This window comes from Leptodactylus fuscus, chromosome 4, assembly GCF_031893055.1.
Source record: "Leptodactylus fuscus isolate aLepFus1 chromosome 4, aLepFus1.hap2, whole genome shotgun sequence".
Classification (NCBI taxonomy): Eukaryota; Metazoa; Chordata; class Amphibia; order Anura; family Leptodactylidae; genus Leptodactylus; species Leptodactylus fuscus.
Window position 1 is genome coordinate 14,854,470 of NC_134268.1, and position 144,179 is coordinate 14,998,648.

At 40.9% G+C, this 144,179-nt stretch overlaps 1 protein-coding gene across 1 annotated transcript; it reads left to right on the top strand.

Annotated features, from left to right (window-relative positions):
• Nucleotides 1-4,122: 4,122 nt before the first annotated feature.
• Nucleotides 4,123-119,443, top strand: ST3GAL1 (ST3 beta-galactoside alpha-2,3-sialyltransferase 1). The gene is made up of 9 exons (XM_075270085.1): nucleotides 4,123-4,401; nucleotides 33,049-33,105; nucleotides 73,726-73,814; nucleotides 96,008-96,584; nucleotides 101,801-101,994; nucleotides 104,581-104,760; nucleotides 110,273-110,318; nucleotides 113,565-113,684; nucleotides 115,202-119,443. Exons 4-9 carry the CDS (start codon nucleotides 96,276-96,278, stop codon nucleotides 115,373-115,375), a joined length of 1,023 nt encoding a protein of 340 aa, XP_075126186.1. The 5' UTR covers nucleotides 4,123-4,401; nucleotides 33,049-33,105; nucleotides 73,726-73,814; nucleotides 96,008-96,275; the 3' UTR covers nucleotides 115,376-119,443.
• Nucleotides 119,444-144,179: the final 24,736 nt, after the last annotated feature.

Genomic DNA, 144,179 nt, shown 5'->3' on the forward strand with positions numbered 1-144,179 from the left:
GTGACTCAGCCCTCCCCACCCACAGATATAGGTGTAACAGTTTTAGTATATAGTTGTAGCTGGAGTTAGTATGTGTTAGCCGGCCTGTGCACAGCTCTGCAGAGAGCCAGGACTTAGTTACAGGACCAAGGAACCAAAGCTATCATTGGATTGTGACTTCTGTGGACTTATTGTTATTACGGTTGATGTGACCGCCGCCGGCTACTAACTTTGTGGATTACAATAAATTGCTGTTGTCTCCCGACCTCTTGCGTCCGTGTTGATTCAAAAGACCATCCGGAGGAAGACGTATACCTTTGCTCCGTTACAACTGGTTGGCAGCGGTGGGATCAACAGCGGACAGCGAGATGGACTACAGCAGCCCAGCGATTAATGGAGCCACAACCTCAGAATACAGGAACTGGACTATGGCAAGTCTACAAGTAAGGGCCCGGGAACTAAACCTGAGTTACCAGGGAAGAACGAAAGATCAACTGATCGAGGCACTGGAGGAGATGACCCTGCAAAGCGACCATGAGGAGGGCTGCCCCCAGGAGACTGGAGAGATACAGGAGTGGCAGGTACAGACCCAAAAGAGCAGATGGGTTGTTTTGTATGAGGAGGAATTGGCAGTGCTGGGGCTAGGAGCAACTGCAGAGCAAAGGAGTAGAGCATTACAGAGGGCTCAGGAAACGGAGAAGGAGGAACAGAGAATGGCGCATGAAAAGGAAAGAATGGCGCATGAAATGCGAATGGCTGAGATAACTACGAGGAATTATAATCAAACGTCGACCCCCAGCCCAACAGTGAGAGAACCACCATATGTCTCCCATAAACACTTCAAGACCTTTGATGAAGCGGCTGGGGATGTTGATGGATATTTTCAGGACTTCGAACACCAGTGCCACCTGATGGAAGTCCCAGAGAAGGATTGGGTCCGGTATCTGGTGGGGCACCTACGAGATGGGGCTGCGGAAGCTCTCAGAGCCATGGACCCTAGTGATCAGCGGGACTATGAGGCCATTAAAAGAGCGGTGCAGAAGTATTATGCAGTCACTCCAGAGACCTACCGAGTTCAGTTCCGCTCTTTGTCTTACAATGGGGGAAGCTCCTTCCACATGTTCGCCCACAAGTTGAAGCAAGCATGCAAGCGCTGGCTAGAAGGAGAGGAGGCTGTCACAGTCGATAAGATCCTCCAAGTCATACTTAAGGAACAGTTCTTTTCCCAGTGCCCCGCTGAGATCCGTGAGTGGGTGCTGGAACGGAACCCAGCCACAGTTGAGCAAGCTGCTTCCCTTGCAGATGAGGGCCTGACCATCAAGCCGCAGTGGAAGAGGTTGTTTGCAGAGGAGCGGAAAACTACCACAGTCCGCCAGACACCCTTCATCCAGCCACCCACCTTTCGTGCCCGGCCTCAGGATTACAATTCCCCCTCTACCCCTGCCCCAGCCCATCGGCCTCCAGCTATGAACAACCCTGTCCCTAGACAACGACCTACTGGAAGAATGCTAGAGCGCAGATGTTTTGGGTGCGGGCGGCCTGGACATTTGCAAGCTAGTTGCCCTGTTAACATGGGGGCACGGGCCACCGTGGCATCCCGGCCTATTCACTACCTGGGAACCACCCCTAGGACAGAAAGTTTGGCCCCATTTCCAGATGACCCCATGAATGACCCATCTGTTCCACCTCCAGGGGTCTATGGGATTCAGCCTTCCGCCACACATCCCGCAAACCTTCAGAGGAAGCACTTGCAGGAGGTCCTACTGGATGGCCGAACAGTTGTTGGATTCCGGGACTCGGGAGCTTTCCTAACGGTAGCGGACCCCCGAGTTGTGCGACCCGAGGCCCTAGAGGAGGGCCCTGGCATTTCTATCAAGTTGGCAGGGGGTACTCGGAGACGTATTCCTAAAGCTACCGTGGAACTTGACTATGGTTATGGACCAAAACGATGCACAATTGGTGTGATGAGCGGGCTGCCGACTGATGTTCTGTTAGGCAACGATGTTGGAAATCTACAGTGCCACTTTGTGGGAGCAGTGACCCGAAGCCAAGCTCAGGGAGAAGCCAACATGGATCCACCGGATTTTCTGCCAGATGCCAGCCCTTCAACCCTACAACTTTACCATTCAGTACCGCCGAGGGAACCAACACCAGAACGCGGATGGGTTATCCCGGCAGGAGGACATATGAGCTATAGAGACTGATGTGCATTCCCCAATTTACCTGTGTAGGCCAATTGTGTCATGCACATGTTTTGAGAGGGGGAGGGGTTGTCACGGGATGGTTAGAGTCTATACTATAGGCCATGTGTAATATATATTTCATGTGGAATGTATTCTCTAACCTGTTGTAAACATCAGTGTGTAGTTGGCTGATTAGGGTCTAGTGTGTTAGCACATTGTATACAAATACCTCTAACTAGTGAGGACCAGTGAGGACAATGGGTGGAGATAATCTGATCGGTGTCTCCAAGAAGATGTTGGATGGTGCATTGTCCATAGTAGACAGGGAGTCTGCTCTCCTTGGTATAGGTGAGGGGGGAAGGATCTGTGACTCAGCCCTCCCCACCCACAGATATAGGTGTAACAGTTTTAGTATATAGTTGTAGCTGGAGTTAGTATGTGTTAGCCGGCCTGTGCACAGCTCTGCAGAGAGCCAGGACTTAGTTACAGGACCAAGGAACCAAAGCTATCATTGGATTGTGACTTCTGTGGACTTATTGTTATTACGGTTGATGTGACCGCCGCCGGCTACTAACTTTGTGGATTACAATAAATTGCTGTTGTCTCCCGACCTCTTGCGTCCGTGTTGATTCAAAAGACCATCCGGAGGAAGACGTATACCTTTGCTCCGTTACATACATACATTACATTACTTATCCTGTATTATACTCCAGAGCTGCGCTCACTATTCTGCTGGTACAGTCACTGTGTACATACATTACATTACTTATCCTGTATTATACTCCAGAGCTGCGCTCACTATTCTGCTGGTACAGTCACTGTGTACATACATTACATTACTTATCCTGTATTATACTCCAGAGCTGCGCTCACTATTCTGCTGGTACAGTCACTGTGTACATACATTACATTACTTATCCGGTATTATACTCCAGAGCTGCGCTCACTATTCTGCTGGTGCAGTCACTGTGTACATACATTACATTACTTATCCTGTATTATACTCCAGAGCTGCGCTCACTATTCTGCTGGTACAGTTACTGTGTACATACATTACATTACTTATCCTGTATTATACTGCAGAGCTGCGCTCACTATTCTGCTGGTGCAGTCACTGTGTACATACATTACATTACTTATCCTGTATTATACTCCAGAGCTGCGCTCACTATTCTGCTGTGGCCTCAGTATGTGATGTATATTGTGACTCTTTATGGTATAATTTCTATCTTTGAACCTTTTCTTCTCCTTCATTTTCTCTGTTATTTATATTTCTCTTGTTACTTTTTATTCTATTTGTGAATCTTTTATTTATTTTAATTTGATTCTTTGCATTTATTTTTCTTTGTATCTTTTGTCTTCCCCTTCTTCCTATTTCTTATTTTCTTGTATCTTTTGTCTTTTCTTTGTATCTTTTGTCTTCCCCTTCTTCCTATTTCTTACTTTCTTGTATCTTTTGTCTTTTCTTTGTATCTTTTGTCTTCTCCTTCTTCCTATTTCTTATTTTCTTGTATCTTTTGTCTTCCCCTTCTTCCTATTTCTTACTTTCTTGTATCTTTTGTCTTTTCTTTGTATCTTTTGTCTTCTCCTTCTTCCTATTTCTTATTTTCTTGTATCTTTTGTCTTCTCCTTCTTCCTATTTCTTACTTTCTTGTATCTTTTGTCTTTTCTTTGTATCTTTTGTCTTCTCCTTCTTCCTATTTCTTATATCTTTTGTCTTCTCCTTCCTTGGCTCTTTGTCTCTTCCTTGGATCTCCTCGCACATTTCCTAGACAGACCACCTCTCTTCCTTCCTCTGGTCACAGCAGCCAATACTACCGTCAGCTTCTCCGCATGACTATGTGTTGTAGAGGCGCTGAGTCTCCAGGGGTCCCCACCCACATGTATGATAGTTCCAGTGCAGGCACTTGTGCACCAGTCTCTCCTCCAGCTCTGCACACAGCCGGCGCTGGGCTCATCCTCCTGCGCTACTGCCGCCGCCGCCGCCGCGATCATTGCGCCCATGTTTGCGCCAGTCTGCTGCTGTAAAGCCTCTGGAGCTGCTGGAGTCGGGGCGGAGTTTATCCTCCTATGTTTAGCTTTTTTCTCCAATCCACGTGGCTCCCTGAGTTACTATATTAGAGTCACAGGAAGGCAGAAGGAAGAAGTCCATGAAGGGAGGGCAGAGGTGGAATATTGTGCTCTGTACATCTGACTCCCTGATCTGCCAGGAGGAGGGGCAGGGGGACATTGCACCGGGGTAAGTGGCTCTCTGGGATTCCTCTTCTTTTGTTTGCAGTCCCAGTGTTTGATGTGTCTGCTGAGCATTACTGCTGGGTGAGCAGACAGACAGGGGGACACTGCCTGCCAGACGTGTGTGGGCATGTGGATGGATGGGAAGGCTGCCTGCCTGGATGAGCAAGCAGCCTGGAGAATGCAGGGGACTAGTGGGTGTGCGATGGAGATTGGGGCTATACTTTGTGTAGTCTGGATAGGGAAGCATAGTGATGTCTGGAGGTTGGATACAGAAGATACAAGCCTGGGTGGGATACACAGCAGAGGGGTATGGTGGGATAGTACTTGGTGCAGCCTGTATATATAGTATTAGGTGGGATATAGAGGACAGCAGATGGGGAAGCATGAGGGGATGGAAGCTGGGTGGGGTACAGAGGGTTATAGTGGGAATAGCCCATATAGTAAGGATAGTGTAGTCTGTATATACAGTATAGGCATGTTACAGTCTGTAGGTGGGATACAGAATGTAATAGAGTGTATATAGCCTATACAGGATGGTACTTAGTGTAGTCTGTATATACAGTATAGGCATGTTACAGTCTGTAGATGGGATACAGAGGGTAATAGTGGGTATAGCCTGTACAGGGAGATTAGTACTAGGGCATCGTATATACATAGTATCAGATGGGATATAGAGAATAGGAGAAGGGAAAGCCTGGCTGGGATACAGGGGGTATAGCATAGCATGTAGAATGAGAGAGTGACTATAGTTCTTAGTACAGACTATATATACAGTATATATAGTATTAGGGGAAATAGTGGAAAGGAGATGGGGCAGCCTGAGCTTGATGGAAACCTGGGTAGGATACAAAGGGTAATAGTGGGAATAGCTTATATAGTGAGGGTAGTACTTAGTGCTGCCTGTAAATATATAGTATTAGGTGGGGTATAGAGCCTGAGGGACAGAATATTGGGTGGTATATAGAGGTTAATAGTGAGGGTAGTGTCTATAGTGAGAATACTACCTAGTACAGCCTTTATAGACAGTATAAGGTGGGATACAGAGAATAGGAGATGGGGCAGCCTGAGGGATAGAAGCATGGAGAGGGTGTAGTATATTGTGCTGCCTGGATATAGAGGATAGTAGGTAGTATGTACAGTATATACAGTATATAGAGGCTAGTAGGTAGTGTAGTATGAACAGTATATAAAGGATAGAAGGTAGGATGTACAGTATATAGAGGATAGTAGATAGTGTAGTATGTACAGTATATAGAGGCTAGTAGGTAGTGTAGTACGTACAGTATATAGAGGATAGAAGGTAGTGTATTATGTACAGTATATAGAGGATAGTCCAGATACAGAGGGAGAGCTGCCTGGACAGAGGGGGGTATTTAGTGCTGATTAGGTATAGCAGATAGGAGTTAATGTGGTAGGTATACAGAGAGTAGTCTGTAGGATAGGACTTTGTATAGTACAATATGTAAATTACATATAAAGGACAGGAGATTGGGATTGAATCCTGGATATCAGGAAAAATTTTGTGCCACTTGGATATTGAGTGTAGTGGTTGGTATAGTATGGATATTGAGGGTAGTGGTTGGTGTGGTATGGATATTGAGGGTAGTGGTTGGTGTGGTATGGATATTGAGGGTAGTGCTTGGTGTAGTATGGATATTGAGGGTAGTGGTTGGTGTAGTATGGATATTGAGGGTATTGGTTGGTGTGGTATGGATATTGAGTGTAGTGGTTGGTGTAGTATGGATATTGAGTGTAGTGGTTGGTGTAGTATGGATACTGAGTGTATTGGTTGGTGTAGTATGGATATTGAGGGTAGTGGTTGGTGTGGTATGGATATTGAGGGTAGTGGTTGGTGTAGTATGGATATTGAGGGTATTGGTTGGTGTAGTATGGATATTGAGGGTAGTGGTTGGTGTAGTATGGATATTGAGGGTATTGGTTGGTATAGTATGGATATTGAGGGTATTGGTTGGTGTGGTATGGATATTGAGTGTAGTGGTTGGTGTAGTATGGATACTGAGTGTATTGGTTGGTGTAGTATGGATATTGAGGGTAGTGGTTGGTGTGGTATGGATATTGAGTGTAGTGCTTGGTGTAGTATGGATATTGAGGGTAGTGGTTGGTGTAGTATGGATATTGAGGGTATTGGTTGGTGTAGTATGGATATTGAGGGTAGTGGTTGGTGTAGTATGGATATTGAGTGTAGTGGTTGGTGTATGGATATTGAGGGTATTGGTTGGTGTAGTATGGATACTGAGTGTAGTGGTTGGTGTAGTATGGATATTGAGTGTAGTAGTTGGTATAGTATGGATATTGAGGGTAGTGGTTGGTGTGGTATGGATATTGAGGGTAGTGCTTGGTGTAGTATGGATATTGAGGGTAGTGGTTGGTATAGTATGGATATTGAGGGTATTGGTTGGTGTGGTATGGATATTGAGTGTAGTGGTTGGTGTAGTATGGATACTGAGTGTATTGGTTGGTGTAGTATGGATATTGAGGGTAGTGGTTGGTGTAGTATGGATATTGAGGGTATTGGTTGGTGTGGTATGGATATTGAGTGTAGTGGTTGGTGTAGTATGGATACTGAGTGTATTGGTTGGTGTAGTATGGATATTGAGGGTAGTGGTTGGTGTGGTATGGATATTGAGTGTAGTGCTTGGTGTAGTATGGATATTGAGGGTAGTGGTTGGTGTAGTATGGATATTGAGGGTATTGGTTGGTGTAGTATGGATATTGAGGGTAGTGGTTGGTGTAGTATGGATATTGAGTGTAGTGGTTGGTGTATGGATATTGAGGGTATTGGTTGGTGTAGTATGGATACTGAGTGTAGTGGTTGGTGTAGTATGGATATTGAGTGTAGTAGTTGGTATAGTATGGATATTGAGGGTAGTGGTTGGTGTGGTATGGATATTGAGGGTAGTGCTTGGTGTAGTATGGATATTGAGGGTAGTGGTTGGTATAGTATGGATATTGAGGGTATTGGTTGGTGTGGTATGGATATTGAGTGTAGTGGTTGGTGTAGTATGGATATTGAGTGTAGTGGTTGGTGTAGTATGGATACTGAGTGTATTGGTTGGTGTAGTATGGATATTGAGGGTAGTGGTTGGTGTGGTATGGATATTGAGTGTAGTGCTTGGTGTAGTATGGATATTGAGGGTATTGGTTGGTGTAGTATGGATATTGAGGGTAGTGGTTGGTGTAGTATGGATATTGAGTGTAGTGCTTGGTGTAGTATGGATATTGAGGGTAGTGGTTGGTGTAGTATGGATATTGAGGGTAGTGGTTGGTGTAGTATGGATATTGAGGGTATTGGTTGGTGTAGTATGGATATTGAGTGTAGTGGTTGGTGTAGTATGGATATTGAGGGTAGTGGTTGGTGTAGTATGGATATTGAGGGTAGTGGTTGGTGTAGTATGGATATTGAGGGTAGTGGTTGGTGTAGTATGGATATTGAGTGTAGTGCTTGGTGTAGTATGGATATTGAGGGTAGTGGTTGGTGTAGTATGGATATTGAGGGTAGTGGTTGGTGTAGTATGGATATTGAGTGTAGTGGTTGGTGTAGTATGGATATTGAGGGTATTGGTTGGTGTAGTATGGATATTGAGTGTAGTGGTTGGTGTAGTATGGATATTGAGGGTAGTGGTTGGTGTAGTATGGATATTGAGGGTATTGGTTGGTGTAGTATGGATATTGAGTGTAGTGGTTGGTGTAGTATGGATATTGAGGGTAGTGGTTGGTGTAGTATGGATATTGAGGGTAGTGGTTGGTGTAGTATGGATATTGAGTGTAGTGGTTGGTGTAGTATGGATACTGAGTGTATTGGTTGGTGTAGTATGGATATTGAGGGTAGTGGTTGGTGTAGTATGGATATTGAAGGTAGTGGTTGGTGTGGTATGGATATTGAGGGTAGTGCTTGGTGTAGTATGGATACTGAGTGTATTGGTTGGTGTAGTATGGATATTGAGGGTAGTGGTTGGTGTAGTATGGATATTGAGGGTAGTGGTTGGTGTAGTATGGATATTGAGGGTATTGGTTGGTGTAGTATGGATATTGAGGGTAGTGGTTGGTGTAGTATGGATACTGAGTGTATTGGTTGGTGTAGTATGAATATTGAGTGTAGTGCTTGGTGTAGTATGGATATTGAGGGTAGTGGTTGGTGTAGTATGGATATTGAGGGTAGTGGTTGGTGTAGTATGGATATTGAGGGTATTGGCTGGTGTGGTATGGATATTGAGGGTAGTGCTTGGTGTAGTATGGATATTGAGGGTAGTGGTTGGTGTAGTATGGATATTGAGGGTATTGGTTGGTGTAGTATGGATATTGAGGGTAGTGGTTGGTGTGGTATGGATATTGAGGGTATTGGTTGGTGTAGTATGGATATTGAGGGTAGTGGTTGGTGTGGTATGGATATTGAGTGTAGTGCTTGGTGTAGTATGGATATTGAGGGTAGTGGTTGGTGTAGTATGGATATTGAGTGTAGTGCTTGGTGTAGTATGGATATTGAGGGTAGTGGTTGGTGTAGTATGGATACTGAGTGTATTGGTTGGTGTAGTATGGATATTGAGTGTAGTGGTTGGTGTAGTATGGATATTGAGGGTAGTGGTTGGTGTGGTATGGATATTGAGTATAGTGCTTGGTGTAGTATGGATATTGAGGGTAGTGGTTGGTGTAGTATGGATATTGAGGGTAGTGGTTGGTGTAGTATGGATATTGAGGGTAGTGGTTGGTGTAGTATGGATACTGAGTGTATTGGTTGGTGTAGTATGAATATTGAGTGTAGTGCTTGGTGTAGTATGGATATTGAGGGTAGTGGTTGGTGTAGTATGGATATTGAGTGTAGTGCTTGGTGTAGTATGGATATTGAGGGTAGTGGTTGGTGTAGTATGGATACTGAGTGTATTGGTTGGTGTAGTATGGATATTGAGGGTAGTGGTTGGTGTAGTATGGATATTGAGGGTAGTGGTTGGTGTAGTATGGATATTGAGGGTAGTGGTTGGTGTAGTATGGATATTGAGGGTAGTGGTTGGTGTGGTATGGATATTGAGGGTAGTGGTTGGTGTAGTATGGATATTGAGGGTAGTGGTTGGTGTAGTATGGATATTGAGGGTAGTGATTGGGGGGTTGGGGGTCATTGGGCATTTTAGTAAGAGGCCGCCTATTAGACCGGCACAGCTCTAGTATTGATCCAGTAGCCGTGTCTTGTCCTGTGCTACATTGTCTGCCGCTCGCTTCCTCATCCTGCGCTTATCTCTGACGGTTTTTGGCTCTTCTGCTAAGTTTGTTCTTCCCAAATAATGAAAGTTTACGGAACAATCACCCAGCGGGGAGGGGGCAGCTTGGCTCAAGGTCCAGGGTGTGTGGGTGGATGGTACCAGCCTGGGCAGATCTGGCGGTGGATTGTGAGGGGTTCAGGTTTGGGGAACATGTAATAAGATCTCCGGTATTGCTCATTCCAGTGAGGATTTCTTTGGCTGGATACTCAGCAGAATGAGGCAGCGCCGGCTCTGAGGTAAAGGATCGTTTTTCAGACTTATGGGAACTATTAAGCGTGAAGCGGTGTAGATGCGTGTGCGTACACGTAGGACAGCTGTAGGCAAGGAATGAGCAGAGTTACTTTGCTGTAAGTGTATTCGTGTCCTAAGTCCCTCAAGTATCTGCATATCATTACCGTGGGACCTACGAGGGATAGGGTGCCCTTATATTAGACGCCCCCAGTATCTGTGCCGCCATTGTTCTCGGACACCCCTCCATCCTACTTACTTGCATTGTATAATTTATCACTCTCGTTTTCCTGGAATCCATAAAATGTCTAGTGCTATTATTTCCGGCCCCCATTAATATATAACCAAAAGAGAAGGGTGAAACTGACTCCCACAATGGACATTGCCCATCCACAGGACACATTGCTGGAACCCCACCGATGAATATGGGTTCTGCCCCTGATGGGTTGTAATTTGGGACCCCCAATTGTCAACGTCCTCGGAAATCTTACTTATCAGTATCTTATTGTCTTGGGAATCCAGGGTTGAAGTGTTTTATTTAGGACCCCCAAAGGTCAATGTCCTGCAAACCCCATAAATCAATGTGTGTTATCGGGGGATCCCTAAGGATATGTCCAAAATTGCAGTAGCGGGAAAGTGGATGAGAATTTACTAAACCTTGCTTCACATCCTGTGCAAAAATTCACGTGGAAATCGATTTGTGATGCAGATTATAAATTCTGATTTTCACACTTTGCAATGTATAAAGGGGTAATCCACGGCAAGATTGTAACAAAATCTGTAGTAAGACAAATTCTACACTGAATCCACAATGTATAGTTTGTTCTACAATTTATATCCCATGTGGGCTCATCCTTAGCGTCGCTGGGGTTTGGATCCCCCCATATTTCACTGTACACTCAGGTGACCCCAGTGTGGCATTGTTTTAGGACCCCATGAAGTATCAGTTGTTCTTGTGTGATGTGAACCCCAAAGTGTATTGCTTTAGGACCCTACAAAGTCCTGCTTCACCGTTGCCCAGTGTCAGTTTGTTGTGGACCCCACAGTGTGACATTATTTTACAAAGTGTCATTGTGGCATTGTCCTGAGGACCGCCGAGTGTCTGTTCTGTGGACCCCAAAGTTTGTCAGTGTAACATTGCTTTAGGACCCTACATGTGTCATTAAAGGATCATCCAGGGGACCCTCTGGTGTCAGTATGATGTGGACCCCAAAGTGTTAGCGTGATATTGCATTAAGACCCTAAGGTGTCAGTTCATGATTGTCCTCAGGACCCCCAAGTGTCATTGTGACGTGGACCCCAAAGTGTGTCAATGTGGCATTGCTTGAGGACCTGCAATGTATAATTACATCATTATCCATTTGGTAGCGTCATTGTGCTATTGTCACTCAGTGTCTCTGGTTCTGGATATAACGTTTCTCCTTGTGGAGAGAGCCCTGTTTTTGGCCTACAGACATTGCTTTAGGACCTGCACATGTCTTTCTGGCTTGGAACACTATAGACTCTGACAATGTTTTGAGACCCCTCATCCTGGGACTCCTTCCATCCCCGGATATGACTCTGTTGTTGTACAAGGAGGATCAGTGAACACAAAATTTCCCAACTCGCCTGCTATTGCATGGTATACAGCATATTAGTGCGTGCCGCTAGCAGTGACCTCAGGGATAAACTCCTTGTAGTAACAAGCTTATCTCTGGCTGGCAGTCTTCATAGAATATTGCATTAGGGTGTAATCTGCCTGTTTATCTGTGTCAAGTGTCTGGGAACTCCTTCTACCCTGAATGATCCCTTTATATTTGCATTAGGTGAAGGTGTCAGAGCTGGGTTTGCATATTGTTTTATTCCAGTACATCTGTTCCCTCCATCGCCTGCAGTCCAGGGTCTCAAATTAGCCCTTTGCAATGAAGAGGTTAATTATAGTATCTTCGTAGGGCCATGATGTCATCCCTGGAGTTGTAAAAAGTCTGCCAGGAAGTGTAACTTTTCTATGGCGCTCCCCCTTATTGAGGTCCTTGGCACAGGATACGGATTGAGGCTCATACTTCCTGGGGTGGGGGTCTGGCTTGGCTGGCTGTCAGGATAACACCTCAGGGGGGCTGTCACAATGGAATTTGTGTGGGGGTTGGTCTGGTGGTCTCTGTTAACTCCGAATTTGCCAGGGAAATCTCATACATGCAGTTCACATAGAGCTAAGTTTTTGGGATTTGCTCAGCTGCTCAGTTCATATAAGCCAAGCCGTAGGGGGTCTCACAGAGCGACGTGGTCGAAATCAGCTCCGAAAAAAATGTAGGAAATTTTCCTGAACGTTTTGCATTAATAAATTTATATTTTTGTCCTAGATATACTGATTTTTTTTTTTTTTTTATTGTATTTTTTGTATTTATTTCTACATTATAGTCATGGCGGGGAAGTGAGATGCCGTTATATATAAAATCTCCTGCCGAATTGTTGGACACGTGCACCCTGTTCCGTTCCTTTTTTGGATGGAAGTCAAATCGGATTGATGTGGGGGTTATATCTGTTAAGAAGGGATCGGTGGGATGGGTCAAAAGGGAAAAAAAAGACCAATGAAATGCAAGTGTTTTTAAAATGGGGCAAAATGAAGGACACTCGGTGGTCGAAAATAGAGAAAAGGACGCCGAACGGATCCAAAATGGATGCAAAACGTCCGTTCCAAATGGATATGGTCATGTAACAAGACAAGAAGCAGATAGGGTGTGAATACAGCCTTAAAAATGAAAAAAAAATAAGGCTGAGTCCCCACATTGCGGAAATGCAGCTTTTTTTTGTTGCAGATTTTGTTGCGTTTTTTGAGCCAAAGTCAAGAATGGCTACAAGTGGAACGGGAAATATATAGGAAGTTCTTATACTTTTATCTTTGGTTCAATCTACTCCTGGCTTTGGCTCAAAAACCGCAACAAAAAAAGCTGCGTTTCTGCAACGTGGGGCCTCCGCTTAAAGTTGCAAACTGAGCTTTTTTATTGCGTTTCTTTGAGCCAAAGCCAAGAATGGCTACAAAAGGAATGGGAACTATATAGAAAGATCTTATACGTCTTCTTTCTGCTTAATCCACTCCCGGCTTTGACTAAAAAAAAACGCAACAAAATCTGCAACAAAAAAAGCTACGTTTCTGCAATGTGTGGCCTGAGCCAAAGGCTACATACAGATGACCTTGGGCATGTACCGGATCCATGGACGGGACCTGGATGATATTTGTGTAGCCCTGCCTTCAGGCAACCATTGAATTCTTTCAGTGAACCTGGGAAGTAAAACACACAGATAAAGGTCCGGTCTGGAGTTTTGTTCTAGAAATATCTTTCCTGGCTGGACCCTCTGTAATTAACCCCTTAGTGGGGCTCTGTATATGTACCACAAGGGCTTTGCAGATGTTTGCTACTTTGTATACAGTGTTACAGATCAATGTTTGGATTGGAGATAAGATCTGGGCCTTTTAACCCCTTAGAGGGCACCTAATCCAGGAAAAAGGGAGAGGACTCCATTGGCTTATCATATTGCCCTCAGGGCTGCCATCTTTCTACACCCAGAAGATTCTAGTGGAGGCTGGAATTGATGTTTTTTTGTTCATCCCATGAATCAAAAAGCACAGAAAACCCATAAAAACATAAATCCAATAACTAAATAAAAAACAAATAACTTGCTGCTGATTTTTTCCCCAAAAAATATGAATAAAACTTTATTTTAAATTCATTCTATGAAATAGTGGCATTAAAAAAATACAACCCATCCCGCAAAAAATAACAGCCCTTATAGGGTTACACTGATGGCAACGTAATGTCAGAAGGAGGGGAGACAATGAAAGAACATGGACGTGTCCTGAAGACCAGGATAGACGGCGTCCCCTGTCCTGACAAGTCTATTCTAGAAGGTCCTTGCATTCCCCAGCAGCTTTTTGGAGAGCTCTATGTTGTGTCGTTCCTCTGTTATTCCTCCTAGAAATGTATGGATAAAGTGATATTACTATGGGGACGTGTGACAATCTGCGACCAGTTAGACAATGTAGAGACATGACCCCTTGACAAGAAGACTCCACTTCATAGATTTCTAGGAGGAATAACAGAGGAACGGCACAAAACAGAGATATGAGAGAAGATGCTTCAGACATGTAATATGATGGGGAATACAGAGATGTCAGGAGAGGTGTCAGGTCACCTTTAAGTGTGTAATACGTATCAGAGAGTCCCTACGTTTGCCATTTCCCATGTATCAGAGCCGGTGCTCCGCTGTCCGCAGTCTATAGATGCCGAGGATTTGTTATTCAGGGTCATTAAGAGATTACGGTGAGAGTGATTTTCTTGAAGTCGACTGTAAAATGATGAAAAATTGACAGAGAAGAAGCAAATCTACCAGGTGTTATGTGCAAGACTATAGCCGGACATTTACTGCACAGCAGTGGTGACATCTGGTAATGAAACAGATGTGTAAGGACAACCACCGAACTGCTGGGCAGTATATACATGACTATATAACATCAGTACACATATAAGACCCAAAGTACATACTGAAGACAAGAACTTCACTGCTTGTCACTACCTGTCTAACCGATCTGAAGACACTTACTGGAGAGTCACACAGAACAAATCCAACTACTACTGATGTTATATAATCAACAATGTCGTATATATATTCCTACTATTCCACTATAAGGGAGCCTTCACACGATGTAACGCTGCGCTCATTCTGATCGTAAAAAAGCAGCTCCCTTTGACTTGAATGGGAGCCGGCATATGCGCGTAATACATTGAAAACATAGGGAAAAAAGCCTCCCATTGATTTCAATGGGGAGCGCACGTATGCCGGCTCCCATTCATGTCAAAGGGAGCTGCTTTTTTACGATCAGAATGAGCGCAGCGTTACATCGTGTGAAGGCTCCCTTATACTACTCCTATGTATAAGAATATAACTACTATAATACTGCTCCTATGTACAAGAATATAACTACTATAATACTACCTCATATGTAGAAGAATATAACTACTATAATACTACCTCCTATGTACAAGAATATAACTACTATAATACTACTCCTATGTATAAGAATATAACTACTATAATACTGCTCCTATGTACAAGAATATAACTACTATAATACTGCCCCTATGTACAAGAATATAACTACTATAATACTGCTCCTATGTACAAGAATATAACTACTATAATACTGCTCCTATGTACAAGAATATAACTACTATAATACTGCTCCTATGTACAAGAATATAACTACTATAATACTACCTCCTATGTACAAGAATATAACTACTATAATACTGCTCCTATGTACAAGAATATAACTACTATAATACTACTCCTATGTACAAGAATATAACTACTATAATACTGCTCCTATGTACAAGAATATAACTACTATAATACTACTCCTATGTACAAGAATATAACTACTATAATACTACCTCCTATGTACAAGAATATAACTACTATAATACTACTTCTATGTACAAGAATATAACTACTATAATACTGCTCCTATGTACAAGAATATAACTACTATAATACTGCTCCTATGTACAAGAGTATAACTACTATAATACTGCTCCTATATACAAGAATATAACTACTATAATACTGCTCCTATGTACAAGAGTATAACTACTATAATACTGCTCCTATGTACAAGAATATAACTACTATAATACTACTCCTATGTACAAGAATATAACTACTATAATACTGCTCCTATGTACAAGAATATAACTACTATAATACTAACTCCTATGTACAAGAATATAACTACTATAATACTGCTCCTATGTACAGGAATATAACTATTATAATACTGCCCCTATATACCCCATTGCATGCAAAAGTCACACCTCATTCCCTTAAAGTCATGTCTCCTTTTTGATCAGGTGTCTTTGCATATTTTAGGCCAAGTTCAAGTTGTAACCACAATAATAAATCTGTCTTGTAAAGTATGAGACGTTCTTTGACCTGGGGCTTCATGTGTTTGTTACATTAACGTTCCTTCAGGCATAAGGTTGTCTTTGCAGTGACGCTGGTTTCACACTAGCGTCCAGTCTCCGTTCTGAGGTTTCCGTCTTCTGTATGCAGAAGACGGAAACTTGTCAGACCGGGTCCGGCCGTGAGCACCGGTGAGTGTTTTATGCTCTCCACCATTGCAAAACCGATTTTTTTAAACTGGACACAGAGTCCTGCATGTCTGACTCTGTGTCCGTTTAAAAAAAAAAAAACGGTTTCGCCGTGGAGAGCATAAAACGCTCACCGGCGCTCACGGCCGGACACCTTTCAAACCCATTAAAATGAATGAGTATGGAAGAGTCCTGCAGGTTTCCGTCTCCTGCTCTGTTTTGTGCAGGAAACGGAAACCTGCAGAACGGAGACCGGGCGCAGATGTGAATGAGCCTTAAGTGTAATAATCTGGAGGTCCTGGAGTCTTCTAAGAATTTCCAGGAGACTTGGGAGCGTTGTTCTTATTCATTAGTGTCACCACCTAGTAATCTGAGTGGTCGTACGCACTCACACTCACACACACATACTATATGTGAGAATGAGATGTCTGCACAGAAAGTACTAATAACATCATAAACCTCACAATTCAGGTGGTCACATCAAAGGAGGACCCTCAAAATGACATCCAGGTGTTAAAGGAACAAAAGACAATAGGATGAATTGGGGCTGAGCAGTAGGCGTGGCTTCCTGTAGCCCTGGTACAGACAGCGGGGGAGGGGGCTTCTGCTGGGGTCAGTTGTCATACAGGTAAAGAGAATATAAATGGCAGAGAATTCTGCAGTTCATCTAATTTACAAAGTATATGAATGTAACAACTACTTATGTAAAAGTCACCATAAGAGCGCCCCCTACTGGTTTAGCCAGGATTCTTTAATGTAATAGCTGAGATGTCATTGGTCACCCCCAATTTACAGCAACTCCAACAGTCAGGACTTGAGGTTGGAAGGGCCAGATGACCCTGACACTACAAAGTGTTCTGTAATGGACACAAACCTTGTGCCCTGTTCTGCGCATGCGCTGTACTATCCCTGCCGTGGATGGTGACCTTGCTAAGGTAGTCCGCTGGAGGCCGTCCTATGGCCTTGGCTATCAGTGCACAGACACAAAGATCAGCTTACATATCTGCAAGGCTATTTTGGTTGCAGTTGCCCTTTAAAGATGACCTTTCACCCTCTCCACCTCTTTACATCCTTTAATAGCCGCCAATCCGCTGATCCTGGCACAGTTGGAATTTTTTCTCTAGCCCCCACCATTCCTGAGCAATCCATGGTGTTAGTTTCAGCACCCAGAATGCTAATTAGGTGGGCGGTCTTGGGCTGGAGCAGATAGTCTAGAACCGCCCACCTGACAGTAGAGACCCTAGTTAGAATATTAATTGGTTTAAGATTGCTTGGGAACAGTGAGGGCTAGAGAAAAAATTCTAACTATGTCAGAATCCGTGGAGCGGCGCCTACTGAAGGATCAAATGATTTGTAGATGATGATGATGGTGAAATGTTCCCTTTAAATAAAGGGGAAGTAAACCTTGTTGATAATGAGGATGAGTCACTGCAATGTAAGTCATATAAACCCTGGATTAGGCGGAACATTCCGTGCCTGTTGTGTAGCGGCGGATAACGGCGAGGAATATATTATGTACGGCCGCACCGCATGGAGAGAGGAGACTGTTAGAGTGTCCCTTTAATATCTGTAGACTTTGGTGCTAGGATTTCCATTGTCATCAGGTGGGAGGGAATAAGACAAACATTGTTTCCGGGCGACGAGATCCCTCCGGGCGGCCTCATGGCGTAGTCAGGAAATCCTGACAGTGGCGACCTCTAACCCAGCTCTCCTAGAACCCTGAATGTCCTATCTGTTTAGTTATAAGATCTGGGAAAGCTGGGTGTCCGCTAATGAAGGTGGCGCCACCAAAGCCCCCCTTTATCATAGTTTGTAGTAGAGCCGCGGTTGTCGGTGTAGCAGTAACGAGTTAGTTATAGGTCGTTAGTGATTTTACATAGGACTGCACATCAACTCAGTGACAACCTCGACTCTGCTACATCCATGTCCCTGCTGTTATTATACCGACATCCCGTGTCACTGTAGTATGACGGCAGAGAACATATGAAGTGTGTGTCGCTGTGGCTTGAAAGCGCGCTGGTGATGGGTTCACAGCAGGAGCAGCGCGTTTGAAGCCGCCATGCGAGCCCTTTGATGTGACGTGAAGCTTCCTTTATCTCTGCTGCTTGTGTCTTCTAAACCCGACTCCTGCGTCTTCTGGCTGCGCCTTGAGCGACGTTCTGTACATACATGGCTGCCGAATGTTGGGGGAAACATCCTCGTATAAGGAATATGTCGCCAATTTATTTATGAAAGCCAGATCGTGAAATCCGTCACTTGTTTTCCAATGTGTTTTTATTTTCTGAATGTGGATTTTTTTTAAATTCTATTTTCTGGACGTGATTATGGGGGCGGCCATCTTGTCTGAGCTTCTCCTCTACATTTGCGCTAGGTGTATACTAGTGTTGGGGTGTCCGTTCTTAGGACCCCATAGAATATAATGGGGTCCATTGGGTTTCCGCCCAAAATCATTGGAGAGAAGACTTTTTTTCTCTCCATATTTTAATCAGAATCGGGGACAGAGACCCCAAATGGTGACCCAACGCAGATGTGACCGAAGCCTTAGTGAGCAATAGTCTGGAGCCGACTAATGGAGGTCTATGGGAGAGATTTCTAGACGTTCTCTGTACAGGGAGGGGGAGGAGATAAGGATGTGACATCATCTGTTGTTAGTTATGATGTAATAATGGCTCAGTGGGGTTATCTATAGGGGTGATATCTTCTGTTATCCTGTCTGTAATGTAAATGAGATGATATAACCCAAGTGTCAGCCTGTCATTATCCTGTACCCCAAGTATCAGCCTGTCATTATCCTGTACCCCAAGTATCAGCCTGTCATTATCTTGTACCCCAAGTATCATCCTGTCATTATCCTGTACCCCAAGTGTCAGCCTGTCATTATCCTGTACCCCAAGTATCAGCCTGTCATTATCCTGTACCCCAAGTATCAGCCTGTCATTATCCTGTACCCCAAGTATCAGCCTGTCATTATCCTGTACCCCAAGTGTCAGCCTGTCATTATCCTGTACCCCAAGTGTCAGCCTGTCATTACCCTGTACCCCAAGTATCAGCCTGTCATTATCCTGTACCCCAAGTATCAGCCTGTCATTATCCTGTACCCCAAGTATCAGCCTGTCATTATCTTGTACCCCAAGTATCATCCTGTCATTATCCTGTACCCCAAGTGTCAGCCTGTCATTATCCTGTACCCCAAGTATCAGCCTGTCATTATCCTGTACCCCAAGTATCAGCCTGTCATTATCCTGTACCCCAAGTATCAGCCTGTCATTATCCTGTACCCCAAGTATCAGCCTGTCATTATCCTGTACCCCAAGTGTCAGCCTGTCATTACCCTGTACCCCGAGTATCAGCCTGTCATTATCCTTTACCCCAAGTATCAGCCTGTTATTATCCTGTACCCCAAGTATCAGCCTGTCATTATCCTGTACCCCAAGTATCAGCCTGTCATTATCCTGTACCCCAAGTATCAGCCTGTCATTATCCTGTACCCCAAGTATCAGCCTGTCATTATCCTGTACCCCGAGTATCAGCCTGTCATTATCCTGTACCCCAAGTATCAGCCTGTCATTATCCTGTACCCCAAGTGTCAGCCTGTCATTACCCTGTACCCCGAGTATCAGCCTGTCATTATCCTTTACCCCAAGTATCAGCCTGTTATTATCCTGTACCCCAAGTATCAGCCTGTCCTTATCCTGTACCCCGAGTATCAGCCTGTCATTATCCTGTACCCCGAGTATCAGCCTGTCATTATCCTGTACCCCGAGTATCAGCCAGTCATCCTGTACCCCAAGTATCAGCCTGCCATTATCCTGTACCCCAAGTATCAGCCTGTCATTATCCTGTACCCCAAGTATCAGCCTGTCATCCTGTACCCCAAGTATCAGTGTATCTTTATCCTGTACCCCAAGTGTGAGTCTGATGGATAACATTGAAGCTGCTGACACACGGTGTAACATTTCTGTTCTTTTCTGTAACTAGTTGGATATTTTTGCGTAACCTCCTGATAAGATATGACGGGCTCTGACTTTTGAGCAAAGTACAAACTATAGTCCCTGTAGCTGCCAGATATTTGCCTCATTTTGGGGAATGACCTTTCCAGTTATACAGCCTGAGATCTCCATACAGGGACTGCAGCTGGTGTGATGTCGGGGTGATGTGCGATGGGGGTAGGTTTAATAGGGGGTAGGGGGATGTTTAATGGGGGAGGTCATGTGCACGGTCAGTAGGAGAAGCCACGACTGTCCTGTTTCACTATCTGGAACGGATAGCGATATATTCGATTTTTATTCAGTTACTTGGAATCGATCAGGTTCTTTCCTGTTACTTTTTCAGATCAGGAATTGCTCGTGTTCTCTGATGTGTGCAGTATATAACCGGACATCAGGGACGCGGAAACACCCTGCATGGTGACGTAGACTTAAAGGGGCTCTCCGGGATTACTCTCTATTAAATATGGCTATAGATTCAGTCCTGTACTCTCCATATGGATTGACCTCTCCCCCGGCACTGCAGACCCTTATTACTAAGTAGGACCACCTCATTTATACAGGGACTGATACTTACCCAGATTAAAGGGGCATTGGCCATTTGTGGACCTGACGTCTCTCCCCCCACACACACACACACACATTTAGAGCAGAGATTGTCGCTGCTTGTTCAGGGTGTTGGAGGTGACACAGGAACAAGGTTGTGCTTACTGGCAGCTCGGACTACATTCACATCTGTGTTGGCGTCCGTTCGGTGCATAGTCCATCCATTCCAGCAAGACCAACTTTTTATGGTTTTACTCTTTAATCCGTTCTGCTGGTCATACGATAAATCAGAAGTGATGATTGAATGCAAGTGTGAACGCAGCCTTATCCTTAGCCCACCCCATTGCACCCCTGCTTGTGCACTGTCTGCTTATTGTTATTTTTTATTACTAACACCGGGTTTACATTACTGTGCGGTCTGTCTGTTCTCGCCCTCACCCACATGTATAAGTAGAGGTTATGGGCCATTCATCGTCAGTGGTCTGCCATGTTCTGCGCTAGCTGCTCTATCCGCAGTAATATCCAGATTTCATGAGAATTTTCTCTTTTTATAAAGCTGTAATGGTGATTTGTTACACATTTCTCTCCTCTGTAACAGTAAATGTTACATTGTATCTCTGCGGTTGCTCTTTACTGCCATCTATAGGCCGGACGCCAACCAACCCGAGAATGAGATGTAGCCAAGCAATGAAATACTGAAGCTTATAGAGGCTTCTCATGTAAAATGTATACGTGGGTATCCTAGATAAGGACAGCCTATAACTCTATCCCTCCAGTCTAGGGGGTCACATACTTTATTAGGATCGTTCTAGACGTTCTAGTTATCCTCCAGGATAACCTTCAAACAGAGGTATCAGAGACATGTCAGCCATACATGAACGCCGGAGCTTGCATACGTGTCGGAGGATGAGATCGCAGTCAGGTGTAAGTATGTAATGTGTATTGCACCCTAAATAAAGGGAGCGGTTGTGGCCGTCTTCCAGCCCTACCTAAGAAGTCATTATCTCTGTTTATTTCTCCTTATCGAACCACAAGATCTCACCCATCATTAAAAGGTTACCAGATGGGAAACTCCCAGGTCCTGGCCGCCGAACGTGTATTTATTACTAGACTTTGCGTGTTGTTGGCGTCGATGATCCGCCCATATGCAGCAAATTGCTGACGTCGATGGTTCACCTGCTCCAACCTTTCAGAAGTTCTCAAGCTGACCTGTCGCTGAACTTGTTCCTCGTGCCGTGTATGTGATTGTTCTGTCATCTCAGCAGCTGGCTGGGACGCCATATAATGAGCATAGTTTTGGCGTTGATGATTCGCCTATATTCATCACATTGCTGACGTTGAGGGTTCACCTGCTCCAGCATTTCGGCAGTTCTCAAGCTGACCTGACGCTGAACTTGTTTCTAGTGCCATGCCTGTGATTGTTCCGGTATCTCAGCCGCTTGAGTAGAACTCTGTGACTTCTGGCTTCCTTCGTAGCTCTCGTGGTTTTAGAATTTTGCAACAAATTACATTTTCTTTTTTTCCAGTATGTTTAAAATTGGCAACCTGCCGGGATCCCCGGTGGCCCAGTGTTGCTCCGTGTTTTCTGTTTATATTGTTGTTTATTTTCTTTGGTATATTCATGCCTCCTTATGTTCTTTGTTGGTTCTGATGTCTGTTATTGTCTGTTTTTGTTTGAAAAAAATTGCAATAAAAACTTTGTATTCCAAAAAAAAAAAAAATTGGCAAACTGCCAATTTGGATTAAAGGAGTTTTCCCATCCAGTGTGTCAGCACTAGAGCAGATCAGATAATAGGCAGATGCTTGTACACAATGAACTGAGGGTTAGCTGAGTGTTTACATAAAGAGATAACAGACCTGGTGTTATCAGCCTGCTGGCCAGAGCAGTGTAATATAGTATGTGAACATAAATTCATAACAGTTGTGATGCCATGTCATTTACCAGGATAAAAAGTAGCCGATGTGTTAATCGAGGTTACAAACTATCTATGTGCCAAATTTCATCCAAACCCAGGAAGGATTAACAAAATCGACCATACATATTAATAGGAATTTATTTATTACAAACAGTGTAATACCAAGCACAGCCACTATGCTATGTACGGTGCTGTGCTTGGTATTCCATGAAGGGGTCACAGCACTCAGTGGAACCCCGAGGCCTCAACAACCAGACGATCTATAGGGGGCCTGGGTGTTGGACTCCCAGCGATCACATTTTGATGATCTATTTTAAGGATAGGTCACCAGAATGTAATTCACGTAGAATCCACTTAAAGGGATATTTTAGCATAAGTCAGTAGTATGATCCCCAGCACCCCGCCGATCAGCTGGTTACAAGAGCCATAGTTCACCAGAACTAGCATAGCTCCACGCACTTTACCTGCAAACGCATTCTATTTACTTGAATGGGACTGAGCTTGTAGTACCTATCCTGGCCACAGTGTGTAGAGCTGCGCTAGTTCTGGTGTAAAGAGCCAGAAGTTGGACCCCCTATCCTAAAGATAGGCTAAAAAATATCAATGTTCAGGAATATCCCTTTAAGAGTATGGCAGAACTCCTCCCTTCATGTAGGACTTAGTCTAACCCCCTTTTATACATCTTTAAGAAACTTCTTGGTCAAGAGTCCAGTGCCCAAACGATACTCAACATCATAACTAGCATAAAATTACAACAGGGCCCCCGTGATGGGTCGTAACGACAAGCCGGTTGTATCTAGGTGACCCGTTCTTGCTTATCCCATATATTGGGGTTATGTGGACAGGCTCAGAAAAGCTATTGTCCTCTGTTATCAGCCATTTCAGGCTGGGGGATGATGACAGTATATTAAGGTGTTTGCCGTCTCTTGTTCTCTGTTATCATCCACTGGAGATTGTATTGATAGGAATCTATTGCTTTCTTGTATCAACCCTATAAGGCTGAAAATAGGATTACGGTGTCCTAAGTGGATCATTTCCTCTCTGTTATCAGCCATTTCAGGACAAAAATGTAATTTCTGTATCTTCAGCTGGTTCTCTCCATTATTAGTCATGTCTTAGGGGGGGCAGGGCTGTAACGCGGGGTGAGATAGAAACTTACTATTAGCTGCAGCACCATGTCTATCTGTGTCTATACACTTCTATGGGCCGCTGTAATTTGATACTTCAGAGAGCGGTCAGTCTGTCTTGTAAGACAGACAGACTTCAGCAGAGATTTCAGAGTGAATGTCAGTTGAGATGGGAAGAGGGAAAGAGCCGGATAAGTGGAGAAAGTGGCAATATTCTCTGATATGTTACAAAGTCTTCCATATTCTCTCATCCTATTGATTTATGGACAGTGCATTGATAAGTCGCTGACTATTTGTAGGGAGGCTGCAAAATTTATACCGTCTGTAAATGAGCTGGTAAGTGTCTAGAGCTGTATATCGATGATATCATAGGGTGTGTGTCACTGTGAGCTATTGCCATCTGTTATCAACCAATCCAAGTGGGGAGAAGCAGACTGTTACTCTCTGTTACCAGCCATTCAGATGGATTAGTCTGGGGTTATCTGGTATCAGCCACTTCCAGTTTATTGTTCTCTGGTATCAGCCACTTCCAGTTTATTGCAGTGTGTTGTTCTCTGGTATCAGCCACTTCCAGTTTATTGTTCTCTGGTATCAGCCACTTCCAGTTTATTGTTCTCTGGTATCAGCCACTTCCAGTTTATGGCAGTTTGTTGTTCTCTGTTATCAGCCACTTCCAGTTTATGGCAGTTTATTGTTCTCTGTTATCAGCCACTTCCAGTTTATTGCAGTGTGTTGTTCTCTGGTATCAGCCACTTCCAGTTTATTGTTCTCTGGTATCAGCCACTTCCAGTTTATTGCAGTCTGTTGTTCTCTGTTATCAGCCACATCCAGTTTATTGCAGTTTGTTGTTCTCTGGTATCAGCCACTTCCAGTTTATTGCAGTGTGTTGTTCTCTGTTATCAGCCACTTCCAGTTTATTGCAGTCTGTTGTTCTCTGGTATCAGCCACATCCAGTTTATTGCAGTTTGTTGTTCTCTGGTATCAGCCACTTCCAGTTCATTGCAGTCTGTTGTTCTCTGGTATCAGCCACTTCCAGTTTATTGCAGTGTGTTGTTCTCTGGTATCAGCCACTTCCAGTTTATTGCAGTGTGTTGTTCTCTGGTATCAGCCACTTCCAGTTTATTGTTCTCTGGTATCAGCCACTTCCAGTTTATTGCAGTCTGTTGTTCTCTGGTATCAGCCACTTCCAGTTTATTGCAGTCTGTTGTTCTCTGGTATCAGCCACTTCCAGTTCATTGCAGTCTGTTGTTCTCTGGTATCAGCCACTTCCAGTTTATTGCAGTCTGTTGTTCTCTGGTATCAGCCACTTCCAGTTCATTGCAGTCTGTTGTTCTCTGGTATCAGCCACTTCCAGTTTATTGTTCTCTGGTATCAGCCACTTCCAGTTTATTGCAGTGTGTTGTTCTCTGGTATCAGCCACTTCCAGTTTATTGTTCTCTGGTATCAGCCACTTCCAGTTTATTGCAGTGTGTTGTTCTCTGGTATCAGCCACTTCCAGTTTATGGCAGTTTGCTGTTCTCTGGTATCAGCCACTTCCAGTTTATTGTTCTCTGGTATCAGACACTTCCAGTTTATGGCAGTTTGTTGTTCTCTGGTATCAGCCACTTCCAGTTTATTGCAGTTTATTGTTCTCTGGTATCAGCCACTTCCAGTTTATTGCAGTCTGTTGTTCTCTGGTATCAGCCACCTCTGGCTTTGCAGGCACTGGCTATAATGAGATACGTACTGGTTACAATTCCGTTAGTTCCGATTGTCCTGATCGCTCCGGATTACGTGGAATGATATGGCGCCGGGTTATACGGCCACTAGATGAATTGTGTTCTTTTTTTATTATTCTCCCTCTCCAACTTTGTGTGGCGTTTCATATCTCTCGCCCATATTCCGTGCGAATCTGTCCTGTGGCACGTTTTATGGCGACCATCTGTCACTAAAGTGGGAGATAACTTTTTACTGCCAGAATTGTGCGTGTAGAAGATGAGAGATCACGTCGCGTAGACTCTCCAAATCTCCAAAACCAGATTAGCGCGTTTCGCTCTCCGGAGACCCCCCATAAACGTGCGAATGACGGGGGGATTGTGAGTGGCAGACAAAGCCGGGGAACGCTCCGCATCGCACAGGGAAGATCGGAGGTTCTGGCTGAGGTCCGGGGATTTCTTCTGTGGAACTACAACTCCCATCATGTACTATTCCTCTGATGCTACATGTCGTGTGCGGTTTATATGGTCTCCATAGGGATGTATTACACTTAAAGGGAAACTCTAGGCTACACTTAATAATCTGTATTGTCCATAGATGTGCCGCTCTGCCTGTGAAAACATTGAAGGGGTGGGGGGATCTCAAAATTTGGGTCCAGCTTGCACATAAAGGATGACTCCAGACTATAATCTTGAGGATCTATGCAGTATCGTTTTTGCACTTTATGACAGTGTTATCTCTATATGGTGTTATTTTTACATTTTATGGCGGTAATATTCCTAGATGATATTGTTATTTTTTGCATTTTATGACAGCATTATCTCTGGACGGTGTTATTTGTGTACTATATCACAGTATTCTCTCTGCACAATATTGTTACTTTTGCACTATATGACGGTATTATCTATGTATAGTGTTATTGTACTATATCACTGTATTATCTATGTACGGTGTAATTTTTGCACTATATGACGGTATTAACTCTGTACGATATTGTTATTTTTACACTATATTTCAGTATTATCTCTGGACGGTTTATATTTTCACACTGTATGACAGTATTATCTCTGGACGGCTTAATTTTTGTACTATATCACCGTATTCTCTCTGTACAATATTGTTATGTTCACACTATATGACAGTATTATCTATGTGTGGTGTCATTTTTGTACTTTATCACAGTTTTATCTTTGGGCGGTGCAATTTTTGCACTATATGACCGTATTATCTCTGTACAATATTGTTATTTTTAAACTATATCACAGTATTATCTCTGGACGGTTTATATTTTTGCACTGTGTGAGAGTATTATCTGTGGACGGTGTAATTTTTGTACTATATCACAGTGTCATTTTTGCAGTATATGACAGTATTATCTCTGTACAATATTATTTTGCATATTATGACAGTATTATATCCGGACAGTGTAATTTTTGCCCTATATGACAGTATTATCTCTGTACAGTATTGTTATGTTTGCACTATATGGCAGTATTATCTCTGGACAGTGTAATTTTTGCACTATATGACAGCATTATCTCTGGACTATTGTTATTTTTGCATTATATGACAGTATTATCTCTGTACAATATTATTTTGCATTTTATGACAGTATTAACTCTGGACGGTATAATTTTTGCACCATATGACAGTATTATCTCTGGACTGTGTAATTTTTGCACTATATGACAGTATTATCTCTGGACTATTGTTATTTTTGCACTATATGACAGTATTATCTCTGGACGGTGTAATTTTTGCACTATATGATGATATTATCTCTGAACGGTGTAATTTTTGCACTATATTATAGTATTATCTCTGGACGGTGTAATTTTTGCACTACATGACAGTATTATTTGTCTCTTTAGTAATATTTCTCTTGTGTATACAGTACGATATGTTGCTATTGTATGGCGGTATACTTTCCACCACACGTAGTATAGCGTTATACATTATACTGTATTTTGTTGCCTTGTTGTTGCTGTTTCTACATATTTGGGATGTGCACGGGGTGCTGAGTTTATGCTGTGCCTGAACTCCGGAGTCAGCACTTTTTGGTATATATTGCCATTTGCTGAGCGCCCGGGCTGTATATATACCTTCTATCCTATGTATGGTGACCATGTTGGTGGCAGAGCCAACCTTTGTGGGCTGGTTGCGGTGAGCAGCTTGCTGGGTGTAGTAGAGCTGGAGATGTTGGTAGCTGAGCCGTCTCCTTCTGTGCATCATGTAGCAGAGTGCAGCTTTCGGGCGGTAAGTAGTAACTTAGTCAAGCTTTTAAGGGTATTAGAGAAGAACTCAGCAGTTTGTCAGGAAGAGGAGGGCAGTAGTTTTCCAATGTAGCAGTGCTGACTTTGTTCTTTGGTACAGTACAACATATCAGCTGACTGTGTCATTTTGGAAAGGTTATAGACAATCAGCTCTGCTAACTCAGTCACTTTAGGTTTGTGGCCATGTACAAAGTTTGTCGGAGCAGCAGAGTCGAGTTTGTCAGCTTTCAGAGCCTAATTCCAGATGTAGCAGAACTTTGCCTATTGGTATGATACAGCATGTCAGGATGTACATGAGCTGTCTACCTGACACGACAAGATTCCATATATACTGCAGCCGCAGTGAGATAATCTGCAGTCCTATGTAAATCCTAGATAACACTTTGCGCCATGTAATAAATGCAGCTAGTCTGCAGTAACCGCCTCAGCTCTGCTACATCATGTGCCATCGTAACCTCTCCATTCTATAACATCCTGCAGGATACAATGTGTCTGCTGTGTATACATGGATTGTGACATGCGGGCTGTGATTAGTGGGGGAGGGTGGGGGCCCCCAAGAGCAGTCAGGGGGGGTGGCGTGCACATGACTTCCTTCTCGTCCTATTTTAAGGCTTGCTCGGTTGACATCTGACTTTTCTGTAGAAGACACTTCAACTCCAATCATCGGGCCCGGCGCGGCGCAGCTCTGGGAATGGAATTGTGCGAGGGCTAATAATCGTGTTTGTTCAGAGAAGTGTTTTCGTGTCGACATTGGTTCCGCGTCCCCTCGCTTGCCGCACGCAGCCGCCGCTATTTTTAATCCTGCGGTGGATTGTCTGCGAGTTGTTTGGTACGGGAGCCCGGGGTTCGTCATTAGGTTACATTCAGGCGAGGACATGCGCAGGGTCTCGCTACACCTCCAGCATCTGCTCGGTACGTTCTTCTTCCTCGGCAGACGGAGATTTTACTACTTCATTGGCCCAGTGGAACAAAAATATTTAAAAAATGTCATTTCCAACCTATGAGACTTATACAAGGTCAGCCCTGGGGTTATCTGCACCCCCCAAATATATGTGGGGGGCCAAAGAAGTGCCACCATGACCCCGGGGAAAAATACTTGTTAGTTACCTCTCCTGATTCCCCCAAAAACTCAGAAACTTTTCGTCTGCAAACTTCACTAGTGAGACAGAGACGCCCGGCTATCAGGCTGTGCTGATATTAGGGGTGGGGGGGTCCTCGTACCCCTATTTGCACATAGTCCGAGCTGCCCCTATATTTACTATCCTGAAACACAAATCTCATCACAATTGACAGGTTGGGTCAGGGCTTCTCTTATAGTAAATGGGGCCCCCCACTTGCCAGCTTGGGCTGTGGTAGTGCAAGGGTTAATGGTAAATTCCCTGGTGGTCTCAGGTTCTGTTTTTTTACATTCCCTGGTGGCCTAGGGTGGGGGAGACATTTAATTTTACATTCCAGGTGGTCTAAGGTGGTAAAGGGTGACCTTTTCTGTGTCCCATGTTCTAGGGTAGTTTTACTTACCCTTGTGGTCTCGGGTAGTGAAGGGTTTGAAGGGGTTTTCTGACCTAAAGTATTGATGGCTTATCCTAAGGATGAGTGGTCTAGGGTAGTGAAGAGGTTAATGTTGTGTTCCCTGGTGTCTGGGGGGTAGGGAATGTCTTCTACATAGCGAAGGGTTTCATTCTATGCTCCTTGCTGGTCTAGTGGAGTAAACGGTTTTATTTTACATTCCCTGGTGGTCTTGAGTTGTGAACAGTTCAAGTTCATGGTACCTGGTAGTCTAGGGTAGTGAAGGATTTAATCTGAAATTTCCCTGGTGGTCTAGGGTAGTGAAGCGTTTTATCCCAATGATCATTGGCGGTCTAGGCTAGTGAGGGGTTAATTTAATAATCTCTGGTAGTCTAGGGTACTGAAGGGTTAACCTCATAAACCCTGTTGGTCTAGGGTAGTGAAGGGTTTAACCTAATAATCCCTGGTGGTCTAGGGTAGTGAAGCGTTTTATCCCAATGATCATTGGTTGTCTAGGCTAGTGAGGGGTTAACCTAATAATCCCTGTTAGTCTAGGGTAGTGAAGGGTTTAATCTAATAATCCCTGGTGGTCTCGGGTAGTGAAGCGTATTATCCTAATGATCATTGCCGGTCTAGGCTAGTGAGGGGTTAATTTAATCATCTCTGGTAGTCTAGGGTACTGAAGGGTTAACCTCATAAACCCTGTTGGTCTAGGGTAGTGAAGGGTTTAACCTAATAATCCCTGGTGGTCTAGGGTAGTGAAGCGTTTTATCCCAATGATCATTGGTTGTCTAGGCTAGTGAGGAGTTAACCTAATAATCCCTGGTGGTCTTGGGTAGTGAAGCGTATTATCCTAATGAGCATTGGTTGTCTAGGCTAGTGAGGGGTTAACCTAATAATCCCTGGTGGTCTCGGGTAGTGAAGCGTATTATCCTAATGAGAATTGGTGGTCTAGGCTAGTGAGGGGTTAACCTAATAATCCCTGGTGGTCTCGGGTAGTGAAGCGTATTATCCTAATGAGCATTGGTGGTCTAGGCTAGTGAGGGGTTAATTTAATAATCTCTGGTAGTCTAGGGTACTGAAGGGTTAACCTCATAAACCCTGTTGGTCTAGGGTAGTGAAGGGTTTAACCTAATAATCCCTGTTGGTCTAGGGTAGTGAAGGGTTTAACCTAATAATCCCTGTTGGTCTAGGGTAGTGAAGGGTTTAACCTAATAATCCCTGTTGGTCTAGGGTAGTGAAGGGTTTAACCTAATAATCCCTGGTGGTCTAGGGTGGTGAATGGATAAACCTAATAATCCCTGGTGGTCTAGGGTGGTGAATGGTTAAACCTAATAATCCCTGGTGGTCTGGCGTAGAGAGCGATTTATTTGTATGTTTCCAGGTGGCTACAGAAGTGAAGGGGTTAATGGGACTGTACATTCAGGTTTCTCTTGGTTAGTTTGTCCTCAAGTTCAGGGCTGTGGATCAGAAATGGGGTCCTGGGCAGTTGCCTAGTTAGGCAACCCCAATAACCGGTTTGACCGTCATGTAATCTGTATGGCCATGCCAGTTTGTAGGTCCCTGATGGGTTACGACACGGTTTGGTTGGAGGATCTGCCAATAGGTTTCCCATGTCTATGGTCGGATATACTTGATGCTACCAGGCAGTATTGGATTTGGGTCCCCGTTCTAGGGTTGTCCTATTATTAGGGTGTGTCCCCCCAGTACTGATGTCCCCTCCCATGGAAAGCCCCTATATGTGTCATCTCTACAAACCTTTGGCCTAGGCCTGCTGCGTAATCCTAGTGAGTGCTGCATTATATCCCAGCCCTGCAGAGTTACATGGCGCACTCAGCTCTGCTACATCTTTACAGATCTGGCCACCATCTCCAATGTCTTCTGCTTCATCTGCCTTCCATATTTTTATGTTACGTCGTGTACGCGTTCCCAATTTGTTGGAAATGAATTTACGTTGCGAGAACACAATCCATCAGCGATGTTTATAGGGCAGCCGTCATAAGTCAGACAGAGCCGTAATGTGTTTGTTTGTAGCCGCCGCTTCCCTCCCAGTGTCATTATAGTCATCTGCTCTCGAAATGAAGAACAATGAGCCAATTTATGCGTCTCTGAAATCGAAGTGTCACCGCTGCGGGGTGCGGGCCGCTATGACATGGCGAACATTGGGGAGGGGGGTAACCTTCTGATGGGGACGGGGCGACAATAAAACATCCGTAAAAATCCCTAATCAGTACTGAGCCCTTTGCTATCAAAAATCTGAAAATATAGTTATATTTACCCTATCTGCACCTAGGAAAGCTGGGTGATATTCAATATAAGACTCGTTGATGGGGTATTACTCGGCTTTCCCAGAACCCTGCATGTCATGTTTGATTAGTTGATTAGTGGCGGATGTATCCAAACAGAACTAGAGAGATTTGCCATTCAGGATACTGGGAAAGATCAGTGACGACACAGGCATCTGTCCTAGTAGCCTTACTGGTCACCACCCTGGAGACTCAACCAATACGGCTGCTATTATGGAATCCGAGTCAGTCAGCTTTTCTAGGGTCCTGAATTGCAAATCCACCTAAAGATATGGAGATACATCTTCCACTGCCATGATATAGCAAATATGTGACTGGGAAAGTTGAGTGATTGACACCCACTGAGATTGTCACTGATCTTTCCTAGGGTCCTGAATGGCAAATTGGCCTAAATACACATCCACAACTGAGCACATATGACATCCTGGGAAAGCTGAGTGAAAGCCCATGAATGACCTATAATGACGGCCATGTTGGTGGTCACTCAGCTTTACAAGAATGCAATAAAAAAAAACAATGAAATGGCATTTTCTGTCTAAGGGAAAGCTGGGTGGTGATCAGAATAGGATACTTGCTCTTCTATGGGTGGTGGGGGTGAAGATGTAAGCCTGCATGACTTAGCAGATATGCCATTCAGGACCCTGGTTAAGCTGAGTGACAACCCTAAAAGAAGATGACTGTAAAATAACATCCATGCTGGTAGCCACTAGCATCTCTTTCACTCAGCTTTTCTACTGCCCTGAATGGCAAATCAGCTTGACTATGCAGGGGTACATCGCCCACTCCCATAAATAATCCAGGAAAGCTGGGTGGCAATAGATGAGTGAGCTATGATGATGAAGACTGAATACAATTGTTATCTGTTTCTGGGAAAGCTGGGTGACCAGTGACGTAGCCATTACAGCTCACCCATGGATTGCCACTCAGCTTTCCTAGGGTTGGGAATGGAAAATCTTCCTGAACATGCAGGGATACAGCTCCCATAACGAAGTCCAGGAAAGGTGGGTGACAATAGCGCGTTGCAATGGCGGCCATATTGGTGGCGACCCAACTTTCCCAGCAACAGATATAATAAAAACCCTCTTGTGATTTGTCATGTCCCCCATTTTGGTAATGAATTCCCAACCCATGTCAAAGCTGTTAGTTTGTGGGAAAGTTGGGTGACAGCCATGACAACTTTCATCCATATGCGTTATCACTGAACTTTCCTAGGGTCCTGAATGGCAAATCTACCTGACTATCCTGCAATGCCTCCTCCACTGTATTACTGGACCAGCAATGGTAGCCATCACAACCCCTCAGAGCACTCATGGCGGCCATTTTGAGGATGGCGTCACAAATGAATATTAATGGGGTAAACATGATGTAGAACGTCTATAAATTGGGCAGAATATGACATCATTTGGTCTTGGTTTGGATGACATATTTAAAGGGTTATTTATGTTTTGTATAAATACAGTTTATTGAATGAGGCCCGTAATACTCCCATAGGCCTGAAGCATCGGTGGTGTACGGCGGTGCCGCGTCCTAAGACTAATGGTCATCTTCATACGTCTTCCTCGTAGAGGTCCGTCTGAAGGGTGCGGGGCAGTGACAACCCAAATCCTGCATGGGACAGATATTGTACAGGGTGTATATACAATATACTAATATCGCTCTCTTCTTCCTAGGATACGGCGAACTCTGCGAACACAGCCGCACGGACGACACGTGACAAACCCCTCAATGTAAGTAAAACCAGTCTCTATAATCCAGAAAATCTGACACTGAGGTGCAATGCAGTATTTAATGGGGTCAATAGCGGAATTTTCTGCCGCAATTTGTAGTTACGACACAACCTTAAAAAAAAAAAAAATTATCAGTAACTCCTGTAAAAGAATATTATGCGCATGCGTAGAGGTTTGAACCCAGCGGCGGAAGAAGACGCGGAGAGAGACCGTTCCAGACGAAGATGGAGCAGCGCTTTAAACAGAAAGCTCAAAGAATTTTCCTCCGCTGACTTTTGGTTCCCATTATATCTACGGGGAAGCCGCTGGTGTTTCCGTAGATATAATTTACAAGCTACGATTTCCAAAACCTTACTGGCGAAAGCAGAAGATTTTGGGTTAAACCTTGATAAAATTTCCTCTGTGCTATTATTTTGTGGAAATGATGGTACTAAACTGTGATTTGATGGCAATGTGTGACTATACGCTAAGGGTGTGTACACATAGTGCTGTAGAAACTGCATCGATAAAAGCTGAGTGCGTTTTGGTGCTTTGTCCAGTTTCCGAATTTTACATATACAACATGTTAAAGGGAGTCTTTCGATTACTGGTTCCAAACAAGTGAACCAGGGATCAGGTGCTGGTTCCGATCATGTGACTTGGAGGCTGGGTGATGGTTCTGATCATGTGACTTGGAGGCTGGGTGATGGTTCTGATCATGTGACTTGGAGGCTGAGTGGTGGTTCCGATCATGTGACTTGGGGGCTGGGTGGTGGTTCTGATCATGTGACTTGGGGGCTGGGTGGTGGTTCTGATCATGTGACTTGGGGGCTGGGTGGTGGTTCCGATCATGTGACCTGGGAGTCAGGTGCTGGTTCCGATCATGTGACTTGGGGGCTGGGTGGTGGTTCTGATCATGTGACTTGGAGGCTGGGTGCTGGTTCCGATCATGTGACTTGGGGGCTGGGTGCTGGTTCCGATCATGTGACTTGGGGGCTGGGTGGTGGTTCTGATCATGTGACTTGGAGGCTGGGTGCTGGTTCCGATCATGTGACTTGGGGGCTGGGTGCTGGTTCCGATCATGTGACTTGGGGGCTGGGTGGTGGTTCTGATCATGTGACTTGGAGGCTGGGTGCTGGTTCCGATCATGTGACTTGGGGGCTGGGTGCTGGTTCCGATCATGTGACTTGGGGGCTGGGTGGTGGTTCCGATCATGTGACTTGGGGGCTGGGTGGTGGTTCTGATCATGTGACTTGGAGGCTGGGTGCTGGTTCCGATCATGTGACTTGGAGGCTGGGTGGTGGTTCCGATCATCTGAACTTGGTTTGGAACCAGCCGGGAGTGCCTAGGTACAACAAAAACCCCTGGAAAAAGTAAGTAAAAAAAAAAAAAAATTGTTCCCTGTAGAACCCGCTCCAAAAAACGTGTTTCACCTGTAAGATTAAGAAACTACACAAAAACATCCTCACAACGTCTTGCAATTACCACTGCACCCTAATGTACAATGTGAATACCCCCTGGGCTGCCTGTACGCATAGTAGTTATGGCAGTGTTTACATTGTGATTTTTGGCTGCATAACTTGTACAGGGGAAGCCAAGTAGAGCCAAAGAGCCAAAACCACATGGAGTTTGCTGCACGGTTCTCAGCGATATTACACAATAGCAGTGTGCAGAGTTATGGCACAGAACATGTGCAGAGTCTGTTAAGGCGCATTCACACAGTGCAGTTGGTGTCGGGTAAAACTGCACCTGCGTTTGCAATTCATTGTAAAACAACAACAGGGATCCGTCACACACATAGGATGTGCCCGTGCTTCACTGTGTAAATGCTTTTAAAAATTTCATAAACTGATAGATGAAATATCATATCTATCTATCTATCTATCTATCTATCTATCTATCTATCTATCTATTTATCTATCTATCTATTTATCTCCTATCTATCTAGCTCCTATCTATCTATCTATCTATCTATCTATCTATCTATCTATCTATCTATCTATCTATCCTGTAGCCAGCAGTTTCCATGGAAGTTTCTTCCCTTCCCTCTATCGCTCGGTGTAGATTCCTCCTCCTTTTCTCCTTATTTTGATTTTACGTTTTTTTGGTAAGATTTTCCGCATTAACGTCACATTTTTTTTCTTGGTGCAATCGATAAATTGGATAATAATTTAAATCAGTGAAAATGGGTGAGCGGAGATTAGGCCTAAAGAACATATTAGCTCCTTTCCGAGGATTAGGAAGCGACGACTCTCTCTATAATTGGCCGCTCAATCTTTTAAGCTCTGCTCCGCATTATCATAGGGAAAATGAAGGTTGTTACACGCAAGAAGCAAACCCGCTGCCTAATCCTCTCCGGTAATATTCTAGAAAGTCAAATATAGCCGCCATACGGATCCCAGAAAAGTAGCCGCCATATGCGGAACAGCCTAGAAAGAGAACTGCTGGAACGTGGGTGTAATTTCCGTTAGAAGATCCTGACGCCTATTATGCTACTGGGCTTTGTCACCCAGGATAGAAGGGTATTGTTTCCCCCTCCAAATTTTCTAGAACTCTAAGCTCCACCCCAGATATTTTTTATAGTCCCCACCCCCTTGACATAAAAAAAACCTTCTGATACGTGGGTGTAGATATTTCCGCCCGACTCATAGTAAGGAAAGCTTTGGCCCCTGTTATAGTGCAGAGTTTTGTTACCCAGGATTGGTTCTTGTTTCCCTTCCAAATTTTCCCCAATTTTAAACTCCACCCACCCCAGATATTTGTATAGTCCCCACCCCCTTTCCATTGAAAGAGCTTCTGAACTATAGATGTAGATATTTCCGTTATATATTTCTTGGTTTTGCCCCCCTGGATGGAAGGACTTGGCTTTTGTTTCTCCATCTGAATTTTCTCCAAATATTTGTGTTTTCCCCACTCCCTTTAAGGTCCATTTAAATGGACATTCCAGCCAAAAATAAGACATTTTGGATTTATGTTTTTGAAAAAATTCTGTCCATTTTCTTAATTTTGTAACAAATTTTGGAGAGACGCTGAATTGTCGGAATTTTCCCCAATTTTCTGCAATAATTTTGCCAAATTAGACTTTTTTTTCCCCACCCCCAAATGGGTGGATTTTATGCAAACTCTACCCAAAAGTGGGCCTTCCCAGCTTATAGGGGACGTCCTGGGGTCATTGTTGTCCTTTGTATTGTATCAGAGCCAAATTTCACTGTGTGAACATACCCTTAGGGGACGGAGGAATCTGTTCTGTCCGGAAAACAATGGAAGGCAGAGACGGAAACTTCTTTTCTGTCCCCAAATCTTCCGATTCCGCGGTTAATTCAGTGCATAGTGGTGGGTTTTGGTACTGCAGCTCTGCCTCATTGAAGTCTACAGGACAGTGCTGCAATACCAAAACCCACCACTGTAGTTTGTACAGCGCACCTCCTCATCCTGCACATCTGATCTGCGCCGGTCCTGGATGTGGCACCGCACGGATCTAATATTAATAACTGATACTAAGACTAGTCCAATCCTAAAAAGAGGATATATTTATGTATTCCTTCATTGTAATGTTTCTCCTTTGTCTAGTCAAACATTCTCCCAAATCTTCCATACTTCACAGCTGAGGGTTCGTTACACTCGCGTCCGTCTGATTAATAATTGCTGGCATTGTCTAGTTATCAGCGAGTCTGATGGGAAAACCTTGCGATGTCAGCTCTGACTCATACACTGTGAGGCTTTGAAACGCGTAGAGTTCAAGGTGCCTCTCTGAGTCGTAATGGATAACCTATGGCGGATAAGAGCAACGGACTGTACCAACAGTAGTGTGAACTCAACCTTATACATGCTGCGGGGCATTAACCATGAAAGGTGTGGGGAAAAGTGAAGGGGAACGTTCTGCTCCGCACCATGACAGTCCAGTATCCTAAACTATCCGCCATCTATAAGAGCGAGGCGTCTTACTCAGAATTCCCGTCAGTAAAAATGCAATTATCGTCCTCCTGCCACATCTCTCCGGTCTCAGGACGCAGTTCGCACCTCGCAGTGACTTTTTCCATTAACCTCAAATGACCAAGTACTGTACGTCTATTTTTGGCCCTGTGTATGCGAGAAATTCTCTGTATTACTGCGCGGCTGGTCCTGATGTGTGTGTACATAGCCCAATACTTAACAGGTCTGCTGGTCTGGCATCTGTTCTATCTATCTATCTATCTATCTATCTATCTATCTATCTATCTATCTATCTATCTCCTATCTATCTATCTATCTCCTATCTATCTATCTATCTATCTATCTATCTATCTATCTATCTATCTCCTATCTATCTATCTATCTATCTATCTATCTATCTATCTATATATTTCAATCATTTTAGTACAAAAGGGCTCACATTTCCACAGTGAATGTATTACTTGACGTCTGTATTTATTGTCAGTGTCTTAAGCTCGCAGTAATACAATAATATTGGCTTTTATCTTCTCTGAGATATTATCTGTTTTAATTTCCTGTTTTGATCCATAACAATAACACCACATTATTAACCAGAGGCGAGAAGAAGATTACGTAATGTACTAATAACAATCACTGTACAGAGCCAAGGAAATTCTTTTTTTTTTTTTTTTTTTTTTTCTTTGAAGTTTAACAAGAGCAATACATCTTGTTGCAGTATTATCGTAGTTATATTCTCGTACATAGGAATAGTATTATAGTAGTTATATTCTTGTACATAGGAGTAGTATTATAGTAATTATATTCTTGTACATAGGAGTAGTATTATAGTAGTTATATTCTTGTACATAGGAGTAGTATTATAGTAATTATATTCTTGTACATAGGAGCAGTATTATAGTAGTTATATTCTTGTACATAGGAGCAGTATTATAGTAGTTATATTCTTGTACATAGGAGGTAGTATTATAGTAGTTATACTCTTGTACATAGGAGTAGTATTATAGTAGTTATATTCTTGTACGTAGGAGCAGTATTATAGTAGTTATACTCTTGTACATAGGAGTAGTATTATAGTAGTTATATTCTTGTATATAGGAGGTAGTATTATAGTAGTTATATTCTTGTACATAGCAGCAGTATTATAGTAATTATATTCTTGTACATAGGAGTAGTATTATAGTAGTTATATCCTTGTACATAGGAGTAGTATTATAGTAGTTATATTCTTGTACATAGGAGGTAGTATTATAGAAGTTATATTCTTGTACATAGGAGTAGTATTATAGTAGTTAGATTCTTGTACATAGGAGTAGTATTATAGTAGTTATATTCTTGTACATAGGAGCAGTATTATAGTAGTTATACCCTTGTACATAGGGGCAGTATTATAGAAGTTATATTCTTGTACATAGGAGTAGTATTATAGTAGTTAGATTCTTGTACATAGGAGTAGTATTATAGTAGTTATACACTTGTACATAGGAGGTAGTATTATAGTAGTTATATTCTTGTACATAGGAGCAGTATTATAGTAGTTATATTCTTGTACATAGCAGCAGTATTATAGTAATTATATTCTTGTACATAGGAGTAGTATTATAGTAGTTATATCCTTGTACATAGGAGTAGTATTATAGTAGTTATATTCTTGTACATAGGAGGTAGTATTATAGAAGTTATATTCTTGTACATAGGAGTAGTATTATAGTAGTTAGATTCTTGTACATAGGAGTAGTATTATAGTAGTTATATTCTTGTACATAGGAGCAGTATTATAGTAGTTATATCCTTGTACATAGGGGCAGTATTATAGAAGTTATATTCTTGTACATAGGAGTAGTATTATAGTAGTTAGATTCTTGTACATAGGAGTAGTATTATAGTAGTTATACACTTGTACATAGGAGGTAGTATTATAGTAGTTATATTCTTGTACATAGGAGTAGTATTATAGTAGTTATTTTCTTGTACATAGAAGGTAGTATTATAGTAGTTATATTCTTGTACATAGGAGCAGTATTATAGTAATTATATTCTTGTACATAGGAGTAGTATTATAGTAGTTATTTTCTTGTACATAGAAGGTAGTATTATAGTAGTTATATTCTTGTACATAGGAGTAGTATTATAGTAGTTATATTCTTGTACATAGGAGCAGTATTATAGTAATTATATTCTTGTACATAGGAGTAGTATTATAGTAGTTATTTTCTTGTACATAGAAGGTAGTATTATAGTAGTTATATTCTTGTACATAGGAGTAGTATTATAGTAGTTATATTCTTGTACATAGGAGTAGTATTATAGTAGTTATAGTCTTGTACATAGGAGCAGTATTATAGTAGTTATATTCTTGTACATAGGAGCAGTATTATAGTAGTTATACTCTTGTACATAGGAGCAGTATTATCGTAGTTATATTCTCGTACATAGGAGTAGTATTATAGTAGTTATATTCTCGTACATAGGAGTAGTATTATAGTAATTATATTCTTGTACATAGGAGCAGTATTATAGTAGTTATATTCTTGTACATAGGAGCAGTATTATAGTAGTTATATTCTTGTACATAGAAGCAGTATTATAGCAGTTATATTCTTGTACATAGGAGCAGTATTATAGCAGTTATATTCTTGTACATAGGAGCAGTATTATCGTAGTTAGATTCTTGTACATAGGAGTAGTATTATAGTAGTTAGATTCTTGTACATAGGAGTAGTATTATAGTAGATATATTCTTGTATATAGTAGGTAGTATTATAGTAGTTATATTCTTGTACATAGGAGCAGTATTATAGTAATTATATTCTTGTACATAGGAGTAGTATTATAGTAGTTATATCCTTGTACATAGGAGTAGTATTATAGTAGTTATATTCTTGTACATAGGAGGTAGTATTATAGAAGTTATATTCTTGTACATAGGAGTAGTATTATAGTAGTTAGATTCTTGTACATAGGAGTAGTATTATAGTAGTTATATTCTTGTACATAGGAGCAGTATTATAGTAGTTATATCCTTGTACATAGGGGCAGTATTATAGTAGTTAGATTCTTGTACATAGGAGTAGTATTATAGTAGTTATACACTTGTACATAGGAGGTAGTATTATAGTAGTTATATTCTTGTACATAGGAGTAGTATTATAGTAGTTATTTTCTTGTACATAGAAGGTAGTATTATAGAAGTTATATTCTTGTACATAGGAGTAGTATTATAGTAGTTAGATTCTTGTACATAGGAGTAGTATTATAGTAGTTATATTCTTGTACATAGGAGCAGTATTATAGTAGTTATATCCTTGTACATAGGGGCAGTATTATAGTAGTTAGATTCTTGTACATAGGAGTAGTATTATAGTAGTTATACACTTGTACATAGGAGGTAGTATTATAGTAGTTAGATTCTTGTACATAGGAGTAGTATTATAGTAGTTATTTTCTTGTACATAGAAGGTAGTATTATAGTAGTTATATTCTTGTACATAGGAGTAGTATTATAGTAGTTATATTCTTGTACATAGGAGCAGTATTATAGTAGTTATATTCTTGTACATAGGAGCAGTATTATAGTAATTATATTCTTGTACATAGGAGTAGTATTATAGTAGTTAGATTCTTGTACATAGGAGCAGTATTATAGTAGTTAGATTCTTGTACATAGGAGTAGTATTATAGTAGTTATATTCTTGTACATAGGAGCAGTATTATAGTAATTATATTCTTGTACATAGGAGTAGTATTATAGTAGTTATATTCTTGTACATAGGAGGTAGTATTATAGAAGTTATATTCTTGTACATAGGAGTAGTATTATAGTAGTTAGATTCTTGTACATAGGAGTAGTATTATAGTAGTTATATTTTTGTACATAGGAGTAGTATTATAGTAGTTATATCCTTGTACATAGGCGCAGTATTATAGAAGTTATATTCTTGTACATAGGAGTAGTATTATAGTAGTTAGATTCTTGTACATAGGAGTAGTATTATAGTAGTTATACACTTGTACATAGGAGGTAGTATTATAGTAGTTAGATTCTTGTACATAGGAGTAGTATTATAGTAGTTATTTTCTTGTACATAGAAGGTAGTATTATAGTAGTTATATTCTTGTACATAGGAGCAGTATTATAGTAGTTATATTCTTGTACATAGCAGTAGTATTATCGTAGTTATATTCTCGTACATAGGAGCAGTATTATAGTAGTTATATTTTTGTACATAGGAGTAGTATTATAGTAGTTATATTCTTGTACATAGGAGTAGTATTATAGTAGTTATATTCTTGTACATAGGAGTAGTATTATAGTAGTTATATTCTTGTACATAGGAGCAGTATTATAGTAGTTATATCCTTGTACATAGGAGTAGTATTATAGTAGTTATATTCTTGTACATAGGAGCAGTATTATAGTAGTTATATTCTTGTACATAGGAGCAGTATTATAGTATTTATATTTTTGTACATAGGAGCAGTATTATAGTAGTTATATTCTTGTACATAGGAGTAGTATTATAGTAGTTATATTCTTGTACATAGGAGCAGTATTATAGTAGTTATATTCTTGTACATAGGAGCAGTATTATAGTAGTTATATTCTTGTACATAGCAGTAGTATTATAATAGTTATATTCTTGTACATAGGAGGTAGTATTATAGTAGTTATATTCTTGTACATAGGAGGTAGTATTATAGTAGTTATATTCTTGTACATAGGAGTAGTATTATAGTAGTTATATTCTTGTACATAGGAGTAGTATTATAGTAGTTATATTCTTGTACATAGGAGTAGTATTATAGTAGTTATATTCTTGTACATAGGAGCAGTATTATAGTAGTTATATTCTTGTACATAGGAGCAGTATTATAGTAGTTATACTCTTGTATATAGGGGCAGTATTATAGCAGTTATATTCTTGGACACGGGATTATAGTAGTTATATTGTTGTAAAATATTTTGTATTTGACCATTTGTCAGTCGGAATGTTTTTGGCTACAGTTTTTGTGGATTGCAGTGTCAGATTCATTCATTTACAGAATATGGTTTGTGCCTTGTTCTTTTTGGACTATGCGGCAATGTTTGGGATATGACAATGTAGTATTCATTTATTATAATATCCATGTGATATATTATAACCCTCCAGTGCCCACTAAAATGTCACAGCGTTTCTGTCCAGCAGATGGTCGGACACTCTCGGCGGTCAGCTCCAGTTTCGCCTAGAATGAGCGGTATTGTTAGCTGACGTTATTAATTACCGCCACTTGTTGCCAGAGTTCATTCCTGATGTCCCATAAAGCGACACAAACCATAATGGACAATTCTGTGGGAAAAATATAAATCGCTGTCACCGGGCCAAGCGTAAAACAAGGCGAGGCAGTGAATTTTGTTTTCTATACAGTGGCTTGTGTTGTACACTGCAGAGAGATATAATGAGATATATACAACTATACACAACTAGTGCACTAGGTGCTCCATTCACAAGGAGGTTTTCGGAAGGATTTGGGTGACCTGTTCCCCTGACCCAGCCATTGGCCACTTATTCCCTGTCCATAAAGTCTGTACACTGCTTTCTGATATCATCCATAGACACGTCCGTCTCGCGCCGTTACCTTATCTGACCTCCAATTTGCAGCTAAAAAATATAACAAAAAATAAACTAAAAACCTAAAAGGCCCAAATAATTGCTCTTTTCTCGACATCACTAGAAGCCATTTTGCTGAGCCTCCGCCGCCTCCAGCCAATTAATAATTGGAGCCATTTTCCAGCGATTGTGTTCTTATGTATGTATTTATTTTTTTTGCTCCTTTTTATGTCACTCGTGTTCCAGGAGTATTTCTGACACTCTGTCTCCGCCGCTCTCTGTTATTTTGGCTCTGAAAGCTTTTCAGGCAGCTGTTCTATTTTCTGAGCCTTTGTGCGGTGTCTGGCTCCTCTAGGTATGAGTCGAGTGCCGCGGCTTCTGCTGACAGGTCTTGTCTATAGAAAAGCGGGGCAATTAAATCCGGGCACATGGAGGGGTTAGTAAAATTTAGCAATGCAAGGGGAGGGGGCTGCGTAAGATAGATATGACATTAGAATAGATAGATGGATACCAAGATAGATAGATACTGTAATTATGTCATAGGTAGGTAGATGGATATGATAGAGGTAGATATCAGATAGATAGGAGATAGATAGATAGATAGATAGATAGATAGATAGATAGATAGGAGACAGATATAGGAGATAGATAGGAGACAGATAGATAGGAGATAGATAGATAGACGGATAGATAGATAGGAGATAGATAGATAGACGGATAGATAGATAGATAGATAGATAGATAGATAGATAAGATATATATGTAGATGGATAGTGAAAAACAAAGTCTGAGTTAGTGCGATAAAATATACAACCTACCAATGGATATCTAGATATGAGTATTTTGAGCCAAAGTTGGAAGTAAATCCACAAGAACATATAGAGATTGGACTAATCCTTCCTTCCTTTTTTCCTTCTTGCCTGTCTTCCATCCTTCCTTCCTTCCTTCCTTTCTTCCTTCCTTCCCTCCCTCCTTCCCTCCTTCCCTCTCTCCCTTCCTCTCTCCCTCCCTTCCTTCCTTCCCTCTCTCCCTTCCTTCCTTCCTTCCTTCCTTCCTTCCTTCCTTCCTTCCTTCCTTCCTTCCTTCCTTCCTTCCTTCCTTCCTTCCTCTCTCCCTCCCTCCCTTCCTTCCTTCCTCCCTCCCTCCCTCCCTTCCTTCCTTCCTTCCTCCCTTCCTTCCTTCCTTCCTTCCTTCCTTCCTTCCTTCCTTCCTCCCTCCCTCCCTGCCTCCCTCCCTTCCTTCCTTCCTTCCTTCCTTCCTTCCTTCCTTCCTTCCCTCCCTCCCTCCCTTCCATCCTCCCTCCCTTCCTTCCTTCCTTCCTTCCTTCCTTCCTTCCTCCCTCCCTCCCTCCCTTCCATCCTTCCTTCCTCCCTCCCTCCCTCCCTCCCTTCCATCCTTCCTTCCTTCCTTCCTTCCTTCCTTCCTTCCTTCCTTCCTTCCCTCCCTCCCTCCCTTCCATCCTTCCTCCCTCCCTCCCTCCCTCCCTTCCTTCCTTCCTTCCTTCCTTCACTCCTTCCTTCCTTCCATCCATCTTTCTCCTATCTCAGCTGCCGCCTCTCAGGTTAGTATCCCTTTAATTCCGAGCGCCCCTCCGTAGCCCATGTGACTGTGAGCATCGATCGGCCACAAGTCTTGGCATAAACATGAAGCAGTTTCTGAAGTAGACTAACAAGCCCCCCGCATTCATCCCACGGGCAAGCAATTACTTTCCTACAAAAAAATCCTCTTCTGTCTGAACACGAGCCAGAACCAGGGGAGTGTTTGGCGCTTCCATCACCTGCGCTTTTCAGCCCCGAGAGATGCTTTAAAATAGTATTTACTGCTGAACACTTTGCTATTAAAGCCCCCTCCCCCAAATAACCTCCTATTTCTGGAAAGGTCGTATTCAGTAAAAGCACCTGGTGGATATAGACATCAAACACACAATCCGGCTTCTAGACTCCTCCAGCATCATAGCAATCTGCATTGGATTCAGTTTCATTGCCTCCACCCGCTCCTCCGCTTCATTCGTTCTGTGTGTCAGTCTTTACTGCAGCAGTCACATTCGATTCATGCACCAGGAAGATCTGGATGACCGTCACAATAGTTCTTGTCCAGATAGAGGAATGTTCCAGCGCTCGGGACAGCGACAGAGCAGAGTACAGGGATTGTGGATGGTAATATATGTGATGCGGCCTCCTGGCCACACATCATCTGATGTCAGAAGTAATTTTACTGATCCTGTTTGCCGTGTCATACCGGTTTTGCGTAGTGACATTGATAGCCGGGTGCTGGATAGGTGCCGAGACGCTACCTAAAGCCGATTTTGCTGGCAGTGGAAACGCATTTGAAATGTCACCAAATATAAAGAGATTGTGATGCGTCCTGTCCGATACATGGAAATCTATCCGCTATTGTGCAGGATAAAAATGGGAGAAACGCGCAGGTGACGTCCTCCACATGGATTTATCTGCCAGTCCCAGCTGCAGATCCGGCGACCTGAAGTCAGGAGCGAGAGGAAAACGGAAAATTAGTGGATTAAATAATATAATACAATATAATCTCCCCCCATGATGTATGCCACTGTGAATATGGGGGTGGCGACCTGACCTAATCTGTATCAGACCGCAGCGGGAATAGACTGGACGCCATGATGAGGATTATCCCTATAATGGGATGGGGGATGCATGGACGCATAGATGGATGATAGATAGATAGAGTGTTGGCCAAAAGTATTGGCACCTCTGCAATTCTGTCAGATAATACTCAGTTTCTTCCAGAAAATGATTACAATCACAAACTCTTTGGTATTTTCTTCATTTAATTTGTCTTCAATTGAAAACCACAAAAAGAAGTGTCATAAAGCCAAATTGGATATAATTCCACAGCAAACATAAAAAAGGGGGAGGACAAAAGTATTGGCACTGTTTGAAAAATCATGTGATGCTTCTGTAATTTGTGTAATTAACAGCACCTGTTACTTACCTGAGGCACGTAACAGGTGGTGGCAATAACTAAATCACACCTGCAGCCAGTTGAAATGGATTAAAGTTGACTCCACCTCTGTCCTGTGTCCTTGTGTGACCACATTGAGCATGGAGAAAAGAAAGAAGACCAAAGAACTGTCTGCGGACTTGAGAAGCAAAATTGTGAGGAAGCATGAGCAATCTCAAGGCTACAAGTCCATCTCCAAAGACCTGAATGTTCCTGTGTCTACCGTGCGCAGTGTCATCAAGAAGTGTAAAGCCCATGGCCCTGTGGCTAACCTCCCTAGATGTGGACGCAAAAGAAACATTGACCAGAGATTTCACCGCAAGATTGTGCGGATGGTGGATAAAGAACCTCGACTAACATCCAAACAAGTCCAAGCTGCCCTGCAGTCCGAGGGTACAACAGTGTCACCCCGTACTATCCAGTGTCAGCGTCTGAATGAGAAGGGACTGTATGGTAGGAGACCCAGGAAGACCCCACTTCTTACCCACAGACAGAAGCCAGGCTGGAGTTTGCCAAAACTTACCTGAGAAAGCCAAAACCGTTCTGGAAGAATGTTCTCTGGTCAGAGGAGACAAAAGTAGGAAAAGGCCTCAACATAGAGATTACAGGAAAAAAGAGGCCTTCAAAGAGAAGAAGACGCCCCCTACAGTCAGACATGGCGGAGGTCCCTGATGGTTTGGGGTTGCTTTGCTGCCTCTGGCACTGGACTGCTTGACCGTGTGCATGGCATTATGAAGTCTGAAGACGACCAACACATTGTGCAGCATCATGTAGGGCCCAGGGTGAGAAAGCGGGGTCTCCCTCAGAGGTCAGGGCTCTTCCAGCAGGACAAGGACCCAAAACACACTTCAGGTCAGCACTAGAAGATGGTGGTGAGAGAAAGCCCCGGAGACTTGTAAAGTGGCAGCAATGAGTCCAGCCCTGAATCCCATAGAACACCTGTGGGGGAGGGGAGAGATCTCTTGGTGGCAGTTTGGAGAAGGCCCCCTTCACATCTCAGGGGGGACCGCGAGCAGTTTGCCAAAGAAGAAGGGTCTAAGATTCCAGCAGAGCCTTGTAAGAAACTCATTGCTGGTTAGCGGAAGCGGTTGTGCGCAGTTATTGTACAGTCTAAAGGTTGTGCTACCAAGTATTAGGCTGAGGGCGCCAATACTTCTGTCCGCACCATTTATGGAGTTTTGTGTAAAATGATCAATGATGTGACTTTTTTCATTCTCTTTTGTGTTTTTTCATTGCAAGCAAAATAAATGAAGATATTACCAAAGAGTTTGTGCTTGTAATCATTATCTGGAAGACACCGAGGATTATCTGACAGAGCTGCAGGGGGGCCAATACTTATGGCCAACACTGTAGATAGATATGAGATAGATAGATAGATAGATAGATAGATAGATAGATAGATAGATAGATAGGAGAGATATTTGATTAGATGATAGATAAGAAATCCTACAAGTCAGACTTTTTCATCGTACAGTTTCCGTTTATAAGAACGGACACCTGATGGATCCCTTTATAGTTAATAGGATCCGTCCGGCTCTGCACTATTGTAGCGGACCGCCTGTCCATTGTTCTGGTCTTCTGATAGTTTGACACTAGTGTGAACCCGGCCTTAGCTCACAGAGCATTACCTAGACTGGATACTATTGTCGCAAACCCTCAGCTATGAGAAATCTTAGCTCTATGGACAGGCATGAGGATGGTCACTGAGTGGCGGTAAAATTGCTTCTTATCGTGTCACACCTCTGCCTTGTACCGGTGTGATCCTGTAGCGAGCACATAACCCCCACATGATGAAGGATGCCTTTGTTTGGCGGGGCTTAGATACGGTGTAATGGTCGCCATTCACATTCCAGCTCCTCATTAGTTCCTTCTTATCAGCCTGCTATAAATACTCGAGACGCAGAATTCCTCAGCGAATTATAATATTAGAAGAAAGTTTAATCCTTCCTGCTCCGCCAGCGGGTCGTACCGCTCCCTCTAATGAGATCTGAAATCCAAGGAAGCGCGCAAAGTCCTGCCGCCATGTCTGTAAGGTAAGGAGTGGTCGCCTTACACGTAATGGCCGGCTCTCTTGTCCTGGGCGGGGGCTCAAACTTTTATTCGTTCTGTGGGAAAAATTTAAGACTGTACGCTCTTCTTTCTTGGAACGGATTTTGTCTTTTGGGGAGTATGGAATAAATGGGCTAGAAATGTTGCCCCATAATATGGGGAGTTTCTCCCAAACTGCGCCACATCATAACATAAAATTGCTACCAATAGTGCCAACTATTGTGCCCCCCAATGTGCCAGCCACGGGGCTTCTATAAAAATTGAGTAAACGTGTCCCCATAACGGTGCGCCTGTGATCGTGTCGGCCACTGGGCGCTCCTAATGGTGGCCACTCTGTTGTCATCATAGTGCTAGCAATGACGTAGATCGGTGGGGGTCCTACTGCTGGAACCATCACTGATCAGCAGAATGTGGGTCCCACATTGCACAGGAGCAAGGCCACGGTCAGGTGGTGACAGTCGTACCAACACGTTGCTGCTCTAATCATCCTCTATGGGACTGGCCGAGGTAGCGAAGTCTAAGATTTTGGGACAACCCCTTTGCCGTTTCAACAAATTTTGCAAAATTGAATAGAAGAATCTATCATAGAGAAAAATGCTTCTTTCTCCACTTCACTCTTCTCCATTTCCCTATCTCCTAAACTGCCCAATCTCTCTGAATTCTCTGCTAAATCTGTTTTGGCAAATGAGACGGACTGTCCGTTCACAGAGGGATCAGATTACATGTGCCCATAGAAGTCTATGGAGAGGGGAAGCCAAAGTTGCTTCAACAATCTAGATCCACTTCATCGTTTTTTCACGATCTCAGCGAACGGATCCCACCTCTTTAGACTCCAGTTTTCTATCCTTGCCCCATATCGGCCATGTTCCTTGTGATCGCCGACCCCATATAAAGCGTCACAGGCGGCGTCTAATAATCTGTCCCCTGTTTCCAGTGTTTTTATAGGATTAGATTTGTGGCTTCTGTTACTTTTCCATCATTTCTATGACTGTAGAATAATCCGCCGCTCTGTAGTGCTCCCCCCGGCCGCTATCTAGTGGATGCTTCTATCTCCGGCTCGTCAGATCTATTGCATGTAATCCTACCCTGAGGTCCGCTTGTAAGCCGGGGGTGTAAATCAAATTAATTAAACTCCATTCTTGAGGATGTCGGCGGCTGCGGACATTAATGATGGTTTAAGGGAGAAGATTCTGAAGGCGGGAAACATTACTGAATGCATCTCCTGCCGTATCCTGTACTATGGAGACGCAACGTCCCTCAGTATCCTGGCCTTAAAGGGGTTGTCCAGGGCCTCAAGATAATTGATCCTGATGACAGAATACGTCTTTAGTATCAGATTGATCGCAGTCCGACACTTGGACCCAGTCCCGATCACGTGTTTCGGCACACAGTATACTAGGTATACGGCTAGAAACGGCTTTGCTCCTATTCACATGAGTGGGAATGGGGCTGCAGTTCCAGGGGCCACCACCACAGTATACAGCTTCCAGCTGTATACCTAGTATATGGATTCTGTTGGATGAAACGCCTGTTGGGCAAGGGGTTCGGATATCGGACACAACTGATCTGATACTGAGGACCTGTCCTGTGCATAGGTATCAAGTACCTTAAGGTCCTAAAGTATCCCTTTAAAGGGTTATTCTAACTCCATACCATTATCCAATATTCTTTCCACGCTCATTCCTTATGGTTTTAAAGATCTCTGCTTGCTGTCACTGAATAGGAATGAACATTGTGTACTCACTGCACACACTTGTAGGATTAGTATCAAAAATAGCCAAATCTAGTCGGATACTTCTCACAGCTGACAGTTTGTTACAGTTGAATTCTTTTTAAGTAGTCCTCGACGATACATTGTAGTCTTAGGAACATTGCTAGTACTTGCCTCTTCTCCACTGGCAGGATCTTACTTATCTTACCTTACTGAAGAAGTGCAGCCCCCAGGATCAAATGGCATCCTGCCAGTGGAGAAGAGGTGAGTACTAGCACAGTTCCCAGTGGCACCAAAGCAGCAGTTAAAAGCCTTCTGGTATTCAAGGTATTACCTGGTATTCCATTTAACATTCGGCTATTTTGTTGGTTACCATTCATATAAATGGAGCGATGGTGATGCGCGACCCCAATTCTCGAGATCGTTGAGGGTCCCAGCAGTGGGATACCCGCTGCTCAACAACTGGCACCTCAAGACTGATACATTTTGCAGGATTTCTACTTCAACTGATACACTGTAGTGCCATGAACTGGGCTATCACTCCTCTCTCTGCCTTGGGCAGGTTGCCATTTGATCCTGGTGGCCACAGCCTGCCGCACCCACAAAGGGAGTCTGTCACAAGGTAAAACAACATGAATCTATTCACAGTACCTTGTATAGGCCTACTATATATACCCTGCTAGCCTACAATATATACTCAACCATCCTACTATATATACCAAGCCAGTGTTCTCATTTATTTGCCCAGGGCTCCGTTTTCAGTCTATAGATCACTTTCTGATACGGTTTTGTCCGCCCGCTGTTCCTGAGGACCTTCTGCCTCCACCCTTCAGCTTTTGGAGACTTCCTCAGGGTTAGTTCACACAGGTTTTTTGCACCAGAACCTGAGGCAGAGGCCTCTTCAGGTTCCGGTCCAAAATACGGATAGTCGCGACTAAATGCCATTGCATCATCATCCAGTTGCACTCTCCGTTCCGGATTAGTCGGGAGGAGGGAGTGTGTTCAGGCCGAATCGCGAAGCGAAACTGCCTTAAGAATGAGCACCTCGCCTGCCCGGCTCCCATTCATTTCAATGGAGCTGTCTTTGGTCAGGATTTTGAGGCGGATATGGCCTCAAACTCCTGACCAAAAATCTCCGTGTGAACTTACCCTGATACTGATACATATTAGGAAGTTACAAGAAAATGAACCTTCACTCTTTACATCCACATTCAGTTTCAGGACTAGTAGGCATTCCTATCTGAATACTTCTCACAGCTGGAGGTTTGCTACCGTTGTCTTGAGTCTTGTATTCCTAGGTGAGCTATAGAGCCTGGGCTCAAGGCTGATACATTTCGCAGGCCTTGTATATTTTCTGATACATTGTGCTATGAATCTCCTTCACTGGCAGGATGCCATTTGATCCTGGTGGCCCACGCTGCAGCATACACAGTGGTTATATATACCTGCTTGGTTCTGAGCTCCATATCTATATATATGATGAGTTCATTAAGACCTACTCTATATATACCCAGCTAGTTTTCGCATGTATTTGCCTGAGGCTCAGTTTTCAATTTCCCGAGTATTTTCTGATAGAGTTCTGTCCACCCGCTGTTCCTTGGCCCGTTCTGCCTCAAGCCTCCTACATCTGTCTGTTCCAAGTTGTTTCTGGTACACAAAAATATTAGGAAGTTACAAGTATATCCCATGGCTAAACTTTACTTACTGTCCACGGTGTGAGCAGGACTAGGACTGTACAGAATTCAGCCGGTACATTCGCCTACACATTGTAGCAAACCATCAGACTTGGAAAGAAATGTGCCCTGCCAATATATTCTACTTACAGAGGAGCTAGGCCTAAACCTCTTTCATGAATAGAATAGCAGAACTACAGTGAAGACTGACACTGGCAGAGCTGTAGGATGGAGGGAACAGGGGGTGCATTGTACTCCATTTGGGGTCTGTTGGTAAGTAATGAGTCGTGAGAATGGATCGCGTCCTGAGAACCTTGTGTTTGTGTTGCGGAGATTTTCAGGTCCTCTTCAATTTCCTTCTGTAATCTTCTACATAACATCGGGCCAGGATGAAAATCTACCTGTCTCTCATGAGCTCATTTCACTTTTGTCCAAACTCCAATTTTTGCCTCATTGTCTGGGGCCCCCTCTGGGCCCGGCTCAGGTCTCCGGGTCTCTGAACAGACCTTATTTAGTGCAGTTGGCAGCGTGTCTGGGTTTTGGATGGAGCGGGCGGTGTGGATGACTTATCACATTCCTGGACGCCGAGACGTTCCTGTTCCAGGACTGGGATCGTTTGCTCAGTTCTGCTGGGAAGGATTCTTCCCCAGAGTTTCCAGAGTATTCGATCTTCAAAATGGAACAAAATAATTAAAAACTCAAAAAAAAACCCCCAAAGGACGTTTCTTTATTTTAGTTTTCTGCGTTGCCTCTTTCTCACGTAACTGTAGCGGGCACCAGGATTGTCATGAGTTGTGCTTAGGATAGGCCATCAATATCAGATCAGACTGTTAGCATCCTGACCAATCCCCACTAGGGTCATCAGTATAAAAAAAAAATGGGGGTCAAACTCTTGGTACCCCACTGATCAAAGGGGCTGCTCACTGGTTTACCAGGAACAGCTCCATTCATTTTATAGTGGCGGTGCCTGGTATTGCAGCTCACTCCCATTTAAGGCTTCGGTCACACTAGCGCTCGGTGACTATTCGGGGACTCTGACCCCCATTCCGCTTAAAGGGTTTCTACCATTAAAATCAATTTTTTTCTCGTTGACACATAGGAATAGCCTTAAGAAAGTCTATTCTTCTCCTACCTTTAGATGTCTTCTCCGCGCCGCTGTTTGGTAGAAATCCAGGTTTTCTTTGGTATGCAATTGAGTTCTCTCGCAGCACTGGGGGCGGTCCTCAGCACTCAAACAGCACTGGGGGCATCCCCAATACTGCGAGAGAACTCTGCAGCGACGCCTCTATCTTCTTCTGGAACGGCCTCTCTCCGCGTCGTCTTCTGGCATTGGCTTCATACTTCTAGGCATGTGCAGTCGGCTCTGCCGTTGGGCCTTGGGCAGAGCTGACTTTGCATGTCCGCCTTGTGTAAGCGGCCATTTTCTTGTGGCCGCTTACACAGTAAGCTGGGGTAAGTGGCCACAAGAAAACGGCCGCACGCATGTGCAGTCGATTTTGCGCGAGGCCTGATGGCAGAGCCGACTGTGCATGTGTAGAAGTTTGACCCCAGTGCCAGAAGAAGATGCGGGGAGAGGCCATTCCAGAAGAAGATAGAGACGACGCTGGAGAGTTCTCTCTCAGCATTGGGGACAACCCCAGTGCTGTTTGAGCGCTGAGGACTTCCCCCAGTGCTGCGAGTGAACTCATTTGCATACCAAAGAAAACCGGGATTTCTACCGAACGGCGACGTGGAGAAGACATCTAAAGGTATGAGAAGAATAGCCTTTCTTAAGGCTATTCCTACGTGTTAGTCAGAAAAAAAAAAACATTTTAATGATAGAATCCCTTTAAATCCTAGGAAACTCCTTTAAAGGGTAACTCTACTGCACTGTCTACTGAGGCATAAAATGTGTATAAAACACAGTAGATTTGGAGCACAGCACGTACAGCATTTTTTTCCCACAGTTTGAGTCCTGGCATATTTTCTTGGTGACCGTTCACCGTTGCGTTGATCTCTGGCTCCACCTTCCTGCTTTTCTATTGTCTTAAGAAATTACTTAGTCTTTCTTTAGTCGTAAAAAAGCGCAAATATTATTAAAGGAAATAAAGCGGAAGGAGAACAATGTGACCTAAAATATAATAACCTTTGTGAGTGGAGGAATGTGGTCGAAAGCGGAAGCCCTCAAATTGTAGTCTGTGGTTTTGGAATTGGATCAAGTCCATGAGGAAATGTTTAGGCCGAGTGACATCAGGGACGTTCATTAGTCGAAAGGCAAAGACAACAAGTTTCTGCATCTTGAAAATGTTTTAAAATATTTTTTAACCCAAATTTTCTACCATTAAAATCAAATTTTTTCTTGTTGACACATAGGAATAGCCTTAAGAAAGTCTATTCTTCTCCTACCTTTAGATGTCTGCTCCGCGCTGCCGTTCGGTATAAATCCCAGTTTTCGTCGGTATGCAAATGAGTTCACTCGCAGCACTGGGGGCGGTTCTCAGCGCTCAAACAGCACTGGGGGTGTCCCCAATGCTGCGAGAGACCTCTCCAGTGCCACCTCCATCTTTGTTCAGGAACGTACTCTTCACACGTCGTCTTCTGGCGCACGCGGTCAAACTTCTAGGCCTAGGGCAGAGCCGACTGTGCATGCCCACAGGCCACAAGAAAATGGCCGCTTACTTACTGTGGGATTCACACATTTGGTGGCTCACTGGAAGAAGAAACCAGAAGAATAATTGGGACTTGTGCATGACCTAAATGTACCCCATTCTTGCACATGGGGTAGGCCATTTTAATATGAGCTATTGTAATACTATTATGGGCCACACTTTGACTTACAAGGTGATTCTACCATTAGGTGGCACTAGAGAGACAGAATTCTCCCTCCTGATTGAGATCTAATTTACATATATATTTTCCCATGACTCCCTGCAGTGGCTGAATCTCCTCAATGAGAGCCAGTACAGCCCACGACTATGCAGATCCTACGGACTCTTCTTTCTATAGGGGATTCTGAATGTAGAGAGCCCCTTTAAGCCCAGACATTGGGACTCCGCTGTCACATTATTTTAGTTTGGTGTCATCACCAAGGAGTTTCTTGGGAACAGATGTAATTCCTGTGGCTTAGTAAGTGATCGCAGCTGTTTTGGGACGGAATTTTGTAATACGGGGAAGTGACAGAAGAATCTAGAATGTTCTTATTTGTCCGACTTCAAAGTTGCAAATCAATTTTACAAGAAAAATAATTGACACTAATATAATTATGATCAGAGCGGATCTGTGGGATCTGTTGATTTATTGGGGTCCATTTGCGTCATTATATAAGTAACAAACTTGGCTTGAGGAACTAGTTTTTAGTTTGTGTTGCTTTTACATACAAACCAAGAAATGCAACTCTTACTGCAGTGTAAAGTATGGAGGAAGGCCAGCAGTCTCCCTGCTTTCTTTTGAGACCGGTTTTAGAATACTTCAGACTTCAACTAGACAATGCAGCGTAGATGGAGTCACCTAAAAGTGCGACATCAAGACAATCTACTGTCTATGGAGGCCACCGAAATTCTGATTTCCCACCACCATTACGAACTTGTTACATCGTGACTATGGTCCTGCCTAAGACCCCATGCGCACAAGTATTGGAAGCCCCCCCTGGAGAACAAACTTTGATGTGGGCAACTCTCTTTATCAACCTCTGCACCATTTCCATGGTCTTTGTGACCGTCACCTGGTTTCTCCAGCACATCTCCTACCACCACCATCTTCTGTTGCCAACTCACCACTGGAAACGCAACTTAAGCACGAAGGGTTAAGGATCAGAGTTGCTCAGACGTGACTTCTTGGCTTAGTCAGAAGTATAAGTTGTGTATCGGATCATCAAAAGATCTCACCAAAAATTAATTGGGACTAGAGTTGAGCGATCGGGAAAGATCGGATCCCGATTGGCGATTGAGCAAATTTCACGATCGCGATCGGCTGGAAAATGATTGAAAATCAGATTTTAAAATCTATTCTGAAATCTCAAGATCGGCTCAACTCTACTCCATAAACATAAAGTAACTAGGGATGAGCGATTGGGAAAGATCGGGTCCTGATCGGTGATCGAGCAAATTTCATGATCGCGATCGGCTGGAAAATGATCGAAAAACGATCCTGAAGTCTCAAGGTCGGCTCAACCCTACTCCATAAACATAAAGTAACTAGGGTTGAGCAATCGGGATCGGGAAAGATCGGATCCTGATTGGTGATTGAGCAAATTTCACGATCGCGATCGGCTGGAAAATGATCGAAAATCAGATTTTAAAAATGATTCTGAAATCTCAAGGTCGGCTCATCCCTACTCCATAAACCTAAAGTAACTAGGGTTGATCGATCGGGAAAGATCAGATCCTGATCGGTGATCGAGTAAATTTCATGATCGCGATCGGCTGTAAAATGATCGAAAATCGGATTTTAAAAACGATCCTGAAATCTCAAGATCGGCTCAACCCCACTCTATAAACATAAAGTAACTAGGGTTAAGCGATCAAGAAAGATCGGATCCTGATCGGTGATCGAGTAACTTTCATGATCGCGATCGGCTGGAAATTAACCAAAAAACGATCCTGAAATCTCAAGGTCGGCTCAACCCTAATTGGGACCAACCAACCAAGAGCAACGTCTTTGGCCACGTTCAGACCATGTTGGTCATACACTTCGATAGAGGCCTGCCATATCCCCAATATTTGGCCAAGCATTCATGTATTCTTGATAAGAAGGGAATGCCAGATGACTCTACAGCAAATCCAACCTATCCAATCATTCTTCTATTGAGGGACATTCCGGATCTCCAGTACACCTAGATGGTTGGCCGGTCCCGCCCCAATCGATGGGTTTGGGTGTACGGTCACCTCCATCTCCTTGCTAATTTTCACAGAGCGTTCCTTGATTTGATTTCCACTCTTGTGTAGCCTGATAAGATAAGCCGTTCATTAATAAGCTACATAAATTGACAGCTTTTAGACCGCCGCTTATATTCTTTGGCGCGTGTTCTTGGTCCGATATCAGATGGCCGTGAATCAAGTATGTTCAATTCCAAGAGTAAACTGCCCTTCCAAATTTGATTAGTTTCGGAGCTTCAGAGCCAAGTCATCGACATCATTAACATGCAGACAGACCGGTGAGTTCTGCATTAAAATGGCGCTGGAGGAGACGCGTGGCTGGGGGATTAATTAGAAATGGCGGACGGCGTCTCCCGAGAGTCAGGGCAGCAGGATGGGGTGTGGGCGTGCAAGCACCTGGGCCGAGGGTAAGATTTTAGTACAACCTGCCTCTGTGTTTTTTGGTTTATATATCGCAGTGCGATCCTGTAGTAGAGGTGAGTTTGTTATTTCGCACGTCTTCTCCTAGGTGTTTCCAGCGCCATATTGTGTGAGATTTAGGTTAGGATTATACGGCGACATAACGTGCACTAAAAATTTGAGTGTTGAGAGTTAAGGTGTTGCGCTGCGACGTGCGGCGTCATGTAACCGCGGCACAACCGTTGCAGAAAATCCAAATCTGTTGGATTTTGGTCGCGGGTTGTACGCAATTCTTTTTTTCACCCTAGACTTTTGCGGAAGTGGTGGAGAATGCGATTCGCCTGCGACACATTTGCAGCTTGAGGTTGCGCTCACACGGAGTAAAGTGGCGCTGATTCTGCCACGATAACTTGCGGCAGAATCAGCGCTGATAAAAAAGACTCCCATTGAGTTCAGTGGGTTCCGCCTTCCGAGCCTTCTTATCAGCGCTTATTCTGCGGCGAGTTATCGTGGCAGAATCTGCGCCACTTTACTCCGTGTGAATGCGCCCTGACCGTTTTTGCAGCTACATTTCAGAGCTACAAAAGTTTCAAGACAGATTGATTCACGCGCCTTCTGTGCAACTTTGTGTCTAAGGTTACAGGACACCACAAAACATTGCTCAGAAGTCATGTGACTAAACTGATTGTGCAACTCGCCTGCTACTTAATGTCATGCAACTTTTTTAGAGCTGATACCGTGTTTCCCCGATAGTAAGACACCCCCGATAGTAAGACGTAGCTGGGGTTTTAGGGAGGTCGGCTAATGTAAGACATACCCCGAAAGTAAGAAATAGTGGGACTTTCGGGGTAAAAAGAATGTAAGACACTGTCTTACATTCGGGGGGGGTGTTACTACTGTATCGGGGAAACACGGGGCTCCGCTGTGCTTTGAGAGCCGGGGGGGGGGGGGGGGGAACTCCCCGGAGAGGGAGGGGGGCGTTCCTCCCGGCTCTCACAGCACAGCGCTGTGAAGAAGGACTTTGCCGGCGGCCGCTTAACCCCCCGCGTGCCAGCCGCTTCTATTCATTTCAATGGCACGCTTCCATTGAAATGAATGGAAGCGCGCGGCACACGAGGAGTTAAAGGGATTCTTCCATTAAAAGAAGTTCTTTCCTCTGACCACGTCGGAATAGCCTTAAAAAAGGCTATTCGTCTCCTACCTGTTGCCATAGCCAGCGCCGCCTTCTTCCTCAGCTGCGTCCGCCCCGTCTGTGTCCCCGTCGGGCCTCATGGATGACACATGCGCAGTCGGCTCTAGCAGGCTCTCGCAGCCAGAGCCGACTGTGCATGCGTCATCCATGAGGCCCAAAGAAGAGACAGAAGGGGCGGACGCAGCTGAGGAAGAAGGCGGCGCTGGCTATGGCAACAGGTAGGAGACGAATAGCCTTTTTTAAGGCTATTCCGACGTGGTCAGAGGAAAGAACTTCTTTTAATGGTAGAATCCCGTTAAGTGGCGGCCGCCAGCAAAGTCTGCGTGCCGCTTCCATACATTGCAATGGGAGCGCGCTATTCAAATAGTATTCGCGCATCTCTAACTTCAACTGTAAGAAGTTACAATTGAAGTTAGAGATGAACGAATACTATTTGAATAGCACACTCCCATTGCAATGTATGGAAGCGGCACGCAGACTAACTCCTCGCGTGCCGCCTCTTCAATCCATATGATTGATGATGATGATGATGATGATGATGATGATGATGATGATGATGATGATGATGATGATGATGGGGGGTGGGGGTGGGGGTTGGTTTTCCCAATATAAGACATACCCCGAAAGTAAGACATAGTGGGGGTAAAAAGAATGTAAGACACTGTCTTACTTTCGGGGAAACACGGTAGTTGGCGGTAAAGACCCAGTCCAGTTCCAGACTTGTTGCTTACGAGTTGCAGTCGCTTGCAACGGACATTGAAGCTTATGGTAAAAAGTTACTTGCAAACAAATTCAGATCTCTTACAGGCATGATATAGCTGAGTAGAGTGTATCATGATAATCCCAATAGATACTGCTTCAGCTCTGCTACATCTCTACATGTAATGCCGGGGCCGCGCTATACTTTGTGGTTCTTTACAATAACAAGGTTAGTTGCTTCCCTTTATATACAGGTATTCAGGGGCCCGAGTCTGGAAACCGCACTTATAGGGGCCCCCGTTACAATGCATAGGAACTATCGTACAGCACAGGTTAGTATAGTGTTAGGTACAAGGAAGGGTTAAGCCGGCAGTATAATGGCGGTTCGCAGTATAATGGCGGTTCGCAGTATATTTCTATCGCAGTCAGCAGATATCTTGTCCTCCCAGCAGGCTTATCATCACAGAACATTTGCCGGAGGGACTTCACTTATATTACTGGATCAAACTATGTATCTTACAATTTCTATATATTTTGGGCGCCTCTGCGGGGGGGGAGATGGGTCGGTGTAGTCTATCACATGGACCTACTGATCTAATAGGACTTAAAGGGGCGCTGTCTCTATAACAAACCTGACAGATTATGGCCTTAAAAAAAGCACTGATCGTACGCCCACATGTACCCATTATAAGGCCACTTTATGTTTCTGTCGGGGGTCTAGAAGACGCCCCCGATTCACTACATAATGTGGGCTCAATGGGAGGGGCCTATGTAAACCATTGTTACCAATACTCCTGGGAAATGGGTGGGACGGGGCGTGACCAACCACAGAGAAAGGGGTGGGGGTGGATGGGTTGAGGTGGGGCGGTGTAAAATCTCCCACAAATTCTGTTAGTACCTACTTATGATGTAACAGTTTCCTTAAAGACGACTTGTTGCGCTCTTTGTTGCTTGGTCAGGAAAACAGAAGATGCAAATTTAAAGGGACTTAACGTCACATTTTGAGATTTATTAAAGGGGTTGTTTAAGTTTAGGAATAGGATTAGATTGCCAGTTGAGGCCAGACCAGACTACGCCGAAGGCCGCCTCGGCTGTGTGATGTTGATATGGTGAGGCGGCGCAGTCTACAGCGTTTCTCGGGCTATGAGTCACTTATTTCTTCATTGTTGTGCGGCTTATTGCAGAGTTCTGGTAATCCTAAACTAATAACCTGGATGTAAAGCTCTTAAAAGCATCACTGCAGGCAAGTACAGGCAGTACCAGGCGTTGGGCTGGGGGCAGCATAAACAAGGGAGTGGACTATTGTATGTAAGTATACACAAGTGTAACAGAGAAACAACGTTATATACGATAGAAAACCATTATATGGTCACCATGAGATGTGCGTATTATAGGTGTACATCTATAGCAGATCATACTGTACGTGAAAGGATCTATAATGCAAGAGATATTGGGCAATTCTGAATATAATTAACATAATACTGCAACCTGTGCACAAGTATATAACTACTATAATACTACTCCTATGTACAAGAATATAACTACTATAATACTGCCCCCTATGTACAAGAATATAACTATTATAATACTACTCCTATGTACAAGAATATAACTACTATAATACTACTCCTATGTACAAGAATATAACTACTATAATACTGCTCCTATGTACAAGAATATAACTACTATAATACTGCTCCTATGTACAAGAATATAACTACTATAATACTACTCCTATGTACAAGAATATAACTACTATAATACTGCTCCTATGTACAAGAATATAACTACTATAATACTACTCCTATGTACAAGAATATAACTACTATAATACTGCTCCTATGTACAAGAATATAACTACTATAATACTGCTCCTATGTACAAGAATATAACTACTATAATACTGCTCCTATGTACAAGAATATAACTACTATAATACTACTCCTATGTACAAGAATATAACTACTATAATACTGCTCCTATGTACAAGAATATAACTACTATAATACTGCTCCTATGTACAAGAATATAACTACTATAATACTACTCCTATGTACAAGAATATAACTACTATAATACTACTCCTGTGTACAAGAATATAACTACTATAATACTACCTCCTATGTACAAGAGTATAACTACTATAATACTGCTCCTATATACAAGAATATAACTACTATAATACTACTCCTATGTACAAGAATATAACTATTATAATACTACTCCTATGTACAAGAATATAACTACTATAATACTACCTCCTATGCACAAGAATATAAGTACTATAATATTGCTCCTATGTTCAAGTATATATGTACTATAATACTACCTCCTATGTACAAGAATATAACTACTATAATACTACTCCTGTGTACAAGAATATAACTACTATAATACTGCTCCTATGTACAAGAATATAACTACTATAATACTGCTCGTATGAACAAGAATATAACTACTATAATACTACTCCTATGTACAAGAATATAACTACTATAATACTGCTCATATGTACAAGAATATAACTACTATAATACTCCTCCTATGTACAAGAATATAACTACTATAATACTACCTCCTATGTACAAGAATATAACTACTATAATACTACCTCCTATGCACAAGAATATAAGTACTATAATATTGCTCCTATGTTCAAGTATATATGTACTATAATACTACCTCCTATGTACAAGAATATAACTACTATAATACTGCTCGTATGAACAAGAATATAACTACTATAATACTACTCCTATGTACAAGAATATAACTACTATAATACTGCTCCTATGTACAAGAATATAACTACTATAATACTCCTCCTATGTACAAGAATATAACTACTATAATACTACCTCCTATGTACAAGAATATAACTACTATAATACTACCTCCTATGCACAAGAATATAAGTACTATAATATTGCTCCTATGTTCAAGTATATATGTACTATAATACTACCTCCTATGTACAAGAATATAACTACTATAATACTGCTCCTATGTACAAGAATGGAAGTACTATAATACTGCTCCTATGTACAAGAATATAACTACTATAATACTGCTCGTATGAACAAGAATATAACTACTATAATACTACTCCTATGTACAAGAATATAACTACTATAATACTGCTCGTATGAACAAGAATATAACTACTATAATACTACTCCTATGTACAAGAATATAACTACTATAATACTGCTCCTATGTACAAGAATATAACTACTATAATACTCCTCCTATGTACAAGAATATAACTACTATAATACTGCTCCTTTGTACAAGAATATAACTACTATAATTCTACTCCTATGTACAAGAATATAACTACTATAATACTGCTCGTATGAACAAGAATATAACTACTATAATACTGCTCCTATGTACAAGAATATAACTACTATAATCCTACTCCTATGTACAAGAATATAACTACTATAACACTACCTCCTATGTACAAGAATATAACTACTATAATACTGCTCCTATGTACAAGAATATAACTACTATAATACTACTCCTATGTACAAGAATATAACTACTATAATACTGCTCCTATGTACAAGAATATAACTACTATAATACTACCTCCTATGTACAAGAATATAACTACTATAATACTGCTCCTATGTACAAGAATATAACTACTATAATACTACTCCTATGTACAAGAATATAACTACTATAATACTGCTCCTATGTAAAAAAATATAACTACTATAATACTGCTCCTATGTACAAGAATATAACTACTATAATACTACTCCTATGTACAAGAATATAACTACTATAATACTGCTCCTATGTACAAGAATATAACTACTATAATACTGCTCCTATGTACAAGAATATAACTACTATAATACTGCTCCTATGTACAAGAATATAACTACTATAATACTGCTCCTATGTACAAGAATATAACTACTATAATACTGCTCATATGTACAAGAATATAACTACTATAATACTACCTCCTATGTACAAGAATATAACTACTATAATACTGCTCCTATGTACAAGAATATAACTACTATAATACTGCTCCTATGTACAAGAATATAACTACTATAATACTGCCCCGTATAGTGAAGAATACAGATCTGAACAGGTAAAAGACCTTTCCCATCTAGCAGGAATTGTTCTATAATAGATCTGTGTCCCTTTTCCACTATATATATGTCAGTTTTTCATCCCTTGCTCCTTGTACATCGGTTTTATTACACATTAAATACATATTCATTAGATTTTCTTCTTGAACTTCTTTACGATTATTCTTATTAGTCACAGATCTAACGGCTGCTTCTTTGAAGTGACAAATGAGGATATGATGAGCTTCTGTTCACTCCTCGCCTGCCCCAAACAAGTCTTTGTAAATAGGAAGGTTCTGCAGCTGTGCACCCGGCTAATGAATCACAGGTGATCGGCGCTTCCTCTACAGATGGAAAAGACTTTGATGAATATTTTCTGCAAAGACAAAAGAAGTAGATCAAAGAAGGAAAAGCAAAGTAGTCAGAGCTCAGCCATAGTGTGTACAGTGCTGACCTGCACAGAACTGATCACTCATATGAAATGTATACCTGTGGAAAGCAGTATATGTTTTTAAATACGGTTCTACTGAATATACTATATTATATTTCTTTAGCTTATATTGTTGTAATTATATTCCTGTACCTATAGACAGTATTATAGTAGTTATATTCTTGTACATAGGAGTAGTATTATAGTAGTTATATTCTTGTACATAGGGGCAGTATTATAGTAGTTATATTCGTGTACATAGGGGCAGTATTATAGTAGTTATATTCTTGTACATAGGAGTAGTATTATAGTAGTTATATTCTTGTACATAGGAGTAGTATTATAGTAGTTATATTCTTGTACATAATAGCAGTATTATAGTAGTTATATTCTTGTACATAGGGGCAGTATTATAGTAGTTATATTCTTGTACATAGGAGCAGTATTATAGTAGTTATATTCTTGTACATATGAGCAGTATTATAGTAGTTATATTCTTGTACATAGGAGTAGTATTATAGTAGTTATATTCTTGTACATAGGAGCAGTATTATAGTAGTTATATTCTTGTACATAGGAGTAGTATTATAGTAGTTATATTCTTGTACATAGGAGCAGTATTATAGTAGTTATATTCTTGTACATAGGGGGCAGTATTTTTATTCTTGTACATAGGGGGCAGTATTATAGTAGTTATATTCTTGTACATCGGAGTAGTATTATAGTAGTTATATTCTTGTACATAGGAGGTAGTATTATAGTAGTTATATTCTTGTACATAGGAGGCAGTATTATAGTAGTTTTATTCTTGTACATAGGGGTCAGTATTATAGTAGTTTTATTCTTGTACATAGGGGGCAGTATTATAGTAGTTATATTCTTGTACATAGGAGCAGTATTATAGTAGTTATATTCTTGTACATAGGAGGTAGTATTATAGTAGTTATATTCTTGTACATAGGAGCAGTATTATAGTAGTTTTATTCTTGTACATAGGAGGTAGTATTATAGTAGTTATATTCTTGTACATAGGAGCAGTATTATAGTAGTTATATTCTTGTACATAGGAGGTAGTATTATAGTAGTTATATTCTTGTACATAGGAGTAGTATTATAGTAGTTATATTCTTGTACATAGTAGTAGTATTATAGTAGTTATATTCTTGTACATAGGAGGTAGTATTATAGTAGTTATATTCTTGTACATAGGAGTAGTATTATAGTAGTTATATTCTTGTACATAGGAGTAGTATTATAGTAGTTATATTCATGTACATAGGGGCAGTATTATAGTAGTTATATTCTTGTACATAGGAGCAGTATTATAGTAGTTATATTCTTGTACATATGAGGTAGTATTATAGTAGTTATATTCATGTACATAGGAGCAGTATTATAGTAGTTATATTCTTGTACATAGGAGTAGTATTATAGTAGTTATACTCTTGTACATAGGAGTAGTATTATAGTAGTTATATTCTTGTACATAGGAGTAGTATTATAGTAGTTATATTCTTGTACATAGGAGGTAGTATTATAGTAGTTATATTCTTGTACATAGGAGTAGTATTATAGTAGTTATATTCTTGTACATAGGAGCAGTATTATAGTAGTTATATTCTTGTACATAGGAGTAGTATTATAGTAGGTATATTCCTGTACATAGTGGTCAGTATTCTAGTAGTTATATTCTTGTACTATGGGGCAGTATTATAGCAAAAGTTTATTCTTGTACATGGTAGAAACCATATTGCAGTTATTTTTCGCATGTAGGGTGTTGGTGTTCTAGTAGTAGGTTCCATCACTACCAGTGCAATCTATGGTTACCATGATTATAAGCCATCTTTGACATGATATTATATATATATATATATATATATATATATATATATATATATGTAGCTCAGATGTCAGGCTTTATCAGTCACATCGTGTCCTGCTCTGTTTGCGCCTCCATTAACATTCACCTCTTGTTCCAATCATCAAACCCATTAAACTCCTTGTAGATCTTCTGGAACCACAAACTTTGTTCTGGCCGTGAGATGTGCTGCGTGTCCCTCCGGCGTTCTGCAGGATTTCCTCGTTCGCTGTATTTGTCTCGGATTTTAATAATTCATGCGATTATGCAGCCGCCGCTCTCACATAATTGATCTGTTAATTTTAAGTGAAAAATATTCAGTTTGGTGATACGAGACAGAGACGGAGTGCGGAGTGCGCCTCCACCGCAGGGGTGCGAGGATGGTAATTACACAAGATGGTTTATAATTTAACACTCAGTATGCTGCAGCAGGATGGGAGCCGTGTGGACTCATCTGATGGCTGGATATTGCAATGGGTATGTACAGGAGAAGAGATAAGAGCCAGGGTAACCAGGGCCGGCTCCAGGTGTTTATGGGCCTTTGGGCGACAGAGCCTCAGTGGGCCCCCTTGTGGAGCAAAATTCCAATTCCGAATTCTTGACATGCCCAAACCCCAGAGGCTCTGTGGGCCCCGGTACTTGCCCGATTATGCCGTGTGCTGACGCCGGCCCTGACGGTAACATAATGTTTTTGCTTTGGAGAGGCTAGAAATATTAACTTCCCCAGTTTACATCTTCTCATGTGCAACTTGTGTGTGTTGCGAGCACTATCCAAATTTTTTTTTAATTTAAACTATTTACGGAGTTTCCTAAAGGTCATTAAAAAACTAAATAATAATGATAATCGGCATTCCAAAAGTTCGGTATGTTGAAGACTTCATCAGGAGGGACAAACAGAGATTGTAATGTGTCTATAGACTTTCATTGCATCTGTTCACTTTACTCCCTGAGAGAACCGATTATCTGAGTGCTGCGTGTGTGTTCTTTATGCGCGATCAAACAAGTGGACCCATCCTCACCAAATTTGGCACGCAGGTAAATCAGGTGTCCAGGAGGGTTTTTGACTGGGTCTTGGCTCTATAGGATGTACCGTTCCTGAGATACAGTATTCCCAAAAGAATAACCTGCATTAGTCAATACAAGCCCACAAGTCTTTCACTCATCTTCCAACTGCCATACACACGGTCACATGTCCCTTATCAGCCAATAGAAGCATTTCTTCACTGCTGTAGGTCAGCTTTGAAGGGGCATGGCACGGTGGATGACACTGGTACACAAGGTCACATACACACAGCTTTACTCCGGGTTTACATAACAACCAATGGCAGGTTTTTCACTGATATCCAAACTGAGATACACATAATCACATGACGCTTATGGAAACACATACAAATGACATACAAAATGGACCAGTCCAAAGCTGGGCAATTCTTATGGGGCCACTACACAAACGAAAAATTAAATAGATCCATGCGAAGCCGGGTCCTCCTGCTAGTATATTATATGACAGAGAGTGTATTATTTATTATATTATTTTCAATGTATTTATATAATAAGTATAGAATTATTAGATAAATATATTGACTTCAATAGTATACAGTAAGCACCTGAGCTCCTACTAGTGGTGGATTCTGGCAACTAGAATTTATTAGTAGTAGTAGTAGTAGTAGTAGTAGTATTACTATTTATATATGAGTTGTTTTTTTTCTTTTTGGAGTCCAGTATTAGAAACCACTAAATTTTGTGAACTTTCCCTTTTATTATTATCACTAATTTAAAATGAGGAGATTGTAATTGGTTCATATGTGTATATATATATATATATATATATATATATATATATATATATATGCTAAAGTGAACTTCCCCTTTAAGCAAATAAGAAAAAAAAATGCCTAATTTTCATTTTGTTTTCCTCCCATGTTTTATTTCTCTACCTTTTCCACCCTCTCCATAATACCTATTCACATTGTTTTTCGTAGATTTTCCTGTGTCACACGTTAGCCCCTCTATGTAGTAATTGCCTTCATCAGTCCTAACTTTGTTATATCACTTTGTCTCGATTTCCCAGCCTGACCCGCTGCAAAGATTTTCCCAAATCCTCCGTCCTCGTCAGAACAAATCCCCAATTCCCAGCTTTATATCACGTTATGTTCTGCCAATCTTAACATGTTGCGGTGGCTGAAAGCCCCGGTGAGCTCAGATCATCTCCCCGGCTCTTCTAATCATGGTGGTGTACAGAGAAAATCACTCCGTGGCGAATGAGGTCACTGCGGGGGATCCAGTTGAGGATTTTTTTATTTTTTTTTTCCATTACAAGTTTTGTGCTGGTTCGAGAAAAGAATGTGAAAAACTCTTACTGAGATATCGAGATCATGGGGTCATTTAAAGTGTAACTTCATAAAAAAAACCTGAAATTGTTGCTTTGTCTTAAAGGGGTTGTGAAATTTCTATATCCGATATAAAGAGTATCCGTCACTCTGTAGGATCGGGCACGTTCATATATTGCATGGATAGGCTATTCATTTAACTGTGCAATACTCTGTTTCCCCTGTGGAGGCAGTGTAGGGAAAGTGAGCACTTGCTGCAGAGTTCACCTACAGGTTACAGCTGGTGGTCCTAGTTCTGTGCAGCCTACATTCAGCCTGACCTCTGCGGACCCTTCTATCAATAAGACACGGTAACACTTACCCCGCAAAATTTTACAACTCTAAAGTCTGAGAGTTTTGAGCTATTTGGGTGTCTCTGTCCTACTTTTTCCGGATCATGACCACCAAGGGGCCTTTCGTATTACTTACAGGAACCAGGATGTCTTCGTATTTGTGCATACAGACTCCGGGGTACATGACTCCTCCATGGGCAAACAATTGCTGCATGAGCCACATAACAAATCTGATGTCTTCACTGCCCTCAGCAATCCTTCCTGGCACTTAGAGGGATCGTGTGACACACTTCAGGTTACCAAACAAACAAGCCGAATAAGATGGTTGGAGTCTCAGAGTATATTTTAAGTTCATGGTGGGGGAGGCGACCCGCCACATCGCGGCACATGGCTACATCCTTTGAGCCCCGCCTTCCCACCTATGGGTATTTTAAGGGTGTTCAGATTGTTCAATTACACCGAACAGGACAAGATTGGAAGAGAAAACATAATAATAATAAAAAAAATCTCTGCAAAGACGTCTGTTTACTCCTTGCTTAAGGTTAATGTTCCTCTGAGGGTGGCGCTGCGTTGGGGTCAATACCATCCAGTGTCCTCCAGAGCAGCCGTCTGCAGGGTAAGGTCATGGCCTGCTCTGGGCACCGAAATCTTTCATCTGATATTAGGTATCAGTTAAGATGGGGGTCTGCTGGACTGCTTAAGATATGGGGCAAGTAGTCTAGGGTCTGATGGTAATACACAGTCCAGTCATATTAATGTGACCAGCGCCTACTTTTGATGTCACGTGTCATCAGCCATCTGGGTGCACTCATCATTGTGGAAGGCACGATGGACCAACACAAGTAGGCATCTATCCTTGCGGACCATGTTCACCCCTACATGCGAATTGTTTTTCCTCAGGATGATGGCATCTACCAGCAGGACAATGCGACGTGTCATAAAGCTCACAGTGTACGTGCGTGGTCCGAGGAGCACCAGGATGAGTTTACCGTACTCCCTTGGCCAGCAAATTCCCCGGACTTGAACGCAATCGAGAATCTGTGGGATCACATTGATCAAGTTGTTCGCGCTACGGAGGCTCAATCGCGTAACCTAGTGCAGCTGGCCACGGCACTGGAGTCGGCATGGCTCAACATCCCAGTGATCATCATCACAACATCCCCTCTCTTCCTGCACGTCTCGCAGCTGTCCGCTCTACCAAAGGGGGTTATTCTGGGTTTTGATAGACAGTCACGTTAATGTAACTGGACTGTGTATATGGGGCATATAGTCTGGGGCATGATGGTAATATATGGGGCATATAGTCTGGGGTCTGAGTCTCTAGATTTAATTGTCTGATAGTTATATATAGGGGTTTGGTCTGGGGTCTACTAGTTTTTAGAGATGCCTTTGTACTGACCAGCACCCTGTGAAGCTTCTCCTCGGTGGACGTCACTGCGTAGAGCCCAAGCCCAGATCATGGCAGATCGATCTGAATTATCGTGTCGGTGGGGGCCCTTTTAGAAGTCTTGGGTTGAGGCTCATAAGCTTTGTGGATAGGGGCACCAAGCTATAATATACTGATCCATATGGTGCAGATCTGGTGCCCAGCGCCTGCTTTATGTCCTTGCTGTACCTTTTTACATTCTTAGATTTGATCATTTTTAAATACAAATTATTTTGCTACGTCCCAATAAGACACAGTGGTGAGCTCGTATCTGCATAAGTCATCTTACATGGCCGAGGATCTGGGTACGACTTGACACCCCATAGCTGTGCCCCTTCCTATCTCTGCAGCTTCCTCGGACATGAGCACATTCCTCCTGCGTGTTATCCGTGAACACCGAACATGTGTTTTTGCTTATGATGGAAGGTTCTCAGCACTGAATGTTTTTGCTCCTCCACGGGGCTTTTTTTTTCTGCCATTGTCTGAAATGAACTTAAGCAGAAGAAAAATTGAGCAACATCTGGACGAGACAGGTCCAAGACCTCCTAATGATCTGATCCGACTCACGTATTAACGTCAGAGCAGGCATGTTCTTACATTGGTGAGCTAGGAGGATGTAAACGTGGCGGTGAGGGGTGCAGCCCCCCAAGTTCATGGTAATCTGTGTACTTAGTCCATGCTCACTGTGCAATACTTTGTTTCCCCAGCGGTGGTGCTACAGGCAAACTGCAAACACAGGTTAGGGGGAAAGTGACTGATCAGTGGGGATCTAACTGCATTGATCTTGAGCATGGGGGTGTTTGACACCCCAATTTTCACAGAAGATGTGGTTGGAAATGTGTGCACCCCTGCTCATTATATAGGTCCCCCTCCTCACACTAAGGCTAGTTAAACTTCTTTGGTGTCCTTCCTGATTTTTCTTTGACGGTTGGCAGTTCGTGCATCGTAAATTTATTCCTTCTGCCCTCTGGTGCACGGAGTAGATTTATGATACACAGCCTTCCACTTACAGAAAGGAGATCAGTAACTTTATAATTGCAAAAGTAGCAGTTGATCAGGAGCATTTAATTAAGGAGGGGGCCCAATTACAATTTGGGGGCACTGACGGGGATGGGAATGTTGGGTAGCTTGTGTGCACAGACATGTTGTGAACAAGTCGTCATGGTGGTCTGGGCTGGAAATGGAAACCTGTAGCGGTACCCCAGCACACGTTCAATAAGTGCATACAAAAAAAAAGCACATACTGCATTGTATATGGTTATTGCAGCCGTTGCATTTCTATAGGCGCTCATTTACATACATTTGCATACATCTGCGTATACCTGGCTATAATTGCTCCTTTCAGCAATTATGGATAATTTGAAGCCACATACGTCTTGTAAAGTACACAGGAAGATTTCCTACCTTCATCAGAAACATTCCAGCAGTAATAACTACAATTAATTCAATTTTCCCCTTATGCTTACTCATAAAAACAGCCAGGGGCGCCCGGCGGCGGCGCCAAAACGTACTTGGAAGCGGTGATCTTCAGCGCCTGATTATCAAGCTTAGACCATTTCCTATCACTAATTCCAAACAACTATTCCCCGCAATTAGCTGCTAATTAGCAAGTGAGAGGAAAGTCTGCGAGTTACATCTGCCGAGGCCGCCAGGACTGCGCTCGCTTCTGAAGTCAACATAAAGGCGGCTGCAGGTGCGTCTTATATTTACAAGATGCTGCGATTCATAGCCAAGCTTATTTACAGAAACGAGGAATGAAGCTCTGCTAACAAGAATATTCAGGAAGACATAAGCAGAGAAACTTAAAGGGAATGTCCACCAGTGACTCTTAACCAGGGTACGATCGAACCCTAGGCCATATGCACGGTTCATTTTGTGTACCACTAAAAAAACATATACCTATTTCTTGAATTTGGAAAAAAAATCATATTTGATTTATCACTAAAGAAGGGTTCGGTGAATGTGCAGATTAGACTGGTGGGTTCGGTACCACAAACAAGGTTAAGAACCGCAGGTCTAGTCCCAGTTTGATTTTGGGTAGAAAATTCTGTGCTGATTAATTTTATAGGGATTGGAGCTCTGCCTATATAATACCAAGCTCCAAATTCTCTGTATGTTACATTTAGAAAGTTCTTGTAACCACCACAAGAGGGAGCTATGCTTACTATTCTGCTGGTACAGTCACTGTGTACATACATTACATTACTTATCCTGTATTATACTCCAGAGCTGCGCTCACTATTCTGCTGGTGCAGTCACTGTGTACATACATTACATTACTTATCCTGTATTATACTCCAGAGCTGTGCTCACTATTCTGCTGGTACAGTCACTGTGTACATACATTACATTACTTATCCTGTATTATACCCCAGAGCTGCACTCACTATTCTGCTGGTGCAGTCACTGTGTACATACATTACATTACTTATCCTGTATTATACTCCAGAGCTGCACTCACTATTCTGCTGGTACAGTCACTGTGTACATACATTACATTACTTATCCTGTATTATACTCCATAGCTGCGCTTACTATTCTGCTGGTACAGTCACTGTGTACATACATTACATTACTTATCCTGTATTATACTCCAGAGCTGCGCTCACTATTCTGCTGGTGCAGTCACTGTGTACATACATTACATTACTTATCCTGTATTATACTCCAGAGCTGCGCTCACTATTCTGCTGGTACAGTCACTCTGTACATACATTACATTACTTATCCTGTATTATACTCCAGAGCTGCGCTCACTATTCTGCTGGTGCAGTCACTGTGTACATACATTACATTACTTATCCTGTATTATACTCCAGATCTGCGCTCACTATTCTGCTGGTACAGTCACTGTGTACATACATTACATTACTTATCCTGTATTATACTCCAGATCTGCGCTCACTATTCTGCTGGTGCAGTCACTGTGTACATACATTACATTACTTATCCTGTATTATACTCCAGAGCTGCGCTCACTATTCTGCTGGTACAGTCACTGTGTACATACATTACATTACTTATCCTGTATTATACTCCAGAGCTGCACTCACTATTCTGCTGGTGTAGTCACTGTGTACATACATTACATTACTTATCCTGTATTTTACTGCAGAGCTGCGCTCACTATTCTGCTGGTACAGTCACTGTGTACATACATTACATTACTTATCCTGTATTATACTCCAGAGCTGCGCTCACTATTCTGCTGGTGTAGTCACTGTGTACATACATTACATTACTTATCCTGTATTATACTGCAGAGCTGCGCTCACTATTCTGCTGGTACAGTCACTGTGTACATACATTACATTACTTATCCTGTATTATACTCCAGAGCTGCGCTCACTATTCTGCTGGTGCAGTCACTGTGTACATACATTACATTACTTATCCTGTATTATACTGCAGAGCTGCGCTCACTATTCTGCTGGTGCAGTCACTGTGTACATACATTACATTACTTATCCTGTATTATACTCCAGAGCTGCACTCACTATTCTGCTGGTGCAGTCATTGTGTACATACATTACATTACTTATCCTGTATTATACTGCAGAGCTGCGCTCACTATTCTGCTGGTGCAGTCACTGTGTACATACATTACATTACTTATCCTATATTATACTCCAGAGCTGCGCTCACTATTCTGCTGGTACAGTCACTGTACATACATTACATTACTTATCCTGTATTATACACCAGAGCTGCGCTCACTATTCTGCTGGTGCAGTCACTGTGTACATACATTACATTACTTATCCTGTATTATACTGCAGAGCTGCGCACACTATTCTGCTGGTGCAGTCACTGTGTACATACATTACATTACTTATCCTGTATTATACCCCAGAGCTGCGCTCACTATTCTGCTGGTGCAGTCATTGTGTACATACATTACATTACTTATCCTGTATTATACTCCAGAGCTGCGCTCACTATTCTGCTGGTACAGTCGCTGTGTACATACATTACATTACTTAATCCTGTATTATACTCCAGAGCTGCGCTCACTATTCTGCTGGTGCAGTCACTGTGTACATACATTACATTACTTATCCTGTATTATACTGCAGAGCTGCGCTCACTATTCTGCTGGTACAGTCGCTGTGTACATACATTACATTACTTATCCTGTATTATACTGCAGAGCTGCGCTCACTATTCTGCTAGTACAGTCACTGTGTACATACATTACATTACTTATCCTGTATTATACTCCAGAGCTGCGCTCACTATTCTGCTGCTGTAGTCACTGTGTACATACATTACATTACTTATCCTGTATTATACTGCAGAGCTGCGCTCACTATTCTGCTGGTACAGTCACTGTGTACATACATTACATTACTTATCCTGTATTATACTCCAGAGCTGCGCTCACTATTCTGCTGGTGCAGTCACTGTGTACATACATTACATTACTTATCCTGTATTATACTCCAGAGCTGCGCTCACTATTCTGCTGGTGCAGTCACTGTGTACATACATTACATTACTTATCCTGTATTATACTGCAGAGCTGCGCTCACTATTCTGCTGGTACAGTCGCTGTGTACATACATTACATTACTTATCCTGTATTATACTGCAGAGCTGCGCTCACTATTCTGCTGGTACAGTCGCTGTGTACATACATTACATTACTTATCCTGTATTATACTGCAGAGCTGCGCTCACTATTCTGCTAGTACAGTCACTGTGTACATACATTACATTACTTATCCTGTATTATACTCCAGAGCTGCGCTCACTATTCTGCTGCTGTAGTCACTGTGTACATACATTACATTACTTATCCTGTATTATACTGCAGAGCTGCGCTCACTATTCTGCTGGTACAGTCACTGTGTACATACATTACATTACTTATCCTGTATTATACTCCAGAGCTGCGCTCACTATTCTGCTGGTGCAGTCACTGTGTACATACATTACATTACTTATCCTGTATTATACTCCAGAGCTGCACTCACTATTCTGCTGGTACAGTCACTGTGTACATACATTACATTACTTATCCTGTATTATACTGCAGAGCTGTACATGGTGACGGTCTTTTAGCTGTAAGCTTTACCAATGTTCTTGTATTTTGCAGGTGTGACTCTCGATTATACATGTTGTACTTCTATCAATCGTCCTAATTTTGGAAGCCGCGTCGGTGTTTTGCTCCTGTAACCCTTGCAGGTACGTGCACTATGTTTGTGTCTTTCTTTCTCTGACTCCACTGGTTTGGCCGTTCTCATTTATCTGGCGTCCTCTAACAGGCAGTATATTATGGGGATATACATGGCTAAAACTTTGGAAACGCCATAACATCTCTTTCATATTGGCTTCTTGCTCATATGACCTTGGAGCCATTGGTATTACTATGGAGTCCCCCTGATGCTTCATTTTCTGTTAACAGGCCCCCTTATCTAGGAAGGCTTACACTAAGCTGTGGAACATGTAAACAGGGAACCGTGTCTGATCAGCCGAGAGCCAGGCACTGATGCTGGGTAATAAGACCTAGTTTATAAAACATCACAAGGGTGATTCCTGGGGTTGCGGTCGGACCTGCAGTCAGGTAGTTCCTCACCAGACCCCTATTTTTAAGGACCTTTCCTTCTTCACATGGTCATTGTCCTGCTGGAACAAGAAAGAACCTTCTCTGTTAACCCATAAAGTTCAGCCAAACTTTTTCACTTCTCATTCAGAAGGAGTTTTTGCTTCTAAACCTCTTTGCAGATTCCTTTCCTTTGCTGGAGGGGCCGAGACCCAGGGGGAGATTTGACGAGATCCAGACTCCAGCTGTTTGCCTCAACATGATCAATTTCCAAAGAATAGATACTAAAAAATCCTAAGGCCCCCCATCCCCCTCCCCAACCCCGCTGCCCCCCTCCTGTTACATGGGTTGTGGTCTTGTTCTGCATCAGCAAAGTAAAACATAGGCCTTGTGTTTAACACTTTGTTGACCACCTGATGGTAACCATATGGGAAAAGTTTGTGTGACCATCACCGGTGAGCTAAGATTTTAATACAGAGTACAGAGCCCCTCTAATGTAATCAACCATGAATCCGTCCTCCGTCTGGTGTGATGACATCACTGCGCATTACTTTAACTGTTTGCGTCTACTCTATCTGGAGCTCTGCACATACAAGGAACACTCATATCTGATTACAAGGATGTTGGCATATTCCTGACTAAGCTGATACCGTAAAACCCCGTTATAAAATATTGAAGGTGTAACGTTATACTGTGTGTCATGTGTTACAGAGCCGTATTATACTTACATGTACAACAAAGTGGATTAAGAGCTGTGAGGAAACTAATTGACTCAAATGGCAGATATGATTGATTTAAAGGGCAAGTCCAGAACTGAACAATATGTACAGATTATATGTTATATAGAAGTGGTGCAGGGACATTACTGTAAAAGAGTGTTAGCAAATAGGTTGTGCAAATGCATTATACTATAATACTGCTACTATATACAAGAATATAACTACTACAATACTGCACCTGTGTATATAAATAGAACTATTATAATACTGCTCCTATGTACAAGAATATAACTACTATAATACTACCCCCTACGTACAAGAATATAACTACTATAATACTACTCCTATGTACAAGAATATAACTACTATAATACTACTCCTATGTACAAGAATATAACTACTATAATACTACCCCCTACGTACAAGAATATAACTACTATAATACTGCTCCTATGTACAAGAATATAACTACTATAATACTACTCCTATGTACAAGAATATAACTACTATAATACTACTCCTATGTACAAGAGTATAACTACTATAATACTACTCCTATGTACAAGAATATAACTACTATAATACTGCTCCTATGTACAAGAATATATCTACTATAATACTGCCTCCTATGTACAAGAATATAACTACTATAATACTGCCCCTATGTACAAGAATATAACTACTATAATACTGCCCCTATGTACAAGAATATAACTACTATAATACTACTCCTATGTGCAAGAATATAACTACTATAATACTACCTCCTATGTACAAGAATATAACTACTATAATACTACTCCTATGTACAAGAATATAACTACTATAATACTGCCCCTATGTACACGAATATAACTACTATAATACTGCCCCTATGTACAAGAATATAATTACTATAATACTACCTCCTATGTACAAGAATATAACTACTATAATACTACTACTATGTACAAGAATATAACTACTATAATACTACTGCTATGTACAAGAATATAACTACTATAATACTACTCCTATGTACAAGAATATAACTACTATAATACTGCCCCTATGTACACGAATATAACTACTATAATACTGCCCCTATGTACAAGAATATAACTACTATAATACTACCTCCTATGTACAAGAAAATAACTACTATAGTACTACCCCTACGTACAAGAATATAACTACTATAATACTACTCCTATGTACAAGAATATAACTACTATAATACTACTCCTATGTACAAGAATATAACTACTATAATATTACTCATATGTACAAGAATATAACTACTATAATACTACTCCTATGTACAAGAATAGAACTACTATAATACTACTCCTATGTACAAGAATATAACTACTACAATACTGCTCCTATGTACAAGAATATAACTACTATAATACTACTCCTATGTACAAGAATATAACTACTATAATACTGCCCCTATGTACAAGAATATAACTACTATAATACTACTACTATGTACAAGAATATAACTACTATAATACTGCCTCCTATGTACAAGAAAATAACTACTATAGTACTACCTCCTATGTACAAGAATATAACTACTATAATACTACTACTATGTACAAGAATATAACTACTATAATACTGCCCCCTATGTACAAGAATTTAACTACTATAATACTACTCCTATGTACAAGAATATAACTACTATAATACTGCTCCTATGTACAAGAATATAACTACTATAATACTACCCCCTATGTACAAGAATATAACTGCTATACTACTACTCCTATATACAAGAATATAACTGCTATACTACTACTCCTATGTACAAGAATATAATTACTATAATACTACTCCTATGTACAAGAATATAACTACTATAATACTACTCCTATGTACAAGAATATAAATACTATAATACTACCTCCTATGTACAAGAATATAACTACTATAATACTGCTCCTATGTACAAGGATATAACTACTATAATACTACTCCTATGTACAAGAATATAACTACTATAATACTACTCCTATGTACAAGACTATAACTACTATAATACTACCTCCTATGTACAAGAATATAACTACTATAATACTACCTCCTATGTACAAGAATATAACTACTATAATACTACCTCCTATGTACAAGAATATAACTACTATAATACTACCTCCTATGTACAAGAATATAACTACTATAATTCTGCTCCTATGTACAAGAATATAACTACTATAATACTACTCCTATGTACAAGAATATAACTACTATAATACTACTCCTATGTACAAGAATATAACTACTATAATACTACTCCTATGTACAAGAATATAACTACTATAATACTACTCCTATGTACAAGAATATAACTACTATAATACTACTCCTATGTACAAGAATATAACTACTATAATACTACTCCTATGTACAAGACTATAACTACTATAATACTACCTCCTATGTACAAGAATATAACTACTATAATACTACCTCCTATGTACAAGAATATAACTACTATAATTCTGCTCCTATGTACAAGAATATAACTACTATAATACTACTCCTATGTACAAGAATATAACTACTATAATACTACTCCTATGTACAAGAATATAACTACTATAATACTACTCCTATGTACAAGAATATAACTACTATAATACTACTCCTATGTACAAGAATATAACTACTATAATACTGCTCCTATGTACAAGAATATAACTACTATAATACTGCTCCTATGTACAAGAATATAACTACTATAATACTACCTCCTATGTACAAGAATATAACTACTATAATACTGCTCCTATGTACAAGAATATAACTACTATAATACTACTCCTATGTACAAGAATTTAACTACTATAATACTGCCCCTATGTACAAGAATATAACTACTATAATACTACTTCTATGTGCAAGAATATAACTACTATAATACTACCTCCTATGTACAAGAATATAACTACTATAATTCTGCTCCTATGTACAAGAATATAACTACTATAATACTGCTCCTATGTACAAGAATATAACTACTATAATACTACTCCTATGTACAAGAATATAACTACTATAATACTACTCCTATGTACAAGAATATAACTACTATAATACTGCCCCTATGTACAAGAATATAACTACTATAATACTGCTCCTATGTACAAGAATATAACTACTATAATACTGCTGCTATGTACAAGAATATAAATACTATAATACTGTGCTCCTATGTACAAGAATATAACTACTATAATACTACTCCTATGTACAAGAATATAACTACTATAATACTACTCCTATGTACAAGAATATAACTACTATAATACTACTCCTATGTACAAAGATATAACTACTATAATACTGCCCCCTATGTACAAGAATATAAATACTATAATACTGCTCCTATGTACAAGACTATAACTACTATAATACTACCTCCTATGTACAAGAATATAACTACTATAATACTGCTCCTATGTACAAAGATATAACTACTATAATACTGCCCCCTATGTACAAGAATATAAATACTATAATACTGCTCCTATGTACAAGAATATAACTACTATAATACTGCTCCTATGTACAAGAATATAACTACTATAATACTACCTCCTATGTACAAGAATATAACTACTATAATACTGCTCCTATGTACAAGAATATAACTACTATAATACTACTCCTATGTACAAGAATTTAACTACTATAATACTGCCCCTATGTACAAGAATATAACTACTATAATACTGCTCCTATGTACAAGAATATAACTACTATAATACTACTCCTATGTACAAGAATTTAACTACTATAATACTGCCCCTATGTACAAGAATATAACTACTATAATACTACTTCTATGTGCAAGAATATAACTACTATAATACTACCTCCTATGTACAAGAATATAACTACTATAATTCTGCTCCTATGTACAAGAATATAACTACTATAATACTGCTCCTATGTACAAGAATATAACTACTATAATACTACTCCTATGTACAAGAATATAACTACTATAATACTACTCCTATGTACAAGAATTTAACTACTATAATACTGCCCCTATGTACAAGAATATAACTACTATAATACTGCTCCTATGTACAAGAATATAACTACTATAATACTGCTCCTATGTACAAGAATATAACTACTATAATACTGTGCTCCTATGTACAAGAATATAACTACTATAATACTACTCCTATGTACAAGAATATAACTACTATAATACTACTCCTATGTACAAGAATATAACTACTATAATACTACCTCCTATGTACAAGAATATAACTACTATAATACTGCTCCTATGTACAAGAATATAACTACTATAATACTGCTCCTATGTACAAGAATATAACTACTATAATACTGCTCCTATGTACAAGAATATAACTACTATAATACTACTCCTATGTACAAGAATATAACTACTATAATACTACCTCCTATGTACAAGAATATAACTACTATAATACTACTCCTATGTACAAGAATATAACTACTATAATACTACTCCTATGTACAAGAATATAACCACTATAATACTGCTACTATGTACAAGAATATAACTACTATAATACTGCTCCTATGTACAAGAATATAACTACTATAATACTACTCCTATGTACAAGGATATAACTACTATAATACTGCTCCTATGTACAAGAATATAACTACTATAATACTACCTCCTATGTACAAGAAAATAACTACTATAGTACTACCCCTACGTACAAGAATATAACTACTATAATACTACTCCTATGTACAAGAATATAACTACTATAATACTACTCCTATGTACAAGAATATAACTACTATAATACTACTCATATGTACAAGAATAGAACTACTATAATACTACTCCTATGTACAAGAATAGAACTACTATAATACTACTCCTATGTACAAGAATATAACTACTATAATACTGCTCCTATGTACAAGAATATAACTACTATAATACTACCCCCTATGTACAAGAATATAACTGCTATACTACTACTCCTATATACAAGAATATAACTGCTATACTACTACTCCTATGTACAAGAATATAATTACTATAATACTACTCCTATGTACAAGAATATAACTACTATAATACTACTCCTATGTACAAGAATATAAATACTATAATACTACCTCCTATGTACAAGAATATAACTACTATAATACTGCTCCTATGTACAAGGATATAACTACTATAATACTACTCCTATGTACAAGAATATAACTACTATAATACTACTCCTATGTACAAGACTATAACTACTATAATACTACCTCCTATGTACAAGAATATAACTACTATAATACTACCTCCTATGTACAAGAATATAACTACTATAATACTACCTCCTATGTACAAGAATATAACTACTATAATACTACCTCCTATGTACAAGAATATAACTACTATAATTCTGCTCCTATGTACAAGAATATAACTACTATAATACTACTCCTATGTACAAGAATATAACTACTATAATACTACTCCTATGTACAAGAATATAACTACTATAATACTACTCCTATGTACAAGAATATAACTACTATAATACTACTCCTATGTACAAGACTATAACTACTATAATACTACCTCCTATGTACAAGAATATAACTACTATAATACTGCTCCTATGTACAAAGATATAACTACTATAATACTGCCCCCTATGTACAAGAATATAAATACTATAATACTGCTCCTATGTACAAGAATATAACTACTATAATACTGCTCCTATGTACAAGAATATAACTACTATAATACTACCTCCTATGTACAAGAATATAACTACTATAATACTGCTCCTATGTACAAGAATATAACTACTATAATACTACTCCTATGTACAAGAATTTAACTACTATAATACTGCCCCTATGTACAAGAATATAACTACTATAATACTACTTCTATGTGCAAGAATATAACTACTATAATACTACCTCCTATGTACAAGAATATAACTACTATAATTCTGCTCCTATGTACAAGAATATAACTACTATAATACTGCTCCTATGTACAAGAATATAACTACTATAATACTACTCCTATGTACAAGAATATAACTACTATAATACTACTCCTATGTACAAGAATATAACTACTATAATACTGCCCCTATGTACAAGAATATAACTACTATAATACTGCTCCTATGTACAAGAATATAACTACTATAATACTGCTGCTATGTACAAGAATATAACTACTATAATACTGTGCTCCTATGTACAAGAATATAACTACTATAATACTACTCCTATGTACAAGAATATAACTACTATAATACTACTCCTATGTACAAGAATATAACTACTATAATACTACTCCTATGTACAAAGATATAACTACTATAATACTGCCCCCTATGTACAAGAATATAAATACTATAATACTGCTCCTATGTACAAGACTATAACTACTATAATACTACCTCCTATGTACAAGAATATAACTACTATAATACTGCTCCTATGTACAAAGATATAACTACTATAATACTGCCCCCTATGTACAAGAATATAAATACTATAATACTGCTCCTATGTACAAGAATATAACTACTATAATACTGCTCCTATGTACAAGAATATAACTACTATAATACTACCTCCTATGTACAAGAATATAACTACTATAATACTGCTCCTATGTACAAGAATATAACTACTATAATACTACTCCTATGTACAAGAATTTAACTACTATAATACTGCCCCTATGTACAAGAATATAACTACTATAATACTGCTCCTATGTACAAGAATATAACTACTATAATACTACTCCTATGTACAAGAATTTAACTACTATAATACTGCCCCTATGTACAAGAATATAACTACTATAATACTACTTCTATGTGCAAGAATATAACTACTATAATACTACCTCCTATGTACAAGAATATAACTACTATAATTCTGCTCCTATGTACAAGAATATAACTACTATAATACTGCTCCTATGTACAAGAATATAACTACTATAATACTACTCCTATGTACAAGAATATAACTACTATAATACTACTCCTATGTACAAGAATTTAACTACTATAATACTGCCCCTATGTACAAGAATATAACTACTATAATACTGCTCCTATGTACAAGAATATAACTACTATAATACTGCTCCTATGTACAAGAATATAACTACTATAATACTGTGCTCCTATGTACAAGAATATAACTACTATAATACTACTCCTATGTACAAGAATATAACTACTATAATACTACTCCTATGTACAAGAATATAACTACTATAATACTACCTCCTATGTACAAGAATATAACTACTATAATACTGCTCCTATGTACAAGAATATAACTACTATAATACTGCTCCTATGTACAAGAATATAACTACTATAATACTGCTCCTATGTACAAGAATATAACTACTATAATACTACTCCTATGTACAAGAATATAACTACTATAATACTACCTCCTATGTACAAGAATATAACTACTATAATACTACTCCTATGTACAAGAATATAACTACTATAATACTACTCCTATGTACAAGAATATAACCACTATAATACTGCTACTATGTACAAGAATATAACTACTATAATACTGCTCCTATGTACAAGAATATAACTACTATAATACTACTCCTATGTACAAGGATATAACTACTATAATACTGCTCCTATGTACAAGAATATAACTACTATAATACTACCTCCTATGTACAAGAAAATAACTACTATAGTACTACCCCTACGTACAAGAATATAACTACTATAATACTACTCCTATGTACAAGAATATAACTACTATAATACTACTCCTATGTACAAGAATATAACTACTATAATACTACTCATATGTACAAGAATAGAACTACTATAATACTACTCCTATGTACAAGAATAGAACTACTATAATACTACTCCTATGTACAAGAATATAACTACTACAATACTGCTCCTATGTACAAGAATATAACTACTATAATACTACTCCTATGTACAAGAATATAACTACTATAATACTACTCCTATGTACAAGAATATAACTACTATAATACTGCCCCTATGTACAAGAATATAACTACTATAATACTACCTCCTATGTACAAGAAAATAACTACTATAGTACTACCTCCTATGTACAAGAATATAACTACTATAATACTACTACTATGTACAAGAATATAACTACTATAATACTGCCCCCTATGTACAAGAATTTAACTACTATAATACTACTCCTATGTACAAGAATATAACTACTATAATACTGCTCCTATGTACAAGAATATAACTACTATAATACTACCCCCTATGTACAAGAATATAACTGCTATACTACTACTCCTATGTACAAGAATATAACTGCTATACTACTACTCCTATGTACAAGAATATAATTACTATAATACTACTCCTATGTACAAGAATATAACTACTATAATACTACTCCTATGTACAAGAATATAAATACTATAATACTACCTCCTATGTACAAGAATATAACTACTATAATACTGCTCCTATGTACAAGGATATAACTACTATAATACTACTCCTATGTACAAGAATATAACTACTATAATACTACTCCTATGTACAAGACTATAACTACTATAATACTACCTCCTATGTACAAGAATATAACTACTATAATACTACCTCCTATGTACAAGAATATAACTACTATAATACTGCTCCTATGTACAAAGATATAACTACTATAATACTGCCCCCTATGTACAAGAATATAAATACTATAATACTGCTCCTATGTACAAGAATATAACTACTATAATACTACCTCCTATGTACAAGAATATAACTACTATAATACTGCTCCTATGTACAAGAATATAACTACTATAATACTACTCCTATGTACAAGAATTTAACTACTATAATACTGCCCCTATGTACAAGAATATAACTACTATAATACTACTTCTATGTGCAAGAATATAACTACTATAATACTACCTCCTATGTACAAGAATATAACTACTATAATTCTGCTCCTATGTACAAGAATATAACTACTATAATACTACTCCTATGTACAAGAATATAACTACTATAATACTACTCCTATGTACAAGAATATAACTACTATAATACTACTCCTATGTACAAGAATATAACTACTATAATACTACTCCTATGTACAAGACTATAACTACTATAATACTACCTCCTATGTACAAGAATATAACTACTATAATACTGCTCCTATGTATAAAGATATAACTACTATAATACTGCCCCCTATGTACAAGAATATAAATACTATAATACTGCTCCTATGTACAAGAATATAACTACTATAATACTGCTCCTATGTACAAGAATATAACTACTATAATACTGCTCCTATGTACAAGAATATAACTACTATAATACTACTCCTATGTACAAGAATTTAACTACTATAATACTGCCCCTATGTACAAGAATATAACTACTATAATACTGCCTCCTATGTACAAGAATATACCTACTATAATACTACCTCCTATGTACAAGAATATAACTACTATAATACTACCTCCTATGTACAAGAATATAACTACTATAATACTGCTCCTATGTACAAGAATATAACTACTATAATACTGCCTCCTATGTACAAGAATATACCTACTATAATACTACCTCTTATGTACAAGAATATAACTACTATAATACTACCTCCTATGTACAAGAATATAACTACTATAATACTACCTCCTATGTACAAGAATATAACTACTATAATACTACTGCTATGTACAAGAATATAACTACTATAATACTACTCCTATGTACAAGAATATAACTACTATAATACTGCTCCTATGTACAAGAATATAACTACTATAATACTGCTCCTATGTACAAGAATATAACTACTACAATACATCTTCTTGTAGACAAGTACTAGATTATTCTGTGTATTTCCCCCAGCACCTTTATGTTTACAGTACACTTTGGTCTTCGGTGTGGTGTTGCGCCATATACCGCTACGTCATCTCTGATATTAGCAGGGTGTATTTTTGTCCTGGTGTTTTGGACACAGTGTACATTGGCAGTGCCCCGGACGAGGTGGGTGCACTTTATTGCTTCAGACGACTTTTTTTTCCTGTCTATTGCAGTAAGACTGTCTTCCGCCCGCCCAGATATCATGAAGTAATGTGTAATAACACAGATGGAAGTTTTTATTTTTAGCTTTAGTATTTCTTACATAATATCGTTTTATTTATTTACCAAAATTTTTGACACTTTGAAATTCCCAGAGACAGGCGGAGAGTTTATTGCACCGCTGCGGCGTCAGATAACATGTACGATTATGTGATTATTAGTCTTATTATGTGGCTTATTCTCCTGACACAGTGCACCAAACCTTCTGCAGAGTTAGGGAATGAGTCTGGTCTTCATTTGCTCCACAGGATCACCTTTGTAGCTAAATTGTTGCGCCCTCTAGTGGTGGCAGCAGACAGGTAGAGTATTACTATTAACTCTGTATCTATGTAGAGGATTTGTTACTCTGTATCATTGATACTTATCTGATCACTGGGACCGCTACGGACGCCAAATAAGGGGTCCCCCAGTGCACGTGTGGCCACTTTGTTCACTTCTGTGGGAGTGTATAGCCTGCAGTTCCATAGGTGTGAATGGTGGTCAGTGGTCACACATGAGCACTACCACTCCATCACAAAGGGGACTCAAGGACCCCCATTGTCACGATTTGTTGGCGTGTCAGCGGTCAGACCCCGGCGGATCAGACTCTTATCCCCTATACTGTGGATAGATGATAAAAATAGTGTTTGTGGGACATCCCCTTTAAGATACAAGTACAAAATCCTGCAATTTCCACTCTGGCCACTAAGCCTAATAATATACCGATACTTGTCAATTCCATAGGGGGTTTTCTTTGCGGGAATTGCCTCATTTGAATCAGACTGGGTTACAATGGAAGAGAACGCGTCTATAAATAACACTATTCACCCATGGTTCCCTCCAAAACTGACAATTGATGATGTCACAGCACAATTGTATCAAATTAAAAAAAAACAAAAACTGGCAACACATTCCGTTTTAGACCTGTATATGACCAACTCGGCTCTGCTACATCTGTAAAAAAAAACGTAAAACAAAAGTGTAAGTGTAGGAGCTGCAGATGTGGAGAGCGCTCGGGTTTCAGCATGTGCTCGCCACCTGTGCTGCCCCTTGTCTGTGGTACGTGAGGCTCCGGCGCTCGCTTTCGGGGCTTCGCAGTCAGCGCCGTACGGTCGGGGAACATTTCTTCCCTGGAGGTTTAATTAGCGCAGTAAATATAGAGCGGGGACGCGGACGCTCACATTTCCACGACGTTACTTAAGATTTATTCTGACTATTAATTTTCTGGCTTGTGGACTTGCTTGCCTGGTGGATAGCCTCGGAATTTTTATGTAGGCCCAAAAAACCCAAAAAATTGAGTTTTGAGATTCATGCCTACTAGGGTTGAGCGATCGGGATCGGAAAAGATCGGATTTCGATCAAGTAAATTTCACGATTCCGATCCCGACCTTTTGCAGCGGGATTGAGGTCAGAGGTTATCTCAAGATCGGCTCAACCCTAAAAGTGACTTTTCCCATAGAGAAACATTGACTAGGGTTGAGCCATTGGGATCGGATTTCGATCGTCAATTGAGCAAATTTCGGGATCTGCTGGAAAATGATCGGAAATCAGATTTTATAATCGATCCTCACGATCGGCTCAACCCTAATGCCTACATTTGTAAGGTGCAGTCAACAAAAAATCGGGGACAGCGCCACCCTGATGCATTGGCCACATTTGGTATTGCAAATCTGTTCAAGAATTTTACTTTTTTTGTTAGCCTGCTCTTGTACAGTATTGTTGAGTGTAGTCCGGAGATACATCTGTCCTATCAGGAGTCCTCCGCATCCTGAGCTCTGCTGACCACATGGGAGCAGGAATTCGGGGAATGTTTTTGAACTGATAAGAAATGTTTTTCCTTTTAGAGGGAGAATCTGGTTTATAGCACTCCAGGTATTTGCTGCTGACATGTCAATGATGGGGGTTGTTATGGCCGGGTGCACCATGGAGGGGCGGGGGAGGTCTTGTGCTCTCACGCAGGTCTGTGCTGGAGGTTTTGTGTAGGGGGGGGTTATAAAGTGTTTGTTGCTTTTGGAGTCAAATCAGGATTGGATCCAGTAGGAAGAAGAGGTATGTTTTTTTTTGTTTTTGTTTTTTTGGTTTTTTTTTTTTACCACTAGTGTCACCTATAAGGTATCTGTAAATCTATACTGACCTATATGATTGGCTGATATCTCTATTCCCAGCCCTTCCAAGGCTTTTTAATGAATTGCACATTGACTTAGAAGGTAACTACCCATAGGTGGCGCTAGAGCGGCAGTATTCATCCTTCAACAGAGCTAACATGTAACAACTATTGTGGCCTGCACATATTACAGAAGGTGTCCCCAGTCATGATCTACTTACCTAGAGCAAAGGCCGTCTGCTAGCCCCTGTATGTAGAGAATATCTGGGCAAAAACTGTAAAAAAAATAAATAAAAATAATGCAAATTGTCAGATATACTTAGAGTGATATGCTGGTTCTGGTGACAGTAACCTATCTATCTGCAGGGCTGGGGTGATATGCTGGTTCTGGTGACAGTAACCTATCTATCTGCAGGGCTGGGGTGATATGCTGGTTCTGGTGACAGTAACCTATCTATCTGCAGGGCTGGGGTGATATGCTGGGGTCTGGTGACAGTAACCTATCTATCTGCAGGGCTGTGGTGATATGCTGGGGTCTGGTGACAGTAACCTATCTATCTGCAGGGCTGGGGTGATATGCTGGTTCTGGTGACAGTAACCTATCTATCTGCAGGGCTGGGGTGATATGCTGGTTCTGGTGACAGTAACCTATCTATCTGCAGGGCTGGGGTGATATGCTGGTTCTGGTGACAGTAACCTATCTATCTGCAGGGCTGGGATGATATGCTGGTTCTGGTGACAGTAACCTATCTATCTGCAGGACTGGGGTGATATGCTGGGTCTGGTGACAGTAACCTATCTATCTGCAGGGCTGGGGTGATATGCTGGTTCTGGTGACAGTAACCTATCTATCTGCAGGGCTGGGGTGATATGCTGGTTCTGGTGACAGTAACCTATCTATCTGCAGGGCTGGGGTGATATGCTGGGGTCTGGTGACAGTAACCTATCTATCTGCAGGGCTGTGGTGATATGCTGGGGTCTGGTGACAGTAACCTATCTATCTGCAGGGCTGGGGTAATATGCTGGTTCTGGTGACTATAACCTATCTATCTGCAGGGCTGGGGTGATATGCTGGTTCTGGTGACAGTAACCTATCTATCTGCAGGGCTGGGGTGATATGCTGGTTCTGGTGACAGTAACCTATCTATCTGCAGGGCTGGGGTGATATGCTGGTTCTGGTGACAGTAACCTATCTATCTGCAGGGCTGGGATGATATGCTGGTTCTGGTGACAGTAACCTATCTATCTGCAGGGCTGGGATGATATGCTGGTTCTGGTGACAGTAACCTATCTATCTGCAGGACTGGGGTGATATGCTGGGTCTGGTGGCACTAACCTATCTATCTGCAGGGCTGGGGTGATATGCTGGTTCTGGTGACACTAACCTATCTATCTGCAGGGCTGGGGTGATATGCTGGTTCTGGTGACAGTAACCTATCTATCTGCAGGGCTGGGGTGATATGCTGGTTCTGGTGACAGTAACCTATCTATCTGCAGGGCTGGGGTGATATGCTGGGGTCTGGTGACAGTAACCTATCTATCTGCAGGGCTGTGGTGATATGCTGGGGTCTGGTGACAGTAACCTATCTATCTGCAGGGCTGGGGTGATATGCTGGTTCTGGTGACAGTAACCTATCTATCTGCAGGGCTGGGGTGATATGCTGGTTCTGGTGACAGTAACCTATCTATCTGCAGGGCTGGGGTGATATGCTGGTTCTGGTGACAGTAACCTATCTATCTGCAGGGCTGGGATGATATGCTGGTTCTGGTGACAGTAACCTATCTATCTGCAGGGCTGGGGTGATATGCTGGTTCTGGTGACAGTAACCTATCTATCTGCAGGACTGGGGTGATATGCTGGGTCTGGTGACAGTAACCTATCTATCTGCAGGACTGGGGTGATATGCTGGTTCTGGTGACAGTAACCTATCTATCTGCAGGGCTGGGGTGATATGCTGGTTCTGGTGACAGTAACCTATCTATCTGCAGGACTGGGGTGATATGCTGGGTCTGGTGACAGTAACCTATCTATCTGCAGGGCTGGGGTGATATGCTGGTTCTGGTGACAGTAACCTATCTATCTGCAGGGCTGGGGTGATATGCTGGTTCTGGTGACAGTAACCTATCTATCTGCAGGGCTGGGGTGATATGCTGGGGTCTGGTGACAGTAACCTATCTATCTGCAGGGCTGTGGTGATATGCTGGGGTCTGGTGACAGTAACCTATCTATCTGCAGGGCTGGGGTAATATGCTGGTTCTGGTGACTATAACCTATCTATCTGCAGGGCTGGGGTGATATGCTGGTTCTGGTGACAGTAACCTATCTATCTGCAGGGCTGGGGTGATATGCTGGTTCTGGTGACAGTAACCTATCTATCTGCAGGGCTGGGGTGATATGCTGGTTCTGGTGACAGTAACCTATCTATCTGCAGGGCTGGGATGATATGCTGGTTCTGGTGACAGTAACCTATCTATCTGCAGGGCTGGGATGATATGCTGGTTCTGGTGACAGTAACCTATCTATCTGCAGGACTGGGGTGATATGCTGGGTCTGGTGGCACTAACCTATCTATCTGCAGGGCTGGGGTGATATGCTGGTTCTGGTGACACTAACCTATCTATCTGCAGGGCTGGGGTGATATGCTGGTTCTGGTGACAGTAACCTATCTATCTGCAGGGCTGGGGTGATATGCTGGTTCTGGTGACAGTAACCTATCTATCTGCAGGGCTGGTGCCTATAAGTTGTCTCTCTCTCTCTGTATACTGTGTTCCATATGTGTCAGTCTTTACTGCCGTTCTGACATTGTATTCTCATACAGGATAGTGATATAGACAGTATGACTGTGAGTGTCTTCAGTAAGTGATGCCTGGTCCTTCCTGCGATCTGTGCCGCTTTCTGATATAGTTTCATTTCCCCGGCACTCAGGGCCTTGTATATTTGCAGATTTCTCTTGTGTCATTTGATGCTGCGCTTGTGACATCAGCAGATTCCAGCACCTTTATTCATGAGCGCCAGACATGACTTCATGGGGATCGCGCTGCCAACTTGTAGCCATTTAAAACAACTTATTGGGGGGTGCCCAGCACTTTTTAGCAGAAACCCCTGACTAAGCAGGGCGGATACTCAGAGTCACGGCCAGTCCTAGTCATGAGATGCTCGGCCGTGTCATTCAGAGACTCCCCATTGTCCATTCATCATTTTTGGACTGATTCATAGACTGGTGGAGCAGAGCTGAGTTTGTCACTGAAGTGCTCGGAGAAAACAGTTACCGTAATGTAGCAGGTTTACCTTCAATCAATGTGTATGGGGCCTGCTGTATAGACGGCTCTGCTACATGTGTTATAATTACCCGTAGACTGTACCACTACAAACCCGTACAGAAGGAGGGGAAGGGGGGGGGGGGGTCCAGAGAGTAAGAACTTCACCACAGGGGGGAATCTGCGGGTCGGATCCACAACCATATAACACTGATGACGATCCAGTATTACAAGCTCAACAAGAAATGGTCACTTTAACTTCTCTCACATGGTGGTCACCGAGAGTCGCAAATCTCAAATCTACCTAGTTGTTTATGGCAGCAAATGTAACCTACCTACCTTACTACTTTCTAAACATAGGCTACCACTTAAAGGGATGGTGTCACCTGAACCAGCATATCACCCCAGCCCTGCAGATAGATAGGTTACTGTCACCAGAACCAGCATATCACCCCAGCCCTGCAGATAGATAGGTTACTGTCACCAGAACCAGCATATCACCCCAGCCCTGCAGATAGATAGGTTACTGTCACCAGAACCAACATATCACCCCAGCCCTGCAGATAGATAGGTTACTGTCACCAGAACCAGCATATCACCCCAGCCCTGCAGATAGATAGGTTACTGTCACCAGAACCAACATATCACCCCAGCCCTGCAGATAGATAGGTTACTGTCACCAGAACCAACATATCACCCCAGCCCTGCAGATAGATAGGTTACTGTCACCAGAACCAGCATATCACCCCAGCCCTGCAGATAGATAGGTTACTGTCACCAGAACCAGCATATCACCCCAGCCCTGCAGATAGATAGGTTACTGTCACCAGAACCAACATATCACCCCAGCCCTGCAGATAGATAGGTTACTGTCACCAGACCCAGCATATCACCTCAACCCTGCAGATAGATAGGTTACTGTCACCAGACCCAGCATATCACCCCAACCCTGCAGATAGATAGGTTACTGTCACCAGAACCAACATATCACCCCAGCCCTGCAGATAAATAGGTTACTGTCACCAGACCCAGCATATCACCCCAGCCCTGCAGATAGATAGGTTAGTGTCACCAGAACCAGCATATCACCCCAACCCTGCAGATAGATAGGTTAGTGTCACCAGACCCAGCATATCACCCCAGCCCTGCAGATAGATAGGTTACTGTCACCAGAACCAGCATATCACCCCAGCCCTGCAGATAGATAGGTTACTGTCACCAGAACCAGTATATCACCCCAACCCTGCAGATAGATAGGTTACTGTCACCAGTACCAGTATATCACCCCAACCCTGCAGATAGATAGGTTACTGTCACCAGACCCAGCATATCACCCCAGTCCTGCAGATAGATAGGTTACTGTCACCAGGACCCAGTATATCACCCTAGCCCTGCAGATAGATAGGTTACTGTCACCAGAACCAGCATATCACTCCAGCCCTGCAGATAGATAGGTTACTGTCACCAGGACCCAGTATATCACTCCAGCCCTGCAAATAGATAGGTTACTGTCACCAGAACCAGCATATCACCCCAGCCCTGCAGATAGATAGGTTACTGTCACCAGAACCAGCATATCACTCCAGCCCTGCAGATAGATAGGTTACTGTCACCAGACCCAGTATATCACCCCAGCCCTGCAGATAGATAGGTTACTGTCACCAGACCCAGCATATCACCCCAGCCCTGCAGATAGATAGGTTACTGTCACCAGACCCAGCATATCACCCCAGCACTGCAGATAGATAGGTTAGTATCACCAGACCCAGCATATCCCCCAGCCCTGCAGATAGATAGGTTACTGTCACCAGAACCAGCATATCACCCCAGCCCTGCAGATAGATAGGTTAGTGTCACCAGCACCAGCATATCACCCCAGCCCTGCAGATAGATAGGTTACTGTCACCAGACCCAGCATATCACCCCAGCCCTGCAGATAGATAGGTTACTGTCACCAGAACCAGCATATCACTCCAGCCCTGCAGATAGATAGGTTAGTGTCACCAGAACCAGCATATCACCCCAGTCCTGCAGATAGATAGGTTACTGTCACCAGAACCAGCATATCACTCCAGCCCTGCAGATAGATAGGTTAGTGTCACCAGACCCAGCATATCACTCCAGCCCTGCAGATAGATAGGTTACTGTCACCAGAACCAGCATATCATCCCAGCACAGCAGATAGATAGGTTACTGTCACCAGAACCAGCATATCACCCCAGCCCTGCAGATAGATTACTGTCACCAGAACCAGCATATCACCCCAGCCCTGCAGATAGATAGGTTACTTTCACCAGAACCAGCATATCACCCCAGCCCTGCAGATAGATAGGTTAGTGTCACCAGACCCAGCATATCACCCCAGTCCTGAAGATAGATAGGTTAGTGTCACCAGAACCAGCATATCACCCCAGCCCTGCAGATAGATAGGTTACTGTCACCAGAACCAGCATATCATCCCAGCACAGCAGATAGATAGGTTAGTGTCAGCAGAACCAGCATATCACCCCAGTCCTGCAGCTAGATAGGTTAGTGTCACCAGAACCAGCATATCACCCCAGTCCTGCAGATAGATAGGTTAGTGTCACCAGAACCAGCATATCACCCCAGTCCTGCAGATAGATAGGTTACTGTCACCAGAACCAGCATAGAGCTCATTTGTGCATTGACAAAAACAGCAATCTCTCAGCTCTGGAGATAGACATTCACAAGAGGAAAGCTCACCTTGATTCAGGTGACACTAACCTATCTATCTGTGGGGTAGACTTGCTGGGTTCTGGTGACAGACTCCCTTTAGAGGGGACCTTCACCATGCATGACAAGACCCCCAGGGTTGCTGTGTAGATAGCCCTGGTTGTTGGAGCAGTATATAGCGCCGCCAGGTCTTCCCCCTGTATATTCCTGCTGACGCATTTCCATAGAATGTATTGCAGGGTGACCACATGCCATGTCCTAAATGCAAAAATAGTCCCAGCCATAAATAGCAGGATCGTGTTGTACCCGGACTCGGCGATGTAGGGGACAATCATTAGTCCCACGCATGACTGTGATGCAAAACACACAAATAGTAATTAAGCAGCGGCACTGTCAGGGCGCTGATTAATATGTGGCTGACACTGGCAGCGGCAACGCTCTGCTCAGCTGCAACTGGATTGCAAAATGCAGCCGCTGCCAAAAAATGAAGGTCGATCAGGGGTGAACCATTGAGTTCCTAATTTCAGGAGAGGAAGGAAAATCAAGGTTTTTATATTTTTTAATTAACTATTATTTGTATGGCTCTGACTCAGACCACAGCGTTGTACACACAGCATAGGTAACCACTTTAATACAAGTTCAGACGATGCAGAGATAACTTTGCAAATCTGTTTAGAGTTTTCCTCTCATCAGAGCTAGGATCTTGTACTCAAGAGCTGAACTCCTAATGCTCCTCTTTGCCATCAGAAGTAGCAGACAAGCTAGTGTTTGGAGTTGCATTCTGGGAACAATTCTTTTTTTTTTCTGTTCTCCCCAGAAGAACTGGATGCTGAACAAGCAGGGGCATCTATTAGAGAACCTATACCCTAGTAGGAAATATAGATGTCAGGATACGGAGTCGCCGCGGTCTCCTTGCTGCGCGGCGTCTGGGAGACGTGTTAGGAGTTCTATTGGGTGTGCTTAGGTCATTAAGGGTTAATCTTTTCCTTGCTCTCAGTCTCCATGCCATTAGCCATCAGGTGTGTTCTCTGCTGCTATTTAATCCCCACCCAGGCATGGATCCTTGCCAGCCATTCACTTTGTGGTTCCTGGTCCCCCTGCTCAGTCTGATTCCCTGTCTGTTTGTATTCGGTCTGTTTCTTGGTTAATCTGCCCGGCTTGTATTTTTGACTATCCCTTGTCTTTTGATTTGGTACCTTTATTATATCTCCTGGCTTGACCTCTTGCTCGTCTGACCTCGCCTTCTCTTTTGTGTCTTGCTGGGACTTGTGGTCCTCCCTGGTTCCATGCTGTTTAGTCTTTTGTTTTGCATTGCAGTTACACTGTGCTTTCTGTTTAGGTGTGACCCCGTGACTCCAGTCCCTAGGACTTTCAGGGCCTCCTCTCCCCTTATCCTAGCTGCCTGGACAGAAGCGTAGGAGTCGTGGTAGGCGCACTTCAATTAGGAAGTGCATGGGTCTGCCTCATCTCAGATATTACAGCATAGTTATAGCTGCAGGGCCTGCGACCCCTTTTGTCATTAGTTGCATAGTGTTGCTTTCCCAGCTGTGTCACTTTGCACTGCCTGACCCTGACTCCAATCCTTACAATAGAGTGACTAGAGGGGGGTCCTCTGTGCAGGGTCCTCATCTCACCGCCAGAGAGGAGAACAGGTACAAAGAGCGTCTGTCTCTCTGTAGGACCTGTCCTGTCCACCGTTCCACAGACAAAGCATTCTCATCAATTAGAGATCTGTGGGGTATGACACCAGAGACCCATGCAGATCAGCAGTTAGAAGAACTGATGAGGAAGACCATGCAACAATCATGTTTATGGGTCACATGGCCTGACCGCAGCTCATTTACATTCCTTAGAATAGGTTATAGGTTATTGGCTATTTTACCTGGAAATCTCCTTTTATCAGCTGATCGCTGAGGGTGCTAAGTGTCAGACCGGTGCAATATTGATCACCTAACCTAACTATATGTTGTACTCCTAGAGAGTCTCTCGAAATCAATTTCAGTGCGTGATTAATATATTTTCATGGTTGATATAGATAGATAGATAGATAGATAGATAGATAGATAGATAGATAATCCAAAACTTAGCACAGATATGAGATGACCAAACATGGAATATTTTCTGGACTTTTTTGCAGTCTTGACTAAGTTGATTTCACGTTTTATCCACCAGACGTCCCAGACGCTCCTCTAATAACATCATAGTAGTAATGGAAACATGATGACTATGTCCTGACCACTTCTCCCTCCCATCTTAGGTTTGGTCATTGGTTTTTGCAAAATGTATTTTTTGGGATAAATATTGTCCTATCGGTGAGTCACACATCGTAACAACAACACTCAAGGGCTTCCATGTCTTACATGACTCCTGCATCGGCCAATGATAGTATTACTTAGTTTCCCAATCCAGTCCCTCCATTCTAAGCCAACTGCACTATTATGGCTGTATCTTCTGCCACAACTATCCTGTGTGTCCAGCACGCGCAGTGTGGAAGTACCTACGGTAGGCCAATTGATTTCTGTACAGTATACTGACACTACTGTTGTCTGTAGCATCATGTCTGGGGACTGTGAGACAATGTTGGGTACACCACTATAGACAGCAGTAACATATTAACCGGTACGGTATGCCTTGCTTATACAGGACACACAGGATAGTTGTTGCTGCAGATAGAGCCTATTGTAGATGACTTTAAATAAGGGGTCAGGAAAGGGTTAATACCGTGCATGTAACCATAAAAGCAAAATTCCTTCTAGTGTAAATTAGTAAAGGATAAAAATGAGAGGGGAGAGGAGGGGGATGTAGCTGCAGTTTCTCAAATTAACAAATTTTGATGGAGAGACAGGAGCTAAAGATGTCCAAGTCTCAGCACAATTTTGGTAACAATCTGCTTTCTTTCTCTGCAGGTGAGACAAAGGATCTGAATGACCCGAGGAACCATAACTGGAACTGTGTAGAACCCTGGAGACTTATTACTGACCACCAAGGAGTTGTACAGAAATATATTCTGGCTGCTGAACCATCAAGGACCTCTTTTAGGAGTACCACCCTTGATTAATACAGGATTATCCTAGACCAGAGTCAGCCGTTCCAAGGATTTACAACATTTTTTACAGATTTTGCTGCCCCTGGTAATCTGACCACTTCTACTGAACGTTCTGTCCATCAATAATCATGGTTTCTATAAGGCACAGGAATCTGAAGCTGTTTACTATTGTACTGGCGGTCTTCACCATTACCGCCATGTCATTCCTCTTTAACTACACCCAGAACTCTGTACTTCTATGGAACCCCGAAAAATACTGGTTGTCAGAGCGAATCATTCGATTCATGACGTCTGTGCGAAGACCGTGTAGTTGTAAAACCTGTGTGTCCAAAACGGAGGTTTCCCCTTGGTTCGATGAAAGGTTTAATATCTCCTTCCCTCCAATAATGACGAAACAGAACAACATGGTGTCCGGGAGCACGTACAAGTGGTGGATGGTAAGTGGATGGAGCCAAACAGGTCAGCTCTATAGAAGTTATAATTCTTGTAAGTAGGGGACAGTATTATTTATAGTAGTTATATTGTTGTGCATAGGAGTAGTATTATAGTAGTTATATTCTTGTACATAGGAGTAGTATTATAGTAGTTATATTCTTGTACATAGGAGTAGTATTATAGTAGTTATATTCTTGTACATAGGAACAGTATTATAGTAGTTATATTCTTGTACATAGGAGGTAGTACTATAGTAGTTATATTCTTGTACATAGGAGTAGTATTATAGTAGTTATATTCTTGTATATAGGAGCAGTATTATAGTAGTTATATTCTTGTACATAGGAGGTAGTATTATAGTAGTTATATTCTTGTACATAGGAGTAGTATTATAGTAGTTATATTCTTGTACATAGGAGCAGTATTATAGTAGTTATATTCTTGTATATAGGAGCAGTATTATAGTAGTTATATTCTTGTATATAGGAGTAGTATTATAGTAGTTATATTCTTGTACATAGGAGGTAGTATTATAGTAGTTATATTCTTGTACATAGCAGCAGTATTATAGTAGTTATATTCTTGTATATAGGAGTAGTATTATAGTAGTTATATTCTTGTACATAGGAGGTAGTATTATAGTAGTTATATTCTTGTACATAGCAGCAGTATTATAGTAGTTATATTCTTGTACATAGGAGGTAGTATTATAGTAGTTATATTCTTGTACATAGGAGCAGTATTATAGTAGTTATATTCTTGTACATAGGAGGTAGTATTATAGTAGTTATATTCTTTTACATAGGAGTAGTATTATAGTAGTTATATTCTTGTACATAGGAGTAGTATTATAGTAGTTATATTCTTGTACATAGGAGCAGTATTATAGTAGTTATATTCCTGTACATAGGAGTAGTATTATAGTAGTTATATTCTTGTACATAGGAGGTAGTATTATAGTAGTTATATTCTTGTACATAGGAGTAGTATTATAGTAGTTATATTCTTGTACATAGGAGCAGTATTATAGTAGTTATATTCTTGTACATAGGAGGAGTATTATAGTAGTTATATTCTTGTACATAGGAGTAGTATTATAGTAGTTATATTCTTATACATAGGAGTAGTATTATAGTAGTTATATTCTTGTACATAGGAGCAGTATTATAGTAGTTATATTCTTGTACATAGGAGTAGTATTATAGTAGTTATATTCTTGTACATAGCAGCAGTATTATAGTAGTTATATTCTTGTACATAGGAGCAGTATTATAGTAGTTATATTCTTGTATATAGGAGCAGTATTATAGTAGTTATATTCTTGTATATAGGAGTAGTATTATAGTAGTTATATTCTTGTACATAGGAGGTAGTATTATAGTAGTTATATTCTTGTACATAGCAGCAGTATTATAGTAGTTATATTCTTGTATATAGGAGTAGTATTATAGTAGTTATATTCTTGTACATAGGAGGTAGTATTATAGTAGTTATATTCTTGTACATAGCAGCAGTATTATAGTAGTTATATTCTTGTACATAGGAGGTAGTATTATAGTAGTTATATTCTTGTACATAGGAGCAGTATTATAGTAGTTATATTCTTGTACATAGGAGGTAGTATTATAGTAGTTATATTCTTGTACATAGCAGCAGTATTATAGTAGTTATATTCTTGTACATAGGAGGTAGTATTATAGTAGTTATATTCTTGTACATAGGAGCAGTATTATAGTAGTTATATTCTTGTATATAGGAGTAGTATTATAGTAGTTATATTCTTGTACATAGGAGGTAGTATTATAGTAGTTATATTCTTGTACATAGCAGCAGTATTATAGTAGTTATATTCTTGTACATAGGAGGTAGTATTATAGTAGTTATATTCTTGTACATAGGAGCAGTATTATAGTAGTTATATTCTTGTACATAGGAGGTAGTATTATAGTAGTTATATTCTTGTACATAGCAGCAGTATTATAGTAGTTATATTCTTGTACATAGGAGGTAGTATTATAGTAGTTATATTCTTGTACATAGGAGCAGTATTATAGTAGTTATATTCTTGTACATAGGAGGTAGTATTATAGTAGTTATATTCTTGTACATAGCAGCAGTATTATAGTAGTTATATTCTTGTACATAGGAGGTAGTATTATAGTAGTTATATTCTTGTACATAGCAGCAGTATTATAGTAGTTATATTCTTGTACATAGGAGGTAGTATTATAGTAGTTATATTCTTGTACATAGCAGCAGTATTATAGTAGTTATATTCTTGTACATAGGAGGTAGTATTATAGTAGTTATATTCTTGTACATAGGAGTAGTATTATAGTAGTTATATTCTTGTACATAGGAGCAGTATTATAGTAGTTATATTCCTGTACATAGGAGTAGTATTATAGTAGTTATATTCTTGTACATAGGAGGTAGTATTATAGTAGTTATATTCTTGTACATAGGAGTAGTATTATAGTAGTTATATTCTTGTACATAGGAGCAGTATTATAGTAGTTATATTCTTGTACATAGGAGGAGTATTATAGTAGTTATATTCTTGTACATAGCAGCAGTATTATAGTAGCTATATACTTGTACATAGGAGCAGTATTATAGTAGTTATATTCTTGTACATAGGAGCAGTATTATAGTAGTTATATTCTTGTACATAGGAGGAGTATTATAGTAGTTATATTCTTGTACATAGGAGTAGTATTATAGTAGTTATATTCTTGTACATAGGAGCAGTATTATAGTAGTTATATTCTTGTACATAGGAGTAGTATTATAGTAGTTATATTCTTGTACATAGCAGCAGTATTATAGTAGTTATATTCTTGTACATAGGAGCAGTATTATAGTAGTTATATTCTGGTACATAGGAGTAGTATTATAGTAGTTATATTCTTGTACATAGGAGGAGTGTTATAGTAGTTATATTCTTGTACATAGGAGGAGTATTATAGTAGTTATATTCTTGTACATAGGAGTAGTATTATAGTAGTTATATTCTTGTACATAGGAGCAGTATTATAGTAGTTATATTCTTGTACATAGGATCAGTATTATAGTAGTTATATTCTTGTACATAGGAGTAGTATTATAATAGTTATATTCTTGTACATAGGATACACTTAATTTTATAAGTGTTCTATTCTTGTAGAATAGTAGTAGTATTATACTATATATTATATTACAGGATCTTCTCTATTTGCTATGAAGCATTGATAACATCTTATTCCATCTCCCCTGTGCGGTTTCTTACTCTCTCCTCTTGTTAGGGGCTTCTCTGCGCTCCCACATTATGCGGTTTGCAGATAGGCAGATACTGTCGTGTTATATTAGGTTGTGAGATGTTGTCACTACAGGTATGAACGTTACTATTATAACACATGAGATGCGCCTACGCTGTGACTTTGCCCCCATCACCTGCAGTCTCAGATTATACGTCTCCTTATTTCATTAATTGGCTGCTGTCAGCGGTGTCATGGAGGTCGTACCCGTGGAACAGGTGGAGCGTCATTTATGATGGCATTTCGTATAGTACGGACATATGGAGGCAGATTTTTGCTCATTATTTCTAATTAAATGGGTGGTAAAGATTCAGTCGTTGTGTCTCTAGGACTATATATGTGAAAGCGACGCCATCTGTGGAGAGTTGATATGAAAATAAATGGAGTTAGCGCCATACTCGATAAGGCTGGGGCTCCTTTTGTATTATACAGTCTACACTTTGTGGCGTATGCAACTGCAAGTGTATATATGTAAGAGAAGATAAGATAATACTTTCATACTCCCGCCATGGGGAGGTTTCCGAATATACACAAGGGTAGTCTAATCTCAGTAGGCCTCCCATCTATCCCATCTGTGGGCCCTTCAGACCACTGGACCCCGGTTTCTGCCCATGTTTACGTTGCTTTGCGCTCCACGGACTCCTTTCATTCCCTTTGATAGCGGGATAATTTTACTGTATACATCCCCTCCCCAAAAAAATTTAAGGAATTGTTCAGAATTAGTTGATTAGATCCCCTCCTGTAGCTGCCTATGAAAAAGTGACAACAAAGAGCCCAGTGGGAAATTGGCAGCAAGTGCTCAATCTTCCTACAGTGCCCCCGCAGGTGAAATAAAGCATTACACCGACCGCTTTGAACTCAATGGGTCATCTGCAAAATGTACAGAGGTGCCACGTTCTCTGATATAAAACGATGCTTTTAGCTACTCCCTCCTCTAACAGGGCTATGTCCCAAAAAAATAAAAAATTCTTAGTGAAAGCTACTGTTTAAAAAATACCCAATATCAAGCATTTATAGAAAGCCCCCCCCCCCCCCCCCATGTAAAGAAATATTGCAAATTACAAAGTCATTTTCAATATTTTCCACTGTTGGCCACTAGAGAGCGCATGATCTCTGTACCTTGCCAAGGTAAGACTCAGTACACAGATGATTTCTAGCTGCTTAAGGACCTCTGATGACTTCATCAAAGGTCCTTAAGCAATCTCAGTAACATACATACATAGATACACAGACATACAGGTTACGTAATGTACTTGATAAAGACCTCAGCTTAGGCACCATCCTTGGTATCCAAGCCCCCCTTAATATTAGGTATTAACCCCTTTGTCCCCGTCAAACCAGGCGGGCTAGCGTTGCATTTAGAGAGGCGTATATACTTACTGCACCATTCTGCTACTAGAAATGCTCAGTTAGGTGTGTTAGCTTTGATGGATGGCCAATTAAGCCCGCTAGACGTAACGTTACGCTAATACGCTGGAGCTGGATACACGTCAAGCGAGCGGGACCCACAATCAGTCACAACCCGTCCTACAGCTCTGCAACGTTATACTAAACCAAAAAAGACTGTGCAAATCTGTAGTCACACCTATCTGAGCAGGATCTACTCACTGCTTTCTATAAGTTTCAATGTAGCACTGCAGAGCTGTGTATGTGTCGATGCTGCTTAAGGACCTGTAAAATTGTCAGAGGTCCTTAACAACTCGATATTCAGCAGCTCCCATCCTAACTCTCCCATAAGCTGTGCTCCCTCTACTGGCCAGCTGTTGCAAATATAAAAAAAAATATTATTTTTTATAACTACTGAATAAATTAAAAAAAAAAAAAAATTACCAAAATTTCTAAAATTAATAAACAGTAACATTGTAAAAAAAAAATTGTCATGAAACTTTTTGTGTATCGAATGACTTTTTCTTTCTATGCAGAAGTTGCAAGATGAAAAGAACCCGGCAGACCTCAACAAAGTCATTGAAGAATTGTTTAACATTATCCCAGGTGACAGCAATGTGTTGGACCATAATCCGTCCCGGTGCCGAACGTGTGCCGTCGTGGGCAACTCCGGAAACCTCAAAGGTTCAGAATATGGACAGGATATTGATGCCCACGACTTTGTATTAAGGTGAGATGGGTCAGCCGTACTACAAGCTTGTCCTGTGCGATTCAGTGATTGGGTTGGAGGCCGCAGCTCTGACTGATATGACAAAATGTGGAGTTTTGTTACGAGGTTTCAAAAACACTGTCATGGCTGATGATATATCCCATTGGACCAATAATCCTTTTAGGTGTTTACAATTCCCAAGCTAACCTCCTAAATACAGGATTGTCAAATGGTCTCGAGATTTTGCACTATTATAATAGTTATATTCTTGTATATAGGAGCAGTATTATAGTAGTTATATTCTTGTACATAGGAGTAGTATTATAGTAGTTATATTCTTGTACATAGGAGTAGTATTATAGTAGTTATATTCTTGTACATAGGAGGTAGTATTATAGTAGTTATAGTCTTGTATATAGGAGGTAGTATTATAGTAGTTATATTCTTGTACATAGGAGTAGTATTATAGTAGTTATATTCTTGTATATAGGAGGTAGTATTATAGTAGTTATATTCTTGTACATAGGAGTAGTATTATAGTAGTTATATTCTTGTACATAGGAGTAGTATTATAGTAGTTATATTCTTGTACATAGGAACAGTATTATAGTAGTTATATTCTTGTACATAGGAGTAGTATTATAGTAGTTATATTCTTGTACATAGGAACAGTATTATAGTAGTTATATTCTTGTACATAGGAGGTAGTATTATAGTAGTTATATTCTTGTACATAGGAGTAGTATTATAGTAGTTATATTCTTGTACATAGGAGTAGTATAATAGTAGTTATATTCTTGTACATAGGAGGTAGTATTATAGTAGTTATATTCTTGTACATAGGAACAGTATTATAGTAGTTATATTCTTGTACATAGGAGCAGTATTATAGTAGTTATATTCTTGTACATAGGAGGTAGTATTATAGTAGTTATATTCTTGTACATAGGAGTAGTATTATAGTAGTTATATTCTTGTACATAGGAGCAGTATTATAGTAGTTATATTCTTGTACATAGGAGTAGTATTATAGTAGTTATATTCTTGTACATAGGAGCAGTATTATAGTAGTTATATTCTTGTACATAGGAGGTAGTATTATAGTAGTTATATTCTTGTACATAGGAGTAGTATTATAGTAGTTATATTCTTGTACATAGGAGGTAGTATTATAGTAGTTATATTCTTGTACATAGGAGCAGTATTATAGTAGTTATATTCTTGTACATAGGAGGTAGTATTATAGTAGTTATATTCTTGTACATAGGAGTAGTATTATAGTAGTTATATTCTTGTACATAGGAGCAGTATTATAGTAGTTATATTCTTGTACATAGGAGTAGTATTATAGTAGTTATATTCTTGTATATAGGAGTAGTATTATAGTAGTTATATTCTTGTATATAGGAGTAGTATTATAGTAGTTATATTCTTGTACATAGGAGCAGTATTATAGTAGTTATATTCTTGTACATAGGAGCAGTATTATAGTAGTTATATTCTTGTACATAGGAGGTAGTATTATAGTAGTTATATTCTTGTATATAGGAGCAGTATTATAGTAGTTATATTCTTGTACATAGAAGCAGTATTATAGTAGTTATATTCTTGTATATAGGAGTAGTATTATAGTAGTTATATTCTTGTACATAGGAGTAGTATTATAGTAGTTATATTCTTGTACATAGGAGTAGTATTATAGTAGTTATATTCTTGTACATAGGAGGTAGTATTATAGTAGTTATATTCTTGTATATAGGAGCAGTATTATAGTAGTTATATTCTTGTACATAGGAGCAGTATTATAGTAGTTATATTCTTGTATATAGGAGTAGTATTATAGTAGTTATATTCTTGTACATAGGAGTAGTATTATAGTAGTTATATTCTTGTACATAGGAGCAGTATTATAGTAGTTATATTCTTGTATATAGGAGTAGTATTATAGTAGTTATATTCTTGTACATAGGGGGCAGTATTATAGTAGTTATATTCTGGTATATAGGGGGCAGTATTATAGTAGTTCATATTAATATTCTTGTTCATTGCCTTTTGCCTTATAGGGGTATAATCTTGTATACTATTATTTATTGATATATTGGTTGTTGTCGCGAGCCTATGAGTCATTTTCCTAATCCCTTTGCTTTTGCTGGGTTCAGAATTCGGGCTCCGAAATTGTCAAAATTTATATTTTCCTTCTGCAAATGGGAAATGAAATGTCAAACAAAGTCATTTACAATTAAGTGCCCTCCTTTCCCAAATCCAGTTACGTCTCGGGGCTCGGGGGCCTCTTCTCATTCTTCTCGGCCTCTCTACGATATAATGAATGTGTTTTCTTTGGCAGATTCAAATGACATTTTAATAAAAATCACTTTCCATAATTGTCTCCTATGCAAATTGAATTAGATAATTTACTTTAGCTTGGTAAACATATGTTGGGGGTGGATTGTACAATGTGATGTTCCCGTGTATCTGGCAGAGAGCCGTGTTCACATCTGGTAGGCAGCTGTGTGCTTACGACACTGCAGTAACCTGACTGTAAGAATAACGCCATAGTCTACAAAGTGCCGTAAACCGTTGTCTGACCAGAATCTGCTCTTTCTTTAGGATGAACCAGGGTCCCACTGCAAAGTATGAGAAGGACGTTGGGAATAAGACCACTCACCACTTTGTGTATCCGGAGAGTATGCGGGATCTACAAGAGGACGTCAGCATGGTCCTCATTCCTTTCAAGATCCTCGATCTCCAGTGGGTTGTCAGCGCCCTGACCACCGGCAGTATAAGCTTGTAAGTCACATTGTAGTGTCCACGATCTACAAACACACAGATCACGGCAGTGTTGGGTTACATGTCATACAATAGTCAGGGACTCCTGATCCACTAGGCCCCATTCTAGAGCCAGAGACATGTCCTATAATGGGTTCACCATGTGATATAGCGGGAGCTCGGCCAGCCTTGACCTTGTCCTCGTCCTTATGTCAAGGTGATGGTTTCGGCAATTAACCGAATTCAATGAAAATGCCACAACTAATCCCAAACCCCAAAATGTATGATCCTTACCCAGACAGTTACATGGACAGCGAGGTCAGCGGATACAAGACCTCGCCCAGGCTGGAGATGTAATAGAGCCGTTTCTTAAAGGGGTGTGTCATGCCATTGGTGGCATATTAGCAATAGGATAGGGGCCGACCACTTAGATCCCCATTGATCACTAGAACAACATGGCCGTGTCTCTAGGAAGGCTCTCTAGATATTGTCCATGCAGTCCCTCCAGAGATGGCTGGCCCTGTATCCGGCGGTGCTGCCCGTGCCGAGACCGTCCTCACCTTTATATTTATCCTGCTATGGACAGACTATGGGGAGAATCTACAGCTTAAAAGTGACTAGAAAAAGCTGAATTTGGGATTTTTTTGGCTGAGACGTGGGAGCCGCCTGGTAATTAGGAGCTGTCATCTGTGACCTAGTTTAGGCTGGAGAAATAAGACTGCGCACAGCAAAGTCCTCCGGATACATTACTAGGATCACACTCACACTATTGGACTGTTTTTGGTGAATATTTTATATTAATTCTCTCAATCAACCTATAGACAGTTCTGTTCTTTGACAGAAGAAAAAAACAGCACCACATCTTTCTACAGGTTGAGTGCGGTATTGCAGCTCAACTCTATTAAAGGGATCCTATCATTCAAACTCATTTTTTTCTCACTAACACATTGTAATAGCCTTAAGAAAGGCTATTCTTCTCCTACCTTTCGATGTCTTCTCCGCGCCGCCGTTCGCTTGAAATCCTGTTTTTTTTGTTGGTATGCAAATGCATTCTCTCGCAGCACTAGGGACGAGCTCCAGCACTCAAACAGCGATGGGGGCGTCCCCAATGCTGCGATAGAACTCTCTCCAGAGCCGCCTCCATCTTCTTTAGCAACAGCCTCGTCACACGTCTTCTTCCAGCGTGTGTGTGTGGGGGGGGGGGTCAAAATTCAATGCATGCACGCGCGAGTTGGCTGTGCCTCGGGCAGAGCCGACTTCACATGCGGGCGGCCATTTTTTTGTGTCCGCTTACGCGAGCATGAGCAGTACGCTCCTGTAGTTCTATGCCCGAGCCGACTTACACATGCATTGAATTTTGACCCCCCTCACGCCCCGGAAGAAGACGCGTGACGAGGTTGTTGCTGAAGAAGATGGAGGCGGCTCTAGAGAGAGTTCTCTCATAGCATTAGGGACGCCCCCAGTGCTGTTTGAGCACTGGGTCCCACCCCCAGTGCTGCGAGAGAACTCATTTGCATACCGACAAAAAACAGGATTTCAAGCAAATGGCGGCGCGGAGAAAACATCAAAAGGAAGGAGAAGAATAGCCTTTCTTAAGGCTATTCCGAAGTGTTAGTAAGAAAAAAATGAGTTTGAATGATAGGATCCCTTTAACATCAGTAGAGCAAAGTTGCAATACCAGACACAACCCATAGACAGGTGTGGCGCTGTTTCTAGATGGGAGAACTCATATTCTTAAGGTTATGCCGGGGCCAGTAAAAATGTATAAATTTCTATTTTCATCCTTTTGCACTCCTCCTTTGATTTGTGATTCTTCTATTACCTGGTGGAAAGCATCAGCAAGTAGCTTTCTTATGGTTACAGGTTTCCCTCATTCAGGATATCTATTGGCCTCAGTATATCTGTTTCTAAACGACCCAGCACTCCCATGTATTACATTGGTATCATTTTTAGTTCCGGGTACAAGGTGCAGTACTTTGTTTTACCAGTGGTGGTGCTGTAGTAAAACTGAACACTTGCTACCATAGATTACAGGTGATCGCCGTGGATCACTATGAAACACCTTGTCATCCTGTGAACCTTCTAACAAGGGATGTTCTTGTAAATTGACTATCTCTATATAGGAGTTGTCCAGATTCAAAAACTTTTTATTGGAGGGGTTAATAGAGGGGACGTCCTCTGTTCGGGATCCTCATCTCTTCACTAGGATAGAAAGTCCCTACAAAGAGCGTCTCTCGTTCCGGAGGACCTGTCCTGTATTACATAGATATCCCACATTTTGTTTTCAGTTTTTGTACCCCCAGAAGTCCCCCTACCGTACGCCGTGCAGACCTCACCTCCTCCGACGCTATATACAGTAATTAAGGGTGGATTAGGATCCATTACAGGCTTCTCAATGGTCCTAATAAGAAAGCACTTTGTCTCGGCTTCAGGTGAGACATTGGCCCTTGTTTGCTCGGGTTTATTGGCTTGAAGTGGCCGCGTTGAGACGTGAAGCTCCAGGATTCCTGCATGATTGAATTACAGGCCCCGCTTACACAGCTGCCGCCTCTTCCAGTCTACTGACTTGCCCCTTCACGGCCTGACACAAGGGGCTACTGGTTTGTGCAACAATGATCCCATTTTGCATTTATTTTGTAAATCCCCCTCGTGACTCTCGACATTTGCCTGGGGTGGGGTCCTCAAACAGGAAACCATTGTGTCCTCGAGACCTTCTATTCATGGATTTAGGATTCACATGGTGGGGTCGATTTTTCTTTGAAGTTTTTATTGGCATTTCCTTGGGATTTGTAGAGTCTTTTTGTCTTGTGTTCCGGCACCAAATTCTTGGGCTCAAGCAGATTTTGATGTGTCACTCGAGATTAAGGAATGGACCTCACGAAAGAGGTGACAAGAGTTGATAATTGGAAGATCGTGATACCTTGGGTGGACTTACTGACTTGGTGGTCCAGCTTGAAGTCCCATCATCTAACCATTCCTTTACTACTGTAAAGGAGGGGATGATGAGAGTTGGTGATAACTAGAAGATATTGATATCCTGAGGTCCCATCATCTGACCATTCCTTTCCTGTGTGCTGGTGGCACCGGATGGAAGAGATGATGAGTTGGTGACAACTGGAAGATCTTGATACCTTGAGTAGACTTTCGGACATGGTGGTCTAGCTTGAGGTTCCATCATCTGATCGTTCCTTTCCTATGTGCTGGTGGCACCTGATGGAAGAGATGATGAGTTGGTGACAACTGGAAGATCTTGATAAGTCGAGTAGACTTTCGGACAAGGTGGTCTAGCTTGAGGTTCCATCATCTGATCGTTCCTCTCCTATGTGCTGGTGGTTCCTGATGGAAGAGACGATGAGTTGGTGACAACTGGTAGATCTTGATACCTCGAGTAGACTTTCGGACAAGGTGGTCTAGTTTGAGGTTCCATCATCTGATCGTTCCTTTCCTATGTGCTGGTGGCACCTGATGGAAGAGATGATGAGTTGGTGACAACTGGAAGATCTTGATACCTAGAGTAGACCTTCGGGCATGGTGGTCTAGCTTGAGGTTCCATCATCTGATAGTTCCTTTCCTATGTGCTGGTGGCACCTGATGGAAGAGACGATGAGTTGGTGACTACTCGAGGTATCAAGATTTTCCAGTTGACTTTCGGACATGGTGGTCTAAGTTTGAGGTTCCATCATCTGATCGTTCCTTTCCTATGTGTTTGTGGGACACAAGTGACCCAAGAACGAGCAGTTATGTTCTATGTGGCCCTTACCAGATGACATCTTGTGGTTGGTTCCTGTTGTTTCTCCCTTGGACAAGAATAGTATCTCAAATTCCTATTCAATGTTCATGTTGAAACAGTCAATACGTGATAAAAGATTTACTGTTGACTGATCCTATGGTCATACATGTAAGAATGTTTTCTCGATTGAAGATGACCAGGTTGGTCAAGTATTTGTTTAATTCTAAGATGAGGACACAGAAGTATCTTGATAGGAACCATAGAGTGCGTTGAAATCCAACCTGTTCAATCTCCTCTGCTGACAGACTCGGGATGTATCTCAGCTTGCCGAAAGACTTGACAGTCCATCACAAAGCAAAACATCTCATGTCCGTGACTAGCCGAGGGACTAGGCGTGGTGGCCACTTCAGATATACAACTTCCAATTATTAGAATCAGCCAATGAAACTCGGACACCAAGTTATAGCAAAGTTGTATCCGATCTGACTGCAACTCTGTAAGGACTCGTGTGACTGCAACTCTGTAAGGACTCGTGTGACTGCAACTCTGTAAGGACTCGTGTGACTGCAACTCTGTAAGGACTCGTGTGACTGCAACTCTGTAAGGACTCGTGTGACTGCAACTCTGTAAGGACTCGTGTGACTGCAACTCTAAGGACTCACGTGACTGCAACTCTGCATGGACTCACATGACTGCAACTCTGCATGGACTCACATGACTGCAACTCTGTAAGGACTCACGTGACTGCAACTCTGCAAGGACTCACGTGACTGCAACTCTGCAAGGACTCACATGACTGCAACTCTGCAAGGACTCACATGACTGCAACTCTGCAAGGACTCACATGACTGCAACTCTGTAAGGACGTGTGACTGCAACTCTGTAAGGACTCGCTACCACTGCCAGTCAGTAGAAAGACCATATTGCTCCAAGTTTTACAACTTTTTAGAGTTCCGTGAATTTTTATTCAGGCCGAAAAGCTCCGCACAGTTTCATGTGGATACTAAATATACACCTTTGTCTCCCCCTAGTGGATGTAAAGAATTTGACAACTTTTTTTTTCCACTTTTTGAATTTTTTTTATTTTTTATTTTGTTTGCTGCTTTTTGTGAATTAATTTAATAGCAGTTTTAACCTTCTATCTAGCGATCATCTTTAGTATCTGGGGTATAGCTGAGGGAGTGCTGAGGGAGCCATATTGTTGGATAAAGGGGTGGGGTGTGGGTATAAAGGCCCCTTTGCTAGGTTGGATACCCCATATAATAACTTGTCGGGCCCTTTCCAGATATTGGTTTGCTTGCTTGGATTGTAAATGCTATCATTGGGATCCCCTAGTGCAGGAGTCGTCCATCTTCCGCTACCGTGAAACTACAACTCCCAGCATGCTCCATTCACTTGTATGGGAGTTCTAAGATGTGCACAACCAGACTGCATGCTGGGACTTGTGGTGTCACAACAGCTGGAGTGCTGAAGGTTGCTGATCCTGTTCTTGTGACTCTAGTTTGTGCACATATAGAATTTGGAAAGGGGCACACTCTGTTCCAGTTCATGTTTCTCCTGCAATACCTGACTTGTCCAGCAGAGGTCAGTTACCCTATGCAATTTTACGTGTTTTCCAGAAGAGGGCAGCACGGTGTCGAGCTGTTGTGTGTGTATTGTCACCTAGCTTTCATACTGGTTTCTATATTGACCCACTCAGCTTTCTATGAGACAGATATCACAACTGCATAGATTTTTTTTTGGGGGGGGTGCACCTACTGAATTATTTCTTAATACTAATATTCCGTTTCTTACATTTTCCAGCACGTACGCTCCGGTACCACGCAAGATTAAAGTAAACAAAGACAAGGTGAGACGTTGCTGTAAGATATGAGCTGTATCAATAGTATTAGCATAGATGTGCCCCATCTGGTGACAGCCAGTCATAATAATATCCTAAGCTTGTCATCCTGCTTTCTACAGACTCTGAATGGCATCTAAATGTGCACTGCAACGCTGTTACAACCCCCGCTCCCTCTCTTTTCCTACTCTGTAGATATGTGTCAGTCTTCACTTTAGCTCTCGTATTCTATTCACGAACCGGGATATACTGCCCAATGCTATAGGCTTCTCCTAAGCTGGGTTTGTGCTGAAAATTCCCATGCACACACACATATGTGTATGTGTGTGTGTGTATATCTCCCTATATTATAAAAATGAATGTCTGTCCGTCTGTCTGTGCTCTAATGCGAACCAAACGACTGGACCGATCTTCACCAAATTTGGCACAGAGATACTTCAGGTATCCGGGAAGGTTTAAGACGAGACTCCAACTCGCTCGGACGTACCGTTGCTGAGATACAGCATTCCAAACACAGTGCCCCCCCCCCCCTTAGCCAATACAAACCTGCAAGTCTTTCACTCATATTCCAACTGCAATACACACGGTCACTCCACATACACAATACAACACTGATATCCAAACTGAGATACACGCATCAGAGGATTAGATACACAGATCAGCACACAGTATCACACACCAGAGGATTAGATACACGCGTCTGCACACAGTCCCACAAACCAGAGGATTAAATACGCGCTTCTGCACACAGTTCCACATGCCGAAGGATTAGATACACGCGTCTGCACAAAGTACCACACGCCAGAGGATTAGATACGCGCGTCTGCACACAGTACCACATGCCAAAGGATTGGATACACGCATCTGCACACAGTTCCACACACCAGAGCATAAGATATGCACATCTGCACACAGTACCACATGCCGTAGGATTAGTAGCACAAGCCAGAGAATTACATACACGTCTCAGCACACAGTACCACACAGGGAGGATTAGATACACGCGTCTGCACACAGTACCACATGCCGTAGGATTAGATACGCGCGTCTACACACAGTTCCACATGCCGTAGGATTAGATACGCACCTCTTCACACAATACCACACAGGGGAGGATTAGATACGTGTGTCTGCACACAGTACCACACTTTGGAGGATTAGATACATGCCTCTGCACACAGTACCACAAGCCAGAGAATTACATACACGTCTCAGCACACAGTACCACATGGGGCAGGATTAAATACGCGCATCTGCACACAGTACCACATGCCAGAGGATTAGATACGCGCATCTGCACACAGTACCACACGCCAGAGGATTAGATACGCGCGTCTGCACACAGTACCACATGCCGTAGGATTAGATATATGCCTCTTCACACAATATCACACAGGAGAGGATTAGATACATGTGTTTGCATACAGTACCACACTTTGGAGGATTATATACATGCCTCTGCACACAGTACCACAAGCCAGAGAATTATATACGCGTCTCAGCACACAGTACCACACAGAAAGGATTAGATACACGCGTCTGCACACAGTACCACATGCTGTAGGATTAGATACGCGCATCTACACACAATTCCACATGCCGTAGGATTAGATACGCACCTCTTCACACAGTACCACACAGGGGAGGATTAGATACGTGTGTCTGCATACAGTACCACACTTTGGAGGATTAGATACATGCCTCTGCACACAGTACCACAATCCAGAGAATTAGATACGCGCATCAGCACACAGTACCACACAGGGAAGAATTAGATACACGCATCTGCACACAGTACCACACGCCAAAGGATTAGATACGCGCGTCTACACACAGTTCCACGCGCCGTAGGATTAGATATGCGACTCTTCACACAATACCACACAGGGAAGGATTAGATACGTGTGTCTGCATACAGTACCACACTTTGGAGGTTTAGATACAAGCCTCTGCACACAGTACCACAAGCCAGAGAATTAGATACGCGTCCCAATACACAGTACCACATGGGGGAGGATTAGATACAAGCCTCTGCACACAGCACCACAAGCCAGAGAAGTAGATACGCGTCTCAATACACAGTACCACATGCCGTAGGATTAGATATGCGCACCTACACACAGTTCCACTCGCTGTAGGATTAGATACACGCCTCCTCACACAATACCACACAGGGGAGGATTAGATACGCGCATCTGCACACAGTTCCACACACCAGAGGATTAGATAAGCACGTCTGCACACAGTACCACATGCCGTAGGATTAGATACGCGCGTCTTACAGTTCCACATGTCAGACGATTAGATACGCACATCTTCACACAGTTGTACACGCCATAGGATTAGATACACGCGTCTGCATACAGTACCACATGCTGTAGGATTAGATATGTGCGTCTACTCACAGTTCCACATGCCGTAGGATTAGATACACGCCTCTTCACACAATACCACACAGGGGAGGATTAGATACGTGCATCTGAACTCAGTACCACACTTTGGAGGATTAGATACATGCCTCTGCACACAGTACCACATGCCAGATAATTAGATACGCGTCTCAGCACACAGTACCACACGGGGGAGGATTAGATACGTGCGTCTGCACATAGTACCACATGCCGTAAGATTAGATATGCACGTCTGCACACAGTTTCATTTACCGGAGGATTAGATACGTGCCTCTTCACACAATGCCACACAGGGGAGGATTAGATACACACATCTGTACACAGTACCACACGCCAGAGGATTAGATATGTGCATCTGCACACAGTACCACACCAACAAGGATTAGATACTTGCGTCTAAACACAGTACTACACAGGGAAGGATTAGATACAGCTTTACTCCAGGTATCCATAACAAATGATCACAGGTTTTTCACTGATATCCAAAATGAGATACACATAATCACATGACGCTTATGGACATACACAGAAACCACATACAAAATACATCAGTGCAAAATTGGACATTTCTTATGGGGCCACTACACAAACATAAAATATAATATACCCGTGCGAAGCCGGGTCCTCCCTCTAGTATATATATATATATATATATATATATATATGTATATAATAATATTATTATTATTATTATTATTATTATTATTATTATTATTATTATTATTTATTTATTATTAATTATTATATTTTATTTTTTATTTATTTATTTATTTTTTTGACCTATAAGCCCATACCTTCAGCTGTAACGATTGATGTATTTTTTTCCGTGTTCATTTCTTTACAGATTCTAGTTTACCACCCGGAGTTCATGCGATATGTCAATGACAGATGGTTATTTAACCACGGCCGGTATTCGTCTACTGGACTACTCACTGTTATATTTGCCCTTCACATCTGTGACCAGGTACGGTTTATATAACCTATTAGAGGTGTAACTTAACTTAAAGGGAGTGTCACCTGGACCCCACAGATAGATAGGTTTGGGCCCCCTGAATTAGCCGGTGTTTTCCCCTTGTTATTCGCTGCCTCCATTGCCGAGATATTGCTGTTTTTGTCAATTAAGCTCTTTGGAGCAATGAAGGCGGGGCCACTTACCTCTTTGCTCCATTTGTATAGTGACAAACACAGCGACGGGGGACACTGATTCACAAGGGGGGGGGAACCATTTTGGGTGATCCTGACCTATCTATCTGCGGCTGATCGGCTGGGTTCTGGTGACACTCCCTTTAAAAATCTTGGGCTGCAGATACTTTAAGCAGGCCCCGCCTACCAGTTTCTAAAAATTCCAGCCCTGCCACAGGAGGAAATCTCACCGGGACAGATTATAAGAGGGCACATGGGGCAAATGCAGTCACTTTGGGCAGATAGAGGGCCTGCAACCCCACCCTACCAACTGTTGCCCAATGTAGGTGGCAAATTCTATCTCTTTGGGCAGATAGAGGGCCTGCACACCCACCCTACCAACTGTTGCCCAATGTAGGTGGCAAATTCTATCTCTTTGGGCAGATAGAGGGCCAGCACCCCCACCCTACCAACTGTTGCCCAATGTAGGTGGCAAATTCTATCTCTTTGGGCAGTTAGAGGGCCTGCACACCCACCCTACCAACTGTTGCCCAATGTAGGTGGCTAATTCTATCTCTTTGGGCAGATAGAGGGCCTGCACACCCACCCTACCAACTGTTGCCCAATGTAGGTGGCAAATTCTATCTCTTTGGGCAGTTAGAGGGCCAGCACCTCCACCCTACCAACTGTTGCCCAATGTAGGTGGTAAATTCTATCTCTTTGGGCAGATAGAGGGCCAGCACCCCCATCCTACCAACTGTTGCCCAATGTAGGTGGCAAATTCTATCTCTTTGGGCAGATAGAGGGCCAGCACCCCCATCCTACCAACTGTTGCCCAATGTAGGTGGCAAATTCTATCTCTTTGGGCAGATAGAGGGCCAGCACCCCCATCCTACCAACTGTTGCCCAATGTAGGTGGCCATGTCTAGGGAGTCACTTGCTTGTCTCCATGGCTCCCATAGACCTTAGTAGAGAATGGCTGCTACTGGGCGCCCGTGGGGTCTGGGTCCTAGAGGTGGGTTAAGGGCCCCGCCCAATTTTTTGGCCCCAGAGTCGCCACCAAGCCCTGGAAATACGTATGAGAGGAAACTAAATTCCATAATAAAAGATTACATAGGCTACAAGCTGATACTACTTGGCCACCAATGACCTTTTTGAAAACGTGGGGTTCCACTTAAAGGACTTGAGTCAACAATTTTTTAAACCCCAAAAATTTAAATTGAAAGAAAATTTCTTTAATAGTAGAACTGCGACAAACAGAGGCTATGGGTTTGGGTTTTTGGTTTTTGGCCTATGTAAACATTTTTTTAATTTTTGTCTTAATTTTTTATTTATTTATTTTTAATAATCCTTCTCCAGGTGGATTTGTATGGTTTCGGGGCCGACAGCAAAGGAAACTGGCATCATTACTGGGAGAACAACGCCTCTGCTGGAGCATTCATAAAAACCGGCGTCCATGACGGGAACTTCGAAGCAGAAATTTTAGGAAACCTTACTTCTATCCAGAAAATCAGAATTTTCCGAGGTAGATGACCCAGTGGAGGACTCTACACGGTGGATCCGCCTGTATCTGGCATCCGTATTTATGGTGTTCACGAAGACAGTGGTGACATGGTTTTTGTGCAATGAGATATAATTCGCTATAAAAAAATAAAAAAAAGATTGTGGGCCGGTGGAAATGGGACAAACACGATGGCCGACAATCTAGAACAGTTGGACCCTTCATGGCTGGTCTTCGAAGTAAGACGCGTTGTTCTTCTGGAGACCACCTGATAGAGATGATCCATCGAGAAACCCAAGATCCTTGATAGTTCCTCATGCTCTTGGTCTCTATGATGTTCGGATTTGAATGGATTCCTAAAATTTTTGACAATATCCTTGGATCTAGAGGACCATCCAGATGCAATGTATGTTGGTCGTCTATAACCAGGACCACCTGGACCTTCTCATCCTTGACTTCTTTAAATCTCCACCCGACATTTGCTTTGTTTTTTTTTACTCTGAGTTGAGGGGACACCATGTTGATCAATTTCATTGGTTTGTTTGAAGACTTGGACCCCATTCTTGATAAAATTTGTAATTTTTTGTAATTTTTTTTTTTTTTTTTTTTTACAACAATTTTGTTTTTGGGTTTAAAAATTAAATTTTTTTCAAATTTAAAACAAACTACAAAAAAACAACAACTTTGCTTTAAAAAATAGTTTTTGCTTATTTACCTCAGCGTCCTTGTTATTTATTGCTCACAGGTGACTGTGGTGGGTATCACTGAGGTACCGATCGGAAGGGGTGGGCACTCCTAATTTATTTTTGAAGGGCTTATTCCAAATAATGGACACACCGTAGGTTCTAAGCTATCTTTTTGCCTCACATAGGGCGCTCTTTTTGTTGTGTTAAGTTATTGGTGTACGGCTGTAGAATTTAAAAAAAAATATCTGAATTTTTTGAAACTTGTTTTTGCTCTTTTAGCTCTACTAAAGCTAAAAATTGGCACGGCATGGTGACACCGGGGTTAGAACCATTGTTTTGTAGCACTGGGGTCCTGGGTTCGAATCTGATCAGTGCCATGTGCGTGGAGTTTTTGTTTTTCTCCTGCTTTCTTAAGAGTTTCTTCCAACTTAAATTTGTATATAACAGTATTAGTAAAAAAATAAAAAATGGAAATTAAAATTGCCCATTTTTATGATCTTTTTAGTCTTTGATACAGCTGAGCGCAGTTTCTAAGACACTCACCATGTGGTTCCCAAAGAAGGGAAATGTTTTCAGTATTTCCATGCCCAAAATCTTCAACCAGGCCCATTTGGTTGACGAAACGTCGGCCACTTTGTCAAATCCAAGGGCCAAATCGACAATTGTGATGTTTTTTACGTTACGTAACAACAGAAAGGGCTAATTTGTATGTTTAGCCTTTTGTGCCTGCAACACAAATCCACGATCCCATCAAATGCAAGAATGTTACCTGAAGGGTCAGAAAAATTCTGTTTTTTTTTTTTATACATATTATTTTTTATGCTGTGGCCTTTTTTGAAAATTTTTATTTTGCACACGATTTCTTGACAGTATCCATCATTTTATCTAAAAAAAATTTAAGTAGTATTAAAATTTTTTGAATGACCTAGTATTATCTTTCTGTTCACATGTAACATTCTTTTGTTTTAGGTTTTTTTGTTTGTTTTTTTTTGGGGGGGGAGGAATTTTGTCTTAATTTCGATGTAAAACCTGTGCAAATATTGATGAAATACTATGCAGTGTTCACCTTTATTGTATTGTTCAACTTTTTATATAAAGTTAAAAAACAAACAAATATTGAATGTTTTTATATTGTTCATTTTTGTTGGTTAAAAAAAAATTGATGTAGACTTTTATAATTTCATGGACATCTAAAAAATTTAGTCACATCACATTCTTTTTTTGGTCAATTTTTTTTAAATTTACCCCCCAAAATATTGTAAATGCCCGATTTGGGTATTTTCCGGCTGATCTATGCACCCTCCACTGTCGCAGAGACTGAATGATCACTCATCTGTTCTAGAGTATGTCATCTACCTCTGTTATCCTTTTTGAAACTTTTTGTCTTTGTAGACCACTTCAACTGTATTTTACCCTATTTGCAAGTTCAGCACCTGTGCCAAATATGTGTATTTTTATGTATCTCTTGAATAGTGATTTTTTTTGCTGCTAGAGTGACCACCGGAGGCTTGAAGTATGGGGTAGACTTAGAACTTAGTGGAAGGATCTGCCAAATCCGTGATATGGTCGTTGATCAGAGTTTATATTGCGTCAAAAACATTGGGGCCTACTTCTACTGGGCAGAATCTAGATCATGGTAGAGATTTAAGATGGTTTTGGTTCCTTTCACCAGAACCTTGATGACCTGGTGGTGGGGGGGGGTCTCTTATGCTACCTTGTTCCATTAATGCTTCTCAATGGCCACCAAGTGTGGCAGCCATATTATGGTCATCTGGAATGGGCCAAAAGTGGAAAACTAAAATTGCCATAAATATTTTTCAAAGTTTTTCCCTATAGAACCTGTAGGTGTTACCAGATATGGGCCATCAAACTTTTTGGAGCTGTTTTTGAGTGTCTGTTCTAAATAGTATAGATGTTCTTGGCTCAGAGATGTATGATGGTGATGATGATGATGTTAGAACAACCCTTAACCCATAACAGGTTAAGACCATGGAGACCATGTGTCTTGTCTGCCACCCAGAGCCCAATAAATGGACTTCTGTAGCCCACTCTGGACTATCTTTGCACCAGTCATACCTTGTGACCATTGCTTGATGTCCTGGTGGGGGCGGTCTCTTACGTTACCTTGTTCCATTAATGCTTCTCAATGGGCACCCTATTTTACGAGGACCGAGCCAGTTCATGGAGAACCTTAGGAGTTCCTATAGAATAGTTTACTCCACAATCAACTTTAAGGCTGAGATCACATGGGGTATTTTGGTCAGGATTTTTAGGCCTTATCCGCCTCAAAATCAATTAAATCAATGGGAGCCAGTCAGTTCCAGAACAAACGGCTCCCGGAAAAAATAACGGACATGCTCATTCTTCTCATTCGCCTCACGAATCCGCTTGAAGCCACTCCCTCCTCCCAACTAGGCCCATTCATTGGGCCTAATCCAGAGCGGAATGCGTGACTGGATACCGCCATCCAGTCGCAGCTACTCGTATTTTGGATCGGAACCTGAGGCGGCCTCCAGACCAAAAAAACCCACGTGAACCCGGCCTAAGGGTATGTACACACAGAGGAATTTGGCACTAATTTGGCTGAAATTTAATAAATAAGATTAAAAAATTTTAAATGTTTTTCATCTACTTTTTAAGTCTAGTCATGTTGACTCATGACACTATTTACAGTATAAGGAAGATGCCAATTTGACCACCTACAGGCCATTGACATTTCATGGTAGAGAGGTCTTTTGGGCAAATTGAATAACAATCTAAAAATAGGATACAAAATCTGTAGAGTTTCCCAAAAATCTGAAAGCCACAAAAATCAAAAAATTGCAATCTGGCCCTTTGGGCATCATCACACCAGGTTTACCAAAGACATCAATATATGAAAGCTTGTGTGGTGCCCTGCACCCATAGGGTTAAACCCAGTAACAAGGGCCAAAACAGTGGCGACGGGGTGGCCTCGTGAAAAACGATGGTCCGGGCCAAGACACCCCATGTAGACTGACCCCCACGCATGCGAAGAGTAACCAACACTGAGTCCTCCAAGTGCAAAAGAAGATAGTAACGCAGAGGTGGCTATAGGAAGAATCTAAAAATATCAAAAAGTTGGGGGCAACTCAGTGGGTTCAAATCCCGCTAAGGACAACATCTGCAAGGAGTTTGTATGTTCTCCCCGTGTTTGCGTGGATTTCCTCCCATACTCCAAAGACGTACTGATAGGGAGAAATGTAGATGGTGAGCCCTATATGGGGTTCGCCATGTACATAAAAAAAAATCAAAAAGTTGCTACCAAGTCCTGCAAGAAAATTACTCATTAAATGTGCAAACATTTTTTCAATGGTCTTGACTCCACAGGACCATGTGAGAGATCTTTCTTCTAGTCGGACACAGTTACATCAAAAAAAGAAAATTTTAATATTCCCCAAAAATGAATAATCCTGTGGTCCAGTGACCCAACATCTGATGTTTTTTATTTTATTTTTTTGTGGCTCATGAGGGGCCAGAACATCTGCAAAACTAGAGAGTAGAGGCCTCTCTGCCTTCTTGTGTCACTTTCATACTCTGATGGTTTACATGTGATTTTTTTTTTGTTTTGTTTTGTTTTTGTAAATTAAAATGTTTTTCTAAAAAAAAAAAAAAAAATTAAAAAATTTTTAAAAAAATTTTTTTGTGTAGAAAACCAAAGTCGCTTGTGAAATTTCGCTTTTTATTGTTTCCTATTCCAAATGACTATACACGTTTATTTTACTTGAAATGAAAATAAAAATGCGATTAAAAAAAAAAATTCATTTTAAGCGGAGTCGTTTAATTTATTTAATGGTGTCTGAAATTCTTGGTCCGACATTCAATAATCCAAAAGTTAGATAATTTGGGCACAGTCAGGTCGCGCGTTCTGTCGCAAGTCCGTTGTAGAATGTGATGTCTCACAATGTAACGAGTCAGTCTGTAGGCGGATGATGATGTCATTATGAGTGCAGTGAGGTCACAGGTCGTTGTTTGATTGGATGTGGATATAACGATGAGATCACGGGCACCGTAACAGGTCAGTCTTTGGATAATGATGTCACAATGAGTGCAGTTATGTCCCAGATAACAGATCAGTCTGTGATTGGATGATGATGTCACTGAATGGTGCAGTGATGTCACCCAGTGGTGCACCCCATATAAGAGCTCAGTCTGTGCTTGGATGTAGTGAGGTCACACAGTCTGTAATGAAATGATGATGTCACTTAATAAATACTGTGATGTCACATTGTATGATCATCTGTTAAGGTATGCTGACATCAGAATAAGTGCAATAAAGAAGCACACTGTGTATAACAGGTTTGTACGATGATGTCATAGTCTAAATCACGTGTCAGTCTGGGAAAGGTAATGTCAGTGAATGATGTAGTGAGGTCACAGTCTGTAGAACAGGTTAGTCTGTGACTGGATGGTGGGGTCAACAAATGTGTCACAATCTATAGAACAGGTTAATCTGCAAGTGAATGATGATGTCACTAGTCAGGTCAGTCTAAATCACTAGTCAGTCTGTGATTGGATGGTAATGTCAGTGAAAGGTGTAGTGAGGTCACAGTCTATGTGGCTAGATGGTGATGTCACTGAATGGTAAAATGATGTCACAGTCTATATAACAGATCAGTGTGTGATTGGATGGTGATGTTACTGAATGGCGCGATGATGTCACAGTCTATATAACAGGTCAGTCTGCACCTTGATGATGATGTCACTGACTGTTACAGTCTCATAGCTCCCAACCGTCCCACATTTAGCGGGACTTTTCCGATTTTAAGCTCTGGTCCCGTGCAGCTTACCGCATGTCCCTGAAGTGTTTTACTTATTAGCAATCTTTCCCCCGATCATCATCTGCTCTTATAACAGATAACAGGCTGTAACCGGGATAAGAGCAGGTGGTGATTGGGGGAAAACTTCACTACTGTACAAGGACCTGTGTGACATCATACGGTCATGTAACTCGGTGGGTGTGTCAGTGTCCTGTGCTGTCAAGAGATGGAGAGATGTGTAGTCTAAGGTACTGAGAGGGAGGAGGGGGAATGGGAGATGCAGGTTGGAGACAGTATGTGTGTGTGGTGTACTATTTGTGGAAGGCGAACATTATACAGGGGCAGAGATGAGGGGGGACATGAAATTGGGGGCAGAGTTGAGGGGGGGCATGAAACTGCGGGCAGAGATGAGGGGGGACATGAAACTGCGGGCAGAGTTGAGGGGGGACATGGAAATGGGAGCAGAGATAGGGGGGCATGAAATTGGGGGCAGAGTTGAGGGGGGGCATGAAACTGGGAGCAGAGATGAGGGGGGACATGAAACTGGGGCAGAGTTGAGGGGGTACATGAAACTGGGGCAGAGTTGAGAGGGTACATGAAACTGGGGCAGAGTTGAGAGGGAACGTGAAACTGGGGGCAGAGTTGAGGGGGGATGTGATACTGGGGGCAGAGTTGAAGGGTTAGGGGCAGGTGGAGGGGGATATGAAACTGAGGGAGAAATGGAGGGGTAGATGAAGGGGGATATGAAACTGGGAGAAATGGAGGGGGGAGATGAAACTGGGGGCAGAGATGGAGGGGGGCATGAAACTGAGGGTAGATGAAGGGGGGCTCTTAAACTGGGAGGATTTTAAGGGGTACATTAAACCATGGGAGTAGAGATCTGTCTGCCTCTAGTTGTCCCCAGTTTAATGTCCCACTTCAGCTGTTTAACCTGGGGAAACAGGAGAGGAACTTAATACTGTGGGGCTGTTGGAAGGGAACATTATAATGTGGGGGTGACTGTAGGAAGATTATACTGTGTGGGGACACATGAAAAATTAATGAGAAAGGGGCGGAATCAACATAAAAGTGGGTGGAGCTAAATTTGCCACGGCACAGCACGCTGTTCTTCAAAAGTTGTGACGTGTGCAGTCTATATTACAGTTCAGTTTGTGATTGGATGATGATGTCAAGGGTGCGGTGAGGTCACAGTCAGTGATGGGATTGCAATGTCCGGGAGTAGTGTAGTGAGGTCACAATCTATGTACCAAGCTGCTCAGAGGATAGATGGTGATGTCACCGCCTGATACAATGTAACAATCTGTTATTGAATGAGGATATTAGTGAACGGTGCAATGATGTCACAGTCCGTATACCAGGTTAGTATATGATTAGATGGTGATGTCACAGCCTAGATATCAGATCCTGCAGGATGATGTCACTACAGATTATTATTTTATAACTGTATCCTTTCTCTTGCGTTCCTCATGTCCCCGCACCCCCTCCCCCCATTTGTCTCCTATGCCATACATCACTTTTATTCAGACAGATAATGTTATTTCATGGATGTGAATCAGACGTTTTTATTGCCTGAACAGATGGCGATCATGAAGAATACAAGCGGAGCGGCTCCTGGATGTGACGCCCGAGATTGATACTAATGTCTTCGCTCATCATAAAAATTATCAGCGGAGGGCCAGATTCATTATTATGTCTGGACTTTGTAGAAATAAAATCCTGAAATGGGAAGAAATCTATAAAACCGTCTCATTACACAATCCCATACATCCCTGGAGGTACCGGCAAATCTCATAGGGAAGGAGAGCTATAGCACTGGCGCCACCTACTGGAGGGGGCTCCTTTAAGTCAACGTCCGGCTCTTTAAGAGACCTTGGAACGCCAAGAGGGATCGGAACCAAATCAGACGCCTTTGATGCAACGCAAAAGGGATTTTCCATATTGATATATACAAATATGGATGACCTATCCTTAGAACAGATCAGCAATATGTGATCAGTGGGGGTCCAACACCTTGAAACCCAGCCGATCAGAAGTCTGAAGAAGCCACGTCACTCATGAGGTCTCTTTAAGCTCTGATAATGTCACCTTCATTGGTCACATGATCGAGCAGTAGCTCATCCCTAGGTATGGCGCAGCCCTCACCCAAATGCTGCAGCCTAAACTAACTGATCTGTGGGGGTTCCAGGTGTCTCAGAAAACCCTTTACAGCAGGTGATAGCTTTAGTAGTGTTACAGGTAGAATCTCATCATTCACACAACACCAGAATCACTGTCCTATGTTATAAAAGGCTGAAATCTGACTGATTGAAGTGACACCCCCAGCTTCAGCTCTCCTGCATTATACAAGAGCCTGTACACCTAGATCAGTGGTTCTTAACCTTGTTTGAGGTACCGAACCCACCAGTCTCATAGGCACATTCACCGAACCCTTCTTTAGTGATACATCAAATATGATTTTTTTCCAAATTCAAGACATAGGTCTATGTTTTTTTACTGGTACACAAAATGAACCGTGCATATGGCCTAGGGTTTGATCGAAACCTGGTTAAGAATCACTGACCTAGAGAAAGCAGTGTATACATTGTATTTCCATCCAGTAATTCCTCTGGAAATTTCACAGGTTGGTGTTGTATGAAATCTGAGAATCTCGTCTTTCATAAGACACCAGAATCACTGTCCTATGTTATAAAATACTGGAGATAAAGCTGTATAAAGTGCCCCCCCCCCCCCCCAGCCTCAGCTTCCCTGCATTATACAAGAGCCTGTACACCTAGTGCAACCAGTAATTCCTTGGAAATCACACAGGTTGGTGTTATCAGATCTTGGAATCGTATCTTTTATAAGACACCAGAATCACTGTCCTATGTTATAAAGTACTAACGATAAAGTGCCCCCCTCCCCAGCCTCGGCTTCCCTGTATTATACAAGAGCCTGTACACCTAGTGCAACCAGTAATTCCTTGGAAATCACACAGGTTGGTGTTATCAGATCTTGGAATCGTATCTTTTATAAGACACCAGAATCACTGTCCTATGTTATAAAGTACTAACGATAAAGTGCCCCCCTCCCCAGCCTCGGCTTCCCTGTATTATACAAGAGCCTGTACACCTAGTGCAACCAGTAATTCCTTGGAAATCACACAGGTTGGTGTTATCGGAAATCTTGGAATCTCATCTTTTATAAGACACCAGAATCACTGTCCTATGTTATAAAATACTAGAGATAAAGCTGTATGAAGTGCCCCCCCCCAAAAGGAACAGATTCCTAGCTATGGACTTTTGGGACAGAAATACTGATTTGGCAATTAAATCCATATCATGATTAAAAGACTTTATAACTGAGTCGTTCATGATGTTAAGGATGCTGCCCTCTATAGGGTGGTGTACAGAGTGCACTCTGTTCTCCTAATTACATCCAGGAGAATAGATTTGCATATTTTTTTACCCATAATCCCTAGTGGAGCAGGAATAACTTGTAAGTCTCCGTACACCTATGTAGGCACACACTCTCCCTGATGTGGACGAGTGCCCCCATACCCTGGTCTGTAGTCTCTCACTCTGCCGAATCAGTATCCCTGCGCTATGCTGAGGATGCCCAATAGGCCAAAACAGCGCTGTCCATAGCTGGGAATCTGTTCCTTTTGGGACAGAAATACTGATTTGGCAATTAAATCCACATTATGATTAAAAGACTTTATAACTGAGTTGTTCATGATGTTAAGGATGCCGCCCTCTATAGGGTGGTGTACAGAGTGCACTCTGTTCTCCTAATTCCATCCAGGAGAATAGATTTGCATATTTTTGTCCTATGTTATAAAACTTTGAAGTGACCCCCCCAGCCTCACCTTCCCTGTATTATACTAGAGCTTGTACGCCTAGAGAAAGCAGTATACAGGCTGTATTCACAACCAGTGATTCCTCTGGGTATGTCACAGGTTAGTGTTGTATGGAATCTGAGAATCTCCTCCTTTATAAGACACCAGAACTGATGTTCTATGTTATAACATGGATCTAAGTGTTTGATGTGACCTCCCACACTCTGCTTCTCTGCATTACACAAGTGCCGTATACCTAGTGATGCCCGTCTACAGCTCCCAGCTGGCAATAGAGAAACAAGGGAAGGAATAAAGTGCAGGATTTCACCGAAAGGAGCCACAAATAACAAATTCTATTAAAAAATGTATCAACTGCCAGAAATCAGGAGTTTAGTTACACTATGAAGATAGAAGTGCAGGGGCTGTGCGGTCGCAGGCCTCTTTGTGATATTGTTACGTTTCGGGGTCATGGTGGGGCAATCCTGTAACCATGGGGCAATCCTATGCCTGATGCCTCAGCTGTTACACTGTATACACTTCCTCTCCCCATATTAATAAGCCAGAGAAGAAAATGGAGGAATCTCATCCATCGTCCTCTATTTGCCCTTCACATATTAGGACGGAACAGTCAGCTCTCCGGCCATTGTATAGATTGCGCTACCTGCGCTACATAAAAATCATTAGTTGAATGGAAACATTTTTATATTATCCGTCATTTCAGGCCATCTTGTAGATAATGGGACAGCTCGGCTCCTCCTCCCTCTGTGGGCACAGCGACGGCACTGAGCATGCTCACTACGCTCCTACAGTCGTCTAACGTACATGACTTATATGCAGGTGCCTGCTGTAAAGCAAATATCTGCTGTAACAGTAATCGTGCCAGGAACATGGAATAAAACAGGGTATAGTTTAGGGAGACTGACCAGGGGAATGGTAAATTTTTGGACCATTGTTGCAACTTTCCCCCCTTTAAGGCTTGACATGTTCCCTTTTATATGTGTCATGGATGAGCAATTAGAATTTTTTTCTCTAACCCCCTCCGTTCCTGATTGATCAGTGCTGTTAGTTTTAACAGCCAATATGCTAATTTTCTCTCTACTGTCAGGTGGGCGGTCCTAGGCTGGAGCAGATGCCTGAGACCGCCCATCTGACAGCACAGAGCTTAATTAGCATATTGGCTGATAAAATATTACAGTATCTACAAGATCGAGTGATTTATCATATTCCGCCGTTTCCTTATAGATTATCTTTCATAAAACACAACCTTCCCTAGCGCCTTGATAGTTTGTTATTCCACCACTAGATGGCAGCATGTTACCACTGACTGTAACGCCTTGCGCCTGTGCACACACCACAGTCATTCTGCAGACATTTAGTTATTGCATTTATTCAGTCTGTTCAGACCTTTTGCTTTGGTGCATGTGTTCACCCCTCGGCCATATTGGTTTTTGCATCTTTAAGGGGTTTGCAGCAGCGGATATTTCCAGGTTATATAGTAAACCTCCCCTTGGAATTCTTCTACTATTTAACCCATCGCACTTGATGTTTCTGTCCTAAGTAATAGCAATGCAAAGTCTGGAGTTCAGAGCACTTGATCTGAGAAGGGGACGATGCAATGGAAGCCATGTGCTGCCCGCAGTGGTGAGAGGCGGTACTGCAATGGGCGAAAATTGCAAATTTAAATCATTTTCCTCTGCTGTCAGTTTCTTGAATTGACAAAATTCCCCCTATTAGACAGAATATGCAACTTTCTAAATAAATTGCATCATTTCATTTTATATAGAGTCCTGTAAGGGTTAAACATTCATGGTGATCTAAGATAAAGACAGGGTTAATCATGATATTCATTATCCAGGATGGTCTGGAGGGGCAATGGCTGACTATAAGGTATACCTGGAGGTGTAGGGGGGCTATAGTATTTAGTAATATGACTGCAATTATGTGGCTTATTTTGATGAAAGGGTTAACGGTGGTAGTTTGGGGCAGGTAAGTGCCCCTGTAATAACGCTAAATAAGTCCAAAATTCCTAATAGAGACCAGAGCTCCGATACATTGTTCCAAATCCCCGACTCTCCTTCACAAAGTTATAGAGGTCAATGATACAATTCTGTCTCCCTGCAGTCACCACTAGGGGGAGCTCACTGCACAGGAATTTATACAGATTCTATCATTAGATAATTCTATGTACAGAGCTCCCCCTAGTGGTGGCAGAAATAATTACAGTATTAAATGCAATATTTGTGAGGTTCAACAGAAAATTTGTTTCGGGAACACAAAGTTGTTATAAATGTTTATGTTTTTAGGCTTTGGAGTATAATAATCGGAGCCCAGAGGAGGCGCCTAAAAATACATTAGGGTAGCAGGAATATTTATGTGCCTGTCATGTCCGAGAACAGGCGAGACCCTGTATCCCCTGTTCTCCCACAAGAGTATACCTGAGCACTGTGATGGGGGCACTTAAAGGGGTTGTGCATGACTTCAAAAAAATGGCTGCTGTCTTCTCAGGAAGTGACATCACGCCCGTTGGTCCCATGGCCATGCTGCAGCTCTGCGCTATTTATCTGATGGGATGGAGATGTGGCTTTGTCATGGGACCAACGGGTGTCACTTCCTGAGAAGAAATCAGCCATGTTTTTGAAGTCTTGCACAACCCGTTTAAGCTGGCACCATATATGAGGGCATCATAGTAGTCCCTATTTTGTACTATTGGACTTAGCGTCTACCATTATAGGGGCAGTTCGGCCTCCTCCTCCTGTAGATGGTGCTATGTTAGAGAATATGTCACATCCTCTATTATGGGGCCACTTTAGCTGACTTCCGTAGTGCTGTCACTATGACTGGCCCAGATCTATGGGCGTTAGTGGGGGGCATAGGTTAGAGTCATTTCACCCCATCCCACTGCCATCTAGACCCGATCTCTGGGGTGCAAAACTGTTCATGCAGAACAAACCACTAACCCAATTTTGGCACTTGATGCAGAAGTCCAGCAGGTGCGGCCGTGTGTACTATAGGTAACCGCTATCTTATCAGTATTTAATGAGCTTAGTCTGTAATGTGTCCCTATGACAACACTTCCTGCCTCTGACCTGCTGGTGTTAGTACAGGAGGGTTGGGGGACAAATGGCGCTAGAGAAATACAATGTACCATATCATTACAATCCACATCAGCTGCCTTATACAGTGTCACTATGTGTGTATTATATAAGTGCCAATATTGTACCCGGCGCCTTGGGACAAGGTAGTAGAGCGCAGTGGACTCATAAAATGCAAATCTCGAAGTGCGGTATATATTCCATTTACATTTATCAGGAGAGAGAACATGACCCAAGAATAATGAGGTCAATGACTTATTAATAAACCTGCAGCGAGAACACCAAGTCCCATCATAAAGGCGAGACGCAAATAAACAAGGTTATCTACATGTCTATAGACTAGAATCAGTCTGCTATACAAACATTGTATATACAGTGTATACACACAGAGATACAAAGGGAGAGAGAGAAATATCCTCTGGATACAAATCAATGCTAAGAAGAGAACAACAAGCAGCGAGCTGTATACTGTATATATGTATAGTCATATACAATGGATTCATCATTTCCTTTCAGCAAAGCAAGCAGGGCATAAAAGAGGAAAAAGTAGCAATTTTCTTTGTATAGACAATTTGTGCATAAAATTGCAACTTTTTCATATCTTGTAAGTCAGAAAACTAATAATAAATCTGCCCCCATTGTAACTGTGGCAATAGCAACGTCCTGACATTAACACTGTGCTCCGGTCAACACCAACAAGGTCAACACCGTTACAAAAACATTCCCGGGCACCCAATTTACTTATCTGCCAAATCTGAGGTCAAGGGGTTCTAGTGTTTGTGTCACTATAGAGGACAGGTGAACAGACATTATAGAAATAGAATAGAATAGAAACAGGAGAGGCAGACTGTTGTGTTACTACAGGCGTGGAGGTAGCGGCTGACTGGCTGGTGCAAATGTCGCTGAATGCAATATCCGCTATCCACTGTAACATCGGTTCCTGGTGCTCGGGCCTCGTCAGTATTGTACTCTGCACCCTGCTTGACGTTATGGCACTGCTGGCTGCCCCTCTCCAGTAGCCATTGGATCCCCAGCTGGATTTCCACGTCCCCGTCCTTGTCCCCGTCCCTTTGTGATACCCTGATGCATTTTCAGATGTTTACAGGTGATGACAGTGTGAAGCTTTCTTCTCACCCCTATGGGACAGGTATATAATGTATACCACTTGCAGTGGCGTAACTAGGAATGGCGGGGCCCCGTGGCGAACTTTTGACATGGGGCCCCCCCTCCCCAAACCGATGCCGAAGACCTCGACTGACCCCCTCCTCCGCACTCTATTATGTCCCTTAGTAAGCCCTGCACACAGTATTATCCCCAATAGTGTCCCCTGCACACACAGTATTAACCCCTATAGTGTCCCCTGCACACACAGTATTAACCCCTATAGTGTCCAATGCACACACAGTATTAACCCCTATAGTGTCCAATGCACACACAGTATTAACCCCTATAGTGTCCAATGCACACACAGTATTAACCCCTATAGTGTCCAATGCACACAGTATTATCCCCCATAGTGTCCCCTGCACACACAGTATTATTAACCCCTATAGTGCCCCTGCACACACAGTATTAACCCCTATAGTGTCCAATGCACACAGTATTATTAACCCCTATAGTGCCCCTGCACACACAGTATTATCCCCCATAGTGTCCCCATATGTCCCACTGTGGACACCTATAAACATTTATTATACTCTGGGGTCTGAAAAGACCCCAGAGTATAATAATCGGAGACCCGGGGGATTAAAACCATTAAAAGAACAGAGACATTTGCTTACCTGTTCCTGTCGGCTGTCCTGTCCGCTCTTGTCCAGCTTTAATGACGTCAGACGTCACATGACCCGGGAAGCTGGCCTGGGTCATGTGACGTCAGAGACGTCAGACACAAATGACGGAGGCCTGGCAGGATCGCGGAGAGGTAAGTAACACTGTTTTTTATGTTACCTTACCCCTCCCGGTGCGCCGATCATTATACTCGGGGGTCTGCAAAGACCCCCGAGTATAATGATAGCCTCTGTGGGCCCCGCGGTGTCACTTGCCGATCCCGGCCCAGCCAGGATCGGCAAGTGAATGGGGCCCGTAACGGACTTTAAAAAAAAAAAAAAAACCGCAGCGGTAGCGGCTGTCACCGGGCCCCCTAATGGCCCGGGCCCTGTGGCAGCTGCTACTGCTGCTACCACGGTAGTTACGCCCCTGACCACTTGTAATCAATTTGAGCCCTAAAATGGTCTTTTCTGAAGTTTTGGCAGGTTGAGTGTATATATGGATGAGTCTATATACTCTTCCTGCAGTGTAGCTCTGAAAAGAGCTGTTTGTCTTCAGCTTTCCAGCCTAGCAGAAGCTAATCACTATCTGACCTCACTACGATGTCTCTCCCTATCTCACCAAACTGCATCTGACACGAATATGGCTGACACTATTCTTATAAATCTACGGTCACCTGATCTCACTAGCCAATGACTTCTTCCTATTTTTTTTTTCGATGCCTACGTTTTTTTCTTTCCTGTCCCACCTCCCCTGCACAGTTATTGGTGCAAAAAAAGCGCCAGGGAGGGTGGGAGGGGATATGAATTTTTACTGCGTTTACCGCGTGGTATTCGATTAAAATCGAATATGCCGAATACCGTAATATTCAATCGACTACCGACTCGATCAAACGGTATTCACTCATCTCTAAACAGAGCAGAATAGAACAGAACAGAATAGAATAGAAACATAGAATAGAAACATAGAATAGAAATATAGAATAGAATAGAATAGAATAGAATAGAACAGAACAGAATAGAAACAGAATAGAACAGAAACATAGAATAGAACTGAACAGAAACATAGTATAGAATAGAATAGAAACAGAATAGAATAGAAACATAGTAAAGAAGAGAACAGAATAGAATAAAATAGAATAGAATAGAATAGAATAGAAACATGGAATAGAACAGAACAGAATAGAAACAGAATAGAATAGAGACATAGAATAGAACAGAATAGACTCATACAATAGAACAGAACAGAAACATAGAATAGAATAGGAACAGAATAGAATAGAAACATAGTAAAGAATAGAACAGAATAGAAACAGAATAGAATAGAATAGAATAGAATAGAAATATAGTAAAGAAGAGAACAGAATAGAATAGAAATATGGTAAAGAAGAGAACAGAATAGAATAGAATAGAAACATACAATAGAATAGAACAGAATAGAACAGAATAGAAATAGAATAGAAACATAGAACAGAATAGAATAGAAACAGAATAGAACAGAATAGAATAGAATAGAGTAGAACAGAATAGAAACAGAATAGAATAGAAACATAGTAAAGAATAGAACAGAATAGAAACAGAATAGAATAGAAATATAGTAAAGAAGAGAACAGAATAGAATAGAAACAGATTAGAATATAATAGAACAGAATAGAATAGAACAGAAACATAGTAAAGAAGAGAACAGAATAGAAACTGTGAAAATTACCTAAAAAAAAGCAAATTAAAAAATAAACAACAATGACATATATAGTGAAACATCTTTATCCGTCACAAAGAAGGAAAAACACGGTTTTGTTATCCCAACAAATAAAAAAGTTAAAGGCTCATAAAATTGTAAATTTAGGACCAAAATGTTCTTGTAGGTTAAAAACAGAAGTGAAAAATAAGTTTGGACGTCAAATGATAAAAGTCAGAAACAAATTGTTTTTAAGACCTTGAAAAATTGACTTTATGGGCCATTTTTGATGTTTGTGCAGCAGCTCATTGTCTGCCTGGTCCTGTGAGCGGCTTCTTACAGTCACTGCGGGGTTAATGATTAGCCGCGGGCCGGGCCACCCGCTCCTATATAATGTATTCCCACAGGCCGCGCCGTAATTGCCCTATTTTTATCAGCTCTTAATAAGTAACTGAGACGTAAGAAAACAAATCCACCTGTCTCCGGCATACCGACGGCCGCGCGGGCCTACCTGCCCTGTTTACAGTATGCTACGCTTATTCATCTAGGCCGCGCTGACCTCTGGGGCAACAGGGCAAGGACAAGGGCACATGGACAGAAGGGGCAAATTTACAGTGACTGCACAAGATCCGTGTATGCGGGCGGTACAGTATAGCTAGGGGCCCCTGGCATGTATTACTAAGGGGCCCGTGCTGTATCAGAATGGGTAGCATGTATGTTATAGGTTATTATACATGAATGATCGGCCCCAAGTCTTGCTGCAAATGATATAACTTGCAAAGTTGCAAACCGCATGTTAGTGAATCTCATACTCGCCATCTGTCCGGGTGACCTTATGATGTACGAGATTGGGCAAATCTCCCGATCCTGCCCCCACTGGGCTCCGGGTCATATACTACATGACATGGGCACTTCCTATAATGGTCATGTCACAAGAAATAGGTATGACCAGCATATTGATATAGGGGGTGATCTTACAAAAAATTTTAGGGTCCACTTCATATGCAAGAGGCTCTCGGATTACACTTGCCAAGTATGGTGAATATTAGTAAATCTGCCCCAAAATGTATTAGAAAATCAAGTAATCTTTCACATTGCAAGGTCTCCTTCCAATGAATGGCGCTGAGCTGCAGTACCAGACACAGCCTGTGGACAAGTGTGGCGCTATTTCTACTCTCAACTCCTTCAAGCTTTACATACGGATGGATTTATTAGCAGATTGTTCCTATCTGTAAGGACTGGCTTCGCTGGTGAGGGGGTTAATACTGACTGTTTCCCAATGAACCTGGTGGCAGCTGCAGGTCTCCCAGCCGCTTACACAAACAGACACCTGCAGATACCTGCACAGTCCCAGACACCGCACCGCACGTTTCTCGTCACTTTTCTCAAGGGATTTTATATGGGTGTTGTAAACACAAAACCTTGCTGTAATTTTCCATGTCATAAAAACAACTCCTGGTTATAGGATTGACCTGCAGAGGGCGCCGCTCGTTACCTTCTGCCTCGTCAATGCCAGACATGGACTAGACCTGAGGAAGATCTCCTTGGAACGATGGAACAATGCTTATTCAATTGAATGGGGCAGCGATGCGGTGCAACGCAGTTGGCATTGGGGGCGCCATTGTGTTGGCAAAAAACATTCTCCAGAGTGGTGGGTGTCCTAGAGGTTGGACCCCCAGTGATCCTAAAGAGAGGTCATATGGTTAATCCTTCTAGTACAGACACATCAACAATCTTTGTGTAATTTCCAGGACTACAGATAGTCACTCTCTATGGACCATTGGGGATCTACTGTTATCAATGAAGGATCTGCTTTATGACTAGGGGCGTAACCATTGGGGGTACAGTGGTACCAGTCATTACCAGACCCTGAACCCTGGTTTGGTCCCAAAGGTCCCTCTGACACTATACTAAATGGCACAAGATAGATAGGGGCCCCATTACAGCTTGTCCATTGGGGCCTAAGAGCTTCCATTTACGCCTCTGTGGACACCAAAGGTCCACCCATACAATACATAGACATTGGTTCCCCAAGAATGAATGGTGAGTGTTTGTAGGGTGTTTCCAATCTTGCTTGTATCTCCGTACATGTCAGAGCAGTAACATGGTCATGTCCATGAGCCATAAGGAATGTTGTAATTAAAGGACCATTGGTCCTTGGGTATTGCCCAAATGGTCGACAACGTCAACAATCTCTGTGCAATATGTGGGACTACAGGTAATTGTTCTCTTGAGACTCTTTGGGATCTACTGTTATCCGCTACCAATGGTCCATCCTCATAATGTGCAGGCAACAGGTCCTCAAAAATGGTGGCCATGTGTTCAGAAGGGGTTCTCAATCTTGCTCATAGAAATCCAAAGCAGGGACCTCTATGGCGGCCCTAAGACATCTCAGTACGACGGAGCTGTAATATGGCCAAGTGTATGAGCCATAGGTTGTTTTGTAACCTAAGGGAACATGGGCTCTTGCCTACTGCCCAGATGGTCAATCCATCTTCTTCATTCGCATCAACAATCCCTGTCCAATATCAGGGACCACAAGGGGGCCCTTAGGGAATTACTCTAGGATTGACTCGTACCAATGGTCCATCCATGTCATGCATGAAGGGTCTGTGTTCAGAGGGGGCTCCAAATCTTGCTTGAATGTTCCTTGCTCACCAGGTGACTGGTAAGTGGCCTCGAGTACAATTGCCATTGTGTTGGGTTGACAACCCAACGCAATGAAAGAAGATAGTCAGCCATTGTGTCGAGACATGACCTCCAGTCCATATGTGTATACCATAGCTGGTGACACGTTCTCTTTAAGAGAACTTCACCTGTTTCATGAAGGAATGTCACTCATTGAACTATTATTCATCAATGGAGGCCCCATTGTCAACACAAGGCCAGATAACGCCTCGGTCAATATTTGCCCACATACCACAAGCCATTATATGGGATAATGAGCAGAAAATGGATGGGACTTTAGAAGCTCTTATCCAAGACGGAGGTGGGATAAGTAAGCAGAAGGAAGGAATTCACACGTGGCAGTGTTGTTGTGCATGTGAAGCAAAACACAACGCGTTCCCAATAATGTCAACGAGTTATTCAAAGTTCAGAAGACAAATTGTTTGGTTATTTTAGCAAATCTGAACAATCTGTGAAATAGATGTTTCAATCATTTTACTGGAATGTGGCGTGAAAAGCGAAGGTAGACGTGATCTTAGGTATGAGCGGGTCGGGTCTGCAAGCTTCAAGAAAACATCCCAAAACAACAAACATATTGTCTATTCCTGGGCCATCATGACAACCCCTGTCTATAGGCCATATGGACGTCGTAGGGGAGGCTCCTCGGTTTGGTACTCAAAGGCTCCTTGACTTGGTACTTGGAGGTTCCTCAGCTTGGTATTCGGAGGTTCTTTGGCTCAGTACTTGGAGGTTCCTTGGCTCGTTACCCTAATTGAAGAGCATCTCCCACTTCTGTGGACCAGACACATCCATGCATTATATGGAAGGCCATTCGTTAGAATGCTAATCACACTATGTTATATTTCTCCTTCACTGCCCACCCTGATGGCCAGGGCTAACAGAATCTGGACTCATGGCTAGTCCACCATCTGCTTTTTAATAAGAGGATGGAGGTCCACAGGAAAGGTGTCCATCACTACTATGCAAGAAGATGTGGTTGTTGACCATTTTGGATGACATATGTGGTGAATGGAAGGAGCTACCCATTGGTGGTGCGGCAGGCATGGTCTCTTTTGGCACCGCTCAATGTACTTAACACCATGGGCAGGAAAACTCTCATATGAAAGGGAGACCTTCCTGTATCCTTGGGTCTTCTGTATGGACCACCATTACTACTGGTTCAATGGTCCATCCATACAAGGCAATTATGGAGCGTTCATCACGCAAACCTGGTGGGAGCCAAGTGGTTTCCATAGGTTTCGACCCCGTTGAAACCTGGCAATGGCTCTGTGCCCACGGGGCCACTGTTCTCACATGGAGTGAGTTGATTTGTACCTATTATATTGGATCCTGGCTGTTCTTTATGGCTGTGCAGGAGTGTAGCTATAGGGGGTACAGAGCTAGCAATCGCTACTGGTGGCCCAAAGGCCAGGATATAGGTAGCCTACGGTAAGTGGAGGCCACATTACATATTTTGCATTGGATTGACCATTTGTTGTTGGGAAGCCCCCATAAATGGTTGCGCAATCACATTGAAATGAGTGAGTTTGTCGAAGCTGCATATTGTCATCACTAGGGGGAGCTCTATATGGAGATGTATACAATTTCTATTCTTTAGATTGTGGTGACGTGATGTCATCCCCGATGATGTCATCAAAAGGTCCCAGTTACTATAGATGAAGAAATGAAGACAATTAGGCTCCATCTTAAGAAGGGGAATGTTTTCTGCTCCCCCCAGAGAAGATGCTCGGATTAAGGCTGTGTACACCAGTTTGTTAGGCCAGAATCCAGTAAACAAGTCTTGTGACTGGCGTCGCCCACACAGCGCTAGCAAATCTGAACGTTCTGCATTGTGCACTGTCTGGGAAACAAGGGGGAGCTGTCCAAGCCGTCCACCTCAGCACAGACAAACACATTTCTCTTTGTGGGCAAAAAATAAAGGGCATTTTACACAAATATTGTCATACAATTTGTCAGTCGCGCATTCACCAGGAATCTCGCTTGACCAGAAAAATGTGTTCTGTGAGCACAATCCTTATCTTGTTGCATCTCCGTGTAAGAGGAACCACTTGGCAGATTAGAGACGGTCATTGATCTTTAACGCTGACCGATCTAAACTGCAAAAGCTCGAGCCTGAAAGAGAATGCGTCGCCAGAAAATTATTTTTTATCAAGTTTTAGGTTAAACATATTTTTAATGACATTTTTCAAAATTTCCCACGTTATTATCTATATTTAAAAAAAATAATCCTAAAAATCCTGTGACCTATTTGACCTTTAAGCCAAATAATATGCTGAGACTTCCTAGGGGATTTTTTTTGCAGCACTCGCCTCACTTACTGTACACTCAGGATCACACTACGTCCTACACTACTACTCCATGTAGATTATAGAGACCTCAGAACAGAAGCCTCCTTTAGGGGGTCACATTATGAAGGGTGTGCTGTACTATAGGCGGCAATGGCGTACAAAGCACAGTGCACACTGATAAGGACGGAGGTCAAGTAATATTGATTTCTATATCTTGTCTTTATCAGAGCTAAACAGACCTTGATCTGGAATGGAGAATTGAAAGAGGACATTGTATTCTGAAATTATGGAAATTGATATTCAGAGACCAAAGTGCAGTGCTCAGTGATAAGAATATAACCACAATAATACTGCTCCTATGTACAAGAATATAACTACTATAATACTACTCCTATATACAAGAATATAACTACTATAATACTACTCCTATGTACAAGAATATAACTACTATAATACTACTCCTATGTACAAGAATATAACTACTATAATACTACCTCCTATGTACAAGAATATAACTACTATAATACTGCTCCTATGTACAAGAATATAACTACTATAATACTACTCCTATATACAAGAATATAACTACTATAATACTACTCCTATGTACAAGAATATAACTACTATAATACTACTCCTATGTACAAGAATATAACTATTATAATACTACTCCTATGTACAAGAATATAACTACTATAATACTACCTCCTATGTACAAGAATATAACTACTATAATACTGCTCCTATGTACAAGAATATAACTACTATAATACTACTCCTATATACAAGAATATAACTACTATAATACTACTCCTATGTACAAGAATATAACTACTATAATACTACTCCTATGTACAAGAATATAACTACTATAATACTACTCCTATGTACAAGAATATAACTACTATAATACTACTCCTATGTACAAGAATATAACTACTATAATACTACTCCTATGTACAAGAATATAACTACTATAATACTACTCCTATGTACAAGAATATAACTACTATAATACTACTCCTATGTACAAGAATATAACTACTATAATACTACTCCTATGTACAAGAATATATCTACTATAATACTGCTCCTATGTACAAGAATATAACTACTATAATACTACTCCTATGTACAAGAATATAACTACTATAATACTACTCCTATGTACAAGAATATAACTACTATAATACTGCTCTTATGTACAAGAATATATCTACTATAATACTGCTCCTATGTACAAGAATATATCTACTATAATACTGCTCCTATGTACAAGAATATAAATACTATAATACTACTCCTATGTACAAGAATATAACTACTATAATACTGCTCCTATGTACAAGAATATAACTACTATAATACTGCTCCTATGTACAAGAATATAACTACTATAATACTACTCCTATGTACAAGAATATAACTACTATAATACTACTCCTATGTACAAGAATATAACTACTATAATACTACTCCTGTGTACAAGAATATAACTACTATAATACTACTCCTATGTACAAGAATATATCTACTATAATACTGCTCCTATGTACAAGAATATAACTACTATAATACTGCTCCTATGTACAAGAATATAACTACTATAATACTACTCATACGTACAAGAATATAACTACTATAATACTACTCCTATGTACAAGAATATAACTACTATAATACTGCTCTTATGTACAAGAATATATCTACTATAATACTGCTCCTATGTACAAGAATATAACTACTATAATACTACTCCTATGTACAAGAATATATCTACTATAATACTGCTCCTATGTACAAGAATATAACTACTATAATACTACTCCTATGTACAAGAATATAACTACTATAATACTGCTCTTATGTACAAGAATATATCTACTATAATACTGCTCCTATGTACAAGAATATAACTACTATAATACTACTCCTCTGTACAAGAATATAACTACTATAATACTGCTCCTATGTACAAGAATATAACTACTATAATACTACTCCTATGTACAAGAATATAACTACTATAATACTACTCCTATGTACAAGAATATAACTACTATAATACTACCTCCTATGTACAAGAATATAACTACTATAATACTACTCCTATGTACAAGAATATAACTACTATAATACTGCTCCTATATACAAGAATATAACTACTATAATACTACCTCCTATGTACAAGAATATAACTACTATAATACTGCTCCTATGTACAAGAATATAATTACTATAATACTACCTCCTATGTACAAGAATATAACTACTATAATACTACTCCTATATACAAGAATATAACTACTATAATACTACTCCTATGTACAAGAATATAACTACTATAATACTGCTCCTATGTACAAGAATATAATTACTATAATACTACCTCCTATGTACAAGAATATAACTACTATAATACTACTCCTATATACAAGAATATAACTACTATAATACTGCCCCCTATGTACAAGAATATAACTACTATAATACTACTCCTATGTACAAGAATATACCTACTATAATACTACTCCTATATACAAGAATATAACTACTATAATACTACTCCTATGTACAAGAATATAACTACTATAATACTGCTCCTATGTACAAAAATATAGCTACTATAATACTGCTCCTATGTACAAGAATATAACTACTATAATACTACTCCTATGTACAAGAATATAACTACTATAATACTGCTCCTATGTACAAAAATATAACTACTATAATACTGCTCCTATGTACAATAATATAACTACTATAATACTGCTCCTATGTACAAAAATATAGCTACTATAATACTGCTCCTATGTACAAGAATATAACTACTATAATACTACTCCTATGTACAAGAATATAACTATTATAATACTACTCCTATGTACAAGAATATAACTACTATAATACTACTCCTATGTACAAGAATATAACTACTATAATACTACTCCTATGTACAAGAATATAACTACTATAATACTACTCCTATGTACAAGAATATAACTACTATAATACTACTCCTATGTACAAGAATATAACTACTATAATACTACTCCTATGTACAAGAATATAACTACTATAATACTACTCCTGTGTACAAGAATATAACTACTATAATACTACTCCTATGTACAAGAATATATCTACTATAATACTGCTCCTATGTACAAGAATATAACTACTATAATACTACTCATACGTACAAGAATATAACTACTATAATACTACTCCTATGTACAAGAATATAACTACTATAATACTGCTCTTATGTACAAGAATATATCTACTATAATACTGCTCCTATCTACAAGAATATAACTACTATAATACTACTCCTATGTACAAGAATATATCTACTATAATACTGCTCCTATGTACAAGAATATAACTACTATAATACTACTCCTATGTACAAGAATATAACTACTATAATACTGCCCCCTATGTACAAGAATATAACTACTATAATACTACTCCTATGTACAAGAATATACCTACTATAATACTACTCCTATATACAAGAATATAACTACTATAATACTACTCCTATGTACAAGAATATAACTTCTATAATACTGCTCCTATATACAAGAATATAACTACTATAATACTACCTCCTATGTACAAGAATATAACTACTATAATACTGCTCCTATGTACAAGAATATAATTACTATAATACTACCTCCTATGTACAAGAATATAACTACTATAATACTACTCCTATGTACAAGAATATATCTACTATAATACTGCTCCTATGTACAAGAATATAACTACTATAATACTACTCCTATGTACAAGAATATAACTACTATAATACTGCCCCCTATGTACAAGAATATAACTACTATAATACTACTCCTATATACAAGAATATAACTACTATAATACTACTCCTATATACAAGAATATAACTACTATAATACTACTCCTATGTACAAGAATATAACTACTATAATACTGCTCCTATGTACAAGAATATAACTACTATAATACTGCTCCTATGTACAAGAATATAACTACTATAATACTGCTCCTATGTACAAGAATATAACTACTATAATACTACTCATACGTACAAGAATATAACTACTATAATACTACTCCTATGTACAAGAATATAACTACTATAATACTGCTCTTATGTACAAAAATATAACTACTATAATACTGCTCCTATGTACAATAATATAACTACTATAATACTGCTCCTATGTACAAAAATATAGCTACTATAATACTGCTCCTATGTACAAGAATATAACTACTATAATACTACTCCTATGTACAAGAATATAACTATTATAATACTACTCCTATGTACAAGAATATAACTACTATAATACTACTCCTATGTACAAGAATATAACTACTATAATACTACTCCTATGTACAAGAATATAACTACTATAATACTACTCCTATGTACAAGAATATAACTATTATAATACTACTCCTATGTACAAGAATATAACTACTATAATACTTCTCCTATGTACAAGAATATAACTACTATAATACTACTCCTATGTACAAGAATATAACTACTATAATACTACTCCTGTGTACAAGAATATAACTACTATAATACTACTCCTATGTACAAGAATATATCTACTATAATACTGCTCCTATGTACAAGAATATAACTACTATAATACTACTCATACGTACAAGAATATAACTACTATAATACTACTCCTATGTACAAGAATATAACTACTATAATACTGCTCTTATGTACAAGAATATATCTACTATAATACTGCTCCTATCTACAAGAATATAACTACTATAATACTACTCCTACGTACAAGAATATATCTACTATAATACTGCTCCTATGTACAAGAATATAACTACTATAATACTACTCCTATGTACAAGAATATAACTACTATAATACTGCCCCCTATGTACAAGAATATAACTACTATAATACTACTCCTATGTACAAGAATATACCTACTATAATACTACTCCTATATACAAGAATATAACTACTATAATACTACTCCTATGTACAAGAATATAACTTCTATAATACTGCTCCTATATACAAGAATATAACTACTATAATACTACCTCCTATGTACAAGAATATAACTACTATAATACTGCTCCTATGTACAAGAATATAATTACTATAATACTACCTCCTATGTACAAGAATATAACTACTATAATACTACTCCTATGTACAAGAATATATCTACTATAATACTGCTCCTATGTACAAGAATATAACTACTATAATACTACTCCTATGTACAAGAATATAACTACTATAATACTGCCCCTATGTACAAGAATATAACTACTATAATACTACTCCTATATACAAGAATATAACTACTATAATACTACTCCTATATACAAGAATATAACTACTATAATACTACTCCTATGTACAAGAATATAACTACTATAATACTGCTCCTATGTACAAGAATATAACTACTATAATACTGCTCCTATGTACAAGAATATAACTACTATAATACTGCTCCTATGTACAAGAATATAACTACTATAATACTACTCATACGTACAAGAATATAACTACTATAATACTACTCCTATGTACAAGAATATAACTACTATAATACTGCTCTTATGTACAAGAATATATCTACTATAATACTGCTCCTATGTACAAGAATATAACTACTATAATACTACTCCTATGTACAAGAATATATCTACTATAATACTGCTCCTATGTACAAGAATATAACTACTATAATACTACTCCTATGTACAAGAATATAACTACTATAATACTATGTACAAGAATATAACTACTATAATACTGCTCCTATGTACAAGAATATAACTACTATAATACTACTCCTATGTACAAGAATATAACTACTATAATACTACTCCTATGTACAAGAATATAACTACTATAATACTGCTCCTATATACAAGAATATAACTACTATAATACTACTCCTATGTACAAGAATATAACTACTATAATACTGCTCCTATGTACAAGAATATAATTACTATAATACTACCTCCTATGTACAAGAATATAACTACTATAATACTACTCCTATATACAAGAATATAACTACTATAATACTGCCCCCTATGTACAAGAATATAACTACTATAATACTACTCCTATATACAAGAATATAACTACTATAATACTACTCCTATGTACAAGAATATAACTACTATAATACTGCTCCTATGTACAAGAATATAACTACTATAATACTGCTCCTATGTACAAGAATATAACTACTATAATACTACTCCTATGTACAAGAATATACCTACTATAATACTACTCCTATATACAAGAATATAACTACTATAATACTACTCCTATGTACAAGAATATAACTACTATAATACTGCTCCTATGTACAAGAATATAACTACTATAATACTGCTCCTATGTACAAGAATATAACTACTATAATACTGCTCCTATGTACAAGAATATAACTACTATAATACTGCCCCTATGTACATTTTAATAATATGATACTATATGACCTGGATGTGTCAGACACGGTGTAGTTACATGGCTGTGACTGATCCTCCTGTGTTTGGTATAGTCATGTTCTGTAAATGATTGCTCAGGTTTGCGGTAGTATTATTATTATTTCGGTATAGTCTGTATTAGTCATGTGACTGGAGCTGTGTGTTATGTGCTGTGTTTACCAAAGGCAAATAGAGAGGGAAATGTCACATATAACAGGTTTTCGGGATCCATTCAGCACTGCAGGGTTATGGCGTCTATTGCATAGTGTGAATGTTTGCATAGTGGCAGTAAAACCTTCAAAGATTTACTGACTGTTTACTGACAATTTCTGACTTCATTATCTATCTATGAAGGGTTGTTATTCCAAGGCTGAAAACTGTGTAAGATTTTCAGCGATGTCTCCAGGTGCCCTCTTGCTTCCTATATTCCGGTAGACATAAGGACATTTTGTACAGCCACCTAGCCCCGCCATACGTTGCGCACAGCAGAGACGTGTATGTCGTGCGGTTGATCATTGATCTTGTTAGGCTTCTTCCCATGTGACTCTTTCACCACATTACATCAGGCCGCCAGAGGTTGGACACATAGTTGTGACTATAGTTGTGTGTACCGCACTCAGGTGCTGCTGACGTGCCGCACCTCACACATCTGGTGAGTCACCGCTATCATCTTACAGCCTTTCACTTTTCATCATGTTGTAACCTGAACGAACCCTCAGCAGAGCCATTCATGGACACTAGTCAGCGACCTTTGTGATTTTCCGCACGTTTCATCCCCTTACATCAGAGCAGCCACAATACACACCATAGAGCGCACATGGAGCCGCCAAAAAATTCCCTCAGAAACCTCCAAAATCTTGTAGAAAACCTTCCCATTAAAGTGGAAGAGACGGGGAGCGACCTCACATTACTGTCTATGGATTTATGGCATTCCGTCCCACATTCCAGATTTATAGAACTAAATCTAAGTCATTGTGTAAAGAAAAATTCAGAATTTTTTATTTTTTCACCATTTTTAAGATCTGTGCTTGCTTTCAGTGAATGGAATCCCATAAACACCTAACGTGTGCGACCTCTAAAGGTTTCCCTCTGCTGTTTCCAGTCCAGTCATTCCTCTGCTACAATGTATCAGTGCCGGACAAATGTGGCCGCCTGGACTGTTTAGCTCACAGAACGTTGTCCAGGCTGTTTAGTTCACAGAGGGTTGTCCGGGCTGTTTAGTTCACAGAGCGTTGTCTGGGCTGTTTAGCTCGCAGAGCGTTGTCTGGACTGTTTAGTTCACAGAGCGTTGTCTGGACTGTTAAGCTCGCAGAGCGTTGTCTAGACTGTTTAGCTCACAGAGCGTTGTCCAGACTGTTTAGCTCACAGAGCGTTGTCCAGATTGTTTAGCTCGCAGAGCGTTGTCTGGGCTGTTTAGCTCACAAAGCGTTGTCTGGACTGTTTAGCTCACAGAACGTTTTCCGGGCTGTTTAGTTCACAGAGGGTTGTCCGAGCTGTTTATCTTGCAGAGCGTTGTCTGGGCTGTTTAGCTCG

Excerpts from the sequence above, each read along its gene's own strand:
- ST3GAL1 (XM_075270085.1), top strand. The coding sequence starts at position 96,276 with ATGGTTTCTATAAGGCACAGGAATCTGAAGCTGTTTACTATTGTACTG. Across the intron at positions 110,319-113,564 it reads TTAAAGTAAACAAAGACAAG|ATTCTAGTTTACCACCCGGA; the intron begins GTGAGACGTTGC and ends ATTTCTTTACAG. Across the intron at positions 113,685-115,201 it reads CCCTTCACATCTGTGACCAG|GTGGATTTGTATGGTTTCGG; the intron begins GTACGGTTTATA and ends ATCCTTCTCCAG.